The following is a 113,760-nucleotide window of genomic DNA, read 5'->3' as shown; positions in this document are numbered from 1 at the left end:
CCTGCAGCAAGGGGTAGTTACGGTTTTCCTGAGGACCAGAATCAGGCCCAGGGCAGTAGTTCACCAAGAGTTGCCACAGCTCCAGCTACAGAACTACAGCTGGCTGGGCCAGTGTGTCATGCTGGGGAGCAGATTTTCAAGGCAGCTACTCGTAAGCTAAGCACGCAGTGAAGCTGCAGGAGGAAATCTCCGTTTTTTTAGTATAAAGTGTTTATTTTTTTCAACTTTTTATTTTCAAGAAAAACATTTCTTGAAGTTCTAATGAGCATTTCTAAGTTCCCTCAGACAGAGCACGCACCCAGCCTTTTCCCCCATTTTTTTTATCATATGCTGAGGGCACAGTGGCCTACAGAAGAAGCCATCCCTCCCAGATGGCTTCTTGAAGGGACAATGGTGGGTTAAAACGTCTTCATTTTTTTCCCCAAAAAGCTAGCATTATTTTTGTAAAGTATTTATTGAATTATAACAATAGCTCACATATGGGATGTGTCTCTAACATGAAAGGTTTCAGTGGATGGAACACGATCGCCAAGAATGACTGTTGTTAGGCAAAGATTTTACTTCCAAATTTTTATAAAGCACATGTTTACATGTTCTGAAGTGGCTGATACCCACGTTTCTCTGAAAGATAAAAATTACACCATGGGTAAATAAATATTTACAGTTCCATCCTGTAAAAGTCTGTCTTGCTGCACGTCAGTAACGCTTTCATTTGGAAAACTGAGGCTCAATGTCACTAGAGCGATGTGTATTTTCTGATTGTGTGGTCTGATGCCCATATGTGCTCTGCATGCGGAACCGCACACAACAGTACTGCCTATCTTGCATTACAGTCAGTCGTAGCTAAAAGACTCAAGACAGCCACGAAAGACAACTCCTCTCGCTGTATACGTGGACACACATACTGTAAATCTCTGCACCAGCTCTTCTGGCCTTTCAGGTGCCAGCTGACTGCAACTTCCTGGACAGGCACACACATCTTCTCTCTGCATTGCCTCATGTATAAGCGTGGGAAGTATCAAGATGGTGGTGTTCTGCCCAGGTGTCACAATTCTGAGGGCTAAAAAGCAGCCCAGACACACACTCAGACCAAAGGTGAAGTGTGGATGCTATGAAGCTACCCCCCAGTCTGCCAGGTCTACTTTGCCAGGCTGCAGTACCGCACTTACGCGTCAACTATTCAGAAACACAGCTGTCCAGGCAAAGCTACTGCACACACACAATAACTGAGGTACCAAAGTAACAATACCAGCTGGGAATCTCAGTTAAAACCCCAGTGCAGACTCAAGCCATAGGTTCAGGGAGATGTGGCTGTGTTTTAGCACTAACTGGTAGCAATTCACCATGGCTAGTTGAGCAAGAGGGTAAACAGTGGGATTGCCCCTTAATTTTTTTATAAGAACCAGGTTTTATAAGCTCTTGCAAGGTCATATGAAGGAGCCTCTACCTAACTGAGCCAGTTAAATTGATAGCAGATGGATGAAAAGCAAAAGCAACTCCAGGATCAGGCACTTGCTAGGGAAGACAGGTAGTTTCTGCAATACGGGGAGAAAAGGCCCTGCTTTTTAGTTCACTTAACTGTGTGGGGGAATAACAGTCTCAGGTTTCTCTGGGAGGGCAATGAGAGGGCAGTGACAATTCTTGAAATATAAAACATCCCTGCATTTTAGAGATTAGTAAATTATGGTGCTATTGAGAGATGTTACTGTAGCATTAAAACCAAACATAACAAATAAAGCGTCAAGGATGAGGACAAATGATTCTAGTAAATGAAATGACGCACAGCATTTCAAGTCTTACTGCTCCCGTTTTGCCAAGGCTGGAAACACTGAACGAGCTGAAACCACTGATAAGGACATGACAGTTTTTCTGAAGCATTAGTCTTGGAGCACAGCAAAAAGAGGAGTCACACTTCTGCAGTCTTAAGCAATAGTCTTCATTAAAAACAAAGCTAGTACTATTTTGCAATAAAACATATCCCTTCAGGACAGAGCTGCTTTTTACTTCTCCAATTTTTTTCTAAATTTCCTGTCCAATAACTGACAGTGTACCTGGAATGACTTTGAATAGTAGAATTTAGCAAGGTGCTGGAGATATCGTGGCCAAATTTGGCTCCATCTCCTAAATTCCACATTGGAATAAGACCTTAGGAAGGCTTTGTCGTCTCCCCTTTCCAGGCACAGGCCAATCGTTAGCAGAAACTGCTGTCATGTTTCTGACATAGCACAGAGCAACCATGTTTGAAGGCCCAGCCAAAGACAGGAGGGGAATTTAAACAAGCAGAACTACACAAGGCTCATGGCATCAACAATGAAATTTTCAGGGCGTATGAGGTAACCATCCGAAAAGGAAGCTTAAAATACAAATTTTACATCAGTTCTCTGTATCTGAGCAGTTCCAGTCACCTATTTCTCGTCAGCAAAACCAGAGCAAGCTATTATCTCCTGCTGGCTGCACATTCCTCTGTGCTACCTTTCTCTTGAGCCAGCACAGCCATTGGTGCAGTTAGAGGAAAAAGGCAAGTTATCCTCATTACCTGTAATGCTGATCTACCAACAGAGAAATCACTGCATGGCCTCAGAGCCAAGCTGGCAGGAGTGCCTAAAGCTGGCACTACTGCTGGGAAAGATGTGTGGTGCAGTGCCCTTGGGCAGCCATAAAGGAATCAAGCACATACCTTTGATGGTTAAATGGATGAGCAGGCCTGCCTTCACATTGCCCAAACAGCTGCTGAACAGCAAAATTCCACTAACATAACCCACAGTGATGCATATGGGTTATAGGACAATATAGCAAAAAAACAAAAACATACACACATTCACAGATCCCCACAAGTCTGCATTTCTTACCATCTGCATTTTCCACCCCTGCTGTGCAGAATGGTTAGCACTGTCAACACACCACATTCTTTAGAAAAACGCCAGCGAGTCTGCAAGACCGCCTTTTCCATTCGTAGAGCTTTCATTGTGATTGTAGGGTTTGTGTCAATGAATAAGTGATGCACCTGACACTTCTAAGTGGGGTCTGCTGACACCAGCAATGACTCTGTTGCTTTTGCATCCCGAGCAGTGATTGTTTTCATGGGCAAGGTGGCTCCTGCTGCCCAGGGCTGGATAAAGCTTTGGGTGTTTGACACTGCTGTGGCTGGAGCAGCAGTGGGACAACAGCAGAAAGGTTCTTGCCCCAGTTGAGGGGCAATGGTACAGACAGGTCCTCCTTTTCTAATCTCAGTGGAAGGCACAAAGCAGAGGAGAACGATCTCCAATCTCTCCCTGCACTTATGCAAGCACACCCACATCGCTTCCCCTGCCCACAGGCAGAGCACGAAGGCAGGAGCACACTCCCTTGCAGGGGGAGGCCAGCAGTAGGCACCAGCGTAAGGAGGACAGTTTATCCACAAACCGGTGCAAGTGTGGTGCTGCCCAGCTGCAAGGCACTCGTGTGACAGCTGACAGAACACGTGTTTTTCTAGCACCAATTTCCCCTTCCGTTCCCCTTTGTAACTTTTAATGGAAAAATGTGTAGGCAGTTTCCATTATGCCTGTGCTGTTTCAGACAAATTAAGGGGTTGGCTAAGAAACCACTGGCTTCATATTTCATAAATAGTACACACACGCATGCATTTTTAATGAATGTAAATGTATTTAGCATATCCTCTAGCCACAACACTTTATAGCAGCTTGTTGCCAAGAGCAGCATCTGCAAGAACAGACCTTCAGAAGATCCCTTCCCTTGGAGTGTTCACGGGCTGGGGCATCTTGTGTGTGAGGTGGAGCTCCCCCAGGAAGCTGATCCCACAGAAGCCATTACTGGATTCTGCCTGATCCTTACTGAGTAACAGCTTTCTTCATTTTTCCTTTTCAGTGTCATTGCTAAAGCCATGTGTGCTTTTTATAGCTATGCTAATTTTCTATCAGGTCAAGGAGCCATACATTCCGTAGTTGCTCTCTATCACACAAAGGCTGTGGGAGAGATTTTAGCCACAAGGAGATTTCCATTCATTAAAATCCACTACTTATAGGGGATTCAGAATGTTCTATTCTAGAAGTGATAGCTATATAGCACAGGTTAGATCAGCCAAACTTAACAAAACAAATTGTGGGTGGCTCCAGCTTGAATACAGCCTTTCTAAGCCTGAGCAAGCAACACTACACATTAAATGTCAGAATTTGCTGAGAGACAAACAGTCTGCGTTAAAAAGGAGATGAGAGCAGCAAGCCCAGTTGCACAAGAGGTGATCAGCAAGGCCAAGGAGTCCAGCACATCCATGCTCGTCACAACATTGTGAGCTGCAAAAGTCTCTTTAGCCAGAGCTTAAAAAGGAAAGAGCAAAACCGATAGAAAGTGGGAGATTTTTCTCTCCCAAGCATAACCACCCGTTTCTCCAAAATAACTCTCTTTGCAAAATTCTCCCATCATCAGAGCCAGAGGCCCCAGAGAAGCTCATGACTTGAGAGGCCCCAGAGAAGCTCATGACGTGGTGAGGCAGAGAAGAGAAATAGCAGCAGCCATCACCACACAGCCAGCTAAAGGACATCCACACCACCAAGGGTGCCACCAGCTGCTCTCTGCACCAGTACTCCCTGCTTCTTTCCCCTCAGCCCATTTTTCAGGTAAAGCCAGTGGTTGCACTCAGTGAACGCTGCTGTAATGAGCTAGAACCCTTCCTGGAACGCTGCTCCACTCTGCTTGCTGCTCACATGGGGGACAAGTAACAGCCTCTTGCCCTACTCTCACCCTTGTGTCAGCTTTGCACACCCCATCTGTGAGCTCCCTGCGCAGATCAGTACCACTGGAACAGCCACTGCATTGCCCTGACTTATCCTGAGACACTTCTCACATCACTTTTCTTTTTTCTCCCCCACTATTTTACTGTCAGTGGGAAGAGGCTGGGCCAGAGCTTGTGCTGAAGATAGTTTGTCTCTTCTGGCTGAATTCCAGCACGAAAAGGGCACTTTATACACATGGGCTCTCTTTCATGTTTTACTGCTGGACTAAGTCCACACTGTTGTCCAGCTCAAGGGGGAAAATAAAAGCAGAATCCATACATATCAGGAAAGCATTAGATAAATATATCTAGGTGTGCACGTTCTTACCAAATGGAGCACGATGCTGATTCATTTAATTAGCCTGTCTGCAGAAAGTCAGAAAGAACAACCTATGATGCTCTCTGTACTGAAAAGAGCTTAAGTCCCTGGACAAGTCAAAAAAAGGAGAGTGTAGTTTAACTCTCTCCAAATGCCAGCATTAATTCAATAAAGAAACATGCATACATGAAAGTAATGTGTGAAAACAAACCGACTGATAAAGAAAAATATGTGCACGCTGCTTGATGACACACAGCTGGGAGAAAACTTTAATCTGCCTGAGGGTAGGAAGGATGGATCAATGGACTGAGGTCAGTTGCACGAGCTTCAACAAGACCAAGTGCTGGGTCCTGCACTTCGGTCACAACCCCATTCAAAGCTCCAGGCTTAGGGCAGAGAGGATGGAAAGCCACGTGAAGAACAGAAATCTGGTGGTGTTACTTGACACACAACTGAACATGAGCCAGCAGTGTGCCCAGGCAGTCAAGAAAGCCAATAGCATCATAGCTTGTATCAGAAATAGTGCAGACAGCAGAGAGGTGACCACCCCTCTGTACTCAGTCCCGGTGGAGGCACACCTCGAGTACTGTGCTCAGTCCTGGGCCCCTCACTACAATAAGTCATCAAGGCCCTGGAGCACGTCCAGAGAAGGCCAATGAAGCTGTCTTACGTGCAGCAGCTGAGTGAACTGTTCACTCAGGAGAAGAGGAGATTCAGGGCAGACCTTATTGCTCTCTACAACTGCCTAAAAGGAGGGTGGGGCAAGGTGGGGGTTGGCCTCTTTTCCCAGGTAACGGTGATAGGATGGGAGGGAGTAGCCTTAAGTTGTGCCAGAGCAGGTTCAGGCTAGATATTAGGAAAACTTATTTTCTAAAAGTATAGTCAAGTATTGGAACAGGCTGCCCAGGGAAGTGGTAGAGGAAACACACCTGGAAGTTTTCAAGAAACATGTTGCTGTGGCACTGAAGGAAATGGCTTAGTGGGCACAATGGTGATGGGTCAGTTGCACGATTGTCTTAGTGATATTTTCCAACCTTAATGATTTTGATTCTAAAATTCAGATTTGAACAAAGCAAGCAAAAAGCCAGCTCTGTCAGTAAAGGACCAGTGGCACAGCCAGTGCAGGAACAGGTCAGGTGGACCATACCGCATGCTGACAGGAAGGATACTTGGCACCTACACAGTAAATGTTCCTGTCCTGTATACAACTCCTTTTTCCATAACAGCCTTCTCTTGTAGGGGGAGCAGCGCAGACGGACATTGCAACACACCGATGTGGCCACAGGCATAGAGGGGCTTGACATCTATACCTCTGCTCCATGCCAGCAAGCACGAGCAGCATGGGACAGGGCCCTCATCCTCTGAAGTCAACAGCAAGGATTGATTCATCTTTATTCCACTCTGTTGTTTCGGGAATTGAACTCTTTACCAACAAGAAGCAAGTAAACATTTTCCATTCCCTTCTTTTCCTAGACATTGAGCAAGAGTAACTTGTAAATTGCTTCCAGTGACTTCAAGACAACAAGGGAACAAACAACTATCAACAAGCATTACACTCATTGCTTCACACGAAAATAGTTATGAGAATGAAGGGGTCCTGACAGGCAATTGGAAAACATTCCTTTTTATGCTAATTTTATTGTATTTTAGACCAATTTTCCATTATTTAAAATGTGCAATGTAATGAAGAGTTGGAATGCCTTCTTTTGTCATAGTATTTCACACCCAAGGGCTCTGAGCACTTTTGTGAATCAAACTCAGCAATAGTTTTGTAAAGCAAATAGTTTAGGAAGCAAAGAACTGGAAACAGCAATTTTGAAGTTGTTGGTAGTCAGGAAGGAGCCTATAGCAACGTACTGCTACTGGGTCTTCCTCTCCCTCTTCTGAGGCAGACATCAGCCCAAAGCCCTCCAGGTCTCAACTAGGGCCTGCAGGACCTCATCTCCATGCCCATGCTGAATAGCTCCCCAGCAAAGTCAGTAAGTCAGGGAGGAAGGTGACACAGTTTCAACCGAGGAGAAAAAGTAGGGAATGGCCAATGAAATGCTTTGTACGTGCTGAACCAGAGGGCTGAGATGGGCAAACGCAGCTCCTTTATCACTCTACACCGCTATTTCAGATATTCACCAGGGCTAAGAGACAGCATTAGCTGTCTTGGAGCCATTGCTCACTGGACCATAGCTAACTGGGACCATCAAGTGGCTCCATTCTCATGGACAGTTCAATTCCCATGGACAAGCAATCCTATTGCAAAAACCAGTTGTAACTGGTGCTGTTAGACAAAGAGCTCAAAGCCTGGGTGAACATAAAGGCTGTGCTGCCTCTTGGTGATCCCACACAAACACATATGGGTGAGGCTTTGAGTACTTCCATGCACTTGCATATAACCATAGGCAATGGTAATGCAAATTTCATTATATTATTGGCACAGAACTGAAGGGCTCCAGGGGACTCATGGGGACAAGCTTAACTATCCCCATAAAGCAAAGCTCATACAATCCCTTCATGAGAGCATTCTTCCACCATGGGCATAATTTCCAGACAAAGTGGAGATCCGTCTGCACATACAGCCTCTCTCACACAAGTACTATTTTAAAAACACAACTAGTTATCAGCTGGTAGCTTTTGCAAGCTACACAGTCAGCTCCTGCACACCTACAGGAGGATTGGCAGAGACGGGCAGCAGAAGTACAGATAGACCCAGTATGGTTTGCCACGCTTTCCAGCCTTAGTTCATTTATATGCTACAGTGCAAAGCCTCTCTAAGAAGCACATCCCAGGAGTTCCAGTTACTATAAATAATCACAAGCTGAATATTTCTATGGCTTTAAAGTATGAAAATTCCTATCATCTTTGTGTATGGGATGGTACCAAGGAAATTAACCTGCTCAAAGTCAGGACAGGAAAGAAGGGTTGTGGCAAAACTGGGAACTGACTCTAAATGACTTTTCCCCATAAACACCCAGCTCAGTTCTAACACAAGCTGTACTAGTGTTTTTAATGCTGATATTTTCTAGATTTCAGTGATGATCTCTCATTCCCATCAACACTTCAGAACAAAACTGAGCAGCTGCCACACTGTGCAAGGCAAAGCCTGTGCCTGCATTGAAAACCCTCTGAGCCTCAAAGTAGCACTTGTATGGGCCCTCCATGATGAGTGTGAACTGGCAGGTGCACGCAGCCTGTACAGGCATCTGTTCTAGGTGGATTTCAGGAATGTACTGTTCATGGGGCAGCTTGGTGATTCGCTGCCCCGCATACAGGAGAGCTTTGTTCTCTGTGGGATGAAACCCCAGTCTCTAGTTCATTAAATGCATTCACTGCCAAGAGGATGAGTCACAAAGCAGTTGTGTAAGCACGCCTATGATGAAAGCACAAAGGACACACGTTTTCTTCATGGAGGTTTACTTGCATCTGCCAAAACCCCTTTGATGGGCACAGGTGGGCAGATGGGCCCACTGGAGCACTGCCCTGCTCCATCACCTCCTGCCCTATTCTGGGTAGGGCTCAGACAGATGCCCTGCCTGCAACTGGACACACAGCACTTCAGGCAAGCAGTAAGTACAGTACAGATGCAACAGCGGAACAACATCCCCACAACATCAGCTACAAAGTTCCCTCCACTGCCAGCCAGGATGTGGCCAAGAAGGGGAGAGCAGCAAGTCCTGTCTAGCTGCCAGAGTAGCTTCACTGGCCACATCAAGGACCAACTCTTCTCGCTGCCCCCGTCCTCCAGCCGTTTCTAATAGATACAGGGGAAAACAGGGAGGGGAGGGGAAGAGGGAGGAGCATCTCCAAAGCTCTACCAACAAAGCTGCTGGCACAGCACACCTTCACTAATAGATTGCAAACTGTACCAACTGCAAGTTGCAAATAAATAATGAAAGCAGCACGTCCTGGCTTAAACTGGACCACATTTTTCTCTCCTCATCCCCTACTCATCAGATTGCAAAGCCTTTGCCAGGACCAAACACCCGCCCAGCCCCAGGAGCCAGCAGTGGGGTGAGGAGCCTTGTGATGCCTCTTCTGAATCAGACCTGAACAACGGGCTTTTGCTGAGGAGGGGGGGGTGGCAATAATAATAAAAAAAAAAGGGCTGCATTTGTGTAAAGCACTAGGGATAAGAAAAGGGGAGCAAAAACCTGCAGGTGATGCTGCTAAGGCAGCAGAGATATCTCAAACCCATGGGGGGACCTGCTCAAGTCCCTGCAGGGTCTGGAGGGAAAACAAATGCTACAGATTAAAAGCAGCTTTGGGGACAGACACATCTGTACATTGCCGTTGCTCATGCAGTTTCTCCCAACAGCTGTGAGCTCCTCTGGTAGTATAGGTAGGCCCTCAGAAAGGTGCCTCGGGGTCAGATGCACTTTGTTCTCCCCACCCAGCCTGTCTCGTGTCCTCACCCCCTGCCTCCAGCCAGATGTGCCCACTGCCATGCTCCTGACAGCCCTTGCATCTACACTGGTGTTAATTCAGTGATTCAAGTCAGGAAGCTGATCCAGCTGAAATCCCCAGCAAGAAAAAAAAACAGTTTCTAGGAGAATGTACGCACTGCCTTTGTGCTCAAAGCACAAAAACCTTCTTGATGTGTTTAAAAAATATAAAACAGAAAAAAGCAACAGAAGCATCTTCATATAGGCCTCCTTTTAAGTTGAAGAAAAGTGCCACAAAGATACGACTTTGTAACACAAAAGAAATTGATCTTGCCTTTACTGAAAGAGACATCAGACTGCATGGAATTCATCACTGGTTCTACTCTTGAAAAAAAAAATCAGCTGGTAAAGCTATGATATGACCTACTTTAATTTGTTGTCTTGAAACTCGAAGAGTGTAAGATTGTTCCTGAAGCCTGGAAAAGGGAAAAAATGCAGGCACCATATCCAAAACTCAGCACTGACATGTAATCTGCTTCTACACACTTGAGAAGGCATGGCTATAGCAGTCAGCAGTGCTGCCAAGGAGAGGAAAATCAGGTTGCAGCCATCTTCTTGAAGGAGTCCAGTCCATCATCTTGCCCTAGAGCTGGCCAAAGAGAGCATTTCTGGTAGAGATTTGTTCCACATATTCTGAGAATCTTCCATTGATGGAAGGTCTGCTCCACACCTAAGCAAACTCTCTTCTTCTCTGGCAGGTTCTTTGCATAAGCCTTCTTCCTTTTCACTTCAGAGGCTGTGCACCTTTTTCCTATAGTAATGGACCCAGAGAGCAACACCGTTTCTTCCTCCTTGCACATGTGCTCAGTGCAGCTGAAGGTTGTTAACTTGCTCCCTCACTTCCTCAGTTCTTCTCATTTCCCATGAAATGTAATGTTCAAACTTCCACAAAACTAGAATTGTGTTTTTGTTCCCATTCACACTCCCTCCGAAAGACTCTCAGCATTTGTTTCAGTTTCAATGTGTACTACTGAGTGCATCTCTCTGCCGCCACCCTGTCCTTCTGAGAACTTTCCTTAACTGCACAATCTGCATTTTCTCCATTTTATTATTATTTTCATAGCTCATTATCATACCAGCTGCCATAGCCTGAACAAAAGTTAGGTAATATACTCTGTGGCCCCATCAGAAACCCCAGTTCTCTTTGCTCTTTTGCAGGTGAGATGTGAAAAAGCTCCACAAGATACACAACACTGCACGAGAAGAGAATGCTGCCCGAGGGCTACAAAAACCCAGAAGTTTGGCAAGTGCACCTCGGTGCTTTAATTAAAAATATTTGATAGGTTTAGAAGTCTGCTGATTGATTGATTTGTTTATTTTGGATGGAGAAAGAAATTGATTATATCTACCTGGGTGTATTTATAGCAGCTTAATTTGTTTTTGACATTTCATATTTTCTCTGATTTGATAAGACTGTGGCCCTTTAATAAGCTGAAGTATTCAGATACTTATGACAATCTGGCACTCGAATTGTTTGCTTTAGCATTGCAGATTGCACAAGAGACATGAAAGGTTTCGGCATAGCTGGAAAGTCACTTTTGATGAAATCACCCATCGCTCCAGGGACTGCATTCTTTACAATTTGTGCATACTGATGATATGTGTCTTCAGATGCATTTTGGCATCCCTGTGCCAATTTCAGAAATCCATCTGGGACTCAGGAACAAAGCAAACGCACACGAACAAGAGGAAGACAGAGCTGGCACAGCTACCAGATGGATTTTCTTTAAGGAAGCTAAATCGCTTGTTCATTTTGCTGGCAGAAAAAGATAGGAAAATGAGTGTTCCTGTTCTTGATGAACTTTGTGATATTGTTAAATCCTTCAGAAAACATATAATTCATGGCAAAGCTGTGGCAGAATTCCTTTGCACTTATCCACACTGTGGCTTGCCCCCAAAACACAGATCTCTGCCTTCATTCCATACATAAGAGTTGCCCAGATGAACAATAGCTCTAACTTTAGAGACAAATCAGAACACTTGCTTCTATTTGCTTGCTTCCAACCCTGCCAGAATTTATTATGCCTCCATTGACCTTATAGTTTTATTGTACTAAAAAATACAGATATAAATAAAGCAGACTCCACACTGTGAAATAGATCAGCAAGTGAACTCCAAGGTGAGTTGGCCAGGCCATGCCTTGCGGTTTGCCATGCAAACACTAAAGAGACATCAGAAATATTGCCTGACACTTACCAGTGCCCCTGGCAGCAGTTGAAGCAAGCAGCAATCCCAAGGCTGCACCGCAGCACATCCCTGATCCAGAGCAGAACAAGGAGCGGGTAACTGAGCTCTGAGCACATATGCCAGCCTCCAGCGCCTTCATCAGTGTGAGCAAAGATTTAGGCAGGGAGTGCAAAGCATCATTAGAACCCATCTTGACTTAGCATTCATTAATGAAAAGAGCAATGAATCACTGAAGTAGAGGCTTGAGGAGGAAATCCTTAGACACAACAGAAAGATTTTGTGCTTTCTTTCCTCCACCCCCCCAAGTATTTTAACAGACAGACAGAGGATTTTCCTCAGTGAAAACAATAACCACGTTCATTGAATATGTGGAACAGGAAGACCTGCATTCCTTGCATGAAAATAAGAACGGTCTGCGCCAACTGCATTTTTCAGGAACAACTCACCCACATGCAGAAATGGCTGCTGTGACAGTGTCACCATCAGTGAGGCCCACAGCAGTGCACTATATAACTGACAGATGGGCAAAGTAGAGAAACGTGGCTTAGTCTTCATTTCTTCCAAAGTCTGCATTATCATTAAGCCTCTGACTTATTCTTCAGTGACTCACGTCTTCCCCATTCCTTGCTCCCACTGCTTTGTTGCAGCTGTACTTTATTCCTTTCATTTCCAGAAGTTCTGTTATTTTATGTCGAAGACACCCCTTGAAATACCTGCTGACATCTTCAGTTCTTCAGGGAAAAGATTTGAAGAGTGCCCTGCAACCTCTTAGGCGTGTGCTTAACCTCACATGCAGGTTTCAGAGTGAATTAAGCTTAAGAAAATAAGGCTAAAGTGTAGTCTTGTAGATGTATGGTCGTTCAGACTACAATCTTGAATATTAACAATAATATTATTTTTAAAAGAGCTTGAGAAGGAAGAAAAGAACTATTTGCTAACCTCTTCTAGAGGGTAGAAAAGCGACAGATGCTGGCCTCACATACAAAGCAAGTGCCCACATTTCAGCACATCAGCCAAAGATGATGTGTTCCCACCTTCTAGCTGACTTTGACTGCTTCCAGTGTAGGGGCTGTGGACACTTCTGAGTTGCAAACTTTCCAAATTCCTCTCCTCCCCCATGGCACCGGTGCAAGCACTTTCCCCACACCCAGCAGTTTTGCTCAAGTTGCATGTGGAAATGACAGCAAAGGGCATTGCCTCCATTGAACAAAGGTACCGTAACTCCTTTCAATTGTGCCAGATCTACAGGATGCACAGGGCAAAACCAGAGGCAGAACAGAGGTGTCAGCACACAAAACCTCAGGATGCAACTGAAAAGCAGCAGAGAAGAGCAGGCAGGCACTTGTGCACAAGGGCTGTGCACGTCAGCCCACTGCTGGCATGTGGAGAGGCTCACTGGGCTCTGGCAAGCAGAGGAGGGCATTCGGCGCCAGCCAAAGGAGCTGAGACTGAGCTTTGCCAGTCTTCCAGTGTAAAAACACTCAGCTCCCTCTCAGCGATTAAAATGAATGAAGAGCAAGACTGTTTGGATAAACATCAGCCAAAAGAAACCTTGGAGGCAGTCAGAAGGCTACTGCTTCATACAGTATAGACCATGTTTCCAAATACAAATATTACACTTGGCAAAGACGCTCCTTTGCTTCATGAGTTATGTTGCATTTTTTGTCATGTTTAAGTTTGTGCAAGAGGTATAAATAGCTGGACTGGTATTAAATGAGCTTTTCATTTTTTTCCACAAAATATCAACATGGTCCCAACTTCATGGAACAAACACACACTATATCCTTGTGCCTGAATTTTCATTGCTTGTTACAGAAAGTACCATGTAACTGAAAAACAATGTTCAAGAGCCAGACGTGAAAAATACAGCTTTCCTACATGAAGCCATTTTGAGAAAACTGTCTGGAGAAGGGCATCTCTTTCCCCAAATAATTTACATGTGGACATACGGGCTTATTTGCCTCATAAAGTAGCAACTAGTTTCTGCTTGCACTATGCTAGCACAAGACAAGCCTCATGCCCAAGCTGAGGACAGCGCAGAGACAGAGGTATCTGGTTTTGGTCTGTGGACACGAGTGCTCTGGCACGTTGCTCTGCCTGTATGGCATCTCCAGAAAACAGCAGGATTTTCACACCTACCCCAACCACAAGCCAGCAAGGCAGGAAAATGGACTTCGGGAAGAGCCTGTCACCTGGTTTGGACCCCATACTCCCCAAAATCGGTGTTAATAAACAGTCCTCATTAGTGACCAAGAACCACAATACTACACTTTGTGCCACACACAGCCATCTCCTGCAGCAAACCTCAGCAGCCACCCATGCTCCTCCATCTTGTCATAAGATACTACAGCCTGGAGGCCCACGAAGCCACTGTAAACCTATTTCAAGTTAACTTTGGTAGAAGTGCACTTGGGGCTGGAGAAGAATCTTTTTTTCAGTGAGAGGGAGCAAGTTGTTCTAGGTGGTTTTTTCAAACCCAAACAACTGCATAGCAAGCAACAAAACATGCCAGTGGCCAAAGGGTGTTTTGTTTATGGTTTCGGGTTTGATTTTTTTTTATTTTTTAATTTTTATTTTTTTGTATTTGCTCTTGGTAAATCCAGAAGTGCATTAACACAAGAGCCCAGCAGGGCCCTCACTAGCTGAATCCCCAGCTACATCCAGGACCTAACACAGCACCTATCAGCAAAACAGCAATTTCTGGCTGGTTTAACCAACTCATACCTGAATGGACAAGTGAACTACTTTTAAAGGTGGATATAAATTTAACTACCCCACAATGATATAATACTCAATGGCTATCCATACTGTATACACATGTACTATTGTAGTACAGTTTATAAATAGCTCATTCAGGATTCTTCCCGTTATTTCCTTGTGTGGCAACACAGGGGAGAACATTCACCATCACTAATACGGCGGCTGGTGGAACAGAAGAGGAAAGGCTTTTAAAAACCCCACAGAAATGCTGGTAATTTTAGCTCTTGACACCACTCTATGGGAGTTGCTGAGCATTTCAGGAAGTGTCTGACCAGTAATAGCCATCCTACAGTGGTGTGGCCAATTTTAATTGAAAGGCCTCCGTATATCTTGTAATCAAAGTTTTGTGACCTCATTTTGAGTTCACATCTCTCACTGTGAGAAGTGGCCTGTTTCTCAGCCAGCATGATCCCCAGAAAACATACTTAGAACAAGTCAAGTCAGACCTACCAAGCTTTGTACACGTTTTCTATGAAAACAGCAACTTCCAAAACAACGGTGTGGGACAAAACAAACTCATTATGGAGAAGAATCATTCCCTACATTCAATTACTGCTGCTTCTTATTTGGAAAAACTTGTATTTTTAACACCACACAATTAGTAAAGGGCAGCAAGCCTTAAGCTGTCATTAGAGGTTACCAAGTAAGCCAATGCCTCGTGTCAGTAAATAAAAAGGGGTGTAGGAGTGTTGAACAAACAAACATAATGGACAGAGACATCTTTTGCACTCCAGTGCTGCTCAGCGGAACAGAGTAAGGAAACCCTGTGCTATTTTCTCTGTGCTACTGCACCAAAAATGGCTGGTATTCCAGCACAGGTGCCTTGAGTCCCTATCTAGATTAACGAGATCAGTTCAGCAACCTGTTCCACCAGAGTTAAACCCACCAAAAGAACATTGTATTACACAAGTCCCCCACAAAAATATCCAAGAAGTACAACATCCAGTAAATTGAGACTTTGTACGAATTACTTTGGTCAATGAGACTTCTCTCCTATCCAGGCAGATACCATTCCACACAAAGCTACAAACTGTATAAGCAAAAAAAAAGACAACAGCCTACTGTAATACCACAGAAAGCACAGCAATAACAACACATCAGCAAGAGCCCAGGCTGCAGCCGCTTAAGAATGTGCTCAATCACAACAGGCATAGGCAGAGAAATAAAAGAAGTTGCTTACCTTTAGAAGTCTTCAAGCATGCAGAAATATCCAGAAACGTACACTTACCTCCACTGCCAACCCCTAAATGAGGGAAGGGTGGACCCTGGCCCCACTCGTTCTGGTCACTCAGGTACATTGAATGCACCTGTGCTCCCCTGGGTTGGCCCTGCCTTCCCACCAGGTGTTCAATCACTGGTTCAGGCCATGACTTACCACTGGTTTTTGTTGGTTTCTTTTGTTTTTTCATTCTTGCAGCTGTGTCTCCCTACAGGAGCTGCAGCTGTGAGCTTCCCTGTCTGACTGCAGCTGAGAGAAGGGACTAGAACTGCTAAGCTGCTTTCTGTAGACAAAAGGCACGCAAGTAGCTCTAGTGTGGTATGGATGAGGAAGCATGATCAGGCAGATTTGTGTGAACTGCACTAATGTGGAGATTACCTGTATGAACCGTACGAGCACTGAGCCCACCCATGTGGAGTGACTTCAGAAATCCTTTTCTCAGTAAAGCCTTGGAAAAGTGCAAACCAGGCTTGTGCCACCTGTGCAGTGTTTGAACTGAGCTCAAACTTCCCTGCATTTGTACAGAGAAACAAAAATACTCAACCAACACTCATCTCCCCTCCTCCAAGCTGCCCGCAAAAGACTATCAGAATGTCTTCTAAAATTAAAATCTTATTCACGTGCAGGGGAAAGAATAATAATAAAAAGATTCAGGAAAGTACACAACATTATGATGTACAAAGACAGCCCTGGCAACCATCAGTCTTGGTTTCTGTGCAGGGGATAGGACAGCCCAGACAGGGTATGTCTCTTGCTGGTCTCTACGTCCTGTTACAACTATATTTATGGTAGTTGCAACACTGCTTTAAGGCTTTGTTTGTATTTTCCCATTCAAGCTATCTTCCCTTACTCCACTTTCACCCCAAATCCAAAACCACCCATTTAATTTGAAGCCAGATCACAAGTCCTATTTTCTCTCCTCAGGTAGGACTTTCTGTTAAGAAAGAGCAAAACCTTGAACACGCTTTGACTTTTATGCTCACTGTGGACCAAAGAGATAATGTTAAAGATTTCTTTTTTTTTTTTTTTTCAAGTGTAAAAGTACTATTATATTAAACATATCCATCAAAAGATCTACCTCTTCCACTTGCATATTCTTATAAAATCTTCCTAAATGACCTACAGAACTGCTGACTGTGACATAGGCATAAAAGAATAAGTGATGCGCAGAGATATGTTTCTTAAGTTGTGTTCTAAAGATAGAAAAGATGCACTTCTCTAAGGAGTCAGCAGCTCCACAGACAAACCTGAGGTTTTTCTTCCCCTCTTCTCTGCGTAAAAAACCAGATGAAAGCAGCCCACAGCCTCCTTCCAGCACGAAGATGAATCTCTATCAAGAACTGGAAGTGGCACTCGTGTTCCTCTGTGTCTGCACTGGTTGTTGTCTTTCAAAGGTGAGATGTTTATTCTGAACAGAAAGGGAGCTTCCCCTTCATACACAGACATTTGTCTAGCCAGTCACTAGTGTACCATGAGCTGCCACCATGTGTGCTCCTCTAGCTGTTGCAGATTGTGCATCACATGAAGAAGATTCCAAGTTTAACCAGGGGTGGTTCTGAAGCAGTGTACAGCAAAGCCCTGCTGACCATCATCCCAGGCAAGTATGAGGCTCATTATGCAGTTTCCCTGCATAACTCAAAGGCATCATTCAATCTAGGCTAAACACTTGCTCTCTTTATCCTCCTGAAAACTGTTCTTGTTTCTGCAGCAGGGACATGCTTTCATTTAGGTTACTCAAGACCAGTTGTCAAAATGCTCCCAAAGGCCTTGTGTTGTGCAGAGGCGGCCACTGCTATGAAAACATAGGAGCCAGGCGTGGGACAGGCTTGGCCCCCGGGATGCCCTGCAGCTCCTCGTGTTTCTTCACCTCCCACCATCCCACGGGGCCACATGGCTCCAAAATACAACATGTTCACAGGTTAGTGGCGCTTCTATGGGACAGCACACGGAGCATTAGGCAGCTGTGATTTAGAGGGTGAGGAAGTAATGATTTATAATAACATTTGAAGCAGGTCATTAAATATGACCCCCTCATTGAAAACCCCATGCTGAGCAAGATATTTTCTTGTAAATGATTTACCAGTAAGCTTTTCATAGTTCTGCCTAGTAGCTTTTCCATAACCAAAGTCAGACTCGCTCACATTTCCCAAGCCATGGTAGTGCTTTTTCTTCAAAATGAGAAGACATCTGAAGCCTGCAGCAAATCGGTCTGGGTAGCTCAGCAAGCAGGCAGAATGGGGGTTGTTTCAACAGTGTAGCTGCTTTCTCTGATCTGCACTGCATTTCATTACAAGTACAGCCAAAAAACTTCTGAAGTGGAAGTAGCTCAGTTTTAGTTTTTTTTCTCTTTTTCCCCACCAACAGTGTGCTCCATCAACTTGACTCCTCATTCTTTTTAGCTCCCAACACATCATCCAAGCACCTACCAGCAATGTGCCCACCATTAAGACTGCAAGTTGTCTCCTTGCAACTCGGCTCTTTGGGAAAGATTAGTCCTCAAGCATATGGCCACAATCATCTCAGGCTACAGAAGTGCAAAGCATCCTGCAGGAGGCTGGAAACCGCGCTGCAACATCAGGCAGCTGTGCAATCGTCAAGGAAACCTACGGCAGTCAAAGGTCAGCAGACAGCCTGCCTTCCAACGTGGGAATGTGGCAGCAAAATGGAGGGAAACTGTTTTCTTATTCTCTTCTTGTCTTTTACTTCTCAGACAGAAAGTGTGCTTCCATAGCTTGCCAGCGCCCTGTCCAGTGCCTTTCTGCTGAGTGTTGCTGCTCCTCCTGGGGTGGCTGTGCCTACAACCGAGCAAAGGCAGTCCAACCCATGGCAGAAAGCAGCAACAGAATGCCCAGAGGTGTTCCCATTTCTAGGCAGAGAAGTCTGGAAATCTGAAGCTTATTCACGTCCCACTCTTTAAAGCTTGTACCTTGAATAAGTTATAGTCATGCCCTTCTGAGAGGCACTTAAGTTCTGCAACACTGCGTAGTCCAACCAAAACTCTCGCTCAAATTCATGGAAGTAATCTATCTTGGGATATGTCAGCTCTGGCCCAGGCTTCAGTCTCCAAAGGACAATCACATCTGAAGATAAGCAAACAAAGTGCACAGTGTTTTGTTTTGCTTTTTTTTTTTTATAAGTATCATTTTTCATCTGTGTAATTAGAACTGTTCGTTCACAAATGAGGCTGGATAGTATTGCATGCTACATGTGACAGCATGAGAAACCAACTGTTTGTATTCATTTAGCTAGTACATTTCTTTTCCCTTTTATGGAGGTGAAAAAAAAAGCCTCTGCCAAAAATTAGGATATTCACTCTCATTGTAAAGATATACTGAGGATACTTTAAACATATTATGTCCCTTAAAGAAGAAAATGTTTGAAAAACAAAGAATAAACCTGCACAATGAGGACAGCCTCATTCTTGCTTCAGGACCATAGGATCAGGATACATGTAAGAAGTGTCGGTACTGAAAATACCCACACCTTGATGTCAAGGTTAGGATACTCTGTCAGCCTGTTCATACCTACACACCAATCAAAGTGGAATAACAAAACATTTTCAAGAAGGCCAGTAATTATTTCTTTGAGAGAGAAACTTGTATGAACCATGCAAGGCAAAACGATTTGCTTGTGACCATGTGTGTAATCTCATTATTTCTAATAGCTCCAGCTTTGGACAATTACAAAGAAATGAAGCTGTCCCCATCATTGCCAGCCCAGTGCAAGCTCTGCAGCTGCTTCAGCACAGCAACAGCTTTGAGCCTGAGACATCCACGGTTCCCAGAGAGACAGGTGAATTTACTGGTGCTCGGCAATGGGCTCTAGGTCCTTAAAAACAGAAGGAAGTCTGTGTTGAATGTTAACCTGCCTGAGCAGCACTTTTGGCAAAGACCACGACATGGAGGCTTCATGCTGAAGATGCATTCTCAGCATCTGACGGGGGAAACATAACGAGAATGAAGGTACCAGCACACAACAACGGGCATCTGATGCTCTGCCTTGCATAGACGCGAGCCCTGCTCGCATCTCTGCCCTCAAGCACGCTAGCAGGATGGAACACAGAGCAGCACGATGCAATGGGACCACGTGCGTTAGCTCACATACTGAAACCGTGCCCAAACGGCCGTGTCGCTGCGTGCGGTACCGCTCTGCGGCCGCGTCGGACATTGCAACCTCCGTGCATTGTAAAATAAATCTTTTTTTGTTATGGCGACGTGGTGCCAACAGATGGAGCTGTTCAGAGCAGCGCCTATTCGCATTGGCAGAGCACGGAGGAAGCAGCGGACAAGCATGGAATTTTAATTATTAAACATAATTAGAGATGAATCATCACCAAGCAGGAGATACACTCTATTTACTAAGCTAACGTAAAAAATAAGCTTGTCAACAAAGCTATAGCCCAGGACAGGGAAATCCCAGGGTTTCTCCGGCTCTCCCGTGAGACCGGAAGGGCTCATCACACCCTTGTCAGGCAGAGGGTTGGAGCCTCGCGGGCTCTGCTTGCACAGCTCTCAGCGCAGCACTGGCTCACCAGGGAGCACACTGGGAAGAAAGAGCCGCTGTCAACCGTTAATGTACTTTTTTTTTCCTGGCAAGACAAACCAAAGTCAAATGTCCTTGGTATCTTTATTTGCACATCACAAAGCAAGAACAAGGTCTTGCAGCCTATCTGCTGTTGAAATTTAAATGACCGAGAAAACTGATGAGGAAATCTCAGCTCTCACTTCAAAGAATTTTTGCCTTTTTTGTTGGTCTGGGGTTTTCGAGGGTGAGGAGAATTTATTAGTTATCAGGTAGGGGAAAAAGGCTTGCATCTTCTTTCCAGCCACAGGAAAGACTTCAATGAAAAAACAAAAGATTTTGTGGTCTTTCAGTTATGTGCCCTGTTCCAAAAAGCCAGCGTATCTACTTTTACACAATGGATACGGAGTATGTCACAGTAAAATTACCTGAGCACTGTATTGTTCTTTGCTAAAGGATCGCACACGCAGCAATGGAGGGACATCACTGAGAGAGGATTTGCCAAGTAGAAAAGCTAAACTTGACCACTTCAGAAAGCAGCTGTGGTTCCTTCATCGTTACCACCAGCTGCCCTGCTGCCAGCAGCCTCCAGGGCTGCATTGGCTTCTTCACATGCTATTCAGTGTAAGACTTGCCATACCATATAATAGAGTAGATTACTGCCAATTATGAAAAGTCCAAAAAAAAAAAAAAGGGCAAATAAAGTGGTTAAAATCAATTTTTGCATCAACCTAACAAGCTCTTAATCATGAATCAAGCTGTTCTGGAGCATACAATGCCTGGCTGAACATGAAGAACAGGGACTACTATTTCAGTGCTGAAAATCCACCCTACTTCTTCAGACATCTGAACACATTCGGGTGCCACATTCCTTCAGGGTCCATACAGACACTCCTGTCTGGGTTTGTCACCTCCCCAGAAGCAGCAGCATCTTCATTTTAAATGAGTTTCTGTGCCTTTAGAGATATTTAAAGTGAAAATAATTTTATACTAGCAAAATAAAGAAGGCATCTTTGTTTCAGAATCAAAAACAATTCCAATAAAATAAATACCAGAGGAAGAAAACAGAATTAGTTCATACCTAAACTTATAATTCTGAGTCACAATTTGGCCAAAAAAACAATCCAGTTGCTTTCTGCCCCATGCATATTGTTTTTAACAGTGAAACTCCCCCTGGGTTTTTGTTTACCCTTTATAGTTGGAAGTTTCCTTACTTTGAGTTTCCTTCTATTTCAGGCAACTCCCTCATGTTGGTCAAGATTCTAGAAACGTACCTGAAAATAACTCCTGTGTGATGTGCAAACAGTACACTCAAAAATGATGCTTTTTCTATCCTTCTTGTTCTTTTCCCTGGGGAATGAAGTGGTTTGCAGAGTTCTAATTGCAACTTTATTTCAAGTCTTGTATCATAAAGCATCCTCTGCTGTGCCTGGCATTACTTGTCATTATTTGTGAATTTTCTTTCACAGAAATTACACGACACATTAAATTAAACATGGGGCTTGTAACAACCTCCCTTCCCTCCTCACACACACATCGTTGTTTTCAAAGGCCTTCATGTCACAACACTGACCGTTCATTACCTCAGGACCTGGCATGCGCTTATCTCCCCACAGCCTTTGTAAAGGACTAGCTTCCAAACTTCAGAAACCATTTCTTCACCGGTTTGAGAACCGTACTTCTCCAGACTCAATTCCTACAAAATCAGACACAGAATGTGATTTTATGAACATGGCATTCCCAGCAGTGAACCCCTGAGATGGATGGGAACAGAATAAGAGCAATATCCAGCAAAAGTACTGATCAGAGTGAGCACAAAGAGGGGGTGTGTTTCACTGTGTGACTGACCTAACAGCCAAAAGGGCTATCCCACCTCCTCACAGCCCTGTGCTCCTGTTCTCTTCATTACAGACCCACCAAGCCTGCAGCTGCCAGGCCCAAAATACAGTTCCCTGATCCAAGAGAAAACTGAAGTACCGCAATAAGTAATCAGCTGCAAAAGTATTCCTAGGATTTGGTCTTGAGGAAGTTCTAGGTGCAATTGGCACCTGCAGCACACTGCTCCGTCCCCTCAGCATGAATGGAAATTCAGATGAAATAAAGAGGCAGAGATCACCTCCCAGGCAACCTCACCAGCAAAACTGACTCAGGTAAATGGTTTAATTTGTGGCTGGTGGAAATAGGTTTGCTAGTGAAAATCTGCCCCTTCTTCCCCATGCTTGGCCTGCTGCATGTGGGAGCTCTGTCAGGCTGCAGCTCCCTTCAGCTCCCACGCTGTCCCCTCACCCCTTGCTGCTTGGCGCCATTTTGTGCCTCCCAGAGCGCCACTGAGGGGCCGGGCCTCACCTAGCTGCCGCCCTCAGAACCTTCTGGAAGTGACCCAAAATGTTTAAAACAACATTTCTATTTATTTCAGTGGTAGCATGCACAGACTTTACAGTCCAGGCTGGTACTGTGGTTTACTGGCACTTCAGGCTGAGTATGATGGCTTTGCCACTGGTAAGCTGGATAAAGCAAGCCCAAATCCTTGCTGATATTTGTGCAGTGACACGGAGAGTATCCCGTATTACTCCAATAGCTCTGAAGGGAAGCAAGAACTGTAAAAACTACCACCTTTAGGAAAAATATTTAAACTATAAAAAAGTGCTGAAAGTCCTTGGCTAGCAAAGAGCTCCTTCTGGAGCAAAGTTATACTCTGACTTCAAATTGTTTGCAATGGGAAAGTCTGCATGTTGATTCTTCCATCTAACACCTCAAAACTCTGCACACCCACCAGATATTCCCAGATAATCCAGAAAAATAAGCATCAATCATCCAAACATCTTGCTCAACCTCATTTCAGAAGTCTCCAGAGTTAGCATTAAGGGACTCATAATGTTTGACTCCTCTAAGAGCAACACTTCAAAGAGCAATGTCTTGGCTCTGCCAAAGCAGATGGCTGAGCTCCTATAGTGACTTCACTGGGGACACAATCTCACTTCAAACATTTGCCTTCAAGTAATGCTTTCTGAAAATTGCACTTAAACAACTTCACAAGGCCTTTTGTTTTAAAGAGACCTGAAGTGGCTTCTTTCTATCAAAGTACGCGGATATTTACACCAATGTGAAGGAGTGTACACCAGGCAACATTAGCCTAAATATCAGTTACAGCATATTGTAGCTGACTACAGCTCCTCTGTTAGTCTGCCTGGATGCCTCATCGATACACTCCTGCACAGTGTGCATAGCAACAACCAAGTGAGTCCAATACTGAAGAGTCTGACAGGGTTAAGCACACAAGAACATGTCAACCACAGTTTTTTGCAGGTTCATATAAACTTGAGATGAGCACTGGTACTGTTTTCTCCCCCAGGCTATAGCTGGAGCCTGCCCTTCCATCACCCAGGAGGGACTGGTGATCGTAACAGCTGTTTGTGTAGGTTGTTTTGTGTCAAGCTTCTCATATACTGTTTAAAAAGCAAGGTAAAGGAGTTACTTGAAACTCTTTAGTCTGGAAGCCATGCTTACAGACTCGTGGTTTCTGTAGTGTTTGAGGAATTCCTGCCTCCCTTAGCCTATTTCTACAAATCTGAAGATAGCCACACATCTGACAGCTATTCATTGCCTATCGCCTGCACAGCGTGCATCCTGACAGTTATAGGCAACCCTTGAGACCAGCAGCCAAGATCCAGGAGCCACTTAACCCAGCACCACACGTGTGCTCTCTTGTGTGGTAGTACGTGTCAATACCAAGATCAGGGGGGACGGCCAAAGCATCTGGAGGCAGAGGAGACTGGGCAGCTGGTGCTTCTGTATTAGGACGGGGAACACAGAAAGCAGAGCAGGACCTTGCAAGGAATTGTGAACTTAAAAGTTAGTGAAAGGGTGCAGGGCATAGGACATAAAACACATATATTGCACTGCCATCAACACAAGATACCTCTGAGGCAACTAAAGGTGTTGTGGCCAAGACACAAAGCCATAGGAAAGCAAGTCTCACTGTAGTTGTTGCTTATGTGTTCACCATTTCATGTGGTGCGTTTAGGTGCAAGGGAATGCATACAACATGACAGACATTTATTGAGCTCAAATCACTTCTGGTGACCTAGGTAATTCTTATGAGGATTTATTGCCCAGGTTAGCTGGAAGATGAATACTGCATCACTATAGGTCCTTAGACAATAAAACCATTCCTTAACGCTGTGCTATCCTATTATGGAGCAAATGATCAAGCACAGGGCTATCAGAGCAGAACAACCTCATACAGTTTTCAGTTAAAAACAAAAACAAAAACCAGGAGCAAAAAGAAAACAGTGCTATCCATAGATCCACTAGAAATTATGGTGGCTGGACCTAATTCACTTCTAATCATGTAATACTCAATAGTTTTGGACTCTTTATCCAGATTCTGCGATTAACCTACATTTTTATTAACAGCAGCAGTTATCACAGCCCTGTTTATATCCCTGATATTTTTGAACCGTCTTTGCTTCCTCCTCCTTCATCCACAGCATCTCCCATATCAACCTTTATATAGGAAATAGCTGAAATTTCAAGTGAGCTGGGTTCCCTCTTCCTTGCCAGTCAAATCACTTTCATCTCACACCCTTTCTAGAGATTAATTCATAAGCAGAGAAACATACTCTTCATACCTACAGAATACACAAATTCCATACACAAATGGAATTCAAATCACCACTAAACTTTACTGTGAGAGGCTATTACAAGCTTTTAGAAGTAAAATTTATTATGCTAGACTAGTGACTACTCCGGCACCAACCTGTCTGCTACAAAACAACCAAGGACATGTAATTGTGCGTTTGAATATAAAATCAAGACTATTCAAATTGTTCATATTTAAACGCATTTCATCTGGTTATCCTTCCTTTATAATTTTAGACAGCTACTGCCACCAACGGTATAATTTCCCCTTGGACTGTATCTGCTTGTGCCAGTGGCAATGGTTACCTGTCACGTACAAGAGTTTACAGATCACTTCATTGCTAAGTGTTTATCCTCACCACTTACTTTTCATTATGCTCTTTTGAAGTCCAAAATAGACCTGGAAGCAGAATTAGACCTACAATTAAAGTAGCATAAGATCTCTCATTGGCTAAAGTGGGAGTAGGATGATAGGAAGTTGTGCTCCTGCCAGTCTTCGTGATTACTGATACAGAAATGCGAATGTCCTAAGACAGTTTCCTTCTCGTGATTAACAAAGGTAGAAAGTCAGCTCTGTACCTGGTTTGTATTCTGTACCTTTCTTGTGATTCTCAGGACAAGAATCTTTTTCCTCTAGGCAGACAGAATGAAGAGTTGGACAATGAAAAGAGACACTGCTCAAGTTCAAACAATAATACCTGCATAATTTCATGAAGAAGCCTGGCTTTTTTCCACTGAAGTTGCTTAGGAAGTAATTGATTGGAATATTACATAGAAATGAAAGCAAAAGAAGAGCAAAACATACTGATTTTTGAGTTATTCCTTATTAAATGGAAGTGAATTTATGCCAGTGTTTCTACAAAGGCAACACTGAAAAGCACTTGAATGCAAGGTTAACTCCATCACCTTAACTTCTGAAAACAAAAACAAAACCAAACAAACAAAAAGCAATTTTCAAATAAGATTACAATACAAAGTCACAGGAATTATAACTATTCACAGATTATCCAGTGCAGCACCCACACTGCCACTTAATGTTGTATGTCTGAGAAATTTCAATGGCTCTGACAATACACTTCTTTCTTTGAACATTTCTGAAGTGTTATACTCTGCACTGCCAAACCTCAGCTAGTGTAAGCCACTACACTTCTTCATTCTATCAGAGCAGACTCTGGCTGTACCTCTGAGGATGCAGATGGATACCTCAGCAGGAACTACTTTAGAAAGATACATTCCACTCTTGGTTTCTGCAACCTGAAAAGCTTGCTTAGTATTATTTACAAGAATTCATAGAAGTATCTTAAACTATAGGACTGCACTGATGTCACAATTGAAAAAAAAAACAGACACAAATAAGAACGTAACTCAGTGTATTATTTAACATAAGAATGAAAATGAATTCAGGCTACTAAAAAAAAATGTATTAAGATTTTCATCCATGAAATATTGGTACTACAATCAATGTAACCATTTAATCAGTCAAGTAGGTCTGTTATAGGCAGGCACAACATTACAGAAGAGGATAGTACAATGCCCAGTTAAGCAAATACAGTCTGAATACCTATTCATCCACTATTTCTGAAAACAGGATTATCAAATATCCAACAGGAAAAAAGATAAACTAATTTAGTTTTTCTTTGGCATACTTATCGTGACAATGAATTAATTACAAAAGTCTTCTATTGCTGCCCGTGCTGTGAAGAAAAAAAATACTGAATGGAAGATTGCATGTGAGAAATCACTTTTAGGACACAGGCGATCTGGCTAACGTATCAGAACTGGTGACAAAAGACAGTTCAGCTGCCAATGCTTCACAAGGCAGACAATGATTACACTGTTTTATACTGCACTTCTGTTGAAGGTGTAAAAAAAATTACAGTAAATTTATGCACAGTACATACATATCACACACTTATATAAATACCCATGCCGAGGCTGGACTTTAGGAAGTTGCTTTATCCATAAGAAAGCTAGTATCAGACCTCCCAACATCCATTCGATACACATTGCACTTTGCATCCAGTAATATGCTCATTTCTGTACCTCTCTTAAAAATAGATTTAAAACAGAAGCAAAGAATAATATTGAATCTTTCCATAAACTTTGTTTTCTTATTTACATTGTAATATTCCATTATACATAAAGACTGCATTACGATACATTATCTTCATATAGCATTTTGTAATAGATACAGCTTGAAGCTATTAACATCTTAGTTTGGAAACAGATATATGACTTATAAGATTATTTAAAACAATTCTAGCCTTAGTTTTGCTCTAGTCTGTTTCACTGAAACCATTCTTTGACAAAAAAATTCCTCCTTATTGGGGAGGAAAAAGACAACCCATGTTTAAACCACCACTGGATTTCCTTAAACCACTGAGAAACTTTGAAACCATAATCATTTTTGCATATTTATATATCCACTTCAAAGGCCTGTTACTTTTAAATTTAGAACATGAATGACAATTGTGACCACATCTTTAAATTATTATTTCATTTTAACTTTCAGATATTTTTCAAACGTAAAACAATGAAAATGTAATCATTAATCATATATAATCTTTGTGCAACTGGGAAGAGGTCCTGTTTTATTAGGGGAAAAATGAACATGCACACACTCCCGTTCACAGAGTGAGGACATAAACTACAGCAGCACTTGTCTCAAGTTATGGAGCACACGGTGGCAATACGGGGTACAAAGCAAGAGGAGAATTTCCAACATTTGTTAGGACGCAAAAAAAAAACCTTTTTTGTTGAAATGGTCATTCACATTCTTTGCAATGAAGTGAAGAATCAACTGTTCAGCTTTCTGGGCTCTCCAGTCGACAAACTCCTCCTTCTATTGCTACAGACTGTCCTGCCACTGCTCCAGGAGGAAGTCTTGAAATGTGAGTCTGTGGAAAAGTCAAGAGACGGTTATCAAATATGAGAGGCAAAATTATGCAGGACACAGAGCAAGCTTGCGAGTATGGAACAATTCACCTTTTCAATGACTGGAGTCTGAAGGACAAAGGACAAAGAAACTAGAAAAGCTGCAAAAAAAACTTGGAGTCTTTTGTATTTTGTTTGTGTTAACGTTTAACACATGAAGAGAATGACCAAGACAGATGCGTAGAAAAGGTAAACTGAATGAGTCAGTTCACTGGGAATACAAGGAAGAATTATTCAGCATGAGAACAAAAGAAAAATTACTGTGAAATTCCATGTTTTTTAGCCTACCCCTTAGGAAGATTCAAAGGAAATTAGTACTGCATACAGAAGAGAAGTATGCTTTACAGAAATTCTAGAAAAAAAAATATTTGTCACAGATAAAACTCACATTTCACAGCACATGGCAACTGCAATGGTGAAAAAAAAGAAGTACCCAAAGACCAATTGTGCTTCGGTCAACAGACATCTTTTCCATGGAGAAAAATTGCTAACATTTCCATATGCACTGTTAATTTTGAGCTACAGCACAGCCATTTTCAGATATACTCGTTACTTTAATACAGGCCAAGGGCTAAATCAACGTTTAATCAAAGCAGCAAAAAGACTCAGAAACATGTTACTACTAACTTTGTTGTGTCCAGGTTTCAGAGCTGCTGAATGAGATCTGGTAAAACATTAAAAAGAGTCTTGGAGAAACTAAAAAATGCAGCAGGGCTGAAAACAGCATTTCCCTGGGATTGAGGCAGAAAGTGACACCAGCTCAAGCTATGCTCCAGCCATTCCTCTCACTGAAGCAGGAACAGAAGTTATGCATTTCATCAAGTGATTCGTTAATGCCCCAACAACATGATGCTTAAGCAATTATTAAATCAGGAACAAGAAATGACTCCAACAATGATATAAAGCTCACAACAGTGAAGTTACTTGTTTGAGAAATTACAGCTTTCTCTAAGCACAGCAACTACATATTTCAGTTTTTGTATGCATGTTATTCCATTCAAAAGATTTAAGTGCTGAAAAACATAACATGCAATGAGGCAATGGGCTGCTAAGGGGGTTGGACTAAACGATCTTCAAGGACCCACTTCCAACCCAAACCATTCTATGATGCAGTGATGTAGAAGTCCCACAGGTGTAACTTGCATCAATTGAAAGGTAAGTTATTTGATGCTGTAGCCACAATTCACTGCATCCCAGAGAGGTTTTGTATCTTAGATACAGCTTCTTTTGATTCCCTTCTTAATAAGGGTATCCTAGTTTCTGCTCTTAGGTGGTTGTGTTTTCAGTTAAATTACAGAACAACATTTAATTTAAAACATTTAAAGGCTTTCATTTTACTGCTAAACTTTGATCTTTGGGCTTCGTGCTTGACATATGAACATCTTCCTACTTTCAGAAAAATTTTGGCTATGACCATTATTTACGATTTCAAGAAAAAAAGATCCTTTCAAACCCCTTAGCTTCTCTTAAATGTAACTGACAACTTGGAAGGAAAGGAAGGAAGGCAAGAGAAAGGCAAGGGAAAGGCAAGGGAAAGGCAAGGGAGGAAAACAAATGGAAGAAGGATATTTTTGATTTTTTAAGACCAAAGGACTTAAGACATTTTTCCAGGCCTGTGAAAATTTCTGAACAAAACATGGGATAGGATGGCAGTGTAAAAGCAGCACTGTTCATGGAGCACCATAGCAATCTTTCCTCAATGGACAAATGCCACTGATTATTCAGTGAGATTCTGCAATCAAAGCAAACCTGTGGTGCTGTCTAAATCCAGCATCATTTTTAAGTGAGATTGCCTACACTGTGATCTATCAGAATTATTAGCAGACCACAGCACTGGGACAATAAAAAGCATAGAGGCATAAAGACAACATCAAGAGGCACACGGGAGAGAAATCACTACCAAAACAGAAAAATATCAGCACTACTGTGATTATCATAAATCCTGTAATTACTTTGCTCCATTATACCTGCAACAAACCTTACTTTGTGTAAATTAGCTTTCTCACCAAAATTATGAATTCTTTTTTTGCATAGGCTTGACTTAACCCACAGTCCAAAGTTAAATGCCTAGTAAACAACTCACTAGAAATGTGAGACTTCATTCAAACCACAGATCAGGCAATTATTAAAAGTTAGGTATGAACATCCCACTAAGATCTTGAACAAGGAAGGAAAAAAAGGAGAGGAAACATAGATACCTAATGTCTATCAATATATTATCAAGTACCTACATTTAAATAAACGTCCAAAGCATGTTTCCTATACAAAAATATATTTTGTGTAAAAGGAAAAATGAATAAAATAAAAAAAAACCAACACTGTACAGTAGCATATGAACACTTCCATTTACAGAAACATCCAAACCACATAACAGTCTTTCTTAAAGCCTTTAATTACATGCTGTTTATTTGCATACTTTGTATGACAGAGCAAACACAGATACTATTTTACTCTGACTTTTTACTTTCACTGGTGTCTGTCTTATGTAGAACAAAATCCACACAGATAGGACATGATAGAATTTAAAATTCGATAATTAATTAGTATCAAAGGATAAAATTGACATGTCAAGACAACTTCATATAAAATTCCAAGTGCATTCTTACAATTATATCTCCTTTGTTCCTAGCCATAAGAATGAACTCGAGTAAATAAAAATAAACATCAAAGAACACTGAAGACATTTAAAATGCAACCACAGAACTTATTTATAACGTTTGTTACATTTCTATACCCCTAACATCACATTTTACATTAAGTCCACATTGCACAATGGATTAGACTGAAAATTTAACAAAAAAAGATTATAAAACAGCAATGAAAAAACAAAAAAGAGAAACACTGGAAAGCTTTTGATTGCATTGGATTAATCCATCAGCTTTACAATCTGAATGAGCCCACATCTGGAAGAAATTGAACAAAAAAAAATTTTTTTTTCAGAATTAGTCCTCCTCTGAGCTTTAAGGAAGCTTCTCCTTGAGGAAACAAGAGTATGCTGAAGAAAGGGAGATCAAGAATGACAAGGCCATCTGCATCTTTGGCTTCATAAACAGAAATTTGACGTGTCTCGATAGGAGAAAGTGAAGTTGGTGAGGGCCTTGCAGAAGCAGTGAAGACAAATGCAAGAATAAGTACTCGCTTTTCATTTTTTTCCCCTCGCCTATATAGCACAACCAAGCTAACCAGATAACAATTCTTGCTGTGTGTGTACATCAGAAAACTAAAGAAAACAAAAGTTAGTCCCTCCTTCCCATCTAACTAAAGCAAAATGGCAGAGCAACTAACTCCCCCAGCCCTGCTTCTTCAGACACTGCCTGCTGGAAGTTACTGTCTCTGGAGTTTCTTTTGATGTACGCTGGAAAGCATCACACTGCCCTTTAAGTCCAAAACTCATCAGTCATCCTGCCTTGGATAAGTGTTAACTGCAACAGGGACAATATATGATTTTATCTTTCCATCAAGAACATTTGATCAAAATTTTAAGTTCACTATATTTTGTACATATATATTTTTAATACTACAAGTTGTGCCAAGACTTACTTTACTTCATGTCTCTCAAAAAGTTTCTGAAACAAACTTGAGGCCAAGTAATATCAAAAACTTTCCTCCTTTGGTTAAAGACCTGGTTTTCTCCTTTTATTCACATCAGTTTGTCACAACAGCTCCATTTTTTTCATTAAAAGCATACATACTGCGTAGAATTAATATAATGCATAAGCCAGAAGACAGACAACTCTGAACAACATTCAGAAAACTGAAGGCAATCAAATCCTGCCAAGAGAACAGAGTACAACTACCAGATGGCAGCACATTCAGTTCTTAAGCAAGTCAAGGGAGTACTTCATGTGTTTAGTTTTCTTATTACATGCTCTGGATGTGCTTTGGATGGAATAATTTAAAAAATAAACTTTTTCCATTCATTACACTACTGAGATGAAATATAATGAAACAGAGACTGAGGACGTCATGTATGAGGCCTAGTCCAAAAGTAATGCCTCATATTTTATTATGTTGGCCCACAACGTCAGAAGTGGATGTTGGTGAGATGGCAGTAGAGGTTGAATCTTCCCACCAATATCCTGTTATGTGTTGTTGCTGTGCGACAGATGGCAGCAGAGGGGCAGTATGACAGAATGGCATCTGACATGGAAACATGAATGAAGAAAAGGTGTGGAACTGAATGAACCATACAGAAAAAATGGCTCCCACTGACATCCACCAGCTTTTGCTGAATGTTTATGGAGAGCAAACATTGAATGTGAGCACAGTGAGACAGTGGGGGGGTGTTTCAGCAGTGATAACAGCAACAGGGGGGACCACTTCTGCTGGTGCAGATTTTCACAAGCATGGCATGAACACTCTACTTCATAGCTGGCAAAAATGCAGAGCTCACAGCAGTGTCTATGCTGAAAAATAGTGTCCAGTAGCTGAGCATTTCCTCTACTAAATAGTGCTACTAAGCTCTCTCTGTATCTGTTGCACTTTCCAGAGAAATATATAGGAGGCATTACTTTCAGAGCAACCTACATAATTAAATCACTTTCTATCACTTTACTCCTTAAACAAAAGGAATAACAAAGCCATATATTGTTCAGAAACTCAGAATCACTCGTAGGTCTACACACGGATTGTTTCTAACAGATTTCCAAGCTCAAATTCATTCCATGGGTCAAATGTATTATTTCACACAATTTGTGCATCCATAAACTTCAGTATGATGCTTTAGTAAACAATGGCACTTTAACAAAGTTGACAACTAAAGCATTTTAACCTCTTTACACGATTCATATACATATTTTATCTAAAGCCATGTACCAATCAGTCATCTAATCAGCTCCCAGCTATTGTAGAGGTATTCTGAAATACTGTCATATAGTTTAAAATGCAGTTTTTACTGATCTGAATTGCAGGAGCTAAGTCAGATCATTATATTTGTATTTGCATACCTAGATATATAAAATCATCTACTTTGCTCCATTCTAAGATATGACAGATGAAGCCTGTAGTTTCCATGATGGTCTACAAGCCTCATATTTTAAATGGTACCTCAGCACTGAAAGTTACTTCCAACAAGTATAAATACCTTATTTTTAAGGGAAAACATGATGTACTGTTGTAGAGTGTTTCTGTGAAGAGTTATTTTCAAGTAAGAATCTCTGAATTATCCCCCTGTCTCCAGACAAGAGTGAAGATTAAAGGAAAAAAAAGAAGTATCACAGTGACATATACTTTTCCTCTCTCATGAAGTTAAAAGACTGTCTCTGTAGTCTGAAATGAATGACTAAATTTTTTTAATTAGTTTTTCTGTTAACTAACCAGTCTTGTTATTTTTTTCCACTAATTTTCAAATTAGAATTTGGATTTTTCCTATGTATTTCTTCACCCAGTGAGCACTGGTTGGCTGCCTTCCTCCATAAAAAGGGCTCTCACAAACCTTTGATTCATAAACTAAAATACAGATGCTCATTATCAGAAGACACAACAACTAGCACTACAATCAGTGTTTATGTCATATGTATTCCTTTAAACATAGAGGAAAATAATTCTGCTAATCTTTACAGAGTTAATGAATTTAAGTAAATCTGATTATAACACGTAATCTCAACAGGAAGAGTGAACTGGAAATGATCTCTCTGTCCACTATGTTTCTTCACATTGAAACATGTGAAATTAGCTGTCAACGTTTATTTTGCACATTGCAACCACAACATTTGGTGTACACAGCAGTTGTTGCTGATGGGTGTTTTCAAAGACAGCAACATACAACACTCTTCACTACTGTTCCCCTCATCTTGCAAAGCAACTTGAATTTGGTTCATTAGAAAACTGAAAGAATGGCATAGTCTTGAAGTATGAAAACCTGCAATAATATAAAGCTTAGTAATTCATGAACTGAACATGTGCCAGAGATTTAAAATGAAAATGAATCTGAATTACATTCAGTATCATATTTAGATTTTTTAGAAATTAGTTTTATAGATCACCTGGATATTAGAAAAACTAAACTTGATAAAGCTGAATTACAATGATATCTCAAAATTACTGCAGCATTTGTAATAATAGCAAAAGTAAACAGCATTTATACAGAGGTCACAGATTAAAATGTATATCTACTTAGTATGGTTCTTAGCTGATAAATTATTTCAAATATAAATAACACAGGACCAAAACTGCCCATTGTTGGTGTTAAGATTAGATTTTTCACTCAGAGAAGGCACCTGGTCTTAAGACAACAATGAAAACACAGCAAGAAAGTGTTTTCAAGTAAAAATATCATTCACCATCAGCAATTCTAAATTGCTAAAAAAATACAAACATTTCGGGGGTCCAGAAAAATTTAAGTTCTGTGGCACAACCCAACGCCTTTTACTTTGTGTACACAAATGCTGTGAGTTTCAAGCAAGCAAACACCCTGAAGACCCTGACAGAGTTAAAAGGGCTGCTGCTTGATTATGCCAAAAATACAGTGACAAATCAAATGAAGACTGCCTACCACCAACCAGAATCTTCAAGAGATACAGTTTATACATGCACTTACATTGCAGGCATACATTTGCACCGTTACCTGAGACTGAGGAACCTTTTTTCCTTTGCAGCGTCCTCAGTTGGGCTTAGCAGACAAAGAACAAGAAGATACAGAGACTGCAACTCAGAGAACTCCATCAGCTTGTAATTTATCCACAAAGCTCCCTTCCTTCGGTTCTGCATTTACATCTCAAACCACGGTATTGTGAATATAACAAGTAGTCCATTTCAAGGTCTCAAAGGCCTTTCATGCAAAGTGGCACTTAAATTGCCCTAACAAATGCTGCATCAGCCTTCGAGATTTTCAAATATTGCACATCACCCATGGCAGTGTGGACAGATCTCCAGGAAATAACAATGTAGTTATCAGAATATTTTCTCACTGGTGACAATTAAATTGTTCAAGCTCTCAGGATGTAACCTAATCAGCTAAGGAAAATTTCAACTGATTAATTGAAAGCTGCCACAGTATTTTAAAAGAGATCAGAGCTCGGGTAACCTTTTTAGCTGGTACTATGATCTGCTGCTGGATCTACTGTAGATCCATTAAAAATATCTGGAAGGTTATTCTGAAGACTAGAACCTCAGAAAGAGAAGAAGGTTAACAGAATATGAAAGACCTCGAATTTCTATCAAGTAATTCTTGACTCAGCACCACAGAAACAGAAAGGAATACATCTACCCCTCCAATGCATAACAATATTCAAACTTCCAGGCCTTCAATCTAGAAGATAACTGCTGATGCGGCAGTTACTGCTACAAAAGGAGCTAGGTAAGTGCAGAGGAAATACACAGACTATCATTCTCTATCTTGTCTTATGGCCATGGTCAGAAATTTCCGAAGTGGCCTAAAACATTTAACAGTCCCATTTAATAGCTAGAAATAGTTGAGTGTCAGATGATGGGGCAGTTCTATCATTACATAGGTATCAGTGAAAGAACCTGCACAGGAATCTTGAGAGGTCCAGTCATGTTCCTAACAAACAGGCCTAGTGGTGAAATAATGTGCCATGGAATTGCTTCTGGAAGAAAGACTGGGTGGGCAACAGATCATATATGTCCCTTAAGTACACTATAGCTGTGGGCTCCAGCTGGGATAAAGTTGCAGCAACAGGCAGTGCAGGTCAGCTCCAATAAGTGTACTAAAAAGGTTACAATTGTTCAGACAAAACATTTGTTTCCTTCCACATCCAAAATGTGAACACTGGTGCTGAGTGATCATTAAACTGCTAGCGACAAGAGGGATGACAAAACATAAAGAATACAATGATGAACGTAAGGATATGCTTCAAACAGTTACTTCTGCAAACGACGTAAGGACACAAGGGCATAAGAATCTGAAGAAAGTCAGATTTCACTAGGCAGGCGGTGAAGAGGACACTACCAGTTAGTGAAAGTGAAGGAGCTGGAATACTTTCAGCATCAAGAGAGAGCCGAAAGCAAGTAATAGGACACACAATCAGAGATGATTGCGACAGCAAAAAAGGTGTGAACTTAGTTCATCTGGCACGCCTCCACACTATTTTTAAAGAACAAGAACTTTCAAACCAACATCCAACAGAAAACTCATTTTTCCAGGCAGCTGGTTTTCCAAAAAAAGACTGGACATCCTTCCAAAAAGTATGCTTTCAATCAATTATTAGTCACAGTACAAAACTGTTCTACAGCTCTTGCAGCCTCAGCCATTTTACGCATTCAGGCTGGCTAGGGAGCACACACTCGGTGCTGTCTGGAGGTGGCTGGCTGGCTGTGTCATGTCTAATCAGAAGGAAACAAAGCCCCATTGCAAGACCGACTGCTGATCAGTACTTGGAGAGCTCACAATGCTAGGAGCCAGAAGCACCATCAGGTTAGGGTGTACAGTTTCAAGTCTCAAATTCCACTTTCTCACTTTGCTTTGAAGGAATTACTGACGGTTGAATACGTTTCCACCTCTTGAGCACACTAATTTCTGTAGGTCTATGTATGTAGAGAATGGCTGCCTTGTAATAAAGGCTTCTGGTATCTCCACAGCCTTAACACTGGATTCATAACCACCAGCTGGTAGGTACAACGCCCTAGCCTCCAACACAGTAAGAAACGCACTAAGATTATAAAGCAGGACCTCTCTTCTTTAGTAGGCATCCCTCCATATTGTTACAATTCTAATTCCTAGCAATGGATGCAGAATAAAACTTGAGTCCTTGACCAATTAAAGAAATGAAAACGGAAGTTCTTTACCTCCCTAGAAAAACCAGAAAGCAACACGTCGCCGCGCAAGCTGCTGTCTGACGTTTTTGCTATGGTACTCATAAGCAAGTGATACCTTATACTTTTGTTTTTGTACTGTTACTTTTTCATGGCAAGTACTCAAAATTAACTGTACCAAAACAGTCACTCAATTATAGAAAAAAGATTATATATATATTTCTTTAACTTATAATACATTGTGTTCTATTTCAAGCCCAGTTTTCCATCTATAACTTAGCCCTAGTTGTAGCAGAATAAAATTCCAGCTTTTATGACAGAAGACTTTTTTGATCAATAGAAATCAGCAGCAAAAGCATTTGTGGTTTTTCTCTGGAAAGCATTTGTGGCCACAGACTCAAAGGAGGAAGAAAGGGAGGGGGATTAACTCTTCAATGAAGGTCAAAAACATAATTTAAAAGTGAACCAAGAGGAGCAGCTGTGTCTGTCAGCACAATCAAGATTACCAGCTGGAGAATTTACCAGCAGTATGAAAACAATGTGCACCAGATGTCCAATGTTGCAACTGCGTGGAGGAAAACATCTCTGTGCGTGGTACTGTCATGATAGTACTCATTACCAGATAGATTTCATATTTAGCATTTATTTATTAATAAGAGTGACACCACTAGGAAGAAATACCAGCATTTCCCTAGAAACTGCTTTTGAGCCTTCCAGTGTCATCCAGAAGCAGGTATGCACACTGCGATAATTTAACACTGTGCATTCTAGAAATGCTCCTTCTTTCACTGTGAACACAATATAACAACTTTCAAATTTTCTACTGAATACCAGAACATCCACAGCTCAGCTGGCATTAGCTAGTTCAACCTGTTGCGTTAGTTTCACTCAATTCAGATCAAGTTTGAGTTTGGATTCCCTTCCAATAAAATGTAAAATAAATATTAAGATCACAAGTGAGAATACACCCTAATCAACTAGAAATAACTTGGCATATATGGTAAAAGAGAGTACTTCACTAACACCTCTACCAACATTTCCTTTACCATCTTTCTACCTTCTTTCTCCTTCTGGGACATTCTTATACTACAAAAGAAAAAAATAATAATAATAATAATTAAAAAATTATCTTTCACTCCTCAAGTCAGACATCTGCTCCCAACGCTCCAACCAGCAGTTACACCATCTTTTGTGTGTAAAATTATCTGATGTCAATTTTGCTCTTTTGTATGTTTTTTTCTTTCTAGTACTATAATAATTATTTTACTCACATTCTCCATTATAGTTATCACTCCCTAAGCCCCCCAAAAGCCAAACCAAAACAGAGAAAGAGTTGAGTTTTAGAGTCCTCTCCCCCTTTACTGCCTATGACTAAACTTTCCATTCTAGCAAAGACACAAGAAGTACCTATTTCTGGAGGGAGCCAACAAAATCTAGGCCCTCAAATTCTTCCCTCTTCCAGGCTTTAAAATTAATCCTTCTTTACATTCTCATTTCAGAATGCTGCATACCTTTCTTACTCTTATCTGCTGGAATAAAAATGTTGGCTGTCATCTCCTATTCTAATACATGTAAGCATTCCAGTAAATACACAAACTCTGCCATCACTTTAACATCATCAATGAGCCTTCTTTTACACTGCTCTTTTCCCACTTTTGTCACTTCCTTTAACTAGTACTGACTGTTCACTCTCAGCCTTAAATAGTTATGACTGTACATTATAGATGACTGTGGAAATGATTCTGTCTTCACTTGCAGTTTCCTGGTGCTGATTCTCATGGTCCAAACACCTCTCTTACATGCTCTAGTCACCACACAGTAGTACCTGCCTTTTTTCTCCATTCAGTGCCAAATTCCAAAGAAGAGGTGGCTCTCAACCTCCTTGGTTAATCTCTACTGTCTGATGTTAACGATTTTTCCAGTTTCCATAGCTAAACTCAGTTTCAATTTTTTTCATTAAAAAAAAAAAAGGAAATAGTCTGTTCTAGGAACTGGATCTAAAGGTTTTTGTTTTAATATCCTCTCCGTTTTTTCTTAATGGTTCAATTCCTTTATTTGGAGGATGACACGCCCACAAGAAAATACAGTACTATCCAATTGCAGAACTGAATCAGATAAAATTATTCAAATATAAACTGACACAATACATACAGCACTGCAGATCTGTTAATCACTGTTAATTAAAAAAAAAGGGAATCAGAAATGCTCCAGTAATAGATATATTCAATTTGTTCTGCATCCATTACTTTTTCCTTCTCTTCAAGATAAAATTTTTGGATATATTTCACTATATAGATTCTCTTTAACTTCTGCACTCATTCTCACTGTATTATGGCCTATTCTTCGTGGCTTACCTTAGCTTTGCCATCCTGTGCAGACATATATCCTACACACATGCTCTCTGTTGTATGGCTCCACAGAAATTCCACTACAATGAAAAATGCAAGATGTCACAAAAACGCTTTTAAGATGTAATTTAACAAGACAGAATCTTCAGAAACAAGACCGAGTCCAATCACCTTGACCTCTAGCACCAGCTATACACAGCACCAACACTACAATACTGTAGAGTTGCAGCTCATTTAGAACACAATGTTAAAGACCAACAATTTTGAGTTTGTAGTGATAATGGTTTAGAAAACTAAACGCTGGCAATGTGGACAGTTAGTTAATGCATGTTAATTATTCTTCTGTACTTTGAAAGTGGCATGACTTACCAGTCTTTTTAACAGCCCATTACAGCAATCTTTAATTCCCCAATATTAGATATGCACACATAGTCTAAAAAATTCCAATGAGAAGTACGTTTTCATAGGTTTATGTCTCATCTTCTGGAGTTTTATAAGGAAGTCTTACAAAAATAAATAACAAGATGCTTTGAAAAGCTATTTTCATGTATTTTATTATAGACAAGACTTTTGCAAGTATAAAAAGCATGCTTAGATGTTATTAAGAGCTCCATTCATATTCCTTTAATATGACTAACGAAGTTCACAGCATGCTAAGTACTCTTATCCTTTGAAAGGTCTTTTCCTGCACAGCAATTAACCATTAGTAGAACATTAGATTTCTGACAATCCCAGTAGACTTGCAGATTCTGACAGATCTGTAGATGTCATGACAAAAGAAAAGTGAACTTCCTTTAGGTATGTCATCTGCTTTCCTGTAATAGATTCACAACTGATACTGCCAAAGTTCAGCCAAAAATTTTCAGTGACATATATTCAGTGCAGTGTAACAGCGTTTCATGACGCCAATTCTTCCCTAACACCTTGAAGATTAAATGGTCAACGAAGGTACTTTTTGCAGACAAAATCAAATTTATCCTTTAATTTTAAGAAGCTAAGCAACATTCCAGGCCAAATACCCTCCAAATATTTACGTGTCTTTAGTAACTTTAGACACATTCTTTTATGTTTTTAAGATTTGTTTTCCTTCTGCATTGTTCACCAAAGGTACCATACAGTAGTTTGCAATATGATTAGCTATTTATTAAAAGCAATGGAATTACTATAAGAATCCTACATTGCATACATTGCATTTAGTTCTCTGAGGCCATTTCAAACATTTTCCACTATTTAATAAATTTCTTTCTTAAAATTTATTTCAATAGTTCAAAAAGTAAAAAAAATAAATACATCATTCCTGCAATGAGAGGAGACAAATGATTTCATTATTTTGTACATCAAGTTCTTAAGTATTATAAAACTTATCTGCAATTAAAACATAAATAGTACATGTGTTTAATTATATGCTAACATAAAAAGGCAGAAACTCCAACCCCCCCAAAAAATAAGAGATAGCTGTAGAGAAAGCTGTGCTACTTATACAGTAAGCTGAAATATTTACTTCAGAGGAAAGAAAATGGAAAAAAAAACCAACAGTCCTTTCTTACAGTACTCAAGTATGGGGATTTTCTTTATAAAATGTGAAGAAAAATATTGTATCCCCCTTAATAGGAACATGTATTCTTACATCAAAGTAATATATTAAATAGAAAATACTACTCTCACTTCCAAGTGTAAGAAATTGAAGACTGATCTTATTTGTTCTTGTTTAATTAGGCTTGTATTGTCATTCTCAAAACTCCTTTTTAGATGTAGAATTTATGTGGTGGGATTCTTTCCACTAGATTAACAATGACATAATCATGTCGTTATTAAATTTGAAAACTGTAAATCAAACTTGCAACATTCTCTGCATGTTTAGCAACCCCATGTCCTGATTCAGGAGTCAGCATGAGACCATCTTGGCTTTCCAATAATTGAAAGACAATAGTAGAACCACTTAACAGTCTACTTTTTCAAAAAGACAAGCTTTTGACAAGTTCAAGTAATAACTCCAAAAACTGTTACATACAAAATCTACTTCCAAATTTGTTTCCCATTCAAGATTTCAAAAGGCCCTTTGTTGTTCACCCCTACTATCCCAGCAGTATTAAGTGAATGGTAAAGACTCATCTTGCAAGTCTCTGGGTTTTTGCAAAAGCAAAACAAATGTACACAGAACTCTTATGGAAGTTGTGTAGATTAAATGCATAACGTGCATGTCAACCTTGACTGCTGGACCGAGAATCATGAATGCTACTTACTGAATTGAGCAAGATTACATACTGAGATGTGGAGTTTCAGTGGGATAAAAGTAGCTATGAATTCGGACAGAGGTGTCTTTCTAAAGAGTAGCCTATCAATTAAAAAGAAATGACGAGATTCAAGGCTTACCAGGTAAGATGCTAAGACAAGCCTTATACCAACATAGCCAAATCAGGTGATCAAATCTGTCATATCAGATCCTAAAAGATATGACAGCTGTCTCAAAGCTGTAATGCTTCTGACAACTATTCAGGAAGCACTTAGAAAACAAGAGAAAAGGATTAAACTAAAGGTAAAACCTTTTATTCCAGTAGCTGTTCCATAACTCAGCGTGCATTACCCAGGCTCACATGACCGAATAAATATGTAAACACATGGTATGGCTGGGCATATATGAACACACTTGAGAAGCAACACAAGAAACTATATGGTACAAGTGGCATGCCAAAACAAGTCACAGGCTTTGCAGCTTCTGGGTTATATTTCCACCCACCTCTGCTGGTAATCTAACTGAGGTCAGTTTCCTAGCTGTGTCTCTACTATAGATAACTACCTACCAATTTCCTATAGTACACTTGTTCCACTGTAAAACAGTGGATGGATAAGTATTTGTTTTCCTAGGACATATAAGGCTGAAAGGCTCAGAGTTTTTTTAACCAGTCAGCTACTGATGGAGGCAATGCAGTTTTCTCCTCATCTCAAAACAAAGAAGTACTTCTGTTATGTGAGTAGTCAAATAGTGACTGAAGTTTGTCTGAACAGATTTTCCTAGGCAAAAAAAAAAGAATTTCTAACTACAAAACTATTTTCCTTCAGAATTTTAAATCTATTCTCATCATATTCATGTTTTACTCTGAAAAAATAACTTTTTTGATCATATTCTTGACACACAAGCTACTGAGTAGCAGTAAATGAGCATATGCTTTATCCCTAGCTAAAAATATGATTCACTGTTTGCAAAGATATCCTGCCACCCCAAGCAACCATTAATTCTGTGCCATGACTGTGACAGATTCAACTATATTAAGAATTAACAGGTCAGAAAAAGTACTCTTTTCCACAGTTTGCAAGAACAAACAAGGCATATATTACTATTTCACTTTCTAAGGTTCTGTCATCTCAAACAATGTACATTCATTTTTATTACCCTTGTGGCTTTTAAGCAATAGTAAACATTCAGCAACAGGTTTTATTTCATCTTTTACCTTGATTTAGCACCAAACTTCACATAACAATGAGTTAATATTACCTAGTAAAGTAGGTTTCTCCTGGGATAATTCTGGTTCTGCTGAACACCTGCAAGACCGAAGAACTATCACACCTCCAAGTACACCATCTTCATTGGCAAGAAAAGGTGAACCTGGACGAAATTGTTATAAAAAAAATAATTATTTGCATTACAAGTAGTATCTTTAATTAATTAAATTAATTATTTAATTAGTTTATTTAATCTTATCACTAACGATTGAAAAGACTGTCAAGGCCAACCACTGCTTTTACAAAAGCAATTTTAATTTTTCTAATGAGTGACTTTCTACATAGGCTTAATGGTTCATGAAAACTTAGCCTTGCATTATATAAATGGCGAAGATCGAAACAGAAATGCCCATGGGAGCCTTAAAATGAAAGCCTGAATATTCACTATTTAATTCGAAACAGAATAGAAAACACCAGACTCATGAAAGAAAAAAGATCTGAAACTTAAGTCGTGATTAGCTTTGCTCACCACTTTCTAAGCACCTTTACACTCTCTCTTGTCTGTAGATAGAAATAGTGCAACACTCCGAATTATGGAAATATTATATGCCATGAACTTTTTGTGCTGCTGCTACATTTTTCCTGCAGGCAATGCGTATTTGAACATTCCAAACCTGAAACTTAGAATTTAGTCCGGATTCTAGAGTCACAGATTCTCAGCACATTAACATTACAAACACCACCCACACAAGAGGAAAGTGCAGAAGACGGCCAGGCTGTGCCATGAGACACTCCAACCACAGGCTGCTCTGTAAGGCCTAGAGCAAGCCCCTTCCCAACCTGACATTAGAGAATCTGTGTCAACGTTCTCTTTCTGGCAAACCGATCTAAAATAAATCACAATTTTTCACTGTAGCACAGGCAGTTCAAGTGCAAATAGTCTATCTTTTCAAGTAGGATTCAAAACAGTAAGAGGTGCACTTAGCATACCTAGAAACTTAAGTTCAACTGTTGGGTTTTAGAAATCTTCCATTAATTCTAAAGAATACCTCCCAAAGTTGCTCCATTTCTCTAGCTTCACATGCATCTATCCTCTTCAGTTTTTAATTCTCAGTGGCATTATTCATTAATCATCTTTAAAAATGTATTTCTGACAGGAAATTGTAGTCTTTTACTGAACTCAAGGATATTGTATGTGAACCTTCATGATCCCCACCCCTAGCAGACAAAGGCACAAAGAAGGCATCATGACTTTAAAGATACATCAGGGAAGCTGGCTACCTATCAACAACCAGGTGTTCTATAAGACTCTAAATAGTGAGAGTACCAATATATATATGTCTCATATGCTACATTTTTATTACCTCCTTTGGCATCCTTCCAGACTCACAATGCCTGAAATCGGGTACTAACACTTAGGAATTTTTTTTAACTTTTTTTTTTTTTTAAAAAATGTGGAAATACACAGTGCTTCGAAGTAAATGAGTCACGGCATAATGTATCAGTGATCAAAAATGGAAAAAAAACTACACTGAATAAATAAAAATTGGGAATTACACTTGAGTACAAATCAAACCTTGGACCAAAGGAGATATAATAACGAGAAAGAGTTTTGAGCAGAGAAAAAAAAATCATGCCTTAATTTTTAGTTCTTTCTGTACTATAATTAATGTAAAGATGGCCACGTGAAAAAAATAAAGCAAATTTATATATAAAATTTATACATTCATACTTTTATTCATTTTTCCCAATTTAAAGCACTCTGTAGAGAGACATCATCAAACTGCTGCCGCTGATCTTTCATACTGCTTTACAAATACTAGCAAAAAAGTCTAACTTCTCAAGTGTCTTTTCTGTTGTTAATTTAAGATATAAGATATAAAAATATTCTACCAGAAGCTGGAGAAGTTTTAAAGTTAGGTGAACCAAGTCTAAGTATTCTTTTTCTGGTCAGTAATTTGACATGAGATTCCTATAGTTTTAAATAGGAAAACAATGGCATGATTTATGCATGATTTAAAATGTCCTGAACTGCAGAATTAACAAAGTACTTGCACTTGAGCCCAAATAGATCCTGATCACATATTTGCAAAAACAAGACTGTGTTATGCAAACAAAACAAAGAAGATGGGATGCATTATCTCCCTCATACGGTTGGAAACAAAATGCACGACTGCTCCCTCACCCATTCCAAGTGCTTTCACCAGCAATTCCAGCTGAACCATCTCAGTGCAAAACAACAGCAACAAGTAAGGTGCCTCCAGTTCACTGCACTAGCTAAGCTGTGGCACATCAACCTCTACATAGTGACAGTAAAAAACAGCTGCCTACAGTAATAGTATTACAGCATTCTACACAACAGTAAATTCAGAGAGATTGCTTCTCCTCCCTTAAAATCAGCTCTAAGCCAAACTAAATACGTCTTTAAAACAGAATGAATTTTAATTTCCAAATAAATGTTTTTTTAAAAAAGGGTTTCAAATATATTAATGAAAGATGTACATTCATTAATAAGCTTCTGAAAATAATGGTAGAAATATAGTATTATACTTCACTTCTAAATACAATTAATGCAATCTACACAAGAAATAATTTGAGTATTCTCAAAACACCGTTAATTCAAACATCAGGAATATATTTCATTAATTCAGTTCTTAATATGATTTTAATATAGCCAAACCTTCAAGAGAAAGAAAGAATAGTGCAGATTTCTGTAAAATAATAACTATAACAATGTAGACAATAGCATTTTTTCATATATATATGTATTGTTGAATTAGTATTTGAATAGAAAGAAAAAAAGCCAAAATTGAGTAACTTTCATGTATGTGAAAGCCAACAAGGTTTTACATTAGAAGGGAAAAGTGATCTGACTTCCCATGTTTCTACATCAGTTTTGCTCTCTCTGCACTCTTAAGAATGGCAGATCTTGCAAGACAACTGAAAATTCAGTAAAAATATATATATATATGCCTGCTACTCAGAAATATTTTTAATTGCAATAAATTATAAGTGCTAGAAAAATCTTTGATCTCATAGCTGGCTAATTACAAAGCTGCAAAAACATGGGCAAAATCAGTTCTAGTCTCCATGAAACTCACTGTTCATATAACACTGAAGAATTTAGCAAGAAAAAATCCCAAGAAAAACTGGTAGTAGGGCATTAAGTAACAATGCTAGCTCTGACTGGTCACACCTGGGAGAAGGGGTAGTAAAAACCAACCAAAGAAAAATAATATTTTAATTCTCACCTTCCTGAGTCACAAAATTATGTTTTACAGAACATATTTCCCTCCTTCAAAGCTCAACTATACTGTTATTGCTGACGCATGAAAAGCTTTATCAAGCTTTAACTTAAATATTTTGTAACATTCACTTGCAATAACAAGTTTCTTAAAAACAAGCAAACATCTTCACGGCAGCTCCACATTCACTGCAAGAGCAAGCAGAGCTGAACACCAAGATCCAGTTTCAGCCTCAGAACTGAAGCAATGCACAGAGGTTTCACAAGCCTCAAGGCATCAGTGGTGGCCTCAACATTCAGGCACTTTCTATAGCTAAAAATACTGAGCAATTTTTTCCTCAATCTCCTGTAAATTAAACAGCTTCCAAGCTGAAGAGCACTTACTCCAAACCACTTTTTTAATATGATAGATATGTGCCAATCATTTCTGGCCCCGTGCTACCTCCCAATTTGTAGCTATTACGAAGATGCAGTCTAGCACAGATCTGACACTTAACAGTAAAAGAAGTGTTTCCTTTTCAGTTATCCAGCAGAAGAACTAACCAGTTGTTCATCAGATGTTTGCTATTCATACTCTTCCATAGCAGAGAAACCATGACCAACTTCCCTGTTTACATTAGCTTTCAAAGTCCTCAGAACTTTGCTCTGAACATTGAATGTGGCGTGGTGGAACCAATTAACTGCTGTAGCATCCTCCAATAAACAGCTCTGCATCTTCTTGCACATCTTCCACAACGTGAGTGAAATTCAGATCTTCGTAGGCCTATAATTCACCTACACCATTGCACCTTGTCAGCTTTTGTGTGAAAAAAAAGCTTTAAAACAAAGTTCAGCACTGTGCTTCTGCTATGTATCACACTTTGTATCAAGCTAACAATTGAAATAAACATTAGAGGAAAACATAAGCACTAAATGAAGCCAGCTTATAATTTCATGCAGCATCATTTGCTAAATAGATGAACACTTTTCTGCAAAGGGAAGAACAGACATCAGGACCCACCTGTGTATATGAGCTCGTTACTTTCCAAAACTTTGTAAGAAACTTTAAAGCAGAATTCATAACGCTGCCATTGCTAAAAGCCTACATTTCCCGCCAGTGAGATGACACAAACATTTACTCTAAGTCTACATTCCGCAAACTTGGCCATATTTGAAAGGAATGATGAGTAACAAAATCCTCTGCTCATCTGTATAGAAGATATTTGTTTACAGAACACCATTCTTCAGCAGCTTTAGCATTCTTCTACAGAAGGCATCAAGTCCACTCTACTTAGAAGTAGTTGACATTTAATTTCTCCCACCTCTGTTCTAACCATCAATTGTGCATCATTCACAGCAAATTGGCTCTGAGAAAGGATGAGACAAGCACATCTGCCATTAGTTTGTTCATCACCTGCTGTTTAAACAGCATTCACTGTTTAAGCCAGGCATTCCCTAGCTGGAAGGATTCCCGTGACTCTGTGGAGATTTGAAGAGCTCTGTAAACAGGAAGCCCCAAGCTGATGGCCACTGCCAAAATCAGCTGTTCCTCTCTCTAATACAAGTAACACACATTCTGACTTCTGACAAAAAATTCCAGCTCTGCTTTGTTAGAGCTATCAAGCTTTTTGGCCTTGGTCCATCATAATGCTGGATAAATCTTGACACTGCCACAAAATAGGGCGTTAAGAAAGACTATCAAGGAAAGAATCCATGCCATTAGCAAGCAGGCTGGCAAGTCGTTTCACCTCATTTTATTGTTCAGGAATGGTAAGAAATCCTGAAACATGCCATACATCTTGAGGTAAGAACTAGTATATCAACAACTATGAAAACTGACAGAAAAAAAACCCCTGCTTCCTACCTTATGTTTGATGTGGTATGCATTTTTTCAGCTCTTGCATTATACTAGCATGATGTGACTTTGCATTACATCTTCAAAACTGCAAATTCCCTCAAAATTGCACAATTTGCTACAAACGTACATGGAAACATGTTACACATAAATGAGTGCATCTGGATTTTGAGGTCTTCTCTATCAGTCTTCATTCCCAGGACAGCTGAGGGCAAACTAGATTTACTTGTTTCTAATCAAAACACAGACTTAAACCATTTTACCTACACAAGAAGGCAGCTGTATCCCTTCTTTTCACTTCAATGCTGCCCTGAAATACCACTAAGAAGGTAACACACATCCCTACTGTTGGATAACAAAAACCTGCAGTGGTAAGTTCTGAAAATAGAAATGAGACCCATGGCTAACTAACGTAAGAAATTACAAAGAGCAATTATAAAACACTTTTCTTCAAGCTTGCTGACCACGTAAAGCACAAATTTGATCCTGTCTCTCCTACTTGTCATTTCCCCCCATTTTGTTGTTTTAAGTCTGTTTTCCCAAGGCAATAAGATATCACTGTTTGTCCAACTCCTCTTTCTCTGCAATTGATAGTTTCAGGTATGGCAAAAAGATCAGCAACGTTCAATATGTTCTTGAGTCCAATACAAATATTTTCATTTATATCACATAAAAAAATCATTTATACATCACATAATAGCCAGTTCACATTTACAACAAAAACATCTGCTAGGCAAACTGGTGCAAAATATATTCAAAATATATTCAAAGGGAAAACAAAAGAAAGGACGACCAAAAGTTGATTGATCACATTAAAGATACTCTTACCAGGAGAAACAGTAAGGGAACAGCACTTTTGCTAGCAGTTTGTAAAAGGAATAACAGGAACAATAGAAGAGAAAGAAAAACAAAACTCCTTAAAGTAACTTGAGAAAAGAACTTCAACTAAACAGTTCCTGAACTTCATCTTTTATCAGCCAGTTTCTATGAAGTGCTATTAAGAAGTATTTTAGTAGTAGCTGTTGTTAGTGCTTCCACATCCGTTTGTTAAAATGAAAGCAAATTAGGATTTTCTAAATGTATGTTTCCTTTTGGTTTGCTACAACAAACAGCACAGCAGGTTTAGAGAGTATGGAGACCAAAAACATGGTTTTCCTGAAGTCAGGTCACTTCCATACAGCACCTGCACAGTCCTGTCACTAATTGGTGATACTTTCAGGTCTCATTTCTGAAGACCTCTTAGTCATAAATTCCTGATTTTTTGCATTGGAATAAGCGATCAAATTAAAAAGTTAGATTTGTGCTACTTCAACTATAGTATCTTTGGAAAAAACATTAGGATTATTTTGTTCTGCATTTTCACTGCACCTAAAAATGATTGCAACACAGCAGCAGACCATTAAGTGCAGCCTTCTACTGCGAAGGTGGCTCTTTTTCTAACAGCCAAACAGAACGCTGTCAGAATCAAAATTATGAAATCCATTTCATAATGTAAATAACAAACCAGAATCTGTCTCTAGTCAATTAGAACACACAGGGGTTTTAAGGTCTGCTATATTTAAGAGGGTTAATGTGATGAATAATTTCTATTAATGCTGCTAACCACCTCTGAAGCATGCAATTGTACACCACAGCCCATGATTCAGACAGGAAATTCTTCCTTCAGACCTCTCCGTTTATTCTCCTGACTCACATATCTGCTGAGAAATTTACAACGGCTCTCATTTACGTTTCCTAAAATATTCCGTTGCAGTTTGATTTAACATTGTTTAGATGCAACACAATACTAAACCTGAAGCCAACCGCAACATAAGATTTCAACAGAAGACACAAAAAAAGTATCTTACCTTGACTGCATTTTAAACAATGTTGTGAAATGCTTGGGCAATTAGGGCCAGACACTTACCAATAAACTTGTTTTGCATAGTCTCTAGGAGAGCTTGGTGGGCATCTTCTGTTTGCAAAGCACACGAACATTCTCTGGCCAGTATGGTTCGGACAAGGTGCTCTCCACAACCTGAGGAAATATAAAGTTGAGGTATAGTCAAAATATAGGTAGTACTATGTAAATACTCTATTGTTATTATACAACATCACAAGCAAAAAAATAAAAGGTGCATACGACAGGTATCTGCAATTTTTATTTTTTTTAAGAGAGTGATACTGAGTCACCAGAAAGTTCAATTACACCAACAGTTCTCCCTGCAACTTTCCTGAAATTTCTACTGCACAAAGATAGAAACCAAAAAAGGTTACATTCAGAGAGATGAAACAGTAAAACTGCCTCTGACTTGTCATCTTTATCCAGACCCTGCAATTCTCTCTCAATCCACTTACTAGTCAACCTCAGAGGAATGATCCCTGGGTGCAGTTAATAGTATACAATAAAAACTTTTAAAGGATTAATCTTACAAAATGACATCTTTAAACCAAGAAGACCTTTAGTGAATTCCACAATAACTCCTTTGCATGATCCAGTCCATCTGATTCAGTCTTCTGTCAGCAAAGGAATAACTGAACCTACCTACAGCTGTGTTATTTTGTCAGAGTATCACCTCATTTGACTATTAATAGAAATTTGTGTCATTTTCAAAGGCTTATCCTAAAGGAACTAACAAATGAAGCTTGCCTATGAGGAAAACTAAGCAGCCAACAGTGCTACTATGTAGGAGCACTTTCACATCTGCTGTTTTTCTGCCATGCTATTTTCCATTCCAGCAACATTCTTTGTGACACAGAGCTGCAGTCAATGCTCAATTGGTACAGAGCATGTTTACTGGATAAACGTCTTCCTGGACATGAACACACATTGATTATACCTTCAAGATATATACAGAAGTCATTCTACTGCTGTGCTTCCCACTCACGTGGTGGTGAGAAAGTAGATGAAGCAGCTAGAAGAGGTCTTACCAAGTGCCAGTTTAAATCAAACATGCGGTTCAGTGCAGAAAAAAAATAACAGCTGGGATGTGACAATGATTTTAATCACCTATAATGAAGTGACTGCAGTTCGATCAGATGTGCAACATCAACGTGTATTAGGGTCGAAAGCCAGTTAGTAGCAGAACATGTGAAGCAGAATATGTAGAAGTCAAATACAGTCAATTCCCAATTACCTCTATATGTTTCTAGCCAATTTCTCAGTAACCACAAGGATGCAAGCACTGTGCTGTCTCCATACAAAAATCACGGGTAGCTTTCACTTTACTAGAAGCATGAACAAGCCCTGAACAAAAGAAATTGAGCGAATCTGGACGAAGCGAGCCTAGGACTAACTCAAAGAAAGAACAAATAAATCCAACCCAAGCTGGCTACACTGCAGCCAGCTGCATGCCTCATCTCCATGCTTCCCAATGCTCTGAGTGCAGAGCACTGATGGCTTTGGACACACCACTGCCCACTCCCAGGCAGGTTCAGCACTGCCTCTTAGAGCTCCTGATGACTTCCTGCTCTTGCCACCACTTCTACACCCCAGTTAACACAGCAACCTCCTCTAAGAATCTTTTTGCTTACTTGGCACATAATTATATCTTCCCCCTAAAGGGCAGAATGAGCTCCTCAAAACTGCTAAAATATCAGGAAAAAAGAAGATTCTTTCACATCCCCCCAATATTTCCAAGACTAAAGTATTATGAATATACTAGAAGTCAGTGAATATGCACAGAGATCAGACTGCAGAAAAAGTCTGGCTACATGTTGAAAAATCTTTCTAACTTTCACCATCAAATTCCCACCTTAGACTTCAATTATGCACTCCTTCAAATGGGCAGTGTCTCCTGGTCCACAGAATTCAATTACACAGAATTGTTTGAAGTGGGGTACTCTGGCACTGAACCTACATAAAATTGGCACTACAGAAGGACCAAAAATTCTTGGTATAGCAAACAGATTAAGTATAAGCCAGTTATAAATTTAAAAGAAAATGAAAGAGCTAAAATACTACAATTACATAGGAAAGGAAGGCAGTTCTTGAGAGCATAAGAGAGGAAAATGTTTTCACAGAGACTGCCAAACTCTCAAGTTATTGAGAAAAGTGTCCTGGTTAGGATATAACCTTAAAGAGAATCACACAACACAGTATCTTTAACAGCACTTACAGGAGGATCTGTCAGTGCACTGCCCCATTACTTCCATGCTGGTAACCTTTTGTCCACAATACAATTGAGAGTTATTTCATATTTATTCAAGGCAAATTAATGCATCAAGAACAGGCAAAAATTTCTAGATGCATTTTTCCCATAGATCACAACATGGCTATTAAAAAATAAAAATAAAACCCCACAAACACAACATAATCATTATGAAGTTTAGCTGTGAAGAATGAAGCTAAAGAAGCATATACTCCAGTAAAGAGCTAGCAAGTTGATTTTTCTCAAGCAACATTTCTTAACACCTGTACAGATAAAATTTATCCATGATGTGAAGTAAGAAGCACGAAGTTTGGACTTGAATCAAGCAAATGAGAAACAAAAATAAGAGTGAGCTTATGCATCTCTAAGTAGTAATAAAAACAGATGTTACTACTTCAGAATTTAAGTAATTCCTAAATTGACATCAAAAAGACAATGGCCGTTTTTTAGCATGATGTATTATCTTATTTTACCCCAAGAGAATGACTTTATTGAAGAGTTCCCAAAACATTGAGTATGCTACAAAAAGAGCATGGAAAACTTAATATGGGCTAAGAACAGCTGCAGCCCACTGATGTGATCCAGGATGAACCACAAGGAAAGCAGCCTTGCAGTTCTACTAACACATCACACATCTCTGCATCCCCGCAGACAAAATGATTTCTTTTTGTTGTATTTATGTCAACCTACAAGGCAGTAAACTTACAGACTGCTGCTGGCAGTGCAAGTAAAAATCTTTCAGCACACATCACATGCCAACAATCTGCAGGGACAGATAACTAATGAAAACAATACCCCCATCCCCCCTCTTCAAAAGGAAAAAGTTCTTCCTTCACTTTTTAAAGTAGGAACATCTATTTTTGAACAAGAGAAGTAAATAAGTAGTTTTTCACATACTTAGAACAGATAAAGGTTAGGAAAAATAATTATCATAATTACTAAGATAGAATTGCACTTCCTTTTATCTCAAGTTAGAACCAAATACCGCAGTGTGAATTGTCTACACATTTAGTAGACCAGGTCTCTGTTGTCTCAAACTGGGAAAATACTGCAGATTATACTAGGGTTAAACACAAAATGTGTGCATAAGGAATTGCAGCAATCTAAACCTGCTTATAACATAAAATATAAATTGTGGGTTCACATAACTTCATTCACTTGTAATCTAACCAGCACCAATACAAGCCAACTTGAGAAAGAATTACATTAAGGTGAATCAAGACAGAACAGTCAGAGCTACTTCAGCATATTCCCAAATCATGCACATAAACTAGTGGAAATGCAAGTCTGCTTCATTTGCTTAACTACCTCACGTTATACCACCTTTAATTATGTGTCTTACTACGCTTCAGAGTTTTTCATTGAAAAATTACACTGAAATCAAACCAACAGGGATTCTCTGAGAACTTTCAATTCTGCTCAACTGAAGTCCAACTATGCTTGTTTTAGTAACTTTCCTGTATACAGAGACCAAATCATTTTATTATCCCTTCCCAGTCAGGATGATGACTTTTTTGGTAACCTGACGATCATTATATCTTAGAGGCAAACAATTTGCAATGAGAGTCTAAAGCTTCTGTAACGACACAAGAGTGAGTCAAATGGAGATGGCTGTCCAGAACAGTTTACTGAGTTACCCCACTGCTTCTCAAAAAAAATCTGTTTCATACAGTAATCAAAGTATCAAATAAATCAAAAGACAGATAAAGATTAGTACTTTGATGCAAGTTTCTAGCTTCTTAGGCTAAGGGTAAATGAATTTAAAAAGCAGATTCCTAAAGTCAAGTCAGGAACAGTCTCTTATGGTATGGGAAGCAAAGAAGGATAGCACACAACAGGCATAACTCTTATTTCACACTTAAATCAAAAGATTTGAGAATGCAAAGACACAAACCGTATCCAACCCTAACTAACTTAGAAGTTTCTAACCCTGTCTGAAAACTGCTTTAGCCCTGGAGACCGTACAAAAAGGAACAGAACTGATCAGCAGACACAGACCATTTTGGATCGCGCTGTAGAACAGCTTCTGATGTAGTGTTCCCTTCAAACTGTAAAGCTGACCAGCAATGAAATATTACTTCCCTCCTCTGTATTTAAATGTCTCATCTCTAAGAACACCACTTTTTCCTACTCAGAATCTCCTTGCTGATTCATACAAGGTTCCCACAAGAACAACTGGAGAGTCTACAGCCTCCTTTTTTCTCCGTAGTCTCTTTTTCTTCTGTTACCTTATTATAATTCAACATCTGTGTTGAAAAATAGCACAGAAAAATAGCACAGGCAATTCTCTACGCAGCATCTCTTTGTTACTCAATGTCAGTATACGCACAGGACAAGAAATAGCTCAGGGTTACATACTTTAGCAGGCATTAATGTAAATTATTAACCTGTTTAAAGATTTACCTCTTTACTGTATACTTCATGAAGTTACAGAGAAGTACATACCTTGATTCACGTTCTTAGTGCTTCGCCAGTGATGTCAGACCATACTAGCAATGAACAAAGCCTAGCAAAGCCAGGTTTTATGAGTATATTAATTATGTGGTAAAGCCAAGCTAAGCTTTTTGCTTTTCAGCTGCATGTATACAAAGAAGTTTAAACATTAAGCCTCTTTGAAAGTGTCATTCTGTTTAGCCTGCCAGTAAACCAAACCAAAGCATTTCAACAGCATACCCCTGGATAGGTACATACTGCAAGACAGTAGCTGTGGAGATAATCCAGATGTCTGTGAAAGTGTCAGTTGCTCAACTGAGAAAAGAGACAAGTCAGTAACACAAAAGGTAGAGCTTCAAAGGGCATACTTTTCCTTCCGAGTTGATAGTCAGTATTGAGCTGCTGTATTCTGTAGTCATCCACTAGTCTGCATACGTAACTTTTGCAATCAAATTACTGATTTTCAAGTTTATTAACATTGTTGATTTTCAGCTGTTAATTTGACACTATTTTCCACTGAATAGTATCTTGTAGAAAAGGTTAGAAATCTGAGCTATAATATTTAAATTAGCACAGCTAACCTTCTGTACCAAACAGTAACACTCTACCTAATTTGGAGGTTATAAAATGTTAACTTGCTATAGAATTTGATTCTTAATTTCAGCTTCGTGTAAGAAATGATGGATTAAATTAGAGCTTTTCCCTCAACACAGTGACTTCTCAAGTGGATTTTAAATGCTTAAAATAACCACAACAAGAGGGGAAAGAACCCAGCACAATATAAGCCGACCATCCCATACAATGTGTGCTCTGCATCTTATAATGTCCTACCAATGGAACCAAGATGGCAAACGAAAGGAAGGCCTGCGAAGCAAGGGCCTCCGAGCAGCGTGTCAGAACGAAATTGTTTTTCTGCTTCTTTTGATGGGAGATGCTTTCAAGTCAGGAAATTAGAAACAGGTGTGCCAGAGGGCACACACACATCCATGCACCACACTGAAAAACACGCGTTTTCAATTTTCAGACATGAAAGAGACTCCTGTTGAATGGAAGGAGAAATGAAAATCTAGCTTTCTTTCTGCAAGCCATAAGCAGGGAGCGTATGGAGCTCTGACAAGCTGCTCGAGCCCATCTAGCTATTGAAATGTACAGTACCTCAACACAAAGTGTTGGAGCTTGTTTTAAAGGACGACAAAATGGAAACTTCCGTTACTCACATTCGAGAATGGAAAAACTAATCTAGTACGCTCCGCTGCCAAAACATGACTCTTCTCTTTTCAGAAGCTAAAGATAGAAATTACAGGTTATTTGTACTTCAGTATTTCATATAGCAGAGTCTGAACCTGGCCCTTTCAAGTTGTTTCAGTTCTTATGATATTATTTGACTAGTACCTAGAAAACAATATCAGCTTGCAAGTTCCCAATTACTGTTTCTGCTTTATTTCCTGAAGTAGCTTCTTAGTTATGCCTAATAATGCCTAGTACAGTGAAACCTGTAGTAAGCTCTGCTTGCTAGTACTGGGAAGAGATGATTGAAATTCTACAAGACTACGATGTTAGAAACTAAAATACGGTAAAATAAAAATACTTGGTTTGGAAGATACCAGTAACAGTAAGTTAACTATCAAAATAGAAATTTCTATTTCAAAATCTGAAATGTTCTTAATTCCAAAAAGACAGAGAATGCTCTGGTCTAGCTTAATGCACTGCAGTGCTAAATTAAAACTGATTCTTAGCTTGCTGTACTCCTGTCAGCTGTTTCATCTTGCCTTCATACTAGTGGGGAAAATTTTTACTTATTGATCTGCAGCCAGGAAGAACACCTGCAAGCAAAAGTTCTGTACAATTCGGAACGCACTGATCCTAGAGGGATCAATGGATCACATTCTTGTTGCAGACAAAAAATTCTTGGATGATTGAACTTCCAAGCTAACGAATACCTACCAAGAACATGCAAACTGAAATCTTCCAAAAGGCTGCAACTTCTGTAAATTTGGGTAGGTTCCAAAGACAACAAAACAAAAATCCAGCATTGGGAAAAGCTCTGTCTGAAGTATCTTCTCTAAGGAGCTCTATCCTTTAAAAGGAGCCCTGTTCTTCTTTCTACACCATTAAGTCTTTTCTATGAGCAAAAAACATAAAATCATTCTGTAGAACAAGTAATCTTCTTATTCTACAATTTTACAGTCAGTATAAAAAAATAAAAATGAAAAAAAGATAAACACCAATTTATGAATCCATTGCTTTTAAAAACTAGAAAATGCCAGATAACTTCAGCTATGGAAAATCTGCCTGTTTCAACTGAAGAAGCATTTCAGATGCATCGCCGAGAGAAAATAGAATGAAGAATAACTGTAGTTCCTTTAAAAAGGGTGTACACTTTACATTTTTATCTGTAATGCATTTTGATAGATTAATTTTAATTAAATGGAGAAGAAAAGTCATAACTGATATTCTTGCACTCGCCTTCATCAGAAGCTTTGTTGCTCTTGATCTCTTTGCAAAAATAGCACACTGTTCCAAACAACAAACTTTCATCACATTGAATGTTCAGGAAAGGATAGGAGGCATCTTACATAATAACTGCGTGCAGTCGCTTTCTCCCAGTGACAGAACAATGTTTAACAGTGAAACAGAGTTCAGCCTGATGCAGCCTCCATTTCACTGTACACCACACCTATTTGTGCTTCCACAACAAATAAAGTGTTTATGTGACTGCTCCTTAGCAGTACCACTTCCACAAATCACCCTCTGCCTGCTGCTTCCTCTCTTCACACAGCCTTGTGGTCATAACACATTAGTTCAGCCTCCACGTGCTACAGAACTAACACCTCCAAAAGGCATCTAGACATAAAGCCTGAACTCTTGACAGAAGTATTCACTTCAGAGGTAAATACTGATCTGTCTGGAGACAGATCTTTCTTCGTTTACTCTCTGCTTCGCTGCCTCAATGATGTAATTCTCCTCCAGATGCAGCTGCTTCATCCGTGATGCACTACATTGCCTATTATTCCCCAAACCTTACAGGATCAGACTGATTTTGAGAGGCAATACGTATTTTACAAAGAGATGAGCTGTACCACAATGTAGCTTAAACAATCCATGCAGGGTACAAGATTTGCTTGTAAAATTACTCTAGACCTGTGGGCTCAGAAGGCCCAAACTGACAAACTGAACCACAGCAGCCACCACTGCCCTCAGTGCACGGCCCTACATCAAGCGTCGATCTATTTAGATTAAAGCTTCCTTGAGAAACATTTCCTCTTCACACTTGCAGGGAACTGGTTCCTGTCGAAAATGAGTTTTCAAGTAGGTTGAAGTCAATGGTTCGATGCCTTCCATAAGAAGAGAGGGAAATGTTGGCTGTGGCTTAGCTCAAGCACCAATTTAACACAATCCATCTCTTCACAGGTGGCTTTTCATATTCCACATTACCTATTCTGCTTTGTCAACGATATCATCCATGAAGTACACAGTGGACTGGAAAGGAGAACAGAGCTGAACAGTAGTTTCAGGAATATGCAGGGGAAGGAAGAGTGAGTATGTTTGTTTCCATTCTGATGCCAAATTTGAAGAAAAGAGAAAGTGGGCAGCACTGATTTGTACATACAATGTCTGGAAAGCCACATTTGATGAACTTTTATGCAAAGTAAATTTAATTTACTCAACAGTAATTTCACAGTCTGACAGAAAACAAGTCACACCTAAAAAGAGGATTAGTTTGCTAATTCATTACGTAGCCACATGGCTGTTAGTGCTGGCAAAGGAACTGTTACACTGTGTGTAACTCATTGTGAAGCAACTCTCCTCATTCCTTGTTTTATCAATGTGTACAACTATCTGATGGGAGGAAATGAAGATTAGTCAGACTCTTCTCAGGGGAACCCACTGACAGAACTAGAGGCGAAAGGCACAAATGAAGAGATGTGAAATTCAACCTGATCACAAGAGAACCCTTGACGATAACAGAGTGGTCAGACACTACAGAGAGGTTGTGCAATCTCCATCTGCGGAGATAATTTCACAGGGTTCCTTCCAAAATAAGTAATTCTGTGATTCTTCACAAGATAAAATGTACTGTTTTTCACTTCACTGAACGATGCATCAAAAGAAAAGTATATCCAAACCACCTCTGGAAGATTTTAATGTAATCCCAAAAATGCATTTATGAGAAAAGGGGATTTTGACTTTACAGCTCAGTCTTTTAGGATCTTTGTGAATTCACTAGCACAGAAAATTGAGGCGACTCAGCGTATTCATTTACACAAAACACATACAGTCTGTATAAATATTCCTAAAACACTGCCATCATCTGAATTCTACAAAAGGTCAGAAACTTGCCATCTTTCTGCTACAGAACTTTTCTATTTCCTAACTAATGTGAGACCTTCTGCCCATCTTCAGAAATGCACTACTAAAAGGCTCATTTCAGACTGCTACATAGGTGTACACAAAGCACCGAAGTTATGCATGAAGAAAGGGTACTGCTGCTAGTACGATGGTAAATTGGAACGTAAGACATAATTCTCAGCCTGTTCATTTCTACTCAAGAATTCCACTTACAGTTTTGTTTTCAAAGCCTCCCCCATTACTGTTACTGTAGATTTTATACCTAAGGCTCTGTATATCCAAAAAAAGAATTTTTTCTTTTCAACTTATCCCCCAGGAAAAACATAACCTGCCTGTTTTTGGCACCGTTAGTAGACTAATATTCACAATCACCATGGATGCCCCAGCTGGGGAGGAGATTCAATGTCACACTTGATATTATTTTGAATGAAAAAATATACACATTTCTTTCATGAACATAATACAAATCAAAGACATAGGAAATGCTTTCTTAAAGTACAGCCAAAAGACAGACTATTGTTTCTCCTGTGGTTGGGTTCTGCTCACAAATATTTTCCTGCCAAATAATACCCATCTTCCTGTGTTTACATTCATATACCAACAAAAGACATTTACTAAAGAGATCCAATTGCTTACAGCCTGTTTTTTTTTTTATTATTTTTTTTTGCATGTGTGCATGAAAGGGAAGGCTGTATTGTCTGTATGAAAGAACATATGAACGTGAGCATGTATGTGCATGCACACAAACACATGAACTTTTAAATCGAAAGGTTTGTTTTCTAGTATGTTAATCTAGAAACCACTTTTCCTCTTACTTACATTTATGCTAAAGTAATGTGTCTATGTGTCTGTAACATTCTCTGCATTTCTTGATTTTTTAATACTAGATCTGATATACTTACAGCATCCCTACAGTGTTTAACCTTACGTTGCCATAAGTCTCTCAACCACATTTTTTACAGGAAAAAAATATATATAATTCAAAGTTTGTGTTTTAAAACATCTACCAAAAAATACACAAAATCAGAAAGATTTTTACTTGCTTACACAGGAACTGACTTTCAGACTAACAGTTACAAAACAGACCTTGAATTCAGTGCTCCTTACACTCAAAATCATTCCTAAATTCCAAGGTTTCTCCATTCCTGTCTTTGTCTTTTGATTTCAGTTGTTCTACCCCCTGTTAAACTATATCCATAAAAAATGAGTTTTACAATATCCTGCACGTTATAAACCATGAAGTATCTTTTGAAAAGCCAAAAAAAATACAGTCAGAAGACAGTGTGGCTAAACAACAAGGCCAAGAGTCTGTTAGAGGTAAGAAAATACTGTTCAAAAAGTTGAAGTCATGCCCAGACAAGTTCAGAACCACCACCTTTGGCATATTCATTACAAAAATCATGATAAAAATGGCCAAAATATTTGAGAAACAACTTGCTAAAGGCGTAACAACTCATGCTAAATCCTTTCTGAACACGTCAAAAGGAGGAAGTCTGCCAGCATCCACAGGGCCAAAAGACGATCGAGATGTAAAAGCGTATCTTCAAATAATACATGACCACTAAAAAAATGTACATGAATTTAGCAGTACTTTAAAGAAGTACATTTATGGCAACCCTTTTTTTACTTTTTTATGAGGAAGGCAGTGAAAGATATGCCTCAACCTGAAGCTTCAAGAGAAGGATTTTACAACAAAATTAATAAAACTTCAAGTACAAAAAAAAACCCTGAATTATTAACTCTGGCATTCACACTAACACTTTTTCCAAGAAAGCTTCTACAGAGGTCAGTCGTCACAGTAAAAACAACATTCTCATCAAGGATTAAATAACTGAGCTTCTAAATAGAAATAGAAATAAGACAACTTTAGAAAGTCATCCTGACCTATTAAAATGAAGGACATCTCCAGCTCATAAAGTCCCTGTGTCACAAACCACTAGAAGGCTGGATAAGGCAGTGGAGGTGCCAGTTCCACATTCCAGTACTTTTCCCGGCAGACCTGCAACCATCCTCTATTTGAAACAGCACAGCAAACTACCTGGAACTCCAGTTTGGCCCAGTGTGTCCATTTCCATGTTTCTGCCAACTCTGAGTGGATTTCAGTCTGCAAGAGTTTGTATTCTGTACATTCTGAATTATTATCCCAGATTCCTTTTCCCCACACCAGAGGCTTTCCCCAACCTGTTCAATCTTGTTCTTACTGCAGCCTCTAAAACCCAAAGACGTGAGCACTTTCATAAGCATGAGCCTAAAATAGTTAGGCTTAAAATAAATGCTGGCCCTTAAAAATTCCTTGCGGAAAACTAATGCCAAAAAACACCCTTTTTCTGTATATAGAGACTGATTCATCAAACTCTCTTGAATTTCTCTCTGTAGCTTGTTAAGAAGTCTAAAACAGCACAGATTTTCAACATTCAATTTCACAAAGAATCTTTAAAGAAGGTCTGAAACATTGGGCTTAGAATATATTACCACTTGATTAAATTTAGTGCCTCTTATTGACAAAACTTCAAAACAAATCAGAATTGAAATCTTCATTCAAGATTTCTTTTAAATGTTATTTGATGAATTTTGCTAAGCATTTAACAGGAAATAGTAAAAGCCTACACACATACTATTCAACATACACAGTAACAGAAACCTAATTTATTTTTCATACAGAAGAAAAAAAATCCCTGTAGAAAATACTCACAGAAACTTCTGCCAAATTTACAACTAAAAGACAAATCAAAAAGAAAAGATGTGCAAAGCTATGACATACTGTAAATTTAAAGACAACATCCACAGATAGAAGAGATAGAAACGTAGGTGGAAGTAGATAGGACTGAAATAAAATATTGTGCATAATCTGTGCTTAGGATAACAACAAAATCAGCCCAAGAGGAGACGTGACAGATAAACGAGGAAGCAGATTTATGCAAGCAGTGGCAAGGGCATGGCTTGTTGTGGCAGCAGAGTTCTGACAGGAACATCATTTATTAAAAGGCTCAGAGCCTTGAAACATTTCTTCTCTTATCAGTTTAGATGCACCACTGACCTAGCTGATGTCTCAACAGCCATTCTCTTGAAAATAAAGAATCATCTTCCAAACATTAGAAAGACTGCTATCCAGCTCACTCGCCCCCTTGAGAAAACTACAGTATGTGCACTCCATTAGTGCTGATGTACGGGATTTATTTATTAAGGAGTAAAACACAGTGGACAGTTTTACTGACCACAGCATTCAGAATCCAATATGAACCTATTTTCCCTAAATCAGGCATTTGAGTCCAGTTTAATAACTAATAAAAATAAGTCAATGAGTTGCTTTCTGAACGATTACTGTTACTAAAACCAGTCACAAAGCAAAACATCATTTTCTCTGTAATTACATATTAATCTATCCAGAACTTCAAAAACCTATGCTTTTACCCACACAATGGGAAAACAGATTCACCTACCTCTGAAGTGCTTTAAAGAGAATGGCCCATAGCAGAACACATTCTACATGAATTCTGTTTTTAGCTTCCAGTAATGACTTGCACTTACCAAGTATTCTTGCTATACCTGAGACAGAGATCAACTTCTGGGAAGTAATTTCAGCTCTTCGTGAATCATCTACTTTCACATTTGCTGTTAACATATACCGTAATGCTTCGGAAGCGAAAATTCTTTGCAAATAAGGTTTTGTTTTTTCATTATTTAACAATGTTACAGACCTGAATGATGAGAAGATGTACGTCTGTACATGAAAAGGTGTACCTAACCCAGTAAGTAAACCCCATACAACTAAGTATGTGCAGTCCTATGCATGATGGCACTGGAACTCCAAATAAAGCACCACCATGAGATAAAACAGGTTGTCTTGACCCAGGTTATCTTAAAGTTTCATTTCTGGTATTGTCCTTTACAGTGTTCAAAAAGAAATCTCAAGAACTGCAATGAATATAATACTGCTGGGGCAGAGCTAGATATTGGGCAGTCCTATCAGCTGTGATCACTACTACAGATAAAGTCCTGTCCGACCTTAGGCATATCAAGTGACAACACTCATCCTCTCTTAGGAAGCACTGGCAATTTAGAGCTTGTAAAATCTTATTTAGTTTTGACAGCACCTTTTATTTTCTAAAACTTTAATGCAAAAATGAAGTATGTTGACACCGTATTTTCTTACTTAGTCTTGGCAATTTCACCTTTTGAATATTTGCAGACATTTATTCCCCCGATTCCCACTTCCTGCTGTGGTCGAGCCAAGCTGTAAATTTCACTCTTTCAATCTTTCCTGTAGTTTAATTTTTCTATTTCTCCATCCCTTAATTAGCTTCATGGCTCACACTGTCAGATGCTCAGGCATCAATATATTTTGTAACAGCAGTAACATAAATTACAAAATAAAACATTATGAGCTTCTGAAAATGGAAAAAAGAATGGTATTGATTACAGAAGAGTCCTCACTTCCTGTAAACATTTCTATATCCCGCTTTTTCTCTTGCTCTCTCTCACACACACAAACTTTAAAGGAAAGCCAGAAACCCAGAAACAAGAGTTTAATTAAACACCGCTAGTCTGAATTTCAAATCACTGAGTAAACAGATGGCCACACTTCACGGACTGCCAGCAGTCGATTTCAATTAGCTGGGATTGGTATTAACACAGTGTCCTAGAAGCTAGAAGATCTGAAATATACTTATATATTTATGTGTGGATGCAATAATTATAAATACTGCCACGTTATTTACCACTATACAAAATCAGCACCAGCAAAAAAGATTTCCATTTAAGGCCATCATTGCAGCCAGCTATCTCCTTTAAGTGCACTGAGATGTTTGCACTTGCATAGACTGAAAATCCAGTTGACATATAAAGATCAGTTTTAAAAAATTTAATAAAGGTGTCCTGCTCAGCTTCTCCATGAACAATGTCCAGTACTCACTGATGCTTGATACTCATTCTAGACCCCGATTCTACAACTCTTAAATATTTTTGCTTACATATGCAAGCATTTTCAAACTGAAATCAGCAGAGGATATTTTTCAACACTTCTGCCATTAGCATGAGTTCCCTTAGCTATACTGAAAAGGATGCCTGCCTTTATTAATATTAAATGTAATGAGGAACATCAACTTAAGCTTTCAACAGTGTGAGACACACTTCAAACCAGAGGAAATGAAAAAGCTTTATGACTGCAAAAGCAACACAGGAGATTTCCGATGCTCTTCAGCCTACGTGAGACTTCAGTTGCACACCCTGATATTTTGCTTCCACCACTAATTCTGTGACAGGGTTCTCACCCAGCCTTACTCCTGAGAACTGAGTACAGAACTCTACAGATTTTCTGTTCCACCTCTCCCTACAATGAATGCAGATAACTGATCATTAAGCAAGAGTCCAAATCATCAATTTTGCACCCTGACATAAGTGCTTTCAGAAAAGTGTTACGAGTCGTTTTTCTGTTTTAACTGTGTTCATACAACTAGGAACAACAGTGGGATGAAATTCACTTTCTTCAACAGCTTTTACAAATCCTGTATAATTTCATCTTGAAGCTTTTTTGCTCTAAATATTCACATAGTTTTTAAACACAGCACGGTTATCTTTTCAGTATCTTATCCTGACAAGTCAGAAATATCTTCACTTACACTCTCCAGTCTTACACTGCAGAATCAGTTATTACCCTAGTGATCAATTTGATTTTCCTTTTTATAACCCTCCTTCAGTCCTGTTATATTTGGTAGATCTGTTGAACTTGGTTTTACAATTGGTATCTCCTCTTATGTTAAAGAATCCCATATTATCTTAGTCCTCTACCAAAGGCTTCCAGTTAGAGAAGCATTCAGTTTAAAACAATATTAGGCTTTTAACAATTCTTTGTCAGATCCCTTAATATATAACAGACAGAGCACATGCTTTCAGTACAATATGAGGTCTTATGAAGAGGACAGTTCATACAGATGTTAATTTTAAATACAATGACCAATGTCAGCAAATAACAGAGATGAATTTATGGATTTCAAGGTAATACTGACACATGGATACATACATATACATATATATACTTATTAAATGTCAGAAATACAGACTGCATTATGCAATTAATGTTAATATTTTAATTCACTGTTCAAATCAATATTTTAATTGGGTTCTGTAAACAAACTACAAGGAAATATTTGAACAACATTTTGAAATATTTATAAAAGTAGCAAATACCTGAAGTACTCACAGCAGTGGAGTAAGGTGTATGAGCTCCTGTATTTTCAGCCCAGCAGCCACAACCATAAAGAGCTGCCTAAGAAAAGAACATCTTTCAAAAATTTAAGTATTCAAGCTTTACAGTTGTCCTTTTTTAAAAAAAAAAAAGAAAGAAAAATCTAAGTATTATTTAGAATGATCAAAATAGCAATTCCAATCCATTGTAACTGAGTGCTAACTTAGTGATACACTATTGTCACTTAACCTTAATAAACCTTTCAGAAAATGAAGTACAGATATCAAGACAAAATAACTCCAAGTGTGCCCTATTCATATCAAGGCCCTTTCACTCTCCTATTCCAAAATGAAACATTTAATACATTTTGAAAGAGAACTGCTCTTATGAGTGCAGTGAAAGTGGACCAAAAATACATTCATACAGTAACAGAGCATGACACTTCTAATGCACTCAAAAACTCCCTTACTTAACAGCAATAAAGAACGCCTACATCTCATTTGCTCTTTTAATATCTTTATCACTTCTACAAATTCATAAGTTTATTTAAAAAAAAATTGCTGGACAACTTCCCTAAATAATGTTGGCAATCCTATTTATAAACACTTTAAGCATTTAAGAGACAATTTGTAGTATCAAAGAGGTGTTGAAGGGTGAGAAATTAAATACTAATAGCTCTGGCAAAAGGTAAGTAAATAAAAGCTGTACATAAACTGCATCAACACTGTATATAACACAAGTGTTATAAATCACAACTGTGAGACTAAACAGCCACTTCCAATTGAAAATGTGTAAGCAATCACCTGACCAACTCTTCCAGGATGCTTTAGTGCTAAACCTCCACTGGAGACAGCAGCAGCAACATTTCCTTCTTGGTCAACAACTACTGCACCGACTGTATCCAATGTTCCTGAGTCATTCTCCTGCAGGACACACAAAAAGAAACAATTATTTAAAAGTGCACATTGAAGTCAGATAATGCTTCACAGGAGTGTGCAAACTAATGTGTACAAAACTGAACGGCAGGCCCGTCAACAAAACAGAGTTGTTATCACGGATGCAGTATTGGTGGTGCTGCCATAAGTCTTCTCAAAACACTCTCTTGTCTCAGACAAGACCTGAAGATAACTTCTTTTTGTGTATTTCATATGTTCTGTGACATTCAGCCACAAATGAATTCAGGTATTATTAACTCAATTATAACATCACTCAGTTGATGGAAAAGACAGTGGGCAGCAGAGCAAGCAGCTCCCTGCAGGTGCAGATTCCCACCCTTAGATGCTTTCAAGATCAGAATGGATAAAGCTCTTCTCTAGACTTAATTTTTCTGTAATTTCAAAAATAGAAGAAAAATAGAAATAGAAAAAAGAAGAAATACTTATAGGATGCAAACTTTGTTGTCCATCTCTCACCTGTTTTCTCACTCAAGATTTTACCCAGAACAAAAACCAGATTAACAGACAATGACAGATGTGAAAATCAAGTCAGGAAATCGAAGTTAGTTTCCATCAAATTTAAGAATGTCAGACTAACAGTTGCTGTGTTATCTGAATTCATTTTAAATCAAACACTTGGGGCTCCCATAATGAACAGAAATATATGTGAGAAGGATCAGGCTCAGCATAAGTTTTCCATACCATCTGACTACAAAGAAAAAAATGTTTGCAGCCTTTTTTTTGCAGCATCTGTAAAATTATTTGCTCAACCTTCCATCTATCTTCAGATCAAGCACTCACTTGCATAAAATATTTGCCTTCAATAGCTACGTAAATATTTTTTAGAGATATGGAATCAAAACATCACTGAAAACATTGCCTGAAAACTTTCTTAAGCATATCTCCTTTAGAAGATTTATTTCATACCAGCAATTGTAGTCACTCCAGTGGTATAATTTGCATGCTTTGGTTGCTTGCTTTGCTTTGGGAAATCTAGGAGGCTGGAAAACTTTTTTTAAGGAAACACTTGTTTCACTGTGGCCCACATCACTTTCTGAAGGAAATCATCATCACTGACGCAAAACAATTCTGAATTTTCCTTCTCAGTAACATAAGTTCTTAAATCTCTGAGACAAAAAACGACTAGCTCATAACAACTGTGCAGTATTGGCAACAGAAGCTAAGCTGTACCAGGGTACAGAGCAGAAGACAGCAGCTGTAGCTAAGCTGTAAATACTGAGATATGTCAAAGACTGACACTAGACATAGACAATAAAATAGCTAACAAGTCTCACAAACGGAGAAGTTCACAGCTCCAGAGAAGCACAGCAAAGAAAAAAAATGAGTATTTAACAATTCAAACTTAAATTTGACAAGAATATTCATTTTTTATTATTCAAGGAATTAAATGCTCATAAAATGTTATTTTCAAATCTTTTACAAGAGATCAACTTTGTCAGTGCAGGTTTTATGATCACACTTCACATGCTCACTCTTGTTGAATAGCTCCTTTCTAACGGCTTACAGAGAACTATTCTGCTTCTCCCATAAATCTTGCTCTTGTAGAATATGATTTTTCACTTTATTTCGTTTTGAAGAATTAAATGTACTACAAAACTGCAGTTATCTTATGTTCAGTGCAGTAAGACAAGCAGTCCACACAGTGTGGTTTAGTTCTCAGCCCCCCCTCCACGGACAGGATGCACCCAGAAAACTGACAAAACCACCATGTTACTTTACTGCATTACTTACCGACGAGTAGAGCTCTATCTGATCACTTCCTCTACTACCACCATTGGCCTTTGAGGGTCTCCCACACATTCTGCACATGACTCTGGAGCCCTTGAAATTTCAAATTGCAGGTTGGTAAGCTCATGCATTGGCGTATGTTTCAAGCATTGACTTGCCCCTTATTACATGAACTCCAACACTGTGTGAAGACCCCTCCTCCCTCAGTTACAAGTTAACACCATGAGAAGATTAATTTTTACAAGGAGGTATATGAAGTCCTGTAAACAAGAAAAGTTCTGAAACTGGTAACTTTTTTCCCACCTATCCTTACTTTTCTCACAGCCCTTACCTCACTGAAAATTGAAAATTAAAATCCTGCCAGGGAAAAGTCCTAATCTGAGAAGAAAAGAGCTGAATTTATCACTGTTTTGTATTTGCAGGGACTACAGAGAAAGCAACTTTTTCACCAGTTCTAGGATTTGCATGTTATTTATGTTAACATACGCAACTAAGAAAGACAGCCGTCAGTTCAGTGACCAAAACAAAGAGAAGTGGCCAATGCAAATAGACACAGGCCCCAGATAAAGTACAAGCATTGAATTTTGTAAGCTATAATGTGATGGCAAATACAAGTACTGTGACAGACATTTTCCAACTGCAAGGCGGCTCTAAATTCAAAGTAACACAGTGAGGGAAACAGGGAATCCTAGTAGCTTTGCAGTACAAGTAATATGGGCCAGGTCAATGCCAGATGATGCACAGATGCACATGTTTACCTACCTGACATTTCAAATTTCACCAATTTCAGCTCCATAATGCAGTATGTTCAGGCAATACTAAAAAGTGGGAAACACTGACAGAGATCCTGTGCTAATGTTTCAGTGAGCAATTATCTGTTTGTGCTTACATTTGTTACGTTTACACCTCAAAATACACAAATACAGATTTCCATATCACTAACAAGACAGAAAGTGAGAGATTGGCATTCAAGCAGCAAGGCAGAAAGTTTTAATTTCAATAAGTTACGGTTATATCATCCAAACATATGGGTGGTCAAGGAGATGAGTCTCTGAATGGCTCATTAGTTTAATCATAAATAAAACATGAAATGTATTAGTAACCAGCTGCAAAGTCAGGATGACACGACAAAACTTGAAACACAAACTAACCTTTTCATTTGATTGTCTTCTCTTCTTTAGTTGAATGAGATCGGTTTCTACCTTTTCAGCCAACTCCAGCTTCCTCTTGTTCCTCTTAAAAGCTGCTAAACTAAACCCTATAAAATATTTTGAAAGCATTTAACAAAAAAACTGAATTAAATATTGGTAAGTTTATGCGTTGGAGGTCTCTCCCCCCACACTTTCAACAAAAAGCACCAATTAAAAAAGCTTACAATAAAATATTAAAGCTCCAGTACAAGATGTTTATGTCTTTTCCTAAATGAAAAAAATGGTACTATTGTTTAGCAATGGTGATGGGTGAAATAACTAGTAGTAACAAATTGCAGAACACATATGGAAGTGATACTGGTCTAAATATCTCTGTTTGGCAAGGATGCAGCATTACACAGAAGAGAATGGAGTAAGTGGCTTATATTAAAAATATTGTTTCTGACTGTTGACAAGTCAATAGATACCATGTGAGCTCATTCTGATATCCGTAAAATTAGGCTACTACTTTATTACCTTAACTGCTTATCTGCATGCTTACTGTATATTTTAAAGCCACACAAAAATCAAGCAATAATTTTATGTTCCATAATCCAACACTGTATAAACATCAACTAGGTCTTGAAAAGACAAACATGCATTTTCCACATCTAAATCCCACATTCAGAAAAGAATGGTTATTTAAAGCTGAAAAATAAATACATAAATAATGTTGAAGAGACCAAAACAGCACATTTCATTCTAGAAGTCTCAGTCCATGAAAAATCTGTAGATATAGACATATTTAGCTTAAATTAGTTCTGACTTAATACTGTATTGGCTTAACATCCTCTTTGAAAGGTAGAAAAAAGAGGGGAGAAAAATGTCTTCTGCCACTTGTTCAGATGGGTAAAATCAAGGCATCTGGAGGGCAGAGGTATACAATAAGTCACAAACTCAGTGGAAGTTAAAAAGCACAGGCTTCCTATTTAAAGTATAAACTTGTTAAAATGTCATTTGAAATTCAGAATATAGCTACATCGCTATTACTCAGAAGACTGGAACAGCTGCAAGAACCATCTACGAGCAAAATCAATATTGTAGAGCCAACAGAACACAAAGCTTTCATTTACAATTCTCACGAAGTACGCAGACAGTGAGCATTTTATTTCTTTGAAGCTTACCAGTTAGGTGCCAAAATCACCCAGAGAAATCTCCTTTAAACCTGTTTTAAGTACATAGAATTGGACCCTGAACGACCACATCTATTCAAAAGTTTAACCTAAAAGTAATCAGAAAGTTGGCGTTGCTCACCAAAAACCTAATGAATACCAGTTTCTTAAAACTGTAAACACATATTAATCTGCCATCACCAAGAAAGGAACTCTTTCTACCATACAGAGTTGATTAACACAGCTACTTTGGATAACATTTTCATGTTTGAAACAAGGACCAAGAAGTGAAAAGCAAAACACTTGATAAGGAGGAGCAGGTGACCAATCTTTTCAGTCTCAAATTAACTGGAAGAAAATAAACAAAAAAAAACCAACAACCAAAAAACACCAAAATGAACAACAGGATTTTTTAAACAAAGTATTGCAAAATGAACCAAGATAGAATGCTGTTTTTAACAGAACTTTTAAACAGGAAAATAAGCAAGTTGAGATGACTTCAATGAAAACAGCAAATACCAATGGGCAGAGCCACATGAGTGACTGGACTTGGTACTCCTAAAAAGTACTTATTACACAGGCATAAAGATGCACTGCTATATTGCATCATCACTGAAACTATACCTTTGCTGCTATTTATTCAGACACTTTTTCCCCCAACACATGATGTTCTCCAATGAGAAGATATATTCCATCCATGGAGCTCCTCACTTTCCAGCCAAGCAATTAAACAATTTTCTGATTTTACCTTTAAGATTCTATTTGTCTTTTCCAAGCAATAAAAATGCCTTGAAGGACTACATTGTTCACATTGTATTACTTGCATTAATTCAAAGTGGTATCAGTAAGCAAGGAAATACAGGGAGAAGACAGGTCATTATGAATAAAACTGGGCTAGAAACATACTATCTGTACTTGCAATTCTGAGGTGTCAGAACTATTCTCAATTCATGGTTACTCTAACTGCCTTTTTAACTGTATGCTAGGATAAAGATTTGTCGAGCATTTTCTCTCCACCACTTTCCTTACTTTGCTGATCTCCTGTGGGAACAGTGGTGCACTGCTCGATGAAGGGCTTCTTCTGGATAAGCAGGTATTTAGAGCCCTAGGAGACAGAGTGGCCTTTTGTGCAGCTTAAACTATGTCAGATGTCACAGCAGACAGACAGATAAGTCAGTTTTCTAGTACCACAGAATGTCACTGGTTGGAAGGAACCTTATGAGGTCAAGTAGTCCAGACTTTTAGTCCAAGTCAAAAGGGCTGCACAGAAGCTTACACAGTCAAATTCTGAATATCTTCAAGGATGGAGACTGATTCCCCAACTTCTCTGGGCCCCTGTCACAGGGGAATATAATATATATCTATTTTCCTCAGACTTGTGCCAATATATGTGCATATGTATTAGTTAGTCAGAATTTCCCATACCCTAATTTATGTTAATCCTCTTTAATTCAATCCCTGTGCAGCAGACACCAACATATGACACTCAGAAGAGCTAACACAGAGCAGTCTATGTTAAGGAAGCTAAAATAATGTTTTCCAAGTAAAACAAACTAATCTTTCCCCAGCCTTCTCCACCATGATCTCAACAAAACTTAAACATGAGCTCCTACCTTGAAAATTACCCCAATTATTTGTCACACTGACAAGTTCATACCATTACACTAGAAGGAGATGTTATATGAGATGCCAGTCATGGTTCTGTACTTTAGAATGACATGAATTTTGATCAGAAAGAAAAACGAGGATCTTGAGAAGACGGTGGGTTAGTGGATTTTAGGGGGGATGGAGGAAGCTTTTCAGGGGTTTCGGAGTAGAGAAAGGTAGTTTGTAAATGTTGTGCCTCTCTTCCCTGAGTTACTTTTAAGAATTTATGTATTAACTCAGTTCTTAAATATTACTCAATTTAGCATGAAATATCATACCTTTCCATACTGCGAGGGAAACAAAGCCTATTCAGACTTTCCCTAGAGTAGAAATTCTTGTGCTCAGGCTACATTCAACTTCAGCGTATTTATTAGAATTAACTTTCATCTGCAAGTTGATAACATTGTTTTAGCAAGGACTGACAATGGTTGCTTTTCATTATTTATGGGAAATATAATTATTAGCAGAGACTATCAATTCCTCTTGGCAGGATAAAAAATGGCAAATACCTCTAAAGTGACTTTAAAATCATGAAATAAAGGACCAGTTGGCAAAACAAAACCTAGCAATTTCCCTTTCTTCCTCTGATATCCTCAGACTTACGCCAAACTTCAGATGATCAGTTAAGGGAATGCTACTAGTAGCAAGTGACTGGCTGGCTGTCCCCCTTCTACTCCTGCCTTTGTAATGTTCTGGATAAATAAAACCACTACAAACATAATTTAACCAGCCACAACTCTGGCTGATTCATCTTGTTCTGTGGTGACTAAAGAAACTAGAAAATAAAATTGAGCTTCGTAATAAAGGACTGAAAGAGGAAATTAAAACTTTCTGAAAATATCCTCCATGTTTTTTATCCTGGCCAAACAACATACTGAGGGGCTTTTAGTACAATAAATCATATTTTTCAAACTAAAAAACTTCCTGGAATGCAATGTACTTGCATAATGTACTAATGAAGCACATAGAAGATGAAATAGAGCCCACTTGAGAATTATTTTAAAATGAGCACTATAGACAGAAGGTAAATACATACACACAGAGTAAGTTCATAATTCAAATTATATGTAAAACAAAAAATCAGCTGTGCTGTGCAAGGATTCTAAGAAATTTCATTTGTCCTAAATGACAGTACAAAAAACACTCTCACCTTCTCCAACAGCACATTCCAAGCTTGAGAAGAGGAAAAGGACACAACACAGTGTCGAAGACAGGGAAGTTTCCCTAAAACAAATGCAATATAGCTACATCAGCCTGATGTTGCACCTGAGCCAAGAAGATAGGGAAGCTTATTGTCTGGGGAGGGAAGGAAGCTAGAGAAAGAGAGGTAGGGGAACAGTCAGGAATTTAGTTTGAAAAACCTTTAGTGCAGCCCAGAGGCGTTGTTGAAATATATGGGAAGTTATTTAGTATAGCCTCCTTTGATTCTGCACAAGAATTTTGAAGCTTACACAAAAATTAGGTACGTGCTTCATTATTAATGTCCTTGACAATTACCCTACATAGTAACAGTGTGTACGGTCAAAGTCAATCTGAAAAGACCTGCATCTCAGAAGACAGTCTACAACCAGCATTTATGTTTTGCTTTCTCTCTTACGTACGTACTGCCATAAATAAAACTACTTCTAATCTGCTGGGAGATGGGAAAATAAATAAATAAATAAAAAGACCCAAGCTTTACAAAATGATTGACTGCTAGTGTTTAAATGCTATAACTCAGGCCTCATCCACATAAAAGACATGAAATGACAGCAACAGAAGCATATCAGAACATCAGTAAAATCCCAGGATTGCAGTCTGTCACATTTATGACATTGCTCACACCTCCCTGCAATAGGCTACCTCTAAAAATGAATCTTCAAGAACCTCAAAACATCTTCCCAGTCCACATTCTCCCTTCAACCCCACAACTTACCAAGTAGGAACTATCCACATGTACTCTGGACTTAAAAGCTCTGCATTTTGGGTCTATTTATAATCAACAGCAGAAGCAGTGGGTGAAATATTTAGTCAAAAGAGAGTTGCAGAAGTTGAATAGGGGTCTTCCTGCAGAGTAGGTAAAGTGGCAGAGCACAGAACAGGCAGACACAGAACTTGCTCAACACCACTCACCTGCATGAGAGGCTTTGGTAGAGATGGTGTCAGAATACTTGCTTATTTATTATCTAGAAATGTGGCAGAAAAATCTTACGAGTATATAACCCTCGTAGTTAAGAAAGTTTTAGGTTTTCCCATTTTGAAAAGGTTCCAGTGTTACAGGGCAGACTGATGAGAAAGAACCACAAAATCTTCATTATACAATTCATTAGCACAAGATATTTATGTCACAAATAAATTACCATAGCTGCACATAAATACAGGGCTTTCTAATGGGGTTTTTGCATCACTAACACCATTTTACAGGAAGAGATAAGAAAGTATCTTTCAGTAAGCAGGTCGGTAACAGAACATGGCCTCCTAGTCAGTTCAAAGCTGTTGTGTGACACTTGTTTGCCATAAAGTTTCCACATCATATATTCAACTCTTGCACTAATCCTGTTGGCACACTCTGAAAGTCTGATTATTCCCATAAATGGACTTACTATGTTATACAGCATACAATTAAAATCTGACCTAAAATCTCAACAGCTTATTATATAACGATAAAGCAAATAATTAAACAAAAGACAACTGTATTCCTCATTCTACACAGCACTTCAGTGATAATACACCCTATTTGCCATTAGCATTTAAAAGTTACTCTGTCTTGTTCAGTACTGCAAAGTCTACAGTAAACCAGTCCCATTCATGACATCCAATTAGTTTCCTAGTATTACTTCAGTTAATTCTCTTGATTATACATGCTCCAGAGAACATCTGGAGCAGCAATCCTTTCTTCTGGTCACTTTCTGGACTTCTGTGTCCTGCAGCCCTCCCTACCCTACCTGACTCTTCTGATCCGTAAATCAGAACAACTTCAAAAACGAAGTATTGCACTTCACATGCTCCGTGCTCTCCTTCGACAAAGCTCCTGAAAAATAAACCCTCATAAAGGAAAGCCATAGCAAGGTATTCACAGGGCTTCCCCAGTTTCATCCACAGGTAGCATCAGAACTGATCGGGCATTTCTTTCTCTACAGGATATTCTCCTTGGGACTCTGAGCTTGGAGAAAACTGATCTGTTGGAAACTAGCACTACGCGTGCACGGAGTCACAAGGCTGCACTATGATACACGTGTACACATACACGCACACTGACAAACTCTCCAAGTGGCAGCAGTTGTAAGCACCAGCTGGAATGAACACCAAGAAACTGAGAGCATCTGGATACAAATAAAGCCCATGATCTGATTGCTATACCATCTTCCACAGGCTGATGGAAATGGTCCAGAGCACAGAGAGAAATTACTAAAAAGAGAAAGTTACCACTGCCATACTCATAGCCTCTGTGAAACTACGGAATCGAACACACAGAATAAAATGCAAGACTAACATGCTTTCTCTTTGCTTTTTTTTTTGACAACGTAAAACTGACACGCATCGATCCCTTAATTCTTGGTCTGTGTACATTAAATAAGCCTCCAAAGGAGGCTGCTTATTACAGTACACCAACACTTCTTGCTGAAAGAAATGCAAAAATGTTTTTACTAAGAAGGCTACATCTATTCACTTCAATATTTTAAGGCCAAGCTAGAAGTTTGTACGATATTTAAGTGGATAATTATGTCTTCAGACTGAAGTAACAGATACAGATTTGTAGCACCAATAAAGCAGAAATCAAGATCAAGACAATACCCTTAAATATATTTACACTACTGGATGAAACAGCAAGCCAGGAACACAAGCACAAACTCCACTGTTCCTATAACAGTCATTACAGACTACTATGCAACAAAACATTATGCAACCTATGTGTGTTCAGAAATTCTTGTTTAAAAACTGTAAATTGAAAATACTCAGAAAATTCAAAGAATATTCTTAAATCTCTGGAGATGGACCAATCGTATAGCACCCCCTGGCAGACACTTCTTACAGTCAACTGAAAGAACCAAATAAAAGTATTTTCTTCATTCTATCTTTTTACTCCATCTTAAAGGAGGATGCAACTATTGGAGGGGAGAGAACTGCAAAGGGATATACTAGCAAATTAGTTAACCCACAGGAATTAAAATAACCCACTAAGGAATTCTGTTGAACAGCAGCTAAAACAAGTGGCACAAATGAAGACAGATGAAACTAAATTTCATTTTAACAAAGCTAATTTGAAGGACAAATTAACACCATTTATGCTTCTGCTGAGACTAAAGACTACTGGTACTACTTCCCATGTGGCCATACGTTGAAAGGCAGCAATAAAGAAGAAAAGAAAACACCAAAACATCCAGCATCAAAAGTGTATGAAAGAATTAACCTACCTTTCGCAAAGCAATACAGTATACAGATTTAATGTTCATGGCAAACACTCTCACTACTTCAAGGAAGAAACCCCTTTTTCTCAGTCAGATGGCCATTCCTGCTCTCTGGAAGATTTCCATCCAAGGCATCTTCCTTGCACTTTGGCTCAACACTTTTCCTAGCTAATTTGGAGTGGCCATGTATGTGGCACGAGTAGGTAGATTTCTGAGCTGCAAGTGAACCTATAATATTATATACAATTCCAGGGAAACTTCACATCATGTCTCGTGTCCTTTGTTTTTGATTTGCATGTGTGTGTATGCACCAGTGAAACACACGCTTAACAAAGCTCATTCTGCACATTACAGAACAGAGATAGCAACAGTACAATCTGATATAAATGAGCACCTTCTTTCTGAGAGATATCACTTAGATACGCACTGAGATACTCCAATACACAGTGCAAATAAGCAAGCTGCCTAATAAAATCCCCCAAATCCCTGAGTTTTTCTCCTGATCCCTTTCCTTCTCATCCTAAAAGCAAAGAACCAAAACACAGCCTAAGCCACTGCCCTGAGCTAGTCACTGAACCTTGTAGCTCAGTTCCAGAAACACGCCAAACACTTTTCTTACTTCAATAGCAGAAAAGCAGAGGAAAGAATAAGGAGGTGCAAAGAAGACTGGAAGACAGACAGGCCAAAGTGATGGACAGGAAGACATACAGTGTTCCCTAGAAGTATGGCAATCTGCATGACATCTAGAAACTGCTCTCTTTCATTAAAGAAATAGAGCAGCCATAACATAAATGAGAATATCCTTGCATACACAAAATAAAAATTATTCTTATGGTTAAAAAAATAGAAAATGAGGTGGGAGTAAATGGCCTGCTGCAAGCAGAATGACAAGCCAACAATAGTAGCACCTACTCTGTTCAAAATAATGATGTGATTTTACCAATGGCACTAAGTTATTCAAACCAATAAAGCCAAGGACTGGATAGAAGAACAGAGAGATTCTGAGTCGATGACTTGACAGTAAAACAACAGATTTTATTCAGCAGGTCTCAAAATAATGAAAAAGAAGTAGTTCCTCATATAACCCATAGTTGAGCTGTAAATGTTTTTGCAGATGCTAGAAATTAATATGGGCTCAAGAGAAAAGGATAATTTATTGGCACAGAAAACCATTGATCATTTCCATGTACCAATCCTGACCCAGGAGTTTATAGAGTCTAGAATAGCAAATGAGGTAGGAAAAAGGAGTTATGTATTTGCTCTGTTCTTCTCTTTTTCCTTAAGCACCACTTTTGTCTTCTGTTGGATTCCAGTTATTGAGCAAGGTGCCCCTATTCTTATGTAATACAGCCTGCTGAAGTGCTTAGGGTCACTTCCATCTCATTAGAGTGAGGGGTACAAGCATGCTCTATGGGTTACTATCCTTTTCCTTCCCCTTAAAGATACTTAAACAGTCTTATGTTAAGTCAAGTAAGAAGGCAGTACTCAACAGCATCAGCTGAGCAATAATTTTTTGCAACAAATATTTGATTAAATCAACAAGAGCTTCAGATATTAACACCAAAGATTTAAAAGAACTCCTTTGTGATATTTCAGTCACATTTTGTACGAAGCACCATAACTACTGTCTCTACAAATAAAATGACTCAAGGCTGTTAACCTTAATCTCTACTTTGATGCCAGTCAGGTTCACAGCATTCTGAGCTGCTAAAAAATTAACTCCTCCTTTCAAATCCAACTGTACGAAGTACATCTACCTTCACACTATATACATAGTTTTCACATTCATATCCAGCCAGGGCTGATGGCATCAGCTATTAAAAACACATAATTATAAGATACTGTCTTATTCCACATTATCTTTGCCAAATCAACTGCCTTTCACCTACTGTAGTTTGAAATTAAAAGCTGAGATAGAAGTGGCTCAGTTACTACTATTACTGGTTACTATTTACTATTACTAGTGCAAGCAGAGATACTGACAGTTGAAGCTGTATCTAACACTTATGTTGCCAAATTAGAGTAAAGCATACTTTTCATATTTACAAAAGGCAGCATGATACAGTAAGTTAGAATTTCTAAACAGTAATTACAGTGTTAAAACTCTGATTGCTTTCTAATCAGTCTCTCTTACGTTACACCTTGTTACCCTATGTAAGATAGTACAGGATGTAGTACGGGCATGAATTAATAATTTCAGCCTTCTTGCAGTCTGTAGGCAATGCAAAGAGATCACATTTCAGTAAAAACAAAAAACCAATCACTACAGTGGAAGCCAACAAATTTCTACACAGAGTAGAAATCCCATTTCCTCGCACACTTGGCAAATCAAGGAAGAGAAAGCAGGTGAGCCTTGACATAACCTTAATGCAGTTCAACAAGGAACATGGTTTAAAACTTCATTTCAGTTTGATGCCCAAATACTTTGATAGTTATCAGAGAATTATGGAGTGTGACCACAAAGCTGATCGTGCAGCTTTCATTGTAACTGATCGTACACACAGCTCCATCACTGCAAACCAACCACACAATCCCATAGCCTTACAGCACATATAACATTTCTCTTGCCATCTCAGGTCCAGGAAAAGTGAGGGAGAATGATGTGCCTTCAAGGATATTTTTTCCATGTGTAGAACAGAGAAGCCAGAACATGTGCACCTAGTTCTTGTTAACATTTGTAGCCAATACACGTCTAAGGCTTGGGTTAGGGTTTCTGCTTTTTGTTGCTGTTGTTCTTAAGTAAGTAACCCTAATGTTTAGTAATTACTTTGGTTCTGCATTTTGCAGAGCTACTCAACAATCAAATGATTTCCAGTTAATTTACCTAATATTCTCCATGAAAACTCTACCACAGCAGTTGTAGCAAGCATAATCAAAACCTACCGATTATTCAGTAAAATCAAGTGTACCAAAATACTAGGGAAAAGGCCAAGTTTTAAATTGTCAGGCAGTGTATGCAAACCTGGCTGGACATGGGGTGTGCCTCGGGGTTGGGGAGGAAGAGGCAGCTGGCAACTTAAATTCTAATATTTAATACTTTTTTAATTGACAATGGCAACAGGAAAAGGCATTTCTGCATTGGCGCTGCAACAGGATTAACTTCAACATTCCAGCAATTGTTTTAATGGAAATTGTTTTGCTAAATAGATAAATGCTGAGTGTGCCAAGGAGATAAAAATAAATTACTAACATTTTGAAGCCAGCTTGTGAAAACACATCAACTGAGATTATTCTTCTGATGTTCCTCCAATATAAGCACATAGTCTGTTTTAGGTACACCAAAACAGCAATGGCCATCCTTATTTTCAAGCTGTGCCACGTGGATTTGCCCTAAGGTACATTTTACCAAGTACGAGAACATCTGTCAATTAAAGTTAGCATCCAGTCATCCCTGTTACAACAGCAAGGCTGTGATACTAGGATCAGTGTAAACTTTAGTGCACCCAAACAGGGCCAGCCAAGAGACACTCCTTTTGGAGTATTTCCTACACATAGGTAGCAAACACTTGCAAAAAAAAAAAAAAAAAAAGAAATCCTTCACAGGTTTTTCCTCTTCTCTAAAGTCACAGAAATAAATCTGTTCTGCTCAACTGAGCCCACAGGTTGTTCTGCAACTGCTGTTCTGGACAGGAAATGGACGGAGCAGCACTTTCAGTCATGAAAGCTTTCTGTTCAAAATGAAATACAACATGAATACGTAAGAAAATTGGCACGATCTAGTATAATGCTGCTACTGTTTCAGGAGTTGTTACTTTTGAGCACTGAGTATCAATAACTTCAAAACACAAACTCAGGTGTTTTCTACTCTTAACTGCAACCAATGGCAGATGTAGATTTTCATTTCTCATTCAGAGACAACTTACACATTTTATGCAGTGATGTTTTAAACAGTAAAATAAAGAAATATTGTGTAATCCTGTGTCCTTTTGGTAATGAGCTCTGACTTTATACCTGAACAATTTCAACAGGAAAAATAGGGCGTGCTCTCACCTAGAGCAACTAGTGGTAATGACCCTTTCCAACAGCAAGGGGACTGAGAAGAAAAGGAATGGCACTCCATGAGTACAAGCACTAATTTTCAGCCTAGTCTGTAGAAGGCGTAACGATCACTTGATTTAGTTTAACAAAAAGGTTTTCCTAAGAGATCTGGCATCTCTAAGGATACAGCACACTTTGAGTCCGTGTGCTAGGTTGGATTATCCCACCATATTGGATGAAACAAAGCCTAGCTAACTTTTTTGATTTGTTTGTTAAGAACAAAAAAAGCCTGCCTATACCACGATGGATGGAATTATAGAATCTAGTCACATTGGCACCTACTGAGTTCAGATACATGGCTAGTTGGTGTTTTTTGGATCCAAGAAGGATTACAGCTTGAGCTGCTAGAGAGTCTGCATTTTGGTTAAAAAAGAAGTATAATAATTAAAAATCCTTCATCGGATTTAGTCCTAGTATTACAGATTCACTTTAATTGGATGTTGCTAAAATGCAGCTAAAGTAACAGTTCTTAATTTTTACTATTTTGAAACTTAATAGAAAATTATTAAACTTAACCATCCTCATACATCTTAATATCATATGCTAGTTGAACAGTGAAGTGACGTACACCTCAAAATACGAGGCACTGTTGCAAATTATTCTGTCCTGTTCTTCCTACTCACACCACCAGATTACTCACTTGTAGCCATGATACCTGGAGGACATGCTGGTATCCCGTGATCAACTGCCCATCTGAAAGCTCCTTCACCAACTAAAAAGCTAGGAGACACAGAAGAGGGAGTTTAAATAAAACCATATAACAAATCCCCCTTTCCTTGCAATTAGTTTTTTCTCTTTGGTTTGGTCATTTTTAAACTGTAAGCTGTCTGCATTTCACAGAAGTGTCAGCTATAATTACAGCTGGCAACCTTATTTAGTTTCATTAAAACACTATGTAGCTCTGACATTAAGTTTACCATTGAATAAAAACATGTGCTATTAAATTTGAAACAAATTACCAAATGGCATCAGCTTTTAACTGCAATTAAAACAGCACAAAGCCATCCAGAGTCTTGCTCTTTGTAACAACTGAGTAAGATTCTGAAGACTAACAACACAGGGATGAATGAAATGAGAATGGCAAGACATTTCAAATGATGCTAGCCGGTGCCACAGGAAGCTCAAGAATTACTTTGAGAGATAGAAGCTAAAAACAAAGCTTAATTTAGGTTCAGAAAGATAAAAGTCTATCTTACAGTGTTCTACCAAGCATTTCCAAACAAGATAACTGCTGTTGTTCTCAAAGCAAATTTGAGAAGTTGTTTTGTAGTCGGTACTGAACACTGTACGGTAGTGAGACAGTACACACTGTGTGACAGTGAAGAGTTATACACATACATGTAGCCATCAGAAAAGAAAAAGCCTCCATTATTTATACCATTTCCCTTTAAATAAATTAATCCATGAAAAATTGTATGTGTTAGAGATCACATGTTTTCAGAAAGCTGATGAAAAACAGCAACAGCAGTAGCAAGTTGTAAAGGACATCTATTTCCAATCTCTACTTCCTAGCTCCCTTTTGAAACAAGAATACCACAACTGTATAATGGACACAAGAAGAAAAGTCTGAGGACACACAGTAATTTCAGAACCTTTTATACAGAAACACCCACTGTATGAATGTGAGGCTAAAAGTTACTTAAGCTACACAGAGGTCTCCTGGGCTACATAATACTATCAATTCCTGAGAACACCACTGATACAGAAAATTGGTTGGCATTACTCCTGTTGCAAGTTTTCTTGATAGCACAAGACCTGACACCTGCAGCTTTTAATATGTGGTATTTACAGCACTATTTTCCATCTTTTCAGTCTTTGATATAAAAGAGTTTCAAAAAAGAAATTAAAAAATGTTTCCCTAGCTAAGAATTTGAAATGTTAAGCACATACTTCTTACTATTGTTAGTGCAGCTCCAGACGAACATTTTTCATGACACGATATACTGCAGAGCAAGTTACTGGGTACTTGGGAGAATGCCTCCTTTTGAACAAGCTAGTCATCAAGAAGCAACCTCACACTCACATTAACATCCAAGAGAAATGCAAGCTGTAGCCAAACCAAAGTAAATAGTAATCTCCATTGATTAAAAAAAGTTTTCCATCAACTATACACTGTCAGGAAGTGAATGTTTCCTGTTCAATAAAGTAATTTACATAGAGCGGAAGGGTAGGAGGAAAAAGTAGAAGCGTAGAATCCTTAGATGACCCTTAAGGGTCATGCAGACCAACTCTCCTGCAGTGAACAGGGACATCCAACACTAGGTCAGGTTGCTCAGGGCTGATCCAGCCTCACCCTGGGAGTCTCCAGGGATGGGGCATCCACCACATCTCTGGGCAACCTGTCCCAGTGCCTCACCACCCTCACTGTAAAAGACTTTTTCCTTATATCCAACCTAAATCCACCCTCTTTAAGCTTGAAGCCATTTCCCCTTGTTCTGTCACCACAGACACTGCTAAAGTGTGTCACACTTGTGCCCTTAATTCCTGGATTCATCTCCCTCGTACAAAGGTGGACACAGACAAAGTACATTCCAGTTCAGGTCCCAAAGAATAGTGAAGCAAACGCTGATATCTAACTGAAGCCTCATTTCACCACAGAAATCATCCACTTTTTTATTTTAATAATTCCACTTCAGGCATCTTGAGAACACAAGATACTCACAAGAGAGTTAAAATAATCAAAAAATCATGAGCTCAGCACTCTGCTATCTGTACCACCTGTATCCTCTCCTCTAAACTGGTACCAACTGACAGTTGGTAAGATAATCCTGTAAGACATACGGCGTGAACTCAGTTCTGCAAGCAGTCAGATATTTATGATCAGAGCAAGATTAAACAGTCTTCATACCACCCTAACAAGCAACACAACAATTGTAACAGCCTCAGGTGACAGGGTGGTGAGAGGGTGGGAACCAGCAGTCAGGCAGCAGGGAACTACTTCAGCTCCGTGAGATACATCCACGTACTGATGCAGAAGAGCTGCAGCATGCAAGAGTGAACAGGGCAATACTCACAGCTGGCATAAAAATAAAACTCAACAGCTACCAACATGCATGATTAGTTCTGGGAGAGGGAAAACAGAAAATAAAGTCAGTGGGCTACATAGAGCAGCCAAAGACTCACCAAATCTGGAAAGCCTTTAGGCTAGGTCAAAATACAGCTCTCCAAGGGGAAAGAAAAAAAAAAAAAGGTGAATGATTTTGTGCTTTGCTACTCTGAAAGTTGGTTCCTTTCGTTTCATAGAAATTCACTGAACACATCCATAAGAAAGATGAGTACTCTAGCTGTTACCAGCTCAAAACACACAGGAGCTGAAAAAGTCCTCCCCAACAAGAAGCTGATGTTCAGATGTGCTTTTCAAATACAGGAGAAACAGAACACATTAATTGAAAATAGAGAGAAATTACTCTAAAAATGTCCCTTTTAGGCAAGTTCTCAAAAGAACATGGTTATCCTGATGCCTGTTTGATGCAAAAAGCAGCCCTTAATATGGGAGGCATGGAGACAAGCCACGCTGAGCTGAATGGATGCAGCAGCAGGTTAGGTTCACCAAAGATGTTTAATGTGACCCTAAATGTAACAAACTCATTTTGAAATGTTTATTATAAAATGCAGCTATCACTCTGAAGTCACTCTTACGTAGAAGAAATTCTTCTGTTGAAATACAGAACAGAGACAAAAGGTGGTACAAGTCTTCAATCTTGGAAACCCTCTTGACTATGCACTGCCCTGCAAGTTACTCAATGTGCATATCCTATCTGTGGCACTTTATGTGACAAGAAGAAATTATTGCAAAACTCTGTAATAACCAAAGGGGGAGAACGTAGAAACAAACAAGGGATTCTTTCCTGTATAGATTAATACTGAAAAAGGGACTCTAACATAAACTTTGGAATCAGTAGTACCAGGGAGTTGTAAAAAGGAGACATATAGGTCTGTTTGTACCATCCTGCAATTCTTACATACCTGAAATTACAAGCAAGCAGCTCTAAATAAGCCTTTTTTGCCTTTAAGAAGGTCAGGTATCCCCTGAAATAGCATATGAAATAGAAAAATACTTAAAAGCTGGTACTACGAAGCAACTAATCCATTATTCTGGGACCAAAGATCACTCCCAATGATCCAACTGTAACCGTGTTGTCTTCTCTAAGTTATACAGTGATCAAGAATGTCTCATAGGATAACGTAACATTGAAGAGTTTGGTGTTTTTTGTTCTTTCATACAAAAGTAGAGAATATTCTGACAACATCAGTCTGAATAAACTGCAAGAGAAGGTGTAAGGACCTTAGAACAGCTTTAACAAATGCATGTGGGGAATACATGGGGGAATTCTCCACTTGAAGCTTTTTGAATTTTAATTTGGATAGGAGAACAGTGTTTTAAACCAGAAGATGAGATACTGATCCAGAATATCCCACACTACAGAGCAATTCACAGTAAGCTGTATACACCTGATTGCTCCTTCCCAAGAAACTTACCATCTAACAAATTAGTTCAGACTCATTAAAATACCTTCTATAAAAAATTAGAAAAGTACCATCTAGAATTGCCCTCATACAAATGAGTGCTGGATGGTGGTATACTAACCACCTCCAGCTCATCTTTTACAGACAAGACTCTCCACAATGCCACTCCTGCTAATCTCACAGTTAGTGAATTGCTCTCATGTAGCCCTGTGCCAGACATTCTGGTGAGAAAACATAAAGCAAAGTTGGATGGTGCTATAGAAGCTGCCCATACCAGCAGGTTTAATTAACAAGACAGGTTCTTAGGCTGTGCAGTTTGTTTAAGATTCCCCACCATACTATTTGCCCATGAGAAATGAGATGTAACTTTCGTATCTTTACAAATAAAAACCAGTTATTAAAATCCTAACTCTCAGGAGGACTGACAGTAATACAGCTGTTTCTTGCTACTTGATGACATATTTTTCCAGCTTGCACGGCAATATATTTCACTCCCAGAACAAAAATAAGTTATACCAAACCCTGCCAAAAAAGCAATGCATGAAATTGTCAACAATCATCACCTACAATGAACATAAGATCCACTCCAAGTACAGGATGCCCTGTACATACAGGAGCATCTATTCAAGCAAGCAGTCACATCAGACTGCTACAGACTGTTTCCAAGCTAACTACTGTTTTCTAATAAGATACATGTTCCAAATTCAAAGCAGAGAAAAAGAAATGAAAATATGCAGAAAGCAAATAAGGTCCAAAACGTTGGCTCTGAAGAGTCAACAGCTCACACTTAGAGAGTTTTAACTCCTTATGAAATGTCTGTTAGCCAAGACCTTGCAGAGTTTGAAAGATTTTGTCTTGACCTTTGAGATAAGAGGATACAGTTTATTTTCCATTCCGTTATTTTTAGAATAATAGCAACAAACAGAAACTAAGTCATAAACTCACAGAAAACATGCTCAAATACAACACAACTATCCCAGGTGCTCTTCCCCACCAGATCAAGAAAACACTGCAAAGGTACAGACTAAACTAAACCACAAATGCTTCCTTGCTAAAATGCTCTGAAGAAGAAGTTCTCACTAACTACAATTACTCTTCCCTTCCTGTAATAAAGAAAACAGGTTTAAATGCAAAATCTGGTAGTTGATGTGTTAGTTTTGGGCTGGTTTTTTTTTCAATCTGTGATCAGCCTTTGCCGTATTGAAAACGATGCAATAGTTCTTTTCCTCCGTGTTTGAACTGGAATACCAGACTACCCAGATACGGACTGACTAGCTGGACATTTTTAAAGAAAGAAGTAAGAACAATAAAATTTCTAAATCAAACACACATATTTCAAACAACATATTTCAGTGCATCTCCAAATACTGCAGTCTCTTAGCAAACAGCAGCAATTTTCTCTGACAGGTATGATAACTGAGGTAACTGCTTAAGTTCAAGCTCTCTTGTTGATTTGAACTCCTAACGAAAATAAGATGCTTTTAAGATCAGTCAATCCCAGAGCAGTTCTTGGACACTTTCCAAAACTGATACAGCAGCATTTAAAGTTCCTATGCAATTAGTTGCTCCTTCTTTCATATAGGTATTACATCAGTCTCAAGAAAGCACATTTTTAGTGCTCTCATAAATACTAATACGTTTATATTTAAAATAACTTCCAGCAAAACACCGCATACTTCCACAATTCAGGTACAAAATAAAGGCACTAAGTCAGTTAGATTACACATTTTTTAAAGAAAAAAGCACAGGCTGTAGAATTTCATTTTAATTTTGCTGTACTTACAGATTTTTCAAAATGATATAAGAATTCACACAGAATCACAGCATTCCCAGGTTGGAAAGGAACTTAAGAAATCATCAAGTCCAACCCCTCTGCTAAAGCAAGCTCCCTCCAATAGGTCACACAGGCAGGTGTCCTGCCAGGTCTTTATCATCTCCATAGAAGGAGACTCCACACCCTCTGGACAACCTGTTCCAGTGCTCCATCACCTGCACTGTGAAGAAGTTCTGCATGGAACTTCCCATGCTCAGCTTTTAGGCCGCAGTTCCTTGTCCTGTCACTACACAACACCAAGAAGAGTCCAGACTCATTCATTTACAGCCCACCTCCCGTTAGATAGCTATAATCATTAATTACTAATCAATAATTTGGTATGATGCAACTTTACAAATAGCCACCCTGACACAAAACCTCACAATGGGATATCTCCATCTATCGACAACACTTCTACTCACAACTGCATCAAGAGCACGCTGTGTTTCAAGATCTAAGACCAAAACACTGCTTCTTTTTACAAGCACACTGTTGCTGGTATGTCAAACAGCACCAGCCTCCATTGAGTAGGACACAGCCTTCAAGCATTGCATGCAGTTCAGACATAAGACAAAAGTAAAGTCAAGCAGAACAAAGCAATTACCAAGGTGGAATTCTGCCAGCAGAGAGTTTTCCCTTCTGCCCTTCACACAGCAATCTATTTGCAACTGAAACTGGATTCTTGATACCTGAAAAGAAAAATAAGCAAAAAATGGGAAAAAATCATTAAAATATTTTCCACATAGCACTGTGGGGTTCGTTTTTGCAATGGCAGTCAGCTTCCTTTAATTTCCAGTGCTTGGGTAATTCAGGAAGAGAACGGTTTGGTGCCACTTTTCAGCTTAAGAACACTGAATTAGTCGTCACTTCTCGGGGCCTATCAGTGGTACATAGACTTTCTGATCAAGATTTGGTTTTGTTTTTTTTAAAGAATGAAGGGTACTGAAATAGTAAGTATGACTCCCCACCACAGAAATCTCAGAATTAAATCCGTGGTGTTCTACAGACCAAAGGTGTTTTATGAGTATTAATTTTTCAAGATGGAAAAGGCCTTATTTGGATCTATCTGGCCAGAACAGGGATTATAGGATTCAGGTTTAGCTTCTTCTTACTCCCTCATTTCCTCCTCCTCTGTGGTTGGAAGGATGTATCTTGTAACAAGTAAGACCTGAAACACTTAATTTTACTATTTATTTTAGATTTACATCTACACAAGGAAGTCATTACTACAGTTTAGAACTATCCTAGGATAAAGAACAAAGGATGAAATGTTGTCAGAAAAGCCTTCAATAGTAACAGTTAAGGCTCTCAAATGTACTTATGACAAAAGTTCAACGATCCCTGCTTGGGACTGTTTGTACTTTCTGTTTTGTACAGAAAGGTAGAACTAGACAAAAAAATAAACAAAAGGCACGACAGTTCTCAGATTAAGTAACTGCTACATGCATATTCATGTAACCTTGTTAACAGTTTCACAAATTAGAAATCCAAATATTAAGCATCACACGAGAGAATTATAATGAGAAAAATCGATATTATACAGGAATTTTATGCTGGGGCAAACAGCTTGACAGATGAGAAGCTGCAAGAATAAACAAGAAGCCTCAGTTTAGAGTCTGTGTACCTTTCTAACACTGCAGAGGAAACCTTAGCTCCTTCATATTTTAATTTGACCAATGAAGCTAAGAGTTTCTGTGACTCAACTATAGAACAGTAAGCTCTTCAAGGAGACAGATAACAAAAACAAATATTGTCACTTTAATGCTTGTATTTAAAATATATACATATATATAATTGTATTTTACCATAAAGTTATAATTCTCCAAAGCCATCTGAGACAACACACTCCCCCTGAGCGAATGAATACTTTATGACACCATCACTCTGCAAAGGATTATCAGTGAACTAAGAACTGCAACATCACAAAGCAGTACTACAGGGAGTGGGAACACCTCCCTCTCCCTTCTGTTTTGTTTAGAGGGAAGAATTCATTAAATGGAGCTATAATGGCACTCCCTCCAAAAATTTAACAAACAAGAATAAAATTGGTCGTTCACCCTAAAGCAGTGGTTAGCTTTATAATACACACTTCACATACCACTCAGTGCACCAACTGCTCCAAAATTCAGCGACTTCCCATCCATGATACTGGCATCACACTCTATCTCACCCAGAAGGTTTAAGTTAGAACCCATTCCTGCATTTGTAAAAGGAGAATCCTGAAAATAAAAACAAAGCACTGTGAGGTCACAATCAAACAAATATCAAAACGATATCAAAGACCAAATCATACTTCACATAAAGTAGCAAACAATTTTTAATGACCTTCCTATCCTAATTAAAAACTAAGCCATCTTGGGTTTTTTTTAGCACTTCCTGTAGTTTTTGCTGACTCAAATTTCTGAACTAAGAAGTGTTGCACGCCAGATTTAAAACGATGCCTTTGTGCAGATGCGTGCTGCCCACGTGCCAAGATGATGACTTTGAAAAGGCAGAAGAACACAGAGAGGCAGCTGGCTTAGCCAACTGCTAACTCCAGACAACAGCAACTACACCATCATGCAGGCATCTCCAGCTTAGAACCTGAAACTGGAGTATGGAGACAACGCAAAGCTTTAAGGCATGGAACAATGAATTTCATTCTCAAACGTTAGCTGATCTTGTGAAAACTCTTAAGTGCTAATGAGGATATCATTTTCAATTGCAGAACCCTTCTTACTTCAAGATGTACTTGAAAATGTTCTGGCAGCAATACAGGCATGCTGAAGTTTCTAGCTGTGGTCAAATGTGGAAAGCTTGAAAAAGTTGCTCAACATGAGTAATCCAGAATTACATCTAGACAAATAGTTAAAAGCTCTGTTTTTGACATGCATTAAGAGCATTCCATCCATCTTTGATACAGTTTTGGTCAAGGTTTATTTGCAACTTTTAAAAGGATTTCAAAGCCTGCTGGCATTTCTTTCTACACACTGTAATTATAACATTTATTCTTCTGTGGGAATTCAGTAAGAAGTAATAGCCTACAGGGTGAGTCAGGTCTCTTTTAATCAAACCAGTTGAAACCTTTTTCAAGAACACTTCTGTCATAAATTACCATTAGTCACTCTGCTGCAAAATATCATATAGCAAAGTCTTGAACTGAAAGTTATTAATTCTTGTTAAATACTCCTTTAAAGTTCATCCGTGGTGACTGCCTTACTAGAACAGTGCTGCTGGCTTTGTGCTTTCAGCTTCAAATACATATCCTTGGATTAAGATCCTATATCCCAAAATCTTATTTACTCTAAAATTAATATTAAAAAAATAACAAGAAACAAATTATTTCAGCGCTTTCCATTCCTTTGATTGAGGCATAACAAAAAAAAAAAAAAAAGCAAGCAGAGCAACTTTATTAGCAAGAACATCCAAACCTAAAATGTGATAACCACTTTCCAATATCACATTAATTTCCAATTTAAATACTCAAATGTCCCATAGACACGTGAAATGTGAGATGAAAGAAACAAGCAATAAACACAATTCACAACAATTCACAAAATGTATGAATAAACTCAGACTGCACTAACAGAAAGTTAAAATTTTTCATCTACAACAAACTTTGTTCTTGCTTCCAACACCTGAACATTACATTAGACTCTCTGAAGTGCTCCATACTCAAAGCTTGAAACTGCACATCGTTCCCCTAGCCAGCCATAAATTCAACCAGCATGTGGTTTTGTTGTAAAGTGCAGTTTTTAAAAGAAAATCTGCCCAAATCCCTTTATGTTTCGAGAGAAATTCAAACTTCATATGGTGGCAGATACCAAGAGCATGAAATTAAATGGTTCTGGGATCACGAATACAGCTTTGAGATCAAGCATACAATGTAAAAGATGAGACTTAAGAAGCACCTTGTCCAGGCAGATTCAATTACCAAAAACTGAAAGAAGAAACACATTCATTTATTTCTCTGCAATGACAGAGTTTGCAAATTGGAAAATATAACTGCCTTTATCCAACTTAGGAAATACAGCTGATGCTTACGCAGACCAGCACCGCTGTTTCAACAGTGTCCTGGGTCAGGTGTTCAAGCTGCTTTGCACAAGTGATCTGCCTTTCCTCTAACTACTAGCATTAATTATACCTTGATCTATTCACTGTTTCACTTGAGATTCATACAAGTCCAACAAAGAAAGGCTGTTCACTCTGCATTTGCAGCCTGCAAAAATAAAACAAAAAACAGACAGCATACCACAAGTAAACTGTCAGCTTGCTCATAAAAGATCAAGAGCAAGTCTTGTGCCTCACTAAGGCTTTGAAGTGATGCCTCTTGGATTAGATGAAATTCTGTGTAATAGGAGTTGTGTAATTGAGCAGAACTGAGGGAAAAAGATTCATCTTTTGCGGCACTTCCATGAAAGGATGTGTGTGTCTTGCAACAACTACAGATTTTTGGAATATAGCATTAAAAATTCTAATGAACTTTAAAAGTGAATAAGTATTTCAGATAAATACACTGCACTGTGTTCTACAGCAACCAAATACTACCTAAGACAATTCTAAAAACAGACAGTAGAACAATGCAAATATCAATCGAACAGCAGGCAAGAATGAAAGAGAAGAAGGTTGCAGAAAGGATTAATTCTCTAAATATGCTTTAATTTAATCTTAAAGCCATAACATCTTACATATGTCACTTTAGAATATTTAAATCTAGTACAGCAAAAGAAGGTTCTCTTGGGGGATAGCAAAACCAGAAAATAAGTTACCCTAGGCACAGCTGAAAGGAGACATACAGCTGTTCATCAAGCTTCTTAAAATGTGTTTTCTTCTATGTAGTCCAGGAATATGATAAAAATTACAGCACAAAAAGAAAAAATGTTTTCCACTGAGGTGAGAACTGCATCACAGAAGAATCTTGTGAAATAAGAGCAGATTCTGTTAGCTTATTCAAGTGTGGCCAGCAGGGCAAGGCAGGCAATCCTGCCCCTCTGCTCTGCACTGGTGAGGATTCACCTGGAGTACTGCATCCAGATGTGGAGTCTGTGCCACAGGAGAGACACAGACCTGTTGGAGCACATCCAGAGGAGGGCCACAAAGATGATCCAAGGGGTGGAACACCCCTCTTCCAAGGGCAGGCTGACAGCTGGGGCTGTTCAGCATGGAGAAGAGAAGGATCCGGGGGGACCTGAGGGCAGCCTTTCAGGATCTAGAGGGGAACTACAGGAAGCAGGGGGCGGACACTTTAGCAGTGCCTGTGGTGACAGAACGGGGAAATGGCTTCAAGCTTAAAGAGGGTGGATTTAGGTTGATTATAAGGAAAAAGTCTTTTACAGTGAGGGTGGTGAGGCACTGGGACAGGTTGCCCAGAGATGTGGTGGATGCCCCATCCCTGGAGACTCCCAGGGTGAGGCTGGATCAGGCCCTGGGCATCCTGACCTAGTGTTGGATGTCCCTGTTCACTGCAGGAGAGTCAGACTAGATGACCTTTAAAGGTCCCTTCCAACTCTAAGGATTCTACGATTCTATAATTCTATAATGCAGAGATATACACAGGGATATATTTTTTCCTTATCTAGATCCATTTTAACATTTAAGATAGCACATGAAAGCACATTTGAACAGCTCAGTGGAGACCACAATCACTGTGTAAAGCCAAGAAGCTCGCCAAGTTAAAAGTATGACTGAAGTCCTGGCACCTAGTCAGCACGCCTACCACACAGAAAAGTACATACTGCCTGCCTTAAGCTAACCCTATCAAGTACAGTAATTAACACTTTCCAAACATGTGTAAGCAAATCCACTGCTAATCTTCTGAGATACGACAGCAAATTTCAACACCACATTTTTACAGCACAATGCTTACCTCACCTTCCTTCTTTACTAATAAAGTTGGAGAGAAGAATGACTGCTAGCAGTAGAAAAGGAATTGCTTTTTCAGTCATTACTGCCATGTGGGATTAGTGGACCTGAGACAATCGTGTTCCTAAACTTCTTCATTAACTTCTCAGAATCTCTTTTACCTTTACTCCCTTTTTCCTTCATAGGAACCTTTCACCCAAGTCAGAAATTCATACCTCTAGTTCTATAAGTGCTGCAGTCACTGCATCTGTTGCAAGAGCACCAGCCTGTAGCTTTTCAATTGCCTGTAAAACAGAAATTTCAGTTGATTAGGAAATCCGAATATTCTTCAGCTAAGTCCTATGTTTTCCCAGATCTGTACAAAAAATAATCTCTATTAAATTAGGATTAAATCTAAGAGGACATAAAAACAAGTATCATTGGAAATAGCTGGCATGTGACACGTGAGGGTAGATATGATGCCTTTTTAATAACCAGACATTCCAACACTGCATTTAGTAACAGATTTCTGCGTGGTCAAATTTGTAGCAAAATAAATTCTTATAGCTGGCATCCTCAAACATAATGATTCAGTCAAGCAGTTTCTAATTTTCCTTCCAAGATTTAACAACAGTCTCTAGTACCATATACAGCAATTGTCAAGAAATTGAACATAATCAACCAGAGAACTCATCTGGAAGCCAACACACAAAACAAATCATATAAGACAATGTTATCTCCAGATTTTATACGTGCATCCACATCCAAACCCATACACAAAGAAACACACAAAAAGTGTTTTAGATCCTAGTATTATTTCTCAGATCCAGACTAGTAAGACCTTACAGTAAAGTTATATCAGGGAACCTCCAGGAAACAACTATGGTTGCACCTTTAGTAGCAAAACAAACCTGCGACTGTTTGCTCTTCACACAAGTTATTAATGTTGGCTGCTGAGCTTAAGGAACCAAAGAGAATCTCAAATTTGACTTGCACTCAACAGCAACCAACCTCATCTCATACATAATTAGCTGGAAAATCAGTATCATCAGGGCTAATGCACAATTTTAAGGAAGCTGATGTTAAGTTTGGATGATTTTTCAAGTCTCTCATGACAAAATTAGATTGGTATTAGGATTGAGACACAGAACTGCAAGATGAAGTGTTAATAATTACTAGACTCCAGCTCTGAAAAGCACTTCTGAAAGGCCTGCCAGACTCCCCAGCATGTTCTCTCTGGAGAAAGCAAAAGGCATTAGAAATTTTGGAGATAAGCCTTCCAGCTTCTCATTCAGCACTTAGTACACAGGAGTTGCCAGCTCCAAAGCGAAGTTCTCGGAAGAGATTAAAAAAATAATAATATTTCAATGGAAATTAAAATCTTGCCATTACTTCTTTTACAACTTTGGGAACTTAATTTGTTTCTTTGGTCATTTGTTGTCTGCTGCTGTCGTTGCCCCTGCTACCTTGCCCCCCATTAAGAATTTAAGAGCCATTAAGAAGAAAGGAATTCTATAAATTCTTGTATTTATTGGGGAATTCGGATGCTAGAGTCGAAATAAATTCCAAACAGAGTGGACACTGATGAAGAAAGATCCAGGCATTAGATTCAACTCCAGAAATGCCAAAGCCACAGTAACTGTTACAAATATCCTGTGAATTATGAACTGTTCCCCACCGTTCCTTTGCTGCATGGTATTTGCCACCACCAAACAACAATGTTGCTGCACCTCACCTCCACGCACTCTACCAGCTGTAGAGCAGGGACATTAGCTGTTGCTGCTCCATTTTTTTCACTAGAAATACATTTAGTCAGAGCAGCTAAACCAAAATATGTCTATTCATACCAAAGAGGCAGTGCTCCCAAGTACACTTCTTACATACCCACTACAGGACTGTGGTAAGACATACCTTCTGGCATGCTCTTTTGCACACATGCTTGTATTCTTTAGCTTTGGATTCAGAATGATAACCTGCACCTACAATTAGGCAAAAGGAAAAGAGATTATACCACTTACCAAAACACTGTCTACAAAGAGTTAGAAAGAATTATCATACAGGCAGATGAGAGATGTCATTATTCGGGTTTACATTTCCTTCTTGTAACAGAAACTGACAACTCTATGCATTCAAACAGACTCAATAATATACAGGGTACTGAGCTTACACACCCAAGTATACAATTTTAAATCAGATAATCTGCTCCTATGTTCTCCAAGAGATTACAGATTTGTTCATTCTTAGAGAATGAGGCTTCAAAAAGTCTCAGCTTAAGGACAATCTAGACAAGAAACTGTCAGTAAGGAATAAGCTATATCTGATCGTTCCATAGGCTGAGGAAATCGACTGAAAGCTCCCTCACATTTTGCAGGGTCCCAGGGGTAGCAAACATAAGCTACAGAATTTTTTTATAACTGTTAAATTTAAGGATTTTCTTTTCTATAAAGAATAAATACGTGTAATGATATTGCATCATTCAGAACATCCAAAATTACATTTTAGTACTAGTTTCTCCAGCCAATGCAACCAAACTCACTGCTTGTATATTTATGTCCAAAGTTCACACCACTTCATTAACGTACTAATAGACCAAAGCCAATATGATACTTCAATTAATCTTTAGTGCGCCTACAGACTAGCTCAATTCCAGCTATTATGCTTCTACACCTTACCTGCATGAACAAGCACAAATCCCACTCGTTTCCCTCTTTGGGTCTGCTTTGTTTCGGGCTCTTTGACCACCACTTTTACAGCTGTAACCTGAGATGATTTGGAAGGTAACACTTCTACGGAGCTTATCCCCTTCTCCATGGTCATACATTAGGATCAACATCTTCTACTGGAAAAGAGCATGCTTCCATTCAAAAATAAATCCTGGAGTAGAATCATCCTAAAACCAAATCACATGCATGTTAGATATTGATTTCCAAGATAGATATTTCACATAAATCAACTTCAGCAAGAATTTCTGGAAGATAAGTCTGAACGGGCGCCTGCTAAAAGGAAGGCTTCCCTAGTTAGCAGTATTCATACGACTTAAGACAACAAAATCAGTTGAAAAAGTCCACGATGCAAGCTGAACCCAACCTGCAGGCTTCCTGGAGGAAACTCAGCCTCAACCCACTCAACTTTCCAGACATTTTTAAGGATTTGCCAATCCAACGCTTGCCCACAACGGAGAAAAAGCTGCTTTCCCTGGTCTCCCTTTGTCTAACGTTAAAACCTACTAAAACTTAGCACGACTAATTAATTTCTAATGCAGCGATGCCTCATAGGCACAGCCCATAGCTCTTACAAGAGGCGATCACTGCTCGTGCTGCAGATCCCAAGCGGCATTACCGCAATGGGGGCAGAAGCCATCAGCCCGTACACAGAGCGATGCACCACCTGCATCACTCGTCCTGAACTCACACGGGGGCACCTGCACGATCTGTGCTGTTATACCACGAAGAGGACGTACAAACTGCGTGCACAAGATCATCAGCCGTATGAGTAACGAACGCGACTTGCACTGAACTGTAGCACGTGAGTGACGCGCAAAAGGACACTTCATTCGGGAAAATTCCCGGCGGGAAGGAGAGACGGAGCCCCGCGGGGCCGCCGCCGCAGGACCCGGCCTGAGGGCGCCCGAGGGCCGCGGGCCCGACGTGTCCCCGCCGTCGCCATGGCAACACGAGGGGGGGGGGACACGGGGCTGACGTCACCGGGCAGGCCCGCCCCGCCGGAGGCGCGCGGAGAGCGGGAACCCGCGCGGCCGCTACCGCCCCGCCGCCAACAGCGGAGTCCCGGGAGCGAGGAAAGGGACGGGGGAGAGCGGGCAGGCGGGAGAAACCGGGCCGAGAGGAGGCGGGGATTGGCGGGCTAAGGCGGGGCAGGGCGGACCCAGGCGCGCAGCACTCACCCACCGCCGCCGTCAGCCTCGCGCACACCCGGAACCGTCCGCCCGCCCGTTGCCCCGGTGAGGATGAGGCGTCCCTCCCCGCTGCCTCCCTGCCATTGGGCGCGGCCGCCCAGGCGACCGGAAGTAGCGTCGCGTAGGGGAGGCGGCCGATTGGTGAGCGGAACAGGAAGTCCCATCCCCCTGTAACGAATGCGCCAATAGCAGCGCGGGGGAGGCGGGGCAGAACCGGGGCAGCAGCACCTCCTCGGTCTGTTCCTTCAGTGCCTCTCCGCTGTCCCTGAGAGTGGCTTGCTCTTAATATCCGAGCTGAACCTCCCCTAGCACAACCTGAGGCCGTTCCCTTTCGTCCCATCGCTGACACCTGAGAGAAAAGGCCGGCCCCCACCCTGGGGGGATCACTATCATATTAAATTTGTCCTCATTCTCACACCCCTTCCTTCTTCACAACAGAGAAAGGCAGAATAAAATGTACTGAAAGCAGCAACGAAAACAGCAGGAGAAAATGCTGACAAGCCTAAGCCATCATCCCGTGCCAAAATCTAGTAGTGTTACAGGCAAGTGAGACACATAACAAAAAACAATCTGGATGTTCTTTTCGGACGGTGGGTTGTTTTGATTTTTGGTGTTGCTTTGCTTTTTTACAGCTGGATGATTTTAGCAACACAATTTGTGCCTCATCAAGCACCCTATACTAGACAGTGACAGCAAGATGCTTTTAGGTTTTATACAGCAAATGAAGTGCCATCATGAATTGAGCATCCTCTTCCCCTTATGTGATTGATTGGGATTAGATTTGTAACGGTGCTTTCTTCCTCTTAAAGCATTATTTGAAATTAAATATTTATCCCTCTCCACTAGATAATGTTTAAGCACACGCCTGAAGGAAGTGCATTACCAGTGCACAATATCCATCCTTTCTCATTCTTACTATTCACAAACAATACCATGAAAACGTGCAGCCTTTCTAACTCATGATGCATCTCTGCATGACATAAAACAGACCGAAAGATGTTACCAACAGCCCCATTTGGATAACCTCATGAATATTTTAATAACTACAGTTTATACTTTTAATACCAAATATTTCACAGATAACAGACCTTTGTATGTAGTCTTAATCCATGGATCAATGCTCATTAGGAGCATTACCTCAAACAATGCAAGCAGGTAATCACTTCCACCTGCATTCTTCAACATCTCCTCAAATTGTATCTATCAGATCTATGCAGTGGATGAGCAAAACGTAACCCCTCTCATGCTGAAGCTTAAGAGCTCATTAGGAGCAAAAAAAAGCCTGCTTCAGAAAACGTGATGGCATGCAGGCAGGTTTGGGTTCATTTTCTAAAAGCTGAGACACATGAGTTCTTGGAATATCTGGCACTACTTTCCCCCCTAAAAATTAATCCTGCAAATTTAGGGTATTTCGCCATTCATTATTTTATTCTCATAAAGAATAAAAATAAAAATACACAATTCAATGTGCTGACCAGTATGACTGTAGAATATAAATCTGGAGCACTGTTAAAAGCTCATTACAGGCTTGAAATTAGAAAGACAATTTTTGTCTGCAATCAGACATGTCCCACAATGCATATGCAACTTTTTCTAAAAAACAAAACAAAACAAAAATTGAAACAACGTTAAAAAAACAGCATTAAACAAACATTTGAAATATAATTGAAACAGAAGTGAAGAGCATTTCAGGATTTATAAAGCAATAAACAGAAATTGGAAAAAGGAAAGGAGAGGGATGTGGTAAGGGAAGGGCTGGAGAAAAGAGGAGAGTAGGGGAAAGGAGATTTAGAAGGTCAAGTGGTGCTGAAGGTGGTAAGAGAAACTCAAAGGAGGCAGTAAGAACATCAAAAATGAATCAGCTGGAGTCAACGGAGCCAGAGCAATGATCAAGTAGGAACAAGAAAAGAATGTTTGACAACATGCAGCAGAAGGCCAAAGAAGGCCAGTTCTACAGCTGTCCAAGCAGACAGGAAGAGCCAGAGAAGGGAAGAGCAGGACACAGAAAAGCAGAGCAGAGCAAAGATAAAAGGTTTTACAGAAAGAGCACGGGAGGGGAAAGAAAGGAAGGTCAGAGAAAATACGGTCACAGAAAAAAAATCAATGGTCAGTGAAGAGGATATCATAGATAATGAGAATAGAATAGAAAGTTAGAGAAGATTATGTGAGAGAATACGTATTAAAAAGATCAGGCACAGAAGATAACAAAAAAAAAAAAAAGAAACACACAAATTAAAAAAAAATAAAAGAGTTGGGATTAGGAAAAAAGGGGGTCAGAAAAAGAAGGTCAGAAAAGACTACGTCAGTCACAGAGAAAGGTTGGAGAGAAAGACATTTGCAAAATAAAGATGTTGGTAGAGGAAAAGAGACATTTAAAAAACAAATCTGTTTTTTAACTTCTCCTAGATGCAATTTTTTAGTTATAGATATTTAAAGAATTAAAAAGACACGTTTTCACTCTTCAAATAGAAATTGTCTGTACCTCAATATTAAAATTTCACTGTGCTCACTGAAGTAGTGCACTACAAATGTGTATCTATGCATATGTGTATCTATCTGTTTATAGATTGGATAATTAAAAAAAAAAACAAAGAACACTATATATTGAGCAGCATGGTTGGAAGCAAACATAAGCTTGCTTTGCCATCTCACCATCAGTTTTGTTTCACTTAGGGTCTCCTTCAGGAGTAAAACATTTCAGACACACAGAACTATACAGCTTATAGAGATCAGCTTTTGTCTTCGGTGTTACCAGGTGCTTCCTTTTCTGCTGGATAAAACTACAAGGAAATAACATGAAGTCTATAAACCCTTCAAAACTCTTTGGCCTCATCTCACAGATTTCTAACTTGCAATCCAAACCTCAGTTATGAGTTGCTCTACTGCCAACTCTTTTCCCTTTTTTTCCCTCCTTAAAAAAATCTTTCATGTTTTTCTTTAATGTTGAGTTGATCTGAGATTTCTTGATGTACCTTTTTGCCTCTCAGATGGCACTTGTTATATCTGAGATGGAACCAACTGACTTTTCAAGCATGGGAGGGCAGCACGTCTAAGTGAGGGAAGGCACAAAGTGTGCCTATGCAGCTTTCCTTTGACACGCAGCATTAACCCTGCCAGAGATGGACTTCAGGGCTAAACAAAGCTTTGTTTCCACGTTGTGCTCCCTCTTTAGATCCTGTGTAAGGTCCTATGCACCCTTCGCTTCCAGTTTCCCTTCCTCTGTCCAGCTGTCTTTTCTTGCAGCTAAGAGGCAACACAACAGCCAGCTGATTGTGAACTACACAGATTTTTGCTTTAATATCATCAAATCTCCTTGAAGTTGTCCAGCAGGTTCAAATTTTGAAAGGTACACTGACAGATGGGGAGTGTGACCACAGAGTCTTTCCTCTAGAGGGAAAGCTAAAAGCATTATCAGTCCAGTCCTGCCTCTCTTCTGAGAATGGAGTTTCAAATCCAGATGCCTACTTCTGCTTGTATTGTGATGTCTCTAACCCTAACTTCTCCCTTGCCCCAGTGCCAATTTCCAAACTGGACAAATATTCCTTATTTCTTTTTTATTTCTGATCCTCATTCTTCTCTAGATACGTGGTGTTACTCCAACAAAAAAAGTGATCTTATTCTGTAAATCATTCCTCAGCATACGTGTTTGAAATGAAAGGCTTCCTTTATTCTTTTTACACCTGTACCTGGTTTTGGTCTTGTTCACCACCTCAGATTTCTTCTTACATTTTGAGTTTTAAAATGCACCCTCCAAAGTTTTATTGCCAATTGAAAAATACATTATTTGTTGCTTTAGTTTATTTCAAATAAGAACGTCAAGCAGAGGGGTTTCAGCAAGGCTTCATCTAACTTACTGTACTATAACTAAACAACTAAATAAAATCTGAGACTGCAGGTGTATATCCCAGTTTCATTACTTCTTGGAACTCTGAATGATTGTTTTAACACGGGATTTCTATTGAGGGGAATGGAGAGCAGAGGGTAGGTACTTATTGTTTGACTGAACATCAAAAGAGGTGATCCCATGTACTCAATGTGAATTTAAATGTGTTTGCAGCCAGGCAGGCTCATTAACATTGAAACTGGTACAAGCACATTCCTAGAAGAAGCATTTCAGCACAGTGTAACCAGAAATTTCTCCTTTGACCAGGATTTTTAGAAGCATTCTGCTCCAGAAGTGAGAGCAACTCCAAGGACATGCAGGCAAGGGAATACGTGTTCAATTTATCAACTTATTTAATGCCATGCCAAGAAGAATTTTTTGCCTCAGCTCAGGGAAATAGAACAGCATCCAGCCTCTCCCTGTCTCATGACTTCCAACTCAGACTCAGGAGCACATACTCTTGTCAAACACAGTTAGCATAGATTCCCTATTCAAGTCCTCCATTCCCTCCACCAAGAAAATTTGTTACAGATATTTGCTGGTAAATTTCGGGACTTTGTTGAGCAAGTCCACACTACACAGCACATATCCACCCAAATCAAGCCTTCTGGAACACGTTGTCCAGAGAGGTGGTGGGTGCTCTCATCCCTGGAGACATTCAAGATCAGGCTGGATGGGGCTCTGAGCAACCTGATCTAGTGTAGGTGTCCCTGTTCCTTGCAGGGGAGGTGGACGAGATGGCCTTCAGGGGTCCCTTCCAGCTCAAACAGTTCTGTGATATTCAGATATCTTACTAGTTTGTTACAATGATTTTGACAAGGTAAAAAGGGAAGGAAGAAACCATCTGATATCTCTGATATTTACAACTTACTTGGGACTGATGATTTTAAACTAGAAAGATTTTATAACTTCATTTAATAATTTCAAGGCAGAATTTAGAGCTGAAGATGCTAAGCTGTCGCTTCAGGTACAATAAGGCAGAAACAGAAATACTTAACGGAGACAAGAAAGATAGACTTTTCATCAGAGTTCATATTTTCTTTTTAACACTACTTGTAATTTTTTGTTCTTTTTTTTTATGGGGAAAGAGGAAAACTTCTCTGGCCAAAGAGATCCTGACCTAACAAGCATATTTATCCCCATTTTAAAACAGGAAGCATTCCAGGCAACAAATTGTTGAACCTTCACTTTGGGGTGTTTTAGTGCTTTTGGAAGCCTGCTGAAGGATAGAAAAGACAGCAAAAGAGGAGGAGGAAGAGACTTGCATCCTTCTATTCCCTTTAGCCCAGATGAAAGTGCAACCTCAAACAATCCAATCAAAGATAGATTCTTGGTTGGAGTGCTGAAGCTATCTGGTAAGCAGCCATGTAGAACTAATAAAAATATGTTTTTTTAAAAAGCAGGAACATAAAAACACAGTCCTATATCAACCATTCCAGTTTAGTTCAGGTTCTTTGCAACTCTTTCCTACCATCAACGGGAAAAGAAGCTGGATGTACCAGCAAATATGAACTGAAATTGCCATTTGAGTGATTGCATGCAGAAGAATAGCATCCGAAGGCTACTGTAGAGACTGGAATCAATCCACTCAAATATTAGACTATTAATCCCTCTGAAAGTCTGTCTGATCTTTGCAGGTAGCACAAGTAAGCCTGCAGTCTTTTCCAGGCACGCTTGTTGTTTCCTCTGCAAACCAAGAGGCCCCTTCTTCGACATCCTGCCAGTAAAATAATACTTTTTCCAGATAGCGGGACACTTGACATGAGGACAATACTCAAGCCCCCTCGACCTGCCTATATAGCATTCCAAGTACTCCCTCCTCCTCAACACCCACTCGCAGTTATTTCCAGTGCTGGTTCCATAACATCTCAGGAAATGCTAACTGGGGAAGATTGCGCTCCTCTCTCAGCCAGCTTTCACAGTTCTAACTAGATGGGGGCCAAATCCTAAAGCACAGGAATTATGAGAAATGAAGTTTCAAATATGCATTCAACAGCTTCTGCCAAAATAACCACTAGCAGTAAATCCCCACAAGGTTTTGTCTTTATTCCTCAAATATGGAAAGTGATTTATATGTGTACTGGGTACGTACTGGCCATTGCAGCAGGACAGTCATCTCTCCTTCAACCACTATGGGAAATCAGTAAGCCAGGGCTCAGAACAGTGGTTTTCAGAGTCAGATATCATTCCTCTTTGAGCCCACACAAAACACAGGGCAGATTCCAATATGACAATTTGTAAGTACATAGTTTGGTAAAGCAGCCCAAGTTGGTGACTAAATAAATCCTGGACTATTTCTCTCTATGGGTTTTACCATCTCATTATTTTTATGAGTTTAGACATGCCTGGTAGCCTTCTGCAGCTCCACGTGGATAATGATTTAGTCCAAAGCGAAGTTGTTTTACTGCATTCAAGGTATGATACAGTTTCAGTAGGTCAGTCTTTGCAACAACCTCCTCTTCAAACACGTATCAGTGATCCAACTGCAATAAAGAGAGTTCAGAGACTTAAGTTCACTATGAAGCCTTAAGAATAATTGGCAGAATCATTCTCTTTTAGTGGAAGTTCTCATTCTCAGGATGTAAAAGCAGGGAAAAAAAATCCATTCTCATTCCTCAGTCTCTGCTCATGAGCTCTGTGAGCAAATTCACACTTCGCAGAGGTAGAGATCGATACAAAAATCTATGCAAGCAGAATTTGCACTTTTCACCTACAGCTTTTTTAAATACATGCATGTAAGTTCACTGCTGTAAGCCACCTCCTACATCTTGTACCTTCCACCCCTCCAGAAGTTTGGCTTACAGCAGAGGTAGCCAATCTGTGATGAACGCATCTTTGCCTATCAAGGCAACACCCTTTGCTGTCGAGTGTAAATTTTTGGCCTCTTAAGATAGCCAGCTGCTTTTAAACAGTCTCAGATTTGTGTTCCTTTCCCATACCTGTTTTCCTGTGAATACAAGAGCGGTGACAGCTACAGAGCTAGCTACAACTCATGCAGCATTCCTCTGACTGCCAACTCCACAGGTGCCCTTTATGCTGCACATTACTGCCAACAGTTACTACGTTCACTGAAGTGGTCTGCCTGCTCCTCTGGATTAAGGTGATAATTCTCCAGTGACTGAGATGGGCTACCATGAAACATTAGGGTTGTAGGCTTTTTATTTCCCCACATTAGAATATATTTAAATTAGAAACCCTCTCATAGAACAGTTACTTAGCAAAAGCCAAGCATTTGAACACCAAAATATAACATAACACTTCCCTTCGTGGCATTTCCCTGACAGACCACAGCTCAAAGAAAAGAATCCATCGGTAGTTAGCAGAAACAAACGCCAGCTAATTTTAAAAGCTTCACTCTTGGTTTTCTCTCTAACACAGTTTGATTCCTAACCATTCAAATTTAGTTTCGCCACACACACAGAAAAGTCACCAAACGAGAAATATTTCACTTTTCACCTCCCAATGGTTGAACAGACATGGAAGCTTCTCATCATGTATTAGGAAAGGGAGGGGGGGGGGGGGGGTGTTGGGTAATTAGTGACCTTGCTGACTTCCCACCTCCTTGGTCAGGACACCCTTGGTCAAAACCACACCCATTGTTTATCACCATGCAGCCCCCCACCTCTTCCTGCTGGTGCTGCTCAGTTGCCCCGGCACTGAGCTAAGGAGAGAAGCAGATGGGTAGATGAGAAAGGGAAGGAGCTTATGTGGAAGGATTTTACACTCCCCAAAAATGAATCTTAGCTACATTATTTCAACTCCAATCATATGTATACATCGCAATCACCCTAAAACAGTCACTTTGCTATTCTTAGTTATTTTGGTATCCAGTTCTGTTAAGACTTACATTTTCCAGGAACAAATTGCCAACTCACTTGAGCAGTGGTTCAGCCGCACACGACGCAGACTGCAATGGACAGCTTTTCTGATGCAGCTCAGACTTAAAATGTTCATCTGACTCATGCTGTCAGAAGTCAATACAAACCATACTTGCCTCAACCATCCTTCCCTTCTCCCTTACCCCAGAAATATAGAGAGAGGAAGGTCCAAGTGCAACAAGCAGAATTTCAGTGCATAGCTATGGAGTTTTGCAGTGCCAAGCAGTGTGTGGGGATGCAGTCTTAGAGCATTTGCCCAAGGAAATGTGGCAATCTCACAATTCAGATTGTGAGTCTCTTCAGGAATAGGCCAGGAGCAATGCTTGCCAGGGCGATTGCTGGAGGCTAGGAGCAAAGTTGTTTAAAACTTGCATAGTCTCACAAGGCTGAAATACAGAGCTGGAACAGTACCGAGTACAGATTACTCACACATTAGTGAAGAGGAGGATATAAAGTAATCGTGACCTTAAGTGACATTTATCTAGATCGGATTCAGAGCCCAGACATAAATATTCCCATTTGTAACACTGTGTGAAACACAGGAAAGATACACTAGACAACAGGCCTTCACATCACCCCCTCTTCTTGCTTTTTGCAGCAATAGTGTAACATAGATCTCTGGGTATAAATTCACTGTTTTGGTTTTGGTTTTTCTGCATTGAAAAAGTAGTATCTTTTCAAAGTGTTCTATAATAACGTAAACTACCCTACTGTCAGAGCTACTACTTTTAGGTACAGAGCAGAAGTTGAGGTATTCAACTCCTGATTTATGACAAGTGCAAAAAAATGACCTAATTACTGTAGGAGTTTTAAATGGATACCTGTTTGTACAATTATTTTTGAAGAAAATAGTATTTTGGTTGGTTGATTCATTTGCCTTTTGTTATTTTTAATGTGGTGGCAAGACTTAGAGTTATTTTTGGACATTAACTGAAATATGAAAAGAACAAAAAGCTGACTTGCTCTTGATTGGAAAGAACACATTTAATTTTTAGAAGTAAGGAAAAATAGAAAACATACGTGGCTCTTCATCTCTAGTCGTCTGATCTTTCTCAATTTTTAAGTAAATCAAACCCTCCTGTGATTTCCACTTGTAATACTAGATCTTTAAATGCCTGGCTGACACCCCAGCGTGAGCTCTAGAAGCAGCCAACTTGGAGACAAACTGTGTTTTATCAGACCTGCCTTAAGTTACTAGAAAAGTTACTTCTGTCTCTCTTTCAACAGTTCCACTCTTTAATGTGCTATTTTACTTAACTGCCGTTCCTTCTACTGATTACACTTCAGTGAAAAGGAAAAATAATTTCAGGGTTTAGAACTTTCAGGTGCCATTTTCAAGTCTGTAAACGATGAGAAGGCCAAAATCCATCCTTTGGCTTACCAATTGTCATGTTAAGGGTGTGAGTCTGACACACAGCTGGTTGGTGAAGCCAATCCAGTAGATCATGAGGCTCAGAAAGGACCCTCTTGATTCTCATATCCTTCTCAGCATGAAGTCTAAGCACAGCCATGCCCAATCTTAGCCCCAAACTCTGTGAGTGGCTTGTGCCTGAAGGAGCACTTGTAGCCACGACCTGAGTCAGCGCCTGCCAGCCAGAGCCTTCCCAGGACTGTTCATGCAGTCAAAGACAGATGATTTCTGGAGGCACAGATGACATTCAGAATTGCTGCTGATAAACTCTGTAGCTGCATTAGAGCTAATGTGACAAAGTTTGCCAGTAATTAATTACCAACTCACCCAGGTAACACTTGCAAAGTAACACAATATCTTACCGTAAGTGGAGACTCAGCTAACGTAGGCACTATGAGTGACTTCTTCATTTTACAGCCTCCTGCAGAGGTACTGTACAGGGCGTTTCAGAAGCCCAGAATTTGCTTGAAAGCATTTTAACAGCAAACTTTTGAGTATATTTGGGGGTTCTTACAGAGCAGAAATTCAATGATGTCACCTATTCTTTGGCAGCAGAAAAGTTATAAAAGGACAAAGCCAAAAAAAGAAAAACATTAATATTTAAATGCCTCTACTCAGCTACTGCCAGGAAGTCAAACAGCAGGGTATGCCTCCCCTTGGTGCATAAAGCACACTCCTATGTAAGAGTGCATGCAACTGCATCAAAACAGATGCATTTTACAGGGCTAGAGAGAGAGTGCAGTTAGTTGCCTCATCTCCTTCCAAAATTCCTTTTCCATACAAATTATGAAAATGTGTTACGTCAGTCTGTCTGTGGACTTGGTATGAAAACATTTTGTAAGACAGCACCGATACAGAATGAAACCCAGCTGTTCCCACGTTTTGTTTATCATACCCATGATGTATTTCTGAAAGAACAAGTTATCACAATCATGAATTGAGCCACTTCCCCACTGATAAGGATGATCAAGTGTACAGAAAAGCTCCTATACAGATTTTGCATAATCAGTGGAATTCATCATCAAAGGATGCTGCAGAGGCTAAAAGCTGAGGTTCAAAGCACACCAGATTTGTCAAGTCTTCACACTGAGGGCAAGTAAATATGACAACATTAGCTCAATAAATCAAGCTGATAGAAGACAGAAGGATGTCTCAAGGAATAACATAGTAGTTATCTCCTGCTGTTGGTCGATATCCTCTCTCTAAGCTCGATTTGTGTTTAGACTATTTGGTTTTGTTCTTGGCCATTCAACCTTCCAGATGCTATACATAAACAGAAGTGCATGTCCAACCAACAATTTGTCTGCTCAGTCTTTAAGTCATATTGAATTCAAGGTGCTGCCCCAAGTACATTTGATACCACTTTAATATGTAAGCCATACAACTAATCACATTTAGAAACATCAGTGCAAATACATAGATTAAATTTTACAGCTTTGTATTGTTACTCCATGTCTGGAAATTGTATCATATCTTCTTACATGCCAGTCCTAAAAAAGCTGCTTTAGGTAAGCAAAGTTTTTAACACAGTAGATTTTCCTGTAAAATTAATATGATGTTTTATGAGATAAACATGTTTCCTCATCCACTTACTGTGTCAGATCCATGTGTATGTTTTTATTGTCATGGGATGCATTTCCTTACAATTGTAACCACAGGCTCTCTTGTTTGATAGAAATGGAGAGATGCTTCCCTTAATAATGGAAAAAGTTTTTTCCCCCCAAAGCATCTCTCTTCTTCATAAATTCACATATTTCTGAATGTCATTATGCTGCTCTCTACCATAAATGCATGCTCAGAGGTTTCTTGCTGCTCCCAGCAGGACAGGTTATCCTCGCTTACCATCACACTGGGTCAGCTCTAAAGTACCAGATGAGCCCAATGGGTTCTATCACACTGCTTGATAGACTAAGAACTCACAGAATTAGGTACAAAAGACACCACATTATCTTCTTAACTTTCCCAGCTGGCTACTTGAGAAATGTTCATCTAGTAAGGAAGAGCTTTTAATATTCTAGGTCTGCAAGTATTCTTCAGCCACATCATTACAAAATACTGCAGAAACCACCTCCATGCATACTTTCACATTCTGTCCCATACTGTACTGTGTCCATTTTGCCGTAAGGTGTACAGCCTCTCACGTGCTGAATCTCATTCAGGAATCTCCTTTACATACCAAGATGTATTTACTTCATTTAAACACTAGCTCTAATTATCTGTAGTTTAAGCTCTGCTATAACAGAGTGCTTTGTTGAAATTAGTAGAAGGCCTTAAAAATTAACGATACACCTTTATGTTTGCTAATTACTTATCACCTCCATAATCTCAATATTCTCACTCTTTTTCAATACAGCACTGTACTATCAATAGAACTGGAACAGAGAAAAACAGTAGATAAAATAATTCACGAGGGGAAAGAAGAAGAAAAGGTATTTATCCACCTCCTCTACTTTACTTCACTGCACTGTTGATACTCACACCACTGACACCAATAGCAACAGTGCCCAGTAGCAGGGTTTCTAAAATTCTGTCATCTAGATCTATTTTTATTTCCCCCTCCCCTCCCCCCAACACTTGCAACTCTGAGACACTTCAAATAAGTGGAATTATATTAATGGGAAGAAAATATACTAGCAGAATACATTAGGAGAAAGTTTAATTTAACCAAAGTTCTATTTAGGCACAGAAGAAGGCACAGTTAAGTGCCTAAAACTCCTCAGGCAAGTTCTTAACCATTTCTTTCAGAATTCCTAATTTCTATACTCTGGTTTGTCTGCAGATCATATAAATCTTTTGCTTTTTACTAAAGATTTCCATGATTCTGACCTTATTTGAAAATCATATAATATAAGAATCAATACACGATACCATTTTATATTTGTATTCAAATCACAGAATGATAATTAACAAATACATTTAATAAACTTGGTTAACTTTTCACTCTGAGAAAGATTGAAAAGCAATTACACATTAGGAAACAATTACATCTTCAAGGTTAAAAAAACTCAACAGGGCAATCACACCAGGATAACTTTAATGACAAACCACCCAACACTGCTTTTAGGTCCTGAAATCTCAGTGCAACTTAAAACTCTGTTGTGTGCATTCAACCATCACCTCCCAGAAGATATTCCCCTACAACCTTAAGATGTCAAGGCAGTGACCCACTACAATTCCCCTTGGGTGATTTGTTCCAAAGGCTCTCAGTATTAAAAGCCATACGGCTTTAGAACACTCAGTAGTTCCATCCACAAACACATTATGCATTTGCAGAACTCAGGGAATACAACATCTGTAAATCTATACATTCTAAATCACTTTACCTTCTGTTGTTTTTCCAAGTTCAGCTTCATCTTCTGAGTTATTCTCAACCAATTTTGCCTTCCTCTAAGATTCAAAGAGCAAAAATAAGACACGCACACCTTTACTGAAGCTTCCGTATGATAGCATAATTTACATAACCTCTAATTGCTTCTCATTTTCTTACTTCAGTGTAAGGTGTTGGAAACAATATAAAAATCCAGAGTATTTGCCTAATTCAAGGAGGCAGCAATATTCAAATGGCACAAACAAGTCAACAAAAAGAGCAGTTAGAACAGAAGGTTAAGCCTGTCAGCCAAGCAAGATAGAAATATATTAGTCAAATGAAAAAACCCACACAAATGTTTCTGAAATGTATATGGAAGCCTATATGCTGTGCTCTCAGCCATGTAGGTGCAAGACAAAAACAGTGCAAAAGATGCTCAAAGAGAACTATGGGGATGAGAATATGATTGACACCATTCAGACTGAGTTTCTTCTTACAAAGCTTTCTTACCCTCTTACAATTAACGTTAGATTCATGGTGCTGATTAGAGAGATGTAATGATCAGTAACAGCACGAAACATTTGTCAAACAGCTTTTCATAAGAATGGCCTTGTATACAAAATCCTTCAAAATCAAATTATTCTCTTTGGAATGCCTATAGAACTAGATAGAGAAGGAGCAGGGAAAGCAGGTTTTCTGACCTGAATCACAAACTATGACCTTAGAGCCTGAAATTACATTCCCAGGCAATTTATTACAGTCCACTGGGGGTGCTCTTAAGGAAGATATTTGGCTCCATTTTGTTAAGCCAGATTTGTAGTCAGACTAGAAGTACAATTACGCCAGAGAAATGTCAAGTTATATCACTGAGTATACTCTGGAAAAAGAACATTTTTCCCTCCCTTGATTACTCTCCTGACCATTTCTAAATAGATTCCAAACTTGAAATGGATTTCTAGAGAAACTACTGACAAAATATATATATATATCCAGAGGCACAGTGGTATCAGCTCAAGAGCTGAACTGTTGGTTTAGTAGTTCCAAAAAATGTGCAGGAAAATCAGATTCAGATAATATTGTTACCTAACCTACACATTTTATCTTAATGCATGGCAGGGAGAAAAAAGTCTGCATTACATAGGCTTCAACAATTTTGAAATCTTTTATATCTTTGCTCTAGTGTAGTCAGATCTGCAAACAAAACAGGGCATAGAATACCAAATGGTAACAGTTATTTGCTTAGCCAGTTCTGGATTATATCAGCCTTTCTACCTATCCCCCAAAGAAGCTCTTTCAAAATATCTTCCCTCATCTTTCATTCTATGTAGAATCACAAAAATGAAGATAGTTTATCCTGAAGTATTCAAAGGTGCATGTTGCTGCAGATGGGGATGAATCAAGAACCAGTATCAGTGCTATTTTCTATACAGGAAGGGGAGAATTAAAAAAGAAAATGTAAACATATATATTAGTTTCGTGCTATGAACTTATACAGCTAAAATTGTAGTCACTCTCAGCACTAAAAACTTTGCTTCATGGTGAAATAAATTATGTTTCAGAACTCACAAATGCACTCTCCCAAGCTGAAGTGCTGCTCACAATAAGAACCATTGCCTGCTCTACAAGCAGGCTTCAGCAACAAAGACAAATCTGACAAATACACACTTGATTAGACTTCTCAGAACCTCAGGTTTTCCTTTCATAGTGCTGATGCTTGAAAAGAATATGAAAAACAGAGGTCCTGTGTCTAACAACCTCCTTACAGTCTTGCTTCTCTTCAAATGCCTCGCCTTGTCAAAAATGAACTTATATGTTACAGTGAACAAGTCAATCCAGTATGGGAGTAAATATGCCACTGGAAAGCACCAACAGCACTACCCTGTCCTCAGTTTCTGCTCTGGTCCACCTGAGTCTGTAACATACCCCATTGCAGGCTTTTCCAGTACAATCTAAGATCACATGACTGTCAGTTCAAGAGAGCAATTTCAATCTTTCAGGGGAATTGTGGAAGGCTTATGAGAAATTACCATCATTCAGGTTACTATTGCCAGTACCCTAGACACAAAGCTGGCACAGCTACAGCTTATTTCAGAGAAGACTGTAACCCATTTTCCCCAACTGAATAAACTGGCCGTGCTTAAAAAACAACCCCAGCTATGAGACAAAGGCTGCTCCGGATAAACTTGGTGAAAGCCAAAGTTATGCTGTGTAATCATCATTCAAATGTCAGCTGGCTCTCAGTCAACCACTGTACTCTCCCTTTAAAATTTCTCTACTGCTAATCACATTATATTCTTCTCTCCTTTCTCAGTAGATTATCAGTAATCCTGCAGCCAGAAGTTCCATTCTGATAACCTTTAAGTTTGTTGTAGTATCCCCAAACACTTTACACACACACTAAACATCTATAATGGAAAAGAAAATTTAATCATCTATAGATATGTTCATCCTCTACTAAGCCCCTGTATGACACAAAGAACTTCTCACATATGGCAGAACAGCTGCTGGTTTGAAGATTTCTCATACAACACTGAAACATCAAATTTTAGTATGAGAGTACCTACATATTCTCGCTAACGAAAAATAAATAGGTGCTGGGAGAAGTAGGGGCACCTTGCCAACAAGTTTGGAAATAACTTACATACAACTCATCAGGAGAGTATGACAGAAAACAGCACTGCATGATACCTTAACCTGGCACTTTCTAAGAAACGTAGATTCCTAGACTAAAATAAACATGACAAGTCCACTAACTATTTAGCATAAGATCACGTCAATACTGAGAGCCTGAACAGTTTTTCACCTTCTAAGAAAGGCTACATCTTAATGACCTATCTTCAGGAATGTAAGAACAGTAGGAAAACCTGAGTTACATGTTTCACATAAAAACATCCCAAAGCTTTCAATAAATAAAAAAAAATAAATCACAGAAGTACTGTAAGCTTATTATTTCAGTATTTGATTTCTTAGGCAGCCAGAGCACACTAGTAAAATCATGCATCAGATTAAGAGGAAACAGAACTCATTTCTTATGAAAGGCAGGTGTTTTCAGTGACAGAAACAATATTGTCTAATAGTCAAAGTGACCATTCATACCCAGCTGGAAAAATGCTTCCAAGTCAAGGTTTTGTTTTTGTTTTTATATGGAATACTTACAGGAACAGATTGTTAGCTTGTTCTCAACATCCTAGGAATTGGCTTAAAAGGATATGTACAGAGACTGTTATTTATCAGTAACATCACCTGCAATTTTAAGCTAATGACATCTACTTTATTTCATTCTGGACACACCACCTCTGCGTTTTCTAGCCTGGCTTTGTTTCTAAAACACATTATCTATAGGAGCAAAAAAGTTACCTTACCTAACTCACCTGTTTTCCTAAGTTCTTCAGCAAAACGTGGATTTTTGAGATCAACATCAGATGGAAGTTCATCTTCACTCCTTGCTCAGCAGTAGCTTGAAACTGAGCACAAAAAATATTTCATCCATCATATCAACTACTATTGTTTCATCGTAATTAAGTGTCCCTTTTGTCAGAAACTATGAACGTGAAAACCAAAACACCGTATGCTGACTCATCATTAAACTAGAACTCACTCATGAGTGCTAGTAGACAAATTGTCTCACAAACTGAAAGCTTTCCTTTTACCTGAAGAGCACTTCTGATTGACCAAAGAACATTATTAATTGCATTGCATCCACTGACTAATGCAGTAGTCTAACCATATCAACAAATAAATGCACAGGGCGTAGTACATAATTGCTCTGATTGCCCTTAATTCCTACAAGGACAAACATTACAACCCTACTACATCAAGCAAGAGAATGAATGTTTCACTTACCTGCCTGTTCCCACACACCTCTGCCACAGCAGTCGGTTACTTCACCATTACCTTCTGTGTGTGGAAAGCTGAAGGTGCTGCACGCATCCTAACAACTTCCGCCAATAACATACTGTGGCAAAAAGACCTTTCCTAATGCATTCAGAAGTTACCCAAGTTAAAAAGCAGATAGATAAATGAAAGTTTGAGTAGGTACATTACATATGATCAATATCATCCTGAACATCCTTTTGCCTTGCAGATTTGACGAAGCAAATGAGCGACCGCTGCACATTCAACCTTAAGACAGTACTGGAAGCTATATAACATTCTAGTTTATCCAAAACAAGAGCAGCAACTGAAGAACAAACAGAAACTCCTCCAGGTTTTGTTTGTTTATTAAAGATTTTTTTTCTTTCCTTTCTAGGGATTTTTTATCATGCAGTTAAGTTACCCTCCCAATCTGTTCTTGATAGTTTCTTCAGCAGTTTCTTCAAGGTCTAGAAAAAACAATAGCAAGCTAAAAAAAAAAATGAGATGAAACTGAACTCTCACCAGTGATTGAATGCATTTTACCTTTTCAAGAGGACCATAACCCTGCTTGATATGCAAGTACTTAACATATAGTTCTTAAACATTTTGCATCACTACTCAACATACAGCTACATTCCTGAACATTCACTATGAACTGTATGACCAGAATTACTGAACATAATTGGACCCCACTCTTGGAACAGAACGGTGCTTCCTGAAATACGTGTATTATGGTATTCAGTGGTGTAAAAATGTCACCTTAAGAAAAGAATCTGTTAAATAACTACAAAGTCCTCATTTTCCAGCTGTAGTACTTATATCCAGAAGATATGCCATGAAGAAACCCTGGTACAACCAGAGCCACAGCACAGTTGTTCCCCCCCTCCCCCCAGTACTACATGTCTTCATCTCCAAAGTCAACACAAGTGGAATCTTCAGTCTCCCAGAAGCTGAACTATTACTCTGGGTTATTTTTCAGTAGTTTTGGGGAGAAAACTACTGGTCAGGTAGCAACCTTGCAGGTCCTTTCTGAAGACTGAAAATACTGAATTAAGAAATATGTCACAACTCCAGAAGAAAAGCAAAAAAAGGAAGAGACCCAAAATCTCAAAGGACGTTACAAGATTTCTGATTTATTTGCCTGGAAAATGGAATCATTTGATCCATCTGGCACAGAAGGGCCTGGAGAAAAATATAGTCCTTTCTTGTGGTATTTGGCAGTCTCATGAAAGGCATTAGAGTTTCTCCACAGATTAGAATGGCTTAGAAACTACTGTCCAGACCACTTCCCGAGAATAAGAGTACATTTAAGTGGTCAAACAACTTTTATTGCAGAAGTGGAAAGGAATTGACTGCTTTAGGTAGAATTATTAACTAGCCATAGGGAATACTAATTTATACCCTTATCTATCTATTTCAGGAAATCTAAATAAGCAAGTTCATCTTACATTGTAACAACAAACCCTCAAAAAAAACCGGCCTCGATACACATACACTTTGTTGCAGGTAGATAAAAGGAATGGCTGATCAAAATAACCTGGTAACAGTCAGATTCCATCCCCCAGAGATAACACATCTTAAGTAAAAAACAAAACAAAACAACCCTTAGCTACTAAAACATCAGGTGTGAAGAGCCACAGAGCACAGCACACGCTTCTATGTGCTGCACGAGGCAAGACTGCTTCAGCTACAGGAAGCAAACAGGGAAGCAATGATCCAGACTGAAGGAGATGCACCATTAGTTTCTTGTTCAGCACAGTTTGTAACGACATACAGTAGGCAACCTTCAAGCACTTTGCAGGGACATGACTCCCTGCTAGCTTACCTCTGATGAAAACAAATTGCAAAGCTGCCTTTAAGCCTAGCTAAATATTTACATCTCACTTTTCCCAAAGG

At 39.2% G+C, this 113,760-nt stretch overlaps 1 protein-coding gene across 3 annotated transcripts; it reads right to left on the bottom strand.

Moving 5' to 3' along the window:
- Positions 1-26,097: 26,097 nt before the first annotated feature.
- On the bottom strand, positions 26,098-95,576 carry TASP1 (taspase 1). Of its 3 annotated transcripts, none has more exons than XM_065739683.1 (15): positions 95,519-95,576; positions 94,290-94,507; positions 93,529-93,596; positions 91,854-91,922; positions 87,896-88,016; positions 86,402-86,486; positions 80,158-80,237; positions 68,294-68,400; positions 67,146-67,235; positions 65,262-65,381; positions 64,461-64,539; positions 49,268-49,378; positions 42,336-42,446; positions 38,849-38,922; positions 26,098-27,745 (listed from the first exon to the last, which is right to left on the bottom strand). In XM_065739683.1, the coding sequence occupies exons 2-15, from the start codon at positions 94,432-94,434 to the stop codon at positions 27,653-27,655; spliced, it is 1,353 nt and encodes a 450-aa protein (XP_065595755.1). In that variant the 5' UTR covers positions 94,435-94,507; positions 95,519-95,576; the 3' UTR covers positions 26,098-27,652. The 3 variants fall into 3 exon arrangements, with proteins under 3 accessions (XP_065595755.1, XP_065595756.1, XP_065595757.1); XM_065739684.1 differs by having other exon boundaries at positions 80,173-80,237; XM_065739685.1 differs by lacking the exon at positions 67,146-67,235 and having other exon boundaries at positions 26,099-27,745.
- Between the last annotated feature and the right edge of the window lie 18,184 nt (positions 95,577-113,760).

This window comes from Cyrtonyx montezumae, unplaced genomic scaffold (genome assembly GCF_038088225.1).
Source record: "Cyrtonyx montezumae isolate F1298 unplaced genomic scaffold, pur_monq_1.0 scaffold_24, whole genome shotgun sequence".
NCBI classification, from domain to species: Eukaryota; Metazoa; Chordata; class Aves; order Galliformes; family Odontophoridae; genus Cyrtonyx; species Cyrtonyx montezumae.
Note: the sequence above shows the minus strand (reverse complement) of the source record. Positions and strands in the feature narration are given on the sequence as shown.

Bases quoted from the DNA above. Each gene is read 5' to 3' on its own strand.
- TASP1 (XM_065739683.1), bottom strand. From the start codon at position 94,434: ATGACCATGGAGAAGGGGATAAGCTCCGTAGAAGTGTTACCTTCCAAA. The intron at 93,597-94,289 runs GTAAGGTGTAGA...GCCTAATTGTAG, and splicing joins ATTTGTGCTTGTTCATGCAG to GTGCAGGTTATCATTCTGAA. The intron at 86,487-87,895 runs GTATGTGAAGTG...TTTTCTTTTCAG, and splicing joins AGCAGTTGGTGCACTGAGTG to GTATCAAGAATCCAGTTTCA.